Source organism: Hermetia illucens, chromosome 4, assembly GCF_905115235.1.
Source record: "Hermetia illucens chromosome 4, iHerIll2.2.curated.20191125, whole genome shotgun sequence".
NCBI classification, from domain to species: domain Eukaryota; kingdom Metazoa; phylum Arthropoda; class Insecta; order Diptera; family Stratiomyidae; genus Hermetia; species Hermetia illucens.
Genome location: NC_051852.1, coordinates 104,544,276 through 104,680,460, shown reverse-complemented (window position 1 = coordinate 104,680,460; position 136,185 = coordinate 104,544,276). Strand labels below are relative to the sequence as shown.

General features: G+C 39.4%; 5 protein-coding genes and 1 long non-coding RNA gene across 13 annotated transcripts; 3 read left to right on the top strand and 3 right to left on the bottom strand.

Moving 5' to 3' along the window:
* The first annotated feature begins 18,097 nt into the window (after window positions 1–18,097).
* Window positions 18,098–32,522, top strand: LOC119654393. 6 transcript variants are annotated; one of them, XM_038059773.1, is made up of 7 exons: window positions 18,100–18,501; window positions 19,561–19,820; window positions 24,533–24,886; window positions 24,949–25,197; window positions 25,391–25,550; window positions 25,641–25,972; window positions 31,648–32,522. In XM_038059773.1, exons 3-7 carry the CDS (start codon window positions 24,554–24,556, stop codon window positions 32,308–32,310), a joined length of 1,737 nt encoding a protein of 578 aa, XP_037915701.1. In that variant the 5' UTR covers window positions 18,100–18,501; window positions 19,561–19,820; window positions 24,533–24,553; the 3' UTR covers window positions 32,311–32,522. The 6 variants fall into 6 exon arrangements, with proteins under 6 accessions (XP_037915695.1, XP_037915701.1, XP_037915700.1 ...); XM_038059772.1 differs by having other exon boundaries at window positions 18,101–18,501; window positions 25,391–25,574; XM_038059767.1 differs by having other exon boundaries at window positions 18,098–18,501; window positions 25,391–25,972.
* Window positions 31,881–49,208, bottom strand: LOC119654398. 2 transcript variants are annotated; one of them, XR_005249818.1, is made up of 3 exons: window positions 49,085–49,208; window positions 32,074–32,201; window positions 31,881–32,019 (listed from the first exon to the last, which is right to left on the bottom strand). It is a non-coding gene; the product is annotated as an uncharacterized LOC119654398 (long non-coding RNA). The 2 variants fall into 2 exon arrangements; XR_005249819.1 differs by having other exon boundaries at window positions 32,074–32,328; window positions 49,085–49,189.
* A 5-nt stretch (window positions 49,209–49,213) lies between these two features.
* LOC119654394 (SET domain-containing protein SmydA-8-like) lies at window positions 49,214–60,908 on the top strand. Of its 2 annotated transcripts, XM_038059775.1 has the most exons (6): window positions 49,214–49,406; window positions 49,472–49,603; window positions 55,016–55,550; window positions 55,635–55,719; window positions 55,777–56,195; window positions 60,639–60,908. In XM_038059775.1, the coding sequence occupies exons 1-6, from the start codon at window positions 49,351–49,353 to the stop codon at window positions 60,801–60,803; spliced, it is 1,392 nt and encodes a 463-aa protein (XP_037915703.1). In that variant the 5' UTR covers window positions 49,214–49,350; the 3' UTR covers window positions 60,804–60,908. The 2 variants fall into 2 exon arrangements, with proteins under 2 accessions (XP_037915703.1, XP_037915702.1); XM_038059774.1 differs by having other exon boundaries at window positions 55,635–56,195.
* LOC119654395 lies at window positions 60,797–90,692 on the bottom strand. Its single transcript, XM_038059776.1, has 2 exons — window positions 90,673–90,692; window positions 60,797–62,396 (listed from the first exon to the last, which is right to left on the bottom strand). Exon 2 carries the CDS (start codon window positions 62,394–62,396, stop codon window positions 61,134–61,136), a length of 1,263 nt encoding a protein of 420 aa, XP_037915704.1. The 5' UTR covers window positions 90,673–90,692; the 3' UTR covers window positions 60,797–61,133.
* Window positions 90,693–91,122: 430 nt separating this feature from the next.
* On the top strand, window positions 91,123–113,819 carry LOC119654396. Its single transcript, XM_038059777.1, has 2 exons — window positions 91,123–91,145; window positions 112,272–113,819. The coding sequence occupies exon 2, from the start codon at window positions 112,272–112,274 to the stop codon at window positions 113,505–113,507; it is 1,236 nt and encodes a 411-aa protein (XP_037915705.1). The 5' UTR covers window positions 91,123–91,145; the 3' UTR covers window positions 113,508–113,819.
* Window positions 113,820–122,239: 8,420 nt separating this feature from the next.
* On the bottom strand, window positions 122,240–123,074 carry LOC119654397 (probable 28S ribosomal protein S25, mitochondrial). The gene is made up of 3 exons (XM_038059779.1): window positions 122,839–123,074; window positions 122,586–122,780; window positions 122,240–122,518 (listed from the first exon to the last, which is right to left on the bottom strand). The coding sequence occupies exons 1-3, from the start codon at window positions 122,973–122,975 to the stop codon at window positions 122,344–122,346; spliced, it is 507 nt and encodes a 168-aa protein (XP_037915707.1). The 5' UTR covers window positions 122,976–123,074; the 3' UTR covers window positions 122,240–122,343.
* Between the last annotated feature and the right edge of the window lie 13,111 nt (window positions 123,075–136,185).

Below are 136,185 nucleotides of genomic sequence, written 5' to 3'. Positions count from 1 at the left end.
CCGTCTCTCTCCGGCAATCAAATTCAATCTGCCTTAATTGATTCTGTAATCTTGTTGGTTCTATGTTCCTGTACGAAGACAGCACTTGACACTTTCTAAATTGCTCTGTGGCAGTGGAATCTCGAGAATTCGTATTTACTCCTAATTCCCCCAGTCCCCAGAGGTAATTTTCTTTACTGTCCACTGTCGATAATTGATATCCTCGATATTACGTACCAAATCGTCAGTCCCTTACGACGATACGAATTATCAGGATTCTACTTATAGTATTATTCGTAATTTGTTCTAATTAATCCCATTTACGATGACTAAGACATATTTTAGTGCAGGTTGCACTGTACATAAACGTCCCTCTATGAAAGTATCGACTCCTTTTTTCATGTGAATTGTAATATGAACCGCTTTTCATTCAGTTTCATTTCTCGTGTTTTAACGTTGGTGATCCCTTGAATACCCTTTAAACGGTCCAGTATTCATGTTTCCAAGGATATCGGCTTTGCGTCTGAGAAAATGCACGATTTTAAGCTATCTTTAAAATATTTTCACGTTTCAGCTTTGTTGCAGCTCTTGTTGATCTTCGCCTCTCATGCAAGGAAAGCTCTGATTCCTTCAATGCTTGGATTTTTTTAACCGTTTAGTTATCATTTAAATACAATAACGATGGATTAGCTAAAATGCTCACCAATACATAACCTATCTGCTATCGTAAAAACAACTTATCGAGTAACTAATGATTTTATTCAAGTGTTTCGATTAGAATAGCTCCATAAACATTTTTTAAAAGGCGAAATTCAATTTCTTAGAATTGAGATAAGAATTTCTGTTTGCACACTATGTAATCCCTCAATTTTTAACTACCTTCAATCTCCCCATGTTTAATGTTGCAAAGAAAACTATTTCACTTAACGAATGTTCACCTTGGCTGTTTCTTGTCGTAAACGATTTTTTTAGCATTTTTTGATTGAGGATTTTTTTGTTTCAATTAATCCAACTCTATTTTTCATTTTTCCGAGTAACTCACCCGATAAGTCTCGAAACTATTTTCTTTTCAAGCCCTCATTGATGTTGGAATAAATTTATAACATCTTGATCAATAAACTGAATCAGAGGCGATACATTAACAAATTAAGAAATTGCATGCATTCCCTCTTTCTCAAATCTTTCTCATTTGTATGTATCCAAAACAAACACGCGGAAGATTTTTCATTTCAAATATGCAAACATTTCGTCGAACAATTCCTTATAAATAGTGCAGCGTCGATCTATGCGTGCAGTCATGCATTACTATACCGCTACGGTTATCCTCCCTTTGGCCTCCGTATATCTACTCACATCTTTCTCCGGTATAGAACCAAGAGTTTTTTGATTTTATAATTAAGGCATTTTCTCTGGTAATATCAAAAAATTTCATTTCATTTCTACAGAGATTTTAATATCACCATCTTTTTTCCACTTTTTAGCTAACCTTGACTAGCTGTGAATGACTCCGTAGATTTTAAAGGGCCTATTATAAGAGTTCTCTTTTGTCTTCCCTAGTTAAACGAAATCCGAACCATTTGTAAGTAAAACAAATTTTATGAATTTTCAAAGCTTACTTTTCTAGTCTTGATGTTTTAATAGTTTTTCGAATCTAAGTTTGATACAATATCGCCACTGTTTCCCAAACTTGACTTTTTCTTGATTATTCCTTTCCCGATATAACTCTCAAAATCATACATCCATCCCATCTAATCCACAACGGGAGAACATTCTAATCTCCCATTTATGAGGTTTACTTTTTTTGTACTGGATTATCCAAGTATGACTTTTCAATGGAATCAACACTTCGTCAACCAAGTCGTTTTGCATTATTCTCTAAATGGACGAAATTTAAATAGCTTGTCGTAAATATCCGTATTTCACTTGCGTTCGTATTGAGATTTTTTTCCGCAAGCCGAATAGAGTTTGCTCTTGAAAACCTGGTGACCCCAACGTCGAATTTGTTGTGTGTAGTCATATGGCTACAGTGGGACATAAAGGGTTAAGGTTAAGTCTTGATGCAGTAGAATTGCTAGTGAACGTTCATTCGTAGTCATTGAAGTAGTCCTCCACATTGTTTTACAGTGAATTTATTACGTTAGGAGGCCAGAAAAGCCTCCCCGACTATGAAAAGAAATAAAGTCAAGCGCAGTTAATTTTTTAATTTAGCAGAAAATGAAACTTGATTACTTAAGGAAAGTGTAAGACACTTGTCCTTTTTCAGCCCCTATTGTGATTCTGCTAAAGATCTCGTTCCCTTATCCATTGACTATGAAACACAAATCTTCCAAATTGCGTGAAGATACAAGCCCTTTACTAACATACCTAATATACATGTAGCTCATTGTATGTTATAAATGCAGTTAAAATCACTTTTTTATTTTCCCCTCCCCTCCTACATGCTTTAAAAGTGACAACGCCATAGGGGCAGCTGTTATATTCAAGAAACGCCTAATTTGGCTCATGTTGCAGCCATATCGATGCTTGCGTTTATGTCGATTGTTTGGGCTTTTATTTTCGCAAAACCAACGATTCAATTTATCAAAATGTCATACTTTAGTATACACAATGAATTAGCATATTGCTATTTTTGAAAATAATTTCTTGGGTCAACGCGTTGTTGCCCTTTTACTAACGCCACTTGAACGTCTTCGATGATTTTCTGATGATCGATATTGGTGTTTGACATTTGCAAATAACTGCTTTTCCCGTAGTCTAGGAGTATAAAATCGTGGCTTAACTCCTGCAAACTGTTAAGTAAAATGTTTGGCACGATTTTTCCAAAAATGAAACCCTTTAATATTTTCATATTGATCCTAAAAACTAGTTTTGTTTTTATACTATATATTTTTAGAATGTGACTTTGTCCATTTAGTTGCGAAAATTCAAGCGAACGGATAAGGGTAGAAATAGTTAATCTAAAGAGAACTTCATATTCTCTTTGGACCTAGAATATTCAGTTTGGAACCCGCAAAAAGGGGAAGGTTGCCTTCAAATTTAATTTGAATTTCAAAGCATAATTTATTCAAGCCCAAATGCTTATGAGTGCTTTAAGTGTCCTAGTTGAATGGTAAATTGGTTTCAAAATAATGAAAATATAGATTGCTTATTTATATAAAAATGAAACAATTTCTCTTGATAAACATGTATAAGCGAAGCCGAAAATGAATAGGACATCTATATTGATTAGATATAAATTAAAATTAGATATACGTGTTATTTAAAGCAAAGATCGTCAAAAAGCCGTGTATATTTTAGTGATAGAAAAACAATGTGAAGAAGTTATTAGAGTAAATAAAATAAGTGTAGGTGATAACAAGGGAACTCTGCAACATTATCTCTTAACCATATACAACATGCAAGAAATATATAATAGATGGTCCAAATCATAGTGCAGTAAGATGAAAACAAAATATCAATGATTAATTAATGTAGAAGGAGAAACAAACAATCAACTCCTGCAAAGTATGTTAAATAAAAACTCCCACATGATTGAAATCTACAAATTAACTTTTCTAAGTCAAAAAAGAAAAATGCAACAATAACGAAACAGACAAAACACTTCGACAAATAAATTGAATCAAATAAATATTTAATAACTAATATTAGGGAAAATTTTTTGAAAATGTGCTCTCAAATCAACAATAAAGTGTATATTTGAAAGAATTATCCGTCATTTGTTAATTTCATTGCGACAATAGTGACAATATATTGAAAACAATGCAATTGTATATTGTAACTTTCACATTTCAGTTTTGTTAATAAATTATGAAATATCATTTAATAATTTACATTTCTATACTCGTGCTTACTATATAATGGATCGTAAACCCATATTACTTACATACTTGTATGTGCATTTTTTGTGCCACGCAGGAGTACAATTCGTAGGCACATCCGCTTCAGCTTGAACGTTACTCAAGCTGGAGGCAGTGTATGGGGGATTTTATCCTACTAAAAACCATCCACATCCCTTCAACCCTGTTACCACGTTCCACCATTTAAATATTACTTGAAATCAGACCTGCATAGTTCCGATCTTTTCAGCCTTCTATGCGCTTGTCTCTTAAGGGGTTATATACAGTTGTGATGGTCGGGAAAATTGAAAAAAAAATAAAATTTTGTTTAGGAGTTGAGGGATTCCTAAGTCCGCCGTCCACTTAATGGCGGAAAAAAATGTTATTGCTTCCTGCCAAATTGAATAACGATCGGAATATTAGGGCCGAAGTTACAGCTATTTATAACACGTTATCTCGCTGCCCTAGCTTAGTTGCAGCCACAAAAGAAGGTGGAGTTATAGACAGCATCAAATCGTATCAAGTCTGTAGAAAGAATGCTATATAGCACTGCAATCGATGACTCGATGTAAGTTGAAATAAGTTTTAGCATGACAAAATAAATTTGAAACTATAAACGCGATTACAATATCGTAGTTTTTCGGAAGTGCCTTCGCGGTGGACACTACTTACTTATTTATTATGATAAGATGCGGTTGTTGAACGGAGGATTTTCAGTTTTTTTAATTTTTTTAGGTAGAAAAGTCGAAAATTTAACACCTTGGAATTGTGAACATTTTGTGAAAACCATCTGCATTTTGTTATAAGTCGGCATTTTCATAAACCTTTGCCGAGCTATCGTGTCTACCGCAATTTATTTCCAAAAAAGCGCTCCAGGAAAACCGCTGTAGATCCGACATTTTCAATTAAAAAAACTTTTGTAGGCATTTCACAATATGATTTGACTAACAGTTGTTTAATAAAAAATTTACTAAGCTGTCGAAAAAAATCAAGGAAATGTCATCACCGACTACAACTGTTTTTGTTGAGGTCGTCCTTTCTATAACCCAGGCATCTGCTATTTCCTTTTCCACAATCCTGACATCTTCTAATACAATTGACTTTTCAAGGGTTGAAGAGTTCCGAGTATGCCTTAATCTTTTAGACAATGTCGGCATATGTTCTATACCTTCTTATCCGTTAATGATCTGGTTGTATGGTTATGGATTTCCTTTTGCTTTTGGCGAACAACTGTTAAAACGTTCCCGGAAGCATTTTGAGGTTTTGTTTTCAACCAGACCTTATTAAAATCGGTTCACTGGCTATCTGTCTGTCAGAGCATTTTTCTTAGAAAGGATGACACCTATTGAGAGAAAATTCTGCAGAATGGTTGGAACTGTTAACCTCCATATATGTGGTGAATTACATTGTTGTACATTGGACTTAAGTAGAGTTCTCATACAGAGAAGAACCTAACCTCCCTTAAGTACATCCTAGACCCGTAAAATGTTGCTGTAATATAGGCTTTAATATGAAGCAGCATATAAGAAATTTTGATGGATATCCTGCTATTATTAATACTGAGTATATCAAATTTGGCTCTTCCGCGCCAAAGTACTACTTCCTAAGAGATAACATTGAAAATGATCTTGATCAAATAAAACGCCGAATTCAACTCGCAGAGGTTCTGCTCGGTCCTGTTAATTTTAAAAGCCAGTTGCATACACAGGAAAGTAAACCTCCGAGTATATAAAATGATAATCAGTGCTATGCTATGCATGTGAAACCTTCAGGAAAGCTGGTCAATAACTTCGAGAGAAGGGTCATGAGGAGAATAACACAAGCTAAATGAGAGGACAATCAATAGCGAATCAGATACAACCATGAGTTGTACTAAATATTTGACGACCCTGAAGTCTCGGAATTAATAAAATTTCCCTGCGAAAATTACGATGGGCTGGCCACGTTCAACATATATAAAACTTACTCGGATACCTTATTAGGTATTCAGGCGAAGAGCAGAAGAACGAACTACGAGCTATATATATATATAAATCGAACCATCGTGGATCCAAATATTCTTTCACAAAAAATCATCAAAACCTGAAACGCCGAGTTTCCGGTTTCCAACTTGTTCTAGATTCGTGATTTTTAGGGTTTAGGTTTCCCTGACTTATTTTTCCAGAGGGTTTTATACTCTTCTCGTCCCTCCCATATGCCGGCCTGTCTTCTTACCATGGCCCCTTTGTTCCTTCATTATTTTATTTTTATATTATCATATCACCTTAAAACCGAATCTGACTGTAGAGCACAACCCTGATTTGCGCATGAATATGTTTTTCTAGCATTTGCACTCGCTGTGTTGAAAATCACATATTCAAATAAAACAGCATAAAATTAGCTCTAAAATAAAACAAGTCGGGAAACCGGAAGCTTGACGCTTCAGGTATAAAAGGTTTTGTGTTTCCCTATGTGAGGAGCATAACGTAGTTCTCCATTGGCTTATAGCATTAACCCGAGATATTGAAATCGCTCAGTTCACCATTGCCAGAACTGACCGATTTAAATATCTCGAAGAGCAGGTTACTGCCATTGCCAGAACTCAGCGATTTAAATATCTCGAATCAATGCTATCAGCCAATGGAGAACTGTGTAATGAAATTGTTTCACGCATTAATGCATCCCGGATGAAGTGGCATTCCCCAACTGGTGTTCTTTGTGATCGACGTATCAGCGCACATCCCAAATCTAAAATTTACTGCAATGTCGTTCGTCTGCTGCTCTCTATAGTTCTGAGTGTTGGCCGACTATAAACGACAATGAACGGCGTCTTGCGGTAATGGGGACGAAGATGTTGCATTACACTGGTGGCGTGACACGTTTTGATTACGTCTGAAATGAGAATATCCGCGATCGATATGGGTTTGCACCGATCGTGGAAAAACTGCAAGAGAGGGGTTTTCGCTGGTGTGGTCACGTAATTCACGCTAACGAGAATTCAACAACCAGTATTGGTCAGAACATCGAAAGCAATGGTAAGCAACCAAAAAGCCGGTCAAAACAATGGTGGCTTGATGCGCTGGATGGGGACTTAAAGGTCTCGAGATTGCATCCTGATCAGGCATTTGATAAAATAAAATGACGAAACCGATCACCACGAGTCGACCCCGCTTGTGAACTGAAGGCTGAAGAAAAAGAAAAAGATGTGAGGAGCGACGAGTGCACGACAGCTCCGTATAATATAGCTAAAAATTTCATTGCCCTCTATTTCCTAGAAAGCAATTTAAATAAATCATTTGTGTTGATAATGGTCAACCTCATACGCTTCACACTCTGAGTTTAATATTATTAGTAAATGCCAACAATTTAACCAACATCAAATATAAACAAGTCGGGAAACCGGAAGCTCGACGCTTCAGGTACGAAAGGTTTTGTGTATTTCTTAGTACGTAGCACGTAATATATCCATATATTATGTGAGAGTATCCACTTTCGGGTGATATTGACATTCATAGTCTTCAATTTTCAAAGAAGCAATATTATAACTTTGTTAGTAATAGTGCGATTTCCACCAAACTTGGTAAGATCATGCTCTATATTATAGCCTATATTACTGCAAAATTTCATGGTACTAGCATGAACTTAAGGGGGGTTTCTAACCAATTACAAAAAATTGTAGTAATATACTATTATTAACTTTATTTAAACAGATATCGGCATGGAAGGTATTTCGGAGCCCAGGCACTATATAGTAGCAGCCTCCTGATTTTTTTCAGATTTTTCGGTTTGGTAGTTTCTGAGAATGGCCCCCTTAAAGAAGTGATCCCTTTCAATCCCCCACGCTCCCCACCCTTCCAACGAATGTCAAAACTAAGATCGGTTTTGAAAAGTACTAATCGAGACCTTTAATTTGATAACCCACATGAGTATATTTGATGAAAAAAAAATTTACACACCCTTTTTGCATGTATGGGGACCCCCCCTTAAATTCGACGTAAAAGGATGTAATTCACTGTATGCGTGAGCGTTCACAATTCCCACCTTTCTACCAAATTTGGTGTCAATCGCTATAACCGTCTCCGAGAAAAATGCGTGTGACGGACAGACAGACAGACAGACAGACGAACAGACAGACAGTAAACCGATTTTAATAAGGTTTTGTGTTTACACAAAACCTTAAAAAGAACTGCTCTCGCTTGTTTCATATTTCATCTCATTCTCGTACTCCATTTTTGGTTGTACATACATCCTGTTGTGTTGATTGATGACCGGCACAAGCGAGGTATTCGACGTTTATCAGTGCATAAGAAAAAGAGTGAGTTGTGTGGAAATAAAGGTACACAAGCTAAATGTGACTAGGAATAGGATTTGCCAAATATTGCATGAAAATCGAAACGTTCAATATGCTTCGTGGATAGCGAAACTTTGCCGAAAGACGCCAACTTGGAGGCAGCAATTCTGTCAAGTTATATTTAGCGATGAAAAAAAATCTAATTTGTGTGGCCGCGACGGTAACCGAAGGTATTGGTATGATTTACGGCGTTCCAGGGAGAGCCGACATCGACGCAAATTTGGTGGGAATGAGTCATGGTTTGGGCTGGATTTGGACATAATGGACGATCGCCGCTTTGCTTTATATCATGCAATATATACGTAGAACTATTTGACAATGCGCTTATAGAATATACTGGAGAAATTTATGAAGATATCTAAACTTTTCAGCTTGACAATGTCGCCATTCATAAAGCGGTGGTTACCATAGACACTTTTAAATTCAAAAATATACCCGTACTGGAGGGACCAGCCAAAAGTCTAGACTTAAATCCAATCGAAAATTTATGGAATGTAGGATTTTAAAGTGGCTCTGCAGGACGAATAGCGGAAAACTGATAACAATCTCCTAAAATCAGTAATTGATTCAATGCCATCTTTACTTTGATATTTTTAAAGTGTACCCCCATATCCTTTTCCAACATTTCGAGAAGACAATTCGGAATGCAAATGCACTTCAAAGGTAATAAATTAGTCAAACAAATTACTTATGATTATTGAATATACAGTTGCTCTCGAAAACCGATCACGATTCATTTATGTAACATCGACAGACACAAGTTTTTGGTACATAAGTTTTATTTATTCAACATAAGTATAAACTAACATTCTATTGAATTTTCGTTAGCATTTAGAGACGAAAAGTTAAAGAAAATTATAAAAAAATAAGCGTGATCAAGTGATGACTTTCAACCTTTGGGAACTTATTCGCGTTTGCTTCTTCTTGTATCCAATTTTTGCGTCCAGTATAGCCTTAATTTTCTCGGCATTCTATCAACAAGATTCTTGAACATGCTCTTCCATGCTTCCCGTTTCTCCAATAACCGATCTGTTTAAGGCTCCCCGCAGGTGTCCAGTATGCTTAGAATGATTGTCTTGCTGGAAGACAATATCCAAATCATTCACGCCGAATTTTTCTGCAGGTGCCAGGAGTTCAGCTCTCAAAATATCAATATACGACGTTGCAGCCATTTTTTTGACTATACTGTAAAGGTTTCCAAGACATGTCGTCATCATACATCCTGACATTATTATGGAACCTTCGCCTACTTTAAGGATTGAATTCACATGCTATGGCTGCAATTTCCAAGAGGGAGCTTTCCATTCCCGCTCTCAACCATTCGACCCCAAACGATTGATTTTGCATCCGTCGGACCTTTTCCCAATTTTCGACAGTTAGTTCGTTGTTAATACTTTCTTGCGAAATCTAGACGTTGCTTCATATACCTCACTGATAACAAAGATTTTTTTAGCTTTGGCTTTTCTTCGTAAGCCAACGTTTCGCAACGTGAATTAGTTTTACTGTTATGGCCATATCTAAGTATGAATTTGTGGAGAGTTAAATTTGAATTACACTTTTCACCTTTTTTTTCATCAACATCAGAAAGAATTTGAGCCCACTTCCTTTATTTTTGGCTGGAATATAACCATTTTTTGCGGATTTTACTTATCAAACCTATGACTGACCTTACACGATCAGATTGATGAAATATTGATCGTGTAAGGTTAGCTTGTCGATACGCGTCTCAAACATGAAATTCATCGATGGGACACATTCTGTTTGTTTTTAAAAACTTAACTTTTAATATATTCATATTTATATATAGTCAAGTACTGACTACATCCACACGGTATCTGAACTCAGGCTCCATATAAGGAACAACATCTAACTATAATATTATAATATAATGTGCTACATTCTCTGAAACAAACATTTTTTTCATATTCATTATGCACTAATGACCCATTCAAATTTGTGCAAACAAAAGTGAATTTTTAGTCATTATCTCTTTTCAGAGAAAATGAATATTGGGGTACAGAGAGACTCAAAGATAAAAATGGTTTGTTTTATTACACGAGCTGATGTTTATCTGAAAGAGAATTGGTTTTTGTAGATAAGGAATGTAGATGCCCCTCAACATATTTTAGGCATTTATAATACATATTAAAATCTCGGAATCACTACTTTTTTCCATGTTCTTGTAAAATTGGAAAAATTACATGTAGTCCAACTTTTGTTGCAAAAGATTAGAAAAACCGAACCAAAGTGTAATCAGACCACTCATTTAAACTATCTTATATGTACATATGCCATCGCAGTTCCTAACTTCTTAAACTTGATTGCTGATAAGGTTTAGATGACTGCCTGCTGATTATCTGATTTTAATATAATTTAGTTAAATTCCTTTCTTCTTGTCCTCTGGAAAACGATATGTCAATATGTTTCGACATCTGTGATTGAACAGATTGTTCGCTCTTTTACAACTAATAATTACTTTATCTTCATATAAGTGCCACAATTGGTTCTAAATTAGGGGAAGTGATATTTCCCTGCAGCGATAAATAACTCTACGGGATGTTCGTCAAACCTAGCGGCTTTGTGCCGCTTGACCGTAGGGATGGCCGAGATGGTTTCCCTTTTGTTTGGAATAACAGTCCATATCCGTATATTAGGGTGACTAGCCATTTCATCCTTCTTGTGCTGCTTCTCGTCGTGTATGAGGAGTTTACCGTTACTTTCCCTTGAAGGACCATCGAAATTATCTAGGGTTATCCAGGGCTACCACTGGAAGGTATAAGTCTACTTGATCCAGACATGGACAAGGATCGTTTCTGGCCTTTGCCGAGTTAAAGGCGATCAGGAACTTTGCCTTGAATATCCGAACCCAACCTCAAATATACATAGAGAGCTTGCTCGTTATTTCGAATGTGTTCATTCGCGGCGTCATTTATTGTGCCACGCGTCAATTGACAAAAGGTAAATTTTCAATAAAATAATATTGTGGGTTTTCTTGTATCAAAAGTTGGTGAGTAGGAAAAATTAAAAATATTTTTCTATTTCCTATCAATTACAATGCTTTGTTGTGTGGATGAACCTGTGAAATTTTTAGATTGAAGAGATTCTTTTTGCCAAATTGCAATAGAAATTAATCGAAATAAGTGGGTTGTGGGAAAAAACCGACCTAATTGTTCACCGAAAATTGATGGAAGGGGGAAAAGACAAAAGCAAAAAAAAGAGATAATTAAAAATTCGTCAGCCTTTAGCTTTCATCATCATCATCAACGGCGCAAAAACCGGTATCCGGTCTAGGCCTACCTTAATAAGGAACTCCAGACATCCCGGTTTTACGCCGAGGTCCACCAATTCGATATCCCTAAAAGCTGTGTGGCGTCCTGACCTACGCCATCGCTCCATCTTAGGCAGGGTCTGCCTCGTCTTCTTTTTCTACCATAGATATTGCCCTTATAGACTTTCCGGGTGGGATCATCCTCATCCATACGGATTAAGTGACCCGCCCACCGTAACCTATTGAGCCGGATTTTATTCACAACCGGACGGTCATGGTATCGCTCATAGATTTCGTCATTGTGTAGGCTACGGAATCGTCCATCCTCATGTAGGGGGCCAAAAATTCTTCGGAGGATTCTTCTCTCGAACGCGGCCAAGAGTTCGCAATTTTTCTTGCTAAGAACCCAAGTTTCCGAGGAATCCATGAGGACTGGCAAGATCATAGTCTTGTACAGTAAGAGCTTTGACCCTATGGTGAGACGTTTCGAGCGGAACAGTCTTTGTAAGCTGAAATAGGCTCTGTTGGCTGACAACAACCGTGCGCGGATTTCATCATCGTAGTTGTTATCGGTTGTGATTTTCGACCCTAGATAGGAGAAATTGTCAACGGTCTCAAAGTTGTATTCTCCTATCCTTATTCTTCTTCGTGCTTGTGTTTGACCAGTGCGGTTTGATGTTGTTGGATGATTCGCCTTCGGTGCTGACGTTGCCACCATATATTTTGTCTTGCCTTCATTGATGTGCAGCCCAAGATCTCGCGCCGCCTGCTCGATCTGGATGAAGGCAGTTTGTACTTCTCGGGTGGTTCTTCCCATGATGTCGATATCGTCAGCGTAGGCCAGTAGTTGGGTGGACTTGAAGAGGATCGTACCTCTTGCATTTACCTCAGCATCATGGATCACTTTCTCGAGGGCCAGGTTAAAGAGGACGCATGATAGCGCATCCCCTTGTCGTAGACCGTTGTTGATGTCGAATGGTCTTGAGAGTGATCCTGCTGCTTTTATCTGGCCTCGCACATTGGTCAGGGTCAGCTAAGTCAGTCTTATTAATTTCGTCGAGATACCGAATTCTCTCATGGCCGTGTACAGTTTTCCCCGGCTATGCTATCATAGGCGGCTTTAAAGTCGATGAACAGATGGCGCAACTGTTGTCTATATTCCAACAGTTTTTCCATCGCTTGTCGCAGAGAGAAAATCTGATCTGTTGCTGATTTGCCTGGAGTGAAGCCTCTTTGGTATGGGCTAATGATGTTCTGGGCGTATCCGGCCTAGCAAGATAGTGGAGAATATCTTAGAGATGGTACTCAGGAACGTAATACCTCTATAATTGCTGCACTGTGTGATATCTCCCTTTTTATGTATGAGACAGATAATGCCTCGTTACCAATCGTCGGGCATTGATTCGCTGTCCCATACCTTTAGCTTTGCCTGTGACAATAAGACATGTTCAATAAGAGCAAAGAGGAATACATCAAATATAAAAAAGGTAGTCAGAATCTAACCTTTTACTTCGTCCGTTTTTACTTAGAAATTTGCATACTTATCCGGTATATATATTTCGATCCGCTTCCTTGTTTATTATTATTTTTTGTTGTTGTATGTTATTATTTTAATGAAATCAGTATTTATTATAATATGTGACTGCATAAATAAACGAAAGGAAAATGAATTAAATGATGTTTTAATAAATAAAATTTGTTACTGTCCGGTATAATTATTTCGCGCACTTTAATTACTTGAGTATACGAACCAGAACGTCCTAAACCATTTAAAATAGGTTATCATAGATATTCTGTGTTATGAATATAATTTGCACGTATGTACACTTTAATGCATGAAGTAAATCGAAGATAGGTGTACGATCAATTTATATACTTGCATATAGATTACAATATTCGGTAATAGGCAATGTTTGTCTCTTTGATCTAAGCATAATATCTAAGTTTTTAGCCATATACGAATGGAAAAATGTGCGTATAAAGTTTCTCACATAAGATGAACACAAAACATTTATACCGGAAGCACCAGCTTTGTTTCTGCTTTCTGAGTAGTTTTATCCGTGGTAAGGATGTCAGCTGTCATCCGCAAATGCCGCTATTTTGGGCTTCCAATCGACCAGTGTGTAGATTTACTGCCGGAGTAGAAATTTCACGTTTGAGATCGTCCTGCTTCAAATAATGCTCTGCCTGTGGATGTTGTTAGCCTCCATTCCCAGAATCCATTTTCAAATTAAAGTCTCCTTCTAAAATGAAGGAACTTTTAGGGAATTTAAAGGGTAGGGTGAATTTTTTTTAGGCTTTGTGTGAAATAAAACCTCATTAATCTCGATTCAATGTTTGTCTGTCACCTCCGATTTACTCGGAAACGGCTGAACCTATTATCGCAAAATTTGGTGAGAGTATGGTTTGGTTTTTGAGTCGTTATACATATATATTCACATACATATTTTCACAGAATGTGGAGTATCAAATGAGGGGGCTCAATTAGTACTTAGTAATTAGTATGAAACTGATCCAAGTTTTGATATTGGGTAAAACATAGGGAAGCTCAAATTGTAAGGACCAATAAGTGAAACATTCCAATATCTGTTCAAATAAAGGTCAATAATAGTATAATAATATATTTTACAAATTTGCCCGAAAACACCCCTTAAGTTCATCTTAGAAGAAAAATGTGGAAGTGTGCAGTAAATCGGACTACTATACAGAGATATAGAAGGCGAAAGTTATAATGCCAGCCAACTGTTGCGTCTTTGCACGCTTTGGAGTGGCTTCACCACGTGCAGCTCTCATATGACGTCCGCTTTGATTCTAGTGTGATATAAAGGAGCCAGGTTTCGTCCATTGTCACATATCGATGCATATATTCGGGTTTTTATGAAGGTAGAGCTTTAAACACTGCTCAGAATCTTCAACTCGTTGTTTTTGGTTGATTGTAAGTTCGCGCGGCACCAACTTTGAACATAGCTCTCGCATATCCAAGCCATTCATACACAATATGTAAAATACGTTCCTCTGCAATCTCGATCAACTTCACTTTGTGGTCATCTAAAATAATTTTGTGGACTTTTTTGATGTTTTCGTCTGTAACAGCCTCTTTATCCTTTTCTGTTCTGGGCCAAGTGCCCTTGGGGTGACTCACTCGTCAGGCATCTTGGGAGAGTGGATTCCACTGCAGCAATGCAATTGGGGCTCCCCCTTAATGTCTGACCCATTCATTGCCACTTGCGTCTTCCAATCACAGTGCGTACGAGTATCAGGCCTGTGCGTCGACCAAGTTCTCCGTTTGAGAAAATGTCTTACGTTAAACGTTAAATTATTTAATACTAGTAGCGCCATCTGTGTGTTAGCCTACGAAATGTTCAACCTATCTTTTATGTATGCGAAGTAAATCAGAAATATGCGTACGTTTAATATATATAAGTACAGACATATATGTATGTACAGTAATCGATAATAGGCAATGTTTGTTTGATTAGGGCAAGCATAATATCTATGTCTGTAATATTTTCATACCATACATCTTGGAGTTTGAGGAAACAAGAATATTTTGAATTTTTGGCTATATACGAATGGAAAAATGTGCAAAGAAACTTCCTCACATAAGATGAACAGAAAACCTTTCAACCCGAATGGGGCGGGCACTATATTGCGAAGGTCTTCACATCTTTCTTTAATATATATATATAGCTGCGCATCAATAGTCATAAGCTGTATTTTTCTTCTTTAATATTCTATTCCTCGTGATGTCTGATATCTCCTTGAACAAAGATTGCAGTTCCCCCTCTGGCTGCGGGCTGGAATGTGTTGTATGGTATGAGTAAAAGCCATGGATTTTGGAGTTGATGGATGCCGTAAAGTGGCTTTCTAACATAAGCTATATGTCTCTTGTCAGTATAAGAAAAAATTCTAATTCTTGAAGGTATTGTTTGCAGTCCATTTGCATTCCAGGTTATGATTTTCAGGGCATTTGCCATTTGCTTTTCTTGTTATTTTAGGCCTGTCAACTTTTTTGAATTATCAACGTTTTAGGAATAAATAAATAAAAATAATTTAAAAAGTATATATGTGTAAATATACATTGAATAATAAATAAGCAGTGAACTTAGATAAAATAAATATTTTGTAATACTTTAGACTTTTTTCATGTGCAATATATTTACATGTGTGCGGATAGCTCAGTGGTTAGAGCACAAGCCTGTTGTACGGAAGGTCGCGATTCAAATCTCACTGGTGGCAGTGGCGTATATATCCTGATTTGACGTCGGATACTAGTTGACTCAGCTGTGAATGAGTTCCTGATTCATATCAGGGCAATAATCTCGGGCGAGAGCAGTGCTGACCACATTGTCTCCTATAGGGTACTGAAATCATGTGTCCTGAATGAAGTGCTCTAACACACTTCACGGCCCTGATTCAATCGGATTTTTGCCCCAACGATTGTTACTATTATTATTAATAATGGCTCATTCGCGAGTGAATAAATGATCTCTCGCTGCCGGCGCTTAAATTTTAAAAACTACCCTTGATTTGCCTTAAAATCATTCACATTTTTATTATAGTATATTTGTGAGAAGATCCCTTCAAAATATACCTTCAAATAAGACAGTTTCTTCCGGGTTGTGTACTTTTCATATCTTCGTATTTTACTTATAAAAAGTTTTTATGGAAATTGTCTCACAGTTACTTGATGTTGTAAGCAAAAAAGGAATATACAAAATATTCCTTTTTTGTCTTAATTTTGGAAATCACCAGCTTTTAAACACTAAACTGCGTTGCTCACCAACTAGCCGAAATAACTTGTTCTAGTTTTTTAAAAATGCAGCGACTTTCAACCATTGCTAATCGCTTCTTCGGCACACATGTACATTCAAGCTGAATGCGCATACTTTATAACGGTTAATACAGATAGCATTAAAGTTTTATTGTTTCTTGCAAATATCTAAACAGTGACAATCGGCAAAAAACAAAATGGAAAGAGAACTCGGAAAAGTCAACTTTTTACAGTTTCCTGTGTTGGCCGAAACTTTCTTAACTTTTTCGTATATAGCGGTCCCATTTAAATGCAAGATACACATCCAACGCGAATCTTCTTTAAATGCACGAATTTTTTAAGCAACATGCCTTTGCTTCAAATTTGTTCTAGAATTTGGTTGATAATTGCAAAATTCCCATAAGTGCAAAAGAAATTTTAGGCGAATTGGGGTTAAATGCAAATTCAAGTTACTTCGTTAAACGAATGATAGCAGTACCATGCTACACACACATGCGCATATTTTTTTTTATATCTATTTACTGATTTGCTGTTGTTTTACTGATTTCTGCTCTTTTTGGTGATGATTTTGAAGCCTTGAACTTTGAACTTATTCAAATCTACATATTAACTTGTTGGTAACGGATCGCATCCCTGTGCTTAGTATTTTTAAAAGTCCAATGTTAAAAGAAAATGCCATCAAATTCATTCAAATGTTTAACTTTGATCGTTTCTGGGTGGCTTGTTAGGTGGAAAGCCTGTGAATGTCTCTTTTCATAAAGCGAGCGAATACGAAATTAGCTGCACCTACAACGCGGATGAATCGGCCCCATTCCATTTAGTACTTTCTTGAGGTAGGTTAGCATATTGGAACGACAATGCCCCTAGGATAAAAAGGTGCGTGCAAATGCTACCGTTGCTTTGTATATGCGATTTCGATGGGTCTGATAAGCATGATCGAAAGTGCAAAATAATTTCACTCCTTTACAGGTAGACAGTCCCTGTACCATATTATAATTCAATTGCTCCTAATAGTCAACACAAACTGCAGCAAAATAAACCTTTGTCAATTTTAGAATTGTTTCCCGCCTCCAAATACAAGCAGCTTTATTCAGCCACTCGATCGAGGAATTATAAATTGTCTTAAAGCATATTACCGTGCACATTTGGGATGAAAGCAACTTTTAGCGTTATAAAGTGAAATTTCCCTGCAAGATTTTGCAAAAACAACTTCCACCCAAGAAGCTGCAAAAGTTGCAAAAAGATTTCGGTGGTTAGTTGCTCCCAAAATACAAAACTGTTTCAAAAAGACAGGGTTCATCAATCAGCTTTCGTTTGTTCACTATCTGTCGTCAAGTCCTTTATTTAAAATGTTTTTTACATTTTGTTTTTTCGGTCACTGATGTTATCTTTGGACTACAATCGTGAAGGTCGTTGAAATTTTCGAATTGAAATTTGCGCCAAGGAAGCTTGCACCGTGGAATTTCTAGAGTGATGTGCTCCCTTGAACGCGAATTTCCCCTCGATGAGAAGTCGAAATCAGCGCCGCGAAACTTCCCGTGGCGGCAACTTTTTTGTCTGTGCACCTGTCATCGCGGCTGTAAACAAATGATATGGAGCGGACTGGGAGTGAGTAGTCAGTTCGAGACTCGATGCTAGCAGCTCTCTTACATTCCACACTCTCCATGCAAGAGAAAATCGCGAAGGAGAACATCGAAATCGATCGGAATAACTAACACTTCGAGTCTCACGAGAGGAGAGCTGGAAGACACGATGTTAGAATAGGATAGCTGTACGGATTTCCCGAGAAATCAATTGGGTAGGCCGAGACAGAGCTGCAAGTAAGTGACAGTGATAAGTGAATGAAAGAGAAAAGTTGCAAACATCGAAAAAGTGTGGAAGAAGCAGCACAAAGAGGAAGCGACGAGACAAGAAATTTCAAAAGGGTCCACCAGCGAAGCTCGCACAATCGCTCGACACTTTTCAACGGGAGCCGTGGCGGGGCCATTGTAGTTTCTTGCTCGGTAGTCGTGCACTTGGGGTTTTCAAGTGGTTTCCAGTGTTCGGCAGTAATTTCCTTAGGCGAGTGGCGGTCGTGTGTTGGCGAGGCCATTCTACGGGGCCGTGCAGTTTCGATCCGCTTAGGCAATCGCTGGGAGACATGACGGGCTTATAGCGAAAATCGCGAAGTGAGGAAAGGAAATCGAATCGCGTCTCTAGAGCGGAGCCTCAGCTCGGTCGCATCTTGTTTGTTCTTGTCTCGGTGTTCGGGGCGAAACGACGGCAGGCAGAGTTGGTGTGTGTGGAGTGCGAGCCGAAAGCAGCAGGAGACAAAGTTTGTGTCGTTCCTGAATTCATTCTTTGTAACCCTTACGCCCGAGAGTTAGGCAGATTTTATACGGGGACCCAAAATGGAACGATTTCTCCATGGCTGTGTGAATTTCTTTGATATTGGATTAAGTGGATTTGTGGTTTTCAATTTGAGTTGAACCGACATCCGTTGACAGTGACTCTGAGTTGATTCTCTTGGCTCTCGCCTCTCTCGCTCTCCCGTCCAAGTAATGACAGTGTGTATGTGGAACAGTGGATCGTAGAATGGTCCGCGAGAGGTGTCGTGGTCGAGTCGGAGGAGGAACATCAGAAAAGTAAATCGCTCGCTGCGGAAGAGTGGGAAAAGGAATCGACGCTAATTTCTAATTTTTCCGTTTCCCTTTCTGTTGGCTTTATCGTTGTTGAAATGTGAAGATTGGGTGCAAGTCGGTATGAATTACTGGTGGAAAAACGGAAGAGAGGGCTGGTCGGATGAGGAAGAACGATAGGCAGGAAAATCGTGGAGAAGTAATGATTCAATTGTGGAGTTGGTAACAAGTTGAAAGAGGTTGAACTGGAGTTGAACGGTTGGGAAAGGGGAAAGGAGGGCAGGAGGAGGAGGAGTGTGACGGTTACTAGCAGTGCCCGTGAGTGGAGGAAGTCTTGTCAATTTGGTAGCTAAAGTTTACATTTTCGGGGATAGGCAATTCAATTTCGAAAGGCTCCCCTGCTCCGCACCCGAGTAGTGTGTGCAAAGAGTAGTTGCCCTATCGGGAAGCTTAACTTGTAGTTGGCATTTATTACTGCAGTTTTCGGGCCCGATTCTGGGCTCTTGGATAAAGGCACGACAAGTATCGAACTTGAGGATTACACATTACACACTTGGCATCGTGCGGCCACCATTTGTGTGCAATATCACGGCCGAGTATTGCCTTCTCGCTAGTGAATTTGTCTCCGTTCCAATAATTGGGTCCCATAAATTACCACAAATTACTTTCTCGTTTGTACATATCTAGCTATCTACCTCTAGCTGCTCGCTTGGCCTGTGTAATGTATCTTGTTTGCTTATGTTTCTTTCTTGCAGGTCTACTTGCCTCCTGTGCGTTGAGTTGTTACATTCGGGTTGGAATCGTCGCTCTGAGGGAGGTCCTTTCGTTGACTCGAAAGAAAGTTCCCTGTTTGGATGACACGGTTGCTGGCTCATTGGCTACCGTGATCTGCTTCAAAGTGAATCGGCTTTCCGGATGTGGCACAAACTGATCGTTTCTGGATATTCCCATTAGTAGTTACCCCCGGAACGGAAGTAACGAAAGGGGAACTAGAAGTCACGTGAGGCGTTTCTTGGTAAGTAGCGAATTCCGTTTTAGTATCTTCATTGAAATGCAGATTGTTGATGAATTCATTTTAGGATTGATTCTACATAGTTAATCGACTATGTTAGATTACCACGAAATGAAATTTTTCCGGCATCCTTGTAGTGTCTAGAGGTTTTCCATCTTTTTCTAGATCCCTGTCTAATGCAATTTACGTTTATGGATCCTTGAGCATAGCAACGATCTCTATGTTTACTAAAGTAACTGCTCTGCCTGATCTAATTGAAACTTGATCATAGATAGTATTAGAACGATAGTTGGATGACCTTTTCAAATTTCATTCGCTTTATATTGAATGTAGTAAAATCAGATTTTGAACAGTTTATCAAAAATCGATTGATGCTACGAGAAATCAAGTTTAGCTTCCATGTTGGCACTTTAATTTTTGGTTTATGCTGGTTTAAAGCACTACTTTCATCTAGAACCATGAGTGATAGAAATGTCGTCCCAAAAGATAAGCTGTTTAAAGAAAGAAATCCTCCACTGTACTCTTTTCACGTTCAGAAAGCAAGGAATTATTATCGCGCAGCCGAAAAAAAACGATATCGGTTGCAGGATACAAGTTTATCGGACTCCTCTTTGGTGTGATACAAAATACTTCGCCTGGAAATAAATTCACAGCTGAGGCTTTACATTGTGTCTTGATTACCTGAACCTCCAATCACTAATTTTGATAATTTGATCTCCGAATTTATACAGATTTTACACAGACAAGTTGATCCGCTATGTGGAATGTAGTTTAAATGGTAGCCTAGTAGCCTAAGTCACTGATAATATCCGGAGGATCATTGCAGGTTATTGTCGACAGCAGAGGTAAACGATTTATAATTTGACGATAACCAGGTTACGATATTATTTGATGTTTATCCTAAAGAGGAATGATGTAGTTGCGCGTGTAGCCAAGCATACGTGTGTAAAAGTAATATGGCCTTTGAAAGGCGATGCCTATATTCCCTACATATTCATCAATATCAACGGCGCAACAACCGGTATCCGGTCTAGGCCTGCCTTAATAAGGAACTCCAGACATCCCGGCTTTGCGCCGAGGTCCACCAATTCTATATCCCTAAAAGCTGTCTGGGGTTCTGACCTACGCCATCGCAGGCAGGGCAGGGTCTGCCTCGTCTTCTTTTTCTACCATAGATATTGCCCTTATAGACTTTCCGGGCTGGATCATCCTCATTCATACGGATTAAGTGACCTGCCCATCGTAACCTTTTGAGCCGGATTTTATCCACAGCTTGATGGTTATGGTATCGTTCATAGTGTTCTCGGTTATTTAGGCTACGGAATCGTCCATCATCATGTAGGATACCAAAAATTCTTCGTAGGATTCTTCGAATGCGTTGTTCGCAATTTTTCTACTTCCATCAGTTTGCGCCCCTGCAGACGTCTTCCAATGTTTCTCATACAATTCAAGTGCCACTCATTTCCCTTCCTTTCGAGTCTTTCCCATTTCTTCTAGGTGGTATTCTATAGATGATCGATCGATCACCAACGCGTCAACAAGCTGCCGCAGCATTTCGCAGTGGTCTGCATCGAATACTGCTTGCAATTTTGGCAGATTGGCAGACTGTGCCTATAACGCCAGCGATGTCAATAAGTTTGGTTAACGTGGAATTTATTGACACGATAAAAAATGAAGTCAACTTAAAAAGATTATACACAGGATATGAAACTGCCTAGGCAAGCCTTGAAATTTTGTGGGACAAAAATATAGCGTCCAATGGGCGGGGCTTTTCAGTCAAGGTCGTAGTTGCGTTCGCATTGGTTTCTATTTTTGGGATGGTGTCAGTGCATCTGGCCGCATTGGATATAGACATTTTCCAGCTTGGTGCCAAAACCAGTCGTAGAAGGCGGCGATCTGAGTAATAGTGCAATGACACTTTATCAATTTCCTATACAATACAAATTTATATATTGGTTGTTTATAGCTGTTTGCTTAGTTACATAGATTCGCACACACAGAAGTGCTATAGAAACACGATACATATACATTACCATTTGTGCAGAACGCACTGCCATCTTGACTTGGATGATTCATTTTTGTCCTGCTTTTTTGACAACTTTCACCTCCTGTGTATAGTCTTCTTGAGTCGTTAGATAGCTGGGACATAGGCCTTTCGGATGCAGTATTGCCACATGTAGGTCCAAAGATATTGTCATCTAGCGGTAATGCGAGCAGTCATTTTCACACACCTAATAAAGTAATGTTATTAAGCGATGTAAATACGCGCATTTGGATCAAGAGTTGGTTTATGCTGGGATGGCCGTTTCTCTTATTAATTTTAGGGTTAGTTTGGAAGTTTCTTGGTCTATATAATAAGCATAATAGGCAATAAATAAATCTTTTAAAAATGTCTAGGGCTGAGTCAGTCCGGAAGATTCCTCATGATTAGCGGAGTATTCTTTTTTATGGTCTTCGTACCACATCGAAAATTCAAACTCACTTAACTAGTTCTTCCACCAATTCGGTATCCCTAAAAGCTGTCTGTTATCCTGACCTACGCCATCGTTCCATCTCAGGGAGGGTCTGCCTCGTTTTCTTTTTCTAGCAAAGATATTGCCCTTATAGACTTTCCGCGCTGGATCATCCTCATCCATACGGATTAAGTGACCCGCCCACCATAGCTATTGGGCCGGATATTATCCACAACCTGACGGTCATGGTATCGCTCATAGATTTCGTCGTTATGTAGGCTATGGAATCGTCCATTCTCATGTTGGGTGCCTTCGGAGGATTTTTCTCTTCAACGCAGCCAAGGGCTCGCAATTTTTCTTACGAAGAACCCAAGTATCCGAGGAATAAATGAGGACTGGCAAGATCATTGTCTTATACAGTAAGAGCTTTGACTCTATAGTGAGACGTTTCGAGCGGAACAATTTTTGTAAGCTGAAATAGGCTCTGTTGGCTGCCAACAACCGTGCGCGGATTTCATCGTCGTAACTGTAAGTGCGGTTTGATGTTGTTGGTTGGTTGTTTTTTGGTGCTGACGTTGCCACCATCTTCTTTGACAGGTAACCAGAAAGGTTACTGCATCAAAATAAATTTAAGAAATTATGCATTTTTTAAATTACAACATAATAAAGCTTGCAGAAATATCCATCAAAGCAATAAGCATTTTTATGCTTTGCTCTAAACTAAGAACTCGCATAATAAACAGAACTCTTTGATTTATCTTTTATTTGTCTATTGATGAAATTCGAGAAATTTTCTCCTAAAATCAACACCTCCACTTTTTTGCTGAGAAAAAAAATATCCTCGTCGCATTCTTTGCACGTTATAAATTAAGCAAGACAGGTGGTGTGTTGACGTACTTAATAATTTAGGATTACTTCCGGTGCTTGCCTACGAGTGGATCCTTTAATTCCTCATAAAAAATCGTGTTATCGATAGCCAAAAGTTTAGTCCTGAAATGAGTCCCTACCTGTAGCGTCGTTTTGGCGTTTTTTGCTTTATTCAAATTGTTTGTTGAAACTTGTCTTGATGATTGGAAGCTCAGTAGATTTTTGCTAATTTTATCATCTCTTCGTTGGCAGCAGTTAAGTTTATCGACCTCAATCGTCGAATTAGATTATCATATTATGATCGGCAATAGATTTTAGAATTGTCTCCAAGTAACAGCAACAGAAATAAGTGCCGATTTCCTCCCTTCATTTGATGGTTGAACACTCCCCTTCGATTGTGTTTTATGTTTGCGCCTTCTAGGAAAAGTACGAATGGTACGCGTTTTCTGCTAATTTCCATTTATTTTCTAAACTGGATAATTTGTTCCATTTCGATTTGCCATACCAATGTAACGTCACAACAGCGTTTGGTCGAGCTCGATTTTTTCGAGAATATTTTTTTGGAGATGTTTGTATTTATTCAATTTGTAATCGATTTTCACCATAAAAGTGATTTTAAAATTCGGAAAAAATAGTACAATTACTACAATATTTTATCGATTTAATCAAAGAAAAACAATTTGTAAGTTCCCAATTCCATTTCCAAATATTTCACAAAAAAAAATTTAACTTTTAGGTTATGATGGCATCGATCACCATCACTAGAATAAACGTTACTTATTCATATAAAATGTTCGATGTGCTCGATTTTCTGTTCATCAATGCATTCCATTTACAATGAGCCATTTGATTGGGAAGCGTGGTTTATATGATTGCTATTCATCTCTTGGTGGACCGTTCGCTGAAAGGCCCCTCAACTCCTCCTAGGACTTCCCCAGACGTCCGTACTCCTATATTGTTCTGCAACTAGTGCTTTTGGAGCGATCCACTCGTCGCCCATCTTGGGAGAGCGGGTACCACTGAATGGCGCCTTCCTTGAAGAATTTATATTGTAATTAGGTCGTATTTGTTCGAATTGCAAGCAATTGGGAGTCATTTGTCTTATAAAAATTATTATAAATCAGCCTAGTATGTTATTTTGGAAGAGAGGAACTGAGATATCATTCTTAGATTGATATTGTGTTGCTTTCACAAAAAGGGAAATGTACACAATAGCATTTCCTGTTAGATATTATTCTGATAAGTGCGGATTATTTCTTATTTATTTCTTACTGATTATGATTATTCATTTTTGGGACATTTATAGTTGAAATGTTTGCATAAGTGCTCGTTCTAGCTAGTTATATAATTATATGTACGCGTTATATATTATATATGTGGTTTATTTTGTTTCAGATTCTTGGTATTTAGTTGAAAATGGTTTCAACACGTCAAATGAGCACAATAGCGTCCCAAGGGACGCCTTGCGAGGATACTTGCACCCGAATTTCCGTAAATACCAGACAATCTAACCAGGCACTGTCTGGCATGACATGTCCATCGTCATCTTCAAAAATCTCACAACCTTGTACAAGTGTTGTTCTATCATCTTCGCTAATGCAATCAAGAAACCACGGTAGCGTTGAAGATGGCGATGTTCGGCGCTCATCAACTCAACGTGAAACGTTAACTCTTTTCGATCTACCCATGGAGATTTTAGATAAGATTTTCTCCTACGTAGGTTACAAGAAAGTGGGTCAGTTGCGAGTGGTAAGTGTTATCATATTAAGAGTATTCATCCGACTTGGGAATAATGATGGTTTGGTTTCCAGGTTTCAACGCAAATGAATCAGATTTGCAGTGCCATTTTGAATTCAACATTTTCGAAATTACAAACGCAAATGCTGACTCGTTTTCAGACAGTTAAAGGAAAAATGCCGCGGCGTGAATCAGCTCGACGGAATCATCCCTTAGCATGCGAGTGTGACATTATTGAAACCTGTTATATGAGACTCTCTTTACTGCAAATGACTTTCGGCAAACATATCGAAAGGAAGCATTGTTGTTTCTTTCCTGGAGGGGTAATTATTTTCAATTATATTTAATAAAGTGTTGGCGTGGATAATGACATTCTCTTGTCAGATTCAATACAAAGTATTTTCTAGAAAACATTGATTTAGTTACAGTTGCTTCTAGAAAGCAGATTATTTTGTTTAATTAGAATGTGTTAAATCAGGATAGGAATATTTTAAACTAAATATGTGTTACTTTTAGATATTGGATGAGGTTTACAACGTTTTGAATTATATTCGTACCACGCCAAAGCTGGAACGGCCGTTTAAGGTAACTGACGAACTATTTGACCTATCTACTATGGCGATGGAATATTTTAAGGAGCATATAGAGCCGAACCTTCCCAAAATTGTCTACTTTAGTAAGGATTTTATGAATTTTACATGTAATTATAAACTTTTCACGGCTTTTATGCATATTCTAAAATTCATTATTAATTATTTATTAACAGCAAAAAGTAAGCAAACGTATTCGTTGAAGACGACATCAGATTTATCGGATGATTCGTCTCAAATGTCGTCACCTCCTCAAAGCAATATGGTGTTACGAAAAGGTATTCGTAAAATCAAGCAAGGAATGAAAATGTACAACAATCAACTTACGGTGTTGCGAAACGAACTGCGTAACTGTAAACGAAAATCATCGGAACAGGGCAAGCAGATAGCAGAGCAACAAAAGCTTTTGGCTGACCAGCAGAAACAAACCTTGGAATATGCTAATCGTTTGGATGAAAATGATAAAAAGAATGAGGAAATGTCACGTAAATTTTCGACGCTATTACAAGTAAGTGTTGATTTTTAAATTGCAGTTGACACATATAATTGTGATTTAATTTTGAAAAGTATGAAGTGAATATGTGGACGGCTTAGTGGTTAGACCTCTAAGCTCTCGAAACAGGAGACTGGGCTTCAAATTTCTCATAATGGAAAGATTTACATTGTAAGCTATTGAAATCATGTCAGTCAAGTGAAGAGTGAATGGGTACCTGAGTCAATTTAGTGTAATAACGTCGGCAGAGCACAATGTCCATATTGTGCTGTAGGATACCTTTGCGGTTTCGAATGAAAGTCCCTCTAGCCGATTATAAGGCTTAAGTTCACGATTAGACTATAACATAGTATTTCCTGTTCACTCCTTGGTGGAGTATAGGGCAACCACACAATCAGATTGTTCTTCAGTTTCATTACCATCACACTTACCGTTGTGCAAGTGATAAGCTCATTGACGGTTTCGTCCAGCATTTTGCAAGAGATCAATGAGTCTTATACAAATTATATCACAGAAGACACTCCACGGAATATTCAACCGGCCCAAGGTTGAAATCCTGCTCAGTGCAAATCCTTTTTTGCGGCCTGTGAATCTTCCAAAAACATACGTTTTATCGCCACTAGGTAAAGGTACGAGCGAAGCTTCTTGTGCATTTTGTGTTCAGGCGTTGTCTCCGCCAAAACCGTGCAAAAACTGTCCTTGCACATTAATTGTCCTCTTTTCATCACATTGTTTCCATAACTTTTACGCTTGGATCTGCAAATCAATTATATGACAATATGTTAAGGATTTGCATTAATTTCTCACATTTACAAAATAGAAAACATGTTTGAAGCCACCGATGGAGACAAATATTCGCGCCAACATTACAACACTATTATTCTAGTAGTAGTATAAATAATGTGCATTAAACACATATTGATCTTTCCGTTTTTATACTTTTCGTCGCGAGGGCGTTTTACTTGTCGAAACGTAATGCAAATTGTCGAATTGTCCTTTCACGTAACCACGAGAAAAACTGAATGATTACCTTAGAACTTGGAATCGTATGCACCACGTAGCTAACATTCAAACTAGCCTAGTGGAGTCGCATGAAGTGAGCCAATTACCGCATTTTCTTTCCCGCCTTGTGAGAATTTGAAACCATTACAGTGAATAAATGAGCGCTCCGAATTGGTTTTTTTTTCACTCGGTAATTAGGCAGGTGAAATTACTATTTCGGCGTAAAAAACATCAAAACAACAGTCCCTTCTACGAGTTTCTTTTCCAATCTCTACTTTTTGAGTAGGAAGAGTTTAAAATAATGTATTTCTCCCAACATGATTTATTATGTAAAAATGTTCAAACCGATCGTTCGAGTATGCAGGCGGATTTGGGGACAATATCTTACGAAATGAAGAACAATCGAGGAGCGAAATGCCGCAAAAAGTGGAAAATACAAGACCGAGGATTTTGGGAAAACAACTTGGACTTGACATGCTGAAAAATTGCAGAGATAAACTTGAAAATTTCCGATGAATCTATGCGAATCTAAATTCTAGAGGTACGAGTTTTCCGACCTCTACATTCACCAAAAGTGTTATGGTATAGGAAGATGTCTGTTGGATTGAAAAACATCTGATTTTCGTTGATGGTGGGTTCAATATCAATGGAACAACGTAGCAAGAAAAACGACCATTGAATTTTCCAACAGGACTGCATGCCGGCCCATTCTGTGCAAAACATTTTAAACTGGTCCACAAACAATTTTTCTGCATTTTCGGAATAGAATACATGATCGTCTAATAATCCTGATTGCACCCAATCGATTCTTCCATTGAGGGATTTTAAAGACAAAATTTACGCTAAATTTATCTTATGCATCAATTAAATTGTTAAAATTAGCTCTGCTAAAGGCTTGGTACGAAATTCCCGAGAAATAGCGGCTGAAATGCTTGAAAGATTGGATAAATGGCAAAGACGATAAATTTCAGCATTTATTAAATTAAGTTTCTAGAGAATTTGTTGCTCTTTCAATTTTTACGAATTTTTTTTTAATTGGTTTATAAATATTTGTTGATACGTTAAAACATGCATATGGTGTGTTATGCATGTCTACGCGCCATCTCTGGGCTTCTGACGATGTGCTTCAACTGCCCCCACGATTTTCCGATTTTTCGTGATGCGGTATATGGTTTCGAAATTATTATTATTTGCTGCTGCTTCTGTTTTCTTCATCAATGCAATTGGAATTGTGACCCACCTCAAAGTTTCCACAGTCAGCCAGATATTGTAACGTCCTTTGGCCGACGCTTCATCCGCACCAGAAACAAAGGCCTTTTGGAGGTCAGCCCAGAGCGCTCATTAATATTCTCTCTTGGGTTGTTTAGAGTGATTGTCGCTTGAGTAACATTAAAGCTTGATCACTGTTGGACGTCAGTCGAATTGCATGGAATGCCCGTATTGAAGTTTGGGGACCGACGCTCTGTCTCCCTGTGAGCAGCCCCAGTAATAACATCCAAGCGAAGGTGGGCGACCATCAGAAGATGGTCCCTTTCGAAGCCGACGATTTACAAATATTCAGAAGGCAACTCCTAAATTTTCTGTGATCTGATTAGATGTTCGTTCCCAGTTAATCGAAATTCAACTGATCTTTCCGCAGGGCGAATAGTGTACTACCCATGACGAGGCAGTGAAAGTTGCGGAAATCTACAAAGCTTTTACCATTGGTACGGTCACTAAGACCATGGCTCTCCATCATGTGCCCAAGCAAGGTGTTGTCAAAGCTCTTCGCATTGAGATCACCGATCACGATCACAATGTCACCTTTAGGAAGCTTCTCCTGAACTGCGTCTAATTGCTCGTAGAAAGCATCCTTCATATTTGAAATTGTCGATGGTGTGTAGCACTACCCAATTGTGATGTCCCCTAACTTGGATTTCATAATCCCTTCACCCTGCTTGGCAGCCTTTTTGCAAGTCGGGTGCTATCTTGTTAGTCTGTTAGACTTCAAGTGCCCATTGATCCGCTGATAACGGACGATTAGCTAGTAAGTTGTCGCTCTTGTGTCGGGGTGCATTTTTAGGGACGGGGTAGGCATTTCTTATAGTTAACAAATGTCGTGATTCCTCCAGTTGACCAACGACCTGATTTATACTGTGTATCAACTAGAGGTGTATACGGATAACCTTCTTGTACCAGAAATTTTTGTTTCCAGTTCATCGAGCTGTTTATGGCTCTTTGAATCGGGCAGGTAACTCATTTATTTCTTTTTTAAATATCCTAAAAAATAAAAATGGCAGTGAAAAAATACTGAAATACAAAAATGTGGTCTTTTTCTCGGTAAAGGAATTTTTCACTATCATTATTTTTTGATATTTTTTTTTTTTTAAAAAAAGTTTTGTTGCAAATCACACTTTTTCCCGAAAATACGCAATACTAATAAATCCACCAAATTTTTAGAATTTATTGGGAAGGCTTAAATACAGTAGATTCTCAAGGGATTCGGTTTGTAATTTATATGAGAAAATCAAGTTTTGTTTTTATTGATTTTTATAGAAAAAATTCAGGTAATTACATTATTTTGTTCATAGCTCCGTTATTATTTATATCATTGAGGTGCACATCGGCAATATATTTTTGTTTTTTATGCCATTCTCTACTCCCCAATCAAAATTTCATGTCAATCGTTCTTGACTGAAAGAATTCGGAGTTTGAAAGCTTTAAAACTCGATTATCCCTGTGGTTGCAAGCACGTGGGTGCTTGTGTCAATCAAATATTTACTTGCTGCAGCTGTGAATGACACGCAGGTGTGGCGCGTCTCTGTCTACTCTTGGCAACTAGCTTCTGCTGCAGCTAAAAAAGTCCTGCACACTCCTTGATGCCAGGTGGAATTGCGTCGCTGCCAGTAATAAAGCTTTGTTTACAACTCATTGCAGACTAGCGTGCGCATAATGCTGCTTACGCGAACCATATAACACGACGAAGAAGTTTTAGTACCAGGGACCATGTTTTTGGTCATCTTGGCGCCTAGACGATACCTCATAACCAGAGATTTTGACTCCGTTCTGTCCATTACGGCAGCCGAACTCAGTCACCAAGCCAGCGTGCTACACCTCACTCGTGTTGTGATAGTTTTCTCAGTGAATTAAACAAGTATTTATAGCGGAAGGGGAATTAAAGGCTTACAGTGATGTATAAGCATGATTTAAATAAATGTATACTTGTAATTTTGGGTTTGGACGGGAGTACCTGAAATACCATTTTTTCAAAAAAAAAAAAAAACGGTCTGTTGACCCCGAAATTTTCCATTGCTCATTGTTACTTTGAGATTATGCAGAGTTTGCTTGTGAATTCTGTGGATTGAACTGGTTGTCCTAAGCTTACTAACACAACATAAGAATGTGTCACCCGTGGAGATCGAATTATTTCGATAAATATTTAAATATCGACGGAATTCACGCTGAACTGCAGTTACCAACTCGCCAACTACAACAAGCAATCATACGCAACCATACGTTGTACTAGTGTCCATGACGCTGACAATAAAATCTTATGAGACAAAGAGTGAATTGCTCGCCCCGCACGTGCCACTACAAGTTACTGCAAAACCACTTGGTTCCCGTGTACTCGCTATATGTACGCAAATTGAATACCGCAGGTAATAACGTCCATGTTCGGTGTCTGCTTCGAATAATCGATGCTGATACTAAAAAAACTTAGAAGGAAAAATAGGGATTTTCATGCAGCTCACCTTATTGTGGTACCTACTGATATATTGATATACAGTAGGGTTAAAAAATGCAAACAGCTAACTGATATGAAATCAATCAAATGATCGAACACCACAATATCTTGGTGTCGAAATCTACGGCCCAGGGCATCTAGGGCAATATCATCAATGACAATTATCCATCCAAATATGATAATATATTTTTTGAAAGAAATAAACTTGCTGCAAGACCAATAAAAAATCCTTTATTTCTATGAAAAATGTACAAACCCCTTTGAAGCTTGTTTCCGAATCTCAGCACTGGTCCTATCTCTCGTATTTGAAGTGACGAGAGGTAGATTCAATTTGTTCCCAAGCGATACATAAGATATGCTTCCGTATTTTTGACCTCTACTGCACATATGATGAGAATGCCGTGCATGGCTTAGAGTGCAGTAAATGCACATGAAATAGGAAACGTTGACTTTTTATAGCTTTGTTAATAATAGTTGGATTTCATACAAAATCCAGAATTATGTCTTATATGTATTATCATTATCCTGAACTTTTTCAGATTTTTGGGCTTGGCAGTCTGCGAAAATGAGTCCTGCTTCACTTTAATTTGGCACATTTTGATCTGACCCCTTCCTATTTTATTTTGCAATTTACCTCGAACTTGCTTGCGGAAGTCCTAATTGAAACCTTTCATTTGATACCCCCCATTGGATGTAGTAGGAGAACAAAAGTGTTACATTCTTCCCTTTGCATGTATGAGTAGCCCCCCTGTAAGCTTAACATAAACTCATGCCACATTTTTCTGTGTGGGACATCATAGTTCCTATATGTCCACCGAATTTCGTGCGTGACAGAGAAATAGACAGAAAGATGGTAAACTAATTTTAGTAACCTTTACAATCCCCAATTATGTGTCTCAGTGTCTTCATTGTAGCAAGATAAATTAAATTCTTACTCAAAGTATTATTTATTTTGTCATTCCAGGAATTAAACAAGTGCAAAACCGAATTACAATACTGGCGTTCAAAAAGTCCTGCCATACAAGTATGCACCTCTTGCGGTCAGAAAATCGCACCGGTTACACCGGAAGATTTTCAAGCGCTTATCAATCAAGGAGTAAATCCAGAAGATCTAGGTGGCGATGAAATTGACGAAAGCGATATTGCAATGGATGCGAATTTAGATGACAAAGAGAAACAAGATGATGCAGTAACTTTCTCAAAGCCAATGCCCAGAGCATTAAAGCGTCGACATGATGACAATAGCAGTAGTGGCCGCCCGCAAGGAATAACATCTACAATAACGTCAAATTCTTTGAATGCAACACCCAGCGACGGCGGCGGTGACATCTTCACCCTAGCAATGGGCAATTTCAATTCCGATCTCAACGTCCTCGGACCATTAACAAACCTTAATGTGAATCAGTGCAGTTTAGAAGCTAGCATTGGAAGCAGCGACGATGGTGTAGCTCGTTGCGATACGAACGATAACAATGTTGGTCCAGTTACTTCAATTAGCAGCAATCCATCCACATCGTCCTGTATCGTAACCGATTTAACATCATTACATAGTGATATAAAAAAGGCACGCAGAGTACAAAATAAGGGTAGTAGGTGTCATAATGTTAGTAGCAAGCGCAGCAAGTAAGTATATTTATATATAAATCTATAAATACAAAAAATTTGCATAAAAGTAAAGTGGAAAATAGAAAAAGGAAAATGAAACAAATCAGAATGTAAGAGAAAAACACAAAGCATAACTTTAATACAAAACAAGAAAGAAAAGAAATTTCTATTTTTAATTATAAATGAAAAAAGTATTGTAAGGAATAATATACATTACATACCGTGAGAACACAATTTGTAATTTTTCAATGCAAAATGATACACACAAGACACGTTCAGATTAGCGGCAATGGCGGAGAATTTGAGAAAAAGTGGGTTTTTCGTACGAAAATTGAAGTATTTTTTAAAGTGTGGCTTCGAAGACCGACATACCATTGTAAGTACCTTGTAGATATTTTATTTTCAGATTAAAATGGTTAGTTTAGTATATTCTTAGTTATGCATCTCATTGTTGATATCAGGGAGTTGTATCTTAGATCACGCATTGATCTCGAGAGCAGATTGGCTTCTTTAAGGATTTATTTTCAGTACCGTAGTGCTTTGAAAATATTTAGTTTTGTTTTTTAATAATTTGTTCACACAAAGAAATCCTTAGTTTTCCAACACAATTGGGAAAGGCGCCAGATATTATTCTTCCACCCTCGTTTGGGTAAAAATTACATATTAGCCTTGTTTACCTGAATCCGATTTTTCGGTTTTCTTAGTATCTTTTCAACTTTTTTTAATCCAGTATTATTGTCTTGTCTGTTAGCGCTAAGCTGTCGTAGAGGAAGGTTGTACTTCAAATCTCATTGATGGCATTGGGATTCGTGACCGGATGTCGGATACCAGTCAACCCAGCTGTTAATGAGTACGTGAGTTAATTCACGCTAATAATCACGAGCCGGCGTAATGCTGATTATTTTGCCTCTTACTGGGTATCGTTACGGTCGTAATGAATTGCTCTACCACGCTTCAAGGTCCTGGTTCAATTGGAATGTCGCGCTAACGATTATTATTATTCTTGTCATTAATTGTTGGTAAAATATAATCGCAAGCAGACTATTTGAAGCCAAATACATTTCGGGGAAAACGTACAATGTAATTAATTGCATTTGTACTATCTTTCGAGTAAATGAAGATAATCCTTTCGAAGAATGCAATTTCGTATGCGTCGTTAAATCCATTTTATGCGAGGAGTCATTTCAAGTGACCAACCAAGTGGTGGTCTGAAGGTGCCAAATTTGAACTACAAGGTTTTCAATTGTTCCAGTATCAGGGGGTGCGTCATAATTGGACAAAGTGACAACTTCCCTGGGAAAGGGGAGTGTTTTCGTTTAATGAAAATTTGTTTCTTATTTCAAATAATCAAAATTATGCCTTTCTAATTTCAGAAGACAATTGTCATTATTTTTATCGTCTTTCCTTGCTTAATCACGCGTGGCAAATCGAGCCTTTAACTTGTTTTTGCCTTAGGCAATAACCACCCAATCTAAGTTCCACACTAAACGTTCTTCTCAATAAAGTGTTGATGTTCGATCTTCACCTAAACATTGCCGGATATTTTCGGTGTCGATCGCATGCGAATCTTAGTTGATAATGATTCCTCCATAAATTGCGGCTAGATTTTTGTTTTTGCGGCTAGGTGACGGTATACGGCAACCGGAACGCGATGCAGGAATATTCATTTTATTCACCACTAGACATTCTAGTCACTTGATTCGGCGATTCTCTTTATAGAGCATAAACGGGGGTTAAGTTTTGAAACACATTTGTGTATTTGGATAATAAGGAAAACATTAATTGACATGGCTATTAAAACATCTTTCATATTTTCCAATTTTTATCAAAAGTAAAGATCTTTCAGTAGACTTTGTGGTTAAAGCGCTAAACTGTCGGAATAGAAGGCTTAAATTTAAAAGAATTAGCGTTTCTGATGTTTGTAGTTTTATATTCTAACAATAAAAACCCGTAGTGTCTGCTATAAGAGCGTCGATATTGGATATTAATTCATTCGCCCATAGATAAGAACCTGAGCCCAATCAAAATAATAATTACGGTTGGGAGCAATGCACATTGCCTTTAGGTTTAGTTTAGATTAAACTGTTGCGCCATCATCATTATCATCATCAACGGCACGGCACCGGTATCTGATCTAGGCTTGCCTTAGCAAGGAATTCTAGACATCCTGGTTTTGCGTCAATTCCATTTATCCTTCGACATCCCCGAAACTGTCTGGTATCCTGACCTACGCCATTGAATGTGAAGCAGTTTTTGCCAAGTCTTCTTTTTCTACTATAGATATTGCCCCTATTGATTTTCCGGATAGATTCATACTCACCGACACGGATTAACCTATTGAGCCGGATTTTATCCATAACCATCGTTATTTCGGCTACGGTATCATTCGTCCTCATGTAGGGGCCGAAAATTCTTTGGAGGATTCTCCTCTGGAACGCGACCAAAAGTTCGTAATTTTTCCATTGGCGCGGACGCTGCCACCATGTACTTGCCTTCATTAATGTGCAGTTGGGTGGAGTTGAAAAGGATTGTGCCTCTCACATTTACATCGGCATCGCAAATCACTTTCTCCATGGCCAGGTTAAAGAGGACGCATGATGGAACATCCCCTTGTCTTACACCCTTGTTGATGTTGAATGGTCTCGAGAGTAATCCTGCTGCTTTTATCTGGCTTCGCACATTGGTCAGGGACAGCCTAGTCAGTCTTATCAATTTCGTTGGGGTATCGAATTCTCTCATGGCCGCGTACAGTTTTACCCGGGTTATGCTATTATAGGCGGCCTTGACGTCGACCGCGTGCGTCTTGTAATTAGAGCACTTTTGCGGGAAGTTTGTCTTTATTCTGCATCTAATTATGTTGCATAAATACTTCTTGAGGATAGATTCTCGGTCGAATACTTTGAAAGGAAGGAATCCGTTTTTGAGATGAAATAGGGAAGTTGTGTTATTTAGATGCCTAGGTTCTAGCTTTTGTAGGTTATATTCAAGGAGAGTTATTATATGTGGTCTTTTTAAGTCATTTGCCAATGTGTATTGCACGTTTTGATCTTTTTTTTTCGTCAGGCAAATAGAAGTACAAAAATCGAACCAAATATTCTTAATCGCACTAAACTTAATAAAAAAGTTCCAAATATTTAAAAAGTCAAGATAAATCGTTTAAAAAAAGACGAAAAGCGAGCTACTTCTTCATACAGATGGGCCCAATTCTGATCTCCTTCAGAGTTTAAGATGTATTTCCGACGTGCTTTGAAGAGAGCACATTGATGGTGGGGGCAACTGGTTGTCGAAATACGTTATTTGTGTTATTTCAATAAAAACTTCAGTCAATAACGGATATCTGTAGATCAGAAACGTTTTGAATATGCATGCATGCAAGTCCATTCGATTGCTAACCAGTTTGTGTGTATCGATTTCCTTCATTATGAACTATGATCTTGTGCTTTATATTATGATGCTGGTTCAAGGCTAAAGAGAACAGAATAGGTCATTGCGTTACAAGTCCGATTCAATGTTGCCAATTATGAAATAAATGAAAAAAAAATTCTTAAGAAACTTGATTTAAATTTCTATATATTTCAAAATTCTATATATTTCAACATTGGGGTAGGTAGGTAGATATCAGTGGCCACTCCGAGGAGTCCAATTAGGCTGGGGTGTGCAGTTTTGATGCCACAAACTGCTAACACCATGACTTCTGCGATAAGATCAAGGGGGCAGAGTTCAGCCAGCTTGGATTTTCACAGCCGACTAGCTTCAACTAGAGATCTCAAAGAATACATTGTAAACTGTACAAAGTAAAGTATAATTCAGTTTTTAAATGTTGATCAAGGAGTACAAAAAACAGTATCTAACAAATCGAACTCGATCATTCTTGCCACTTTGTCTTAAATTTACTGTACTATTGTACCAATATGAGGGTTAGCCACGTCTTAGTCACCACTCTTTTTGGTTGTTTTGATTCAGTTGTGTAGTGGTGAACCCAGGTAACTATACGACTAAAAAAACCTTCCTTTTCTTCAGCAGAAAGGCCAATAAACTCTGTCAAATTGCCAAACGGGTGTTTTTTTGATTAGGAGAAAGAAGCCGAATAATTCATCGTGCTGAGATGTTTGAGAATTCAAGTTCCTCTCTTATGTTGGAATGTACAGTTCCATGATTCAGACTTGCTGAAGAAGTAATTTCGTCGGCGGGAAGGCGCCAGCCTTCCTCCAAAAGCTCCCTAACTGCATGAATGTTCTTGTCTGTGATTATTCACTATTTGCTATTCTTCAGAAAAACTTTTATGCGTCACGTTCACGCGGGTTTTGGAGGGAGTTTCAACCTCTAATTGCTGCTGTTAAAATTGCTGAAGCTTTCATTTCTTTTGGCGTCAAAAACCTGTAGAAACCACCTGCTCACATATAGCTCTAATATAGATTGAATAGGAATAATATTGGTAGTGAGTGCGGAAGTGAAGTAGGGAGACTCAGGCAAATTCGTGGAAAAATTCGGAGTCTTCCGGCTCTCCAACATTTGGTAACCAAATTTTCGTTTATATTTGACTAATCTTCGTTTACTTTATTTCCGTATTTTGCTTTCAAAATCACTTCAATTCGGCATATCATGCTGTGAACATCTGGATCAATTTTATTCAAATCTGTTCCAGCTCTAACATAGATTTCATCCAAACTCCTTAAGGGGTTAGCGGTATTTTGCTTTTTAGCTGTTGCCAAAACTGCTCGGTCGAATTAAAATCCCCAGCAGAATGCTTCGGACCCTTATCGTGTTGGAATATAATGTCTGAATCACTTTCTCCGCATTATTGAAGGACTCCCAAAGTGCATATTTATTATTTAAAGTAGCGATGTTATCCTCTGACTCCATACAACTTCACATCATCACATTACTACCGCAGAACTAAAGTAACGTTTGGTTAATGTTGGGTTTTTAACCTTGGCATTGCTCCGTAAACCACTTTTCCTTAAATTTGTACGAACATTTCCTACACTAATATTTTTGGTCCGTTGTAGACTCTGCTGAGTTGTAAGGGCAATTTTTTCTTCTCCAGTCTTTATCGTTCGCACAATTTTGAGCTGCATCATATCAGATAATATGAGTAGCGGCCTGAATTAGCATTGACCGTGCTAATTGATATAGGTAACTGCAAGAAATTAGATGGTGACTGTGTTCATCCGTATCTGTCTGTTATCTTGTCACAAGAACAGAACCGAAGAAGACCCAGTACTCATTCCTGTGAGTAGACATTTTGCAAATTCGTGATGCACTTGCGGAGATTTCTAGAGAAATTGTATATTTCATGGAACGTTGAAATTGTTTCCTTTTTGGTTTTACTTGGTACAGTCCATCTAGTAAGCTGGTAAATTATCCTCAAGAAGAAAATGTTATCTTCTAAGAAAAGGTGTTGATTTAGGATGAACAATTTTTGGCAGATTGGAGCAGATTTTGATTTTTGATTTTGTGTTGAATTTGGGAAAGATAGGAAATTACTATTTTACTCCAGGGTTGTTCTTTGAACTTGTTATGGCTTGTTTTGTTCGTCAACATCTTCTACGCATTGTGAGAGGGGCTTTCCCCGAATATACGAAGACAGTTCTTTCCTGTAGGTTTTCACCATACATTAACCCCAATTTCTAGGCTTCCTTTAAATTAGTATTTAGTAGGCTATTGTTCTATATATTGGTTGTCATTCAAAGGTTCCATTTAAGTTGGATTTTGCAGGATTTGGTGGGTTGTATTTTGAATAAGCACCAAGAGTTTGCAATGTCATAAGGACAGTAATTTGATTCAAATGAATTGAGAAATTTCATTTCAAAGAATTTAATGTAGTTATGTAGTAATGCAAAAAGTTATTATTTAGGAACTTCTTTGAGTATGTACTCTACCCGCAGCAGTAGTGATTAATGTCAACAACGTAGTTATGGTCAAGCGGGGCCTCAATGATGGCGACAAAACAAATTGTAGCCGTATTATTTCCTGGGAAATCACTTGGAATAAGTTAGATTCATTGTTTTTAAGTCCTCACAAAACAGTGAGAAGTAGTACGAGATGAATATCATCTTTATTTTCCTACGCTCGGGCAATATAGAGGGAATGAATGTTATATTGAAGAGCAACAACAATGAAGTCAACAATGTTGGTAAACATCTTTAAAAAACAACGGCTGTAGCTATAATAAATGTTGTTAAGAAAAAACTGACGGTTTTCTTTATAGTTGAAACCCCTCAACGCTTGGTAAACTCATTACCATTAGTGGATTTTCAATATTTTCTTCTGTGAGGTAAAATCCTTTCCATAATATCAGGTTTATAAATCACTACATCTTCTAATTGTCCAGAATTTTCAATTTTAAATGACTAATTTAATCTGAAAATATGGCGTGTCACAGAATGCCACCAACAATTCAATCCGCCGTTCAAGCTCTACAAGTAAATTTGTAAAGAGAAAAGTGAATACAGAGAATAAAGCTTTAATTATCTAATTCCTTTTAGGTAAACACATTTTAACGTGAATCATTCAAACATTTTACATAACAGCAACAACAACCACAAAAAATCCTTAAATGAAACAATATACCAATCATTTTGTAGTGTCCATCGTCTCTTGTGATGAATGTCTAATAAACATAACATGAATATTGTATATTATATCTAGAGAATTCAGTAACAACACATACACACAAGTTTTAATTAACTAATAAGCGTAGCGGAGAAGTGAACACAAAAAAAAGCATAAGATTTTCTCCTGGAGATTTTATAATTATTATTTTAGGAAAAAAAGTGCGAAAAAAACAATTTACGCGGACAATTGAGGTTAAAATTGAATTAACTCTTAGTTCGTATTATATGCCAGAAGTCATTGTATAAAACAATTTTAAAGAAGGTAATAAAATTTAAATATAAAAATTCAAAAGCCGTTTTTTTCTGAGTGCTCAATTTTTATTGGAAATTTATTCAGCAGGTTCTCGGTTGGTTACTAGGATATGATAGTGAAAAAAAAGGATGGAAATGGATTCCAATTAGTTAGTTCAATAACAAAGCCAAGAATCTGTGCTTGGGCATATGCCGGTTTTCTCAGTAAAGGTGTTTCCTTCCAGCTAGGGATATATAATGTCGGATCCATACGTTTGCCAAACCTCAATAACTGCAAATTCAAACGTGTGGGTAGAGTGGTTGCTTGTCTGCTCAGAAAGCTAACGCATGTTTGGTCCGTGTGAAGTCGGCATAACATTTGACCATGATCATTTTCCAGTCTCGGAATAACTTGTAAGGAAAATTTGGCAATGCGTCCAGTGGTTCAAATGCGGTATTTAGCGCGAAGTAATTCAAATGTATAGAAAATTTGCAACGTACTGTGTAACAGCATTTAAAATGTGTATGTATGTATGTATGATAAATTAAGCATGTTACGCGCGGCTGAAATAGAGCAGTTAGTACGCAAAGTATCTTTTGCAGGCAGTTTTTTCGAAGCTTGTTTGTTTTAAAAACAATAAAAAACCGTGCAACATTTAGTAAGAGTTTATGTTGTTTTGAATCAAGTATATATATGTTATGTAAGCTTATAAAAAAAGTGAGTTTTTAGTATTTATTCTAATTGTTATTGAAATAAGTCGTCGAAACAAGCGGAATATATATTTTTTTATAACTTTAGAAATCCTACCAAATTCCTCTAATCCCACTCTTTACCAGCATTGGAATAATTTTGGTTTTTTTTTCAGTTTAGCTGCCAGAATTTGCCTATTTGGGAGTTGTCCTAAACGAAAATATCCGTTTTAAAAACATGTTATACAACGTTTTGTGCGAGGAAACTAGAACCAAACAAAAAGTTCATAATTAATGGACTAAGTAGCTCCGCTTCAGGTCGGCCTTCAAAGGACTTTGCAGAAAAAAGCACAAGATGCGTGCGTAGTGCGCACGAGACAAGCCCAGATTCGCACGTAGTTTCAATATACAATGAAGATTTCAGGTCGGTAACGTTCGCTCCACGTCAAGGTTCGTTATGATGACAGATTACCCCATTTGCAATTTGGTGGCGTTTTGTTTTCGGCTGTTACTTTTGAATGTACTCAATTCGTCTTGAGAACTGCGGAAGGCACTATTTACATTGCAAGTGCTAATTATTAGTGTCACTTGCATACGCTAATTACTTAAACTTGAAAATTGCACCACACACCAATCGACTTGCGTGCATATTTTATGTTATGAAAATCATGTATTAAATGCCACTAAGAGTGCACATACCTCCGACTTAAATTCATTTTTTACGAATGGAAGCGACGGGACTAATGCAAGTGACATTGATAATTAGCACTTGCAAGGCAAGTAGCGTCTTCCGCAGTTCTCAAAGTGAATCCATTCGAATTAATTACATTCAAAAGCAATAGCCGAAAACGAAAAGGACCGCCAAATGGCAAATGACGTCAAGTGTCAAGAAACTATCACCCGTCACGCATCGCAAAAGTAAAATTTTCCCCAACTTTTTTTTGCGCGCCGCATTGCGCATCGGACTTGTCTGTGTAATGAACTTCATTTGGCAGCTCTCTCACTGCACACGCGCGCATTAATTCAGGTGTTGCGTTTCAGTGAAAGAGTGAAACTTTCATCCGTATCTTTCCTCGACAATACCACACCCAACGAAGAACTCCGGAAACTCGATATCCTTAAAAGCTGTATGACGTCCTGACCTACGCCATCGCTCCATCTCAGGCAGAGTCTGCCTCATCTTTTTCTACCGTATATATTGCTCTTATAGACTTTTCGGGTTGGATCATCCTCATCCATCCGGATTAAGTGACCCGTCCACCGCCACCTATTGAGCCGGATTTTATTCACAACCAGACGATCATAGTATCGCTCATAGGTTTCGTCTTATGTAGACTACAGAATCTTCGTCGGAATCTTCTTGAGAGGATTCTTTTCTCGAACACGGCCAAGAGTTCGCAATTTTTCTTGCTAAGAACTCAAGTCCTCGAGGAATACATGAGAACTGGCAGTAAGAGCTTAGACCCTATGGTAAGGCATTGCGAACAGTTTTTGTAAGCTGAAATAGGCTCTGTTGGCTGCCAACGGATTTCATCGTCATAGCTGTTATCGGTTGTGATTTTCGACCCTAGATAGAAGAAATTTTCAACGATCTCAAAGTTGTAGTCTCCTATTTTCATTGTTTTCGTTTGACCACTGCGATTTGATGTTGTTCGTTCTTTTGGTTTTGGCGCTGACATTGCCACCATGTACTTCGTCTTCATTGATGTGCAGCTCAAGATCTCGCGTTTCTTCTCACCTGCTCGATCTGGATGAAGGTAGGCTGTACATCTCGGGTTTTTAATCCCATGATATCAATATCGTCAGCATAGTAGTTGGGTGGACTTGAAGAGGATGCATCGCGAATCACTTTCTCCAGGGCCAGGTTAAAAGGGACGCATTATAGGATATCCCCTCGCGTTAGACCGTTGTTGATATTGAATCGTCTTGAGAGTGATCCTGCTGCTTTTATCTGGCCTCGTATATTGGTCAGGGACAGCCCAGTCAATCTTATCAGTTTCGTTGGGATACCGAATTCTTTCTTGGCTGTGTACAGTTTTACCCTGGCTATGCTGTCATAGGCGGCTTTAAAGTCGATGAAAAGATGGTGCAACTGATGTTCATATTCCAACAGTTTTTCCATCGCTTGCCGCAGAGAGAAAATCAGCCTCTTTGGTATTGGCTAATGATGTTCTGGGTATATGGGGCTATCGGGCCTAGCAAGATAGAGGAGAATATCTTATAGATGGTACTCAGTAGTGTGTACCTCTATAATTGCTGCACGGTGTGATATGTCCCTTTTTATGTATGGGACAGATAATGTCTCTTTGTCAGTCGTCAGGCATTGATTCGTTGTCTCACACCTTTAGCATAAGTTGATGAACTGGTGTAATTGGTAGCCTTCATGTTTAACCAATTCCGCTAAAATTCCATCGGCTCCTGGCGGCCTATGATTTTTAAGTCGATGAATTGCACGAACTGTTTCTTCTATACTTGGCGGTGGCAGTATTTGTCCGTCGTCTTCAGTTGGCGGGACTTCCAGCACGCCCATCGGTCCAATATGCCCATTTTGTTGGAAATCAGATTTCCCTTTTTATTGTGGCAGGATGAGCATCGAGGTGCATAACGCTTCATCCTGCTAACTTGTAGGTAAAACTTGTGTGCCTGTTGCAATTGCTCCCTGTACTTTTCTAGTTCACAGACCTGTTGGCTCTCCAAGGCTTCCTTTTTCAATCTGTGAAGTCGCTTCTCTGCTCGTGATAAACCTCCGCGCCTGCCCGCGTCCTTTGAGGATTACTCGGTATGTGGCATTGCTAGCTTACATTCATTTTCGAACCAGCCGTTCCTATATTTTTTGCGACTGGGGCCAGTATGTTTGTAGTCGTATCAATGATAACGTTCTTCAGATGATTGTGAAGATCATTTGTTGATGTTTCATCTCCAGGATCTCTGCTGATTGCGGTTATTGTGGCATCCATTTCCCCCTTATATGTATTATGGAGGGCTGTGTTGTGGATGGCTTCAGTATTCACTCTCATTTGATTGTCAGACGAGATTGTATTTGGTACAATTTGTCCCGTTTTTGGGCGCGGGAGACTCGCCTTCATCTTTTTCCGTCTGCAGCTTTCCGTTAAGAAAGAACTCCCAGCGATCACCGCGTGGAGGTGGAGATAGAGTTTGGTAGTAGAGCTGTTGGTCTTGGTGCAGCAGACGTTTCCCAGGTTTTATGCTCTATCGTGGGTACCAATCCATGTTTCGCCCGGAGGCCTATATTACCCTTGGAAAGAGGAACGCTGCGTAAATTATAGATGTTTTGCAAATTTCATCGGCGAGGTCTTCCGAAATAAAAAGGATACACAAACGAATAAGCCCTTGCTTTGAATATTGGTAAAGAATTTTCTAAAAGTTTCTAAATGCTGACCCCAAAAAAATAATGTTATCCGGACACAATATCCCTTAAGGGGTTGTAGTGAGTGATATGACGACATTCTTTCTTTCTTTTGGACAACTTAGTGAACGTTTATCACAAAACGGTTGTTAACATCAATTAATACATATTGTGAGGAACTTATAAAAGCTTTTTGAACACAAAAATAAAAAATTGCGGATCTTGTTTCCAAGGGTATTTTTTTGGCAATGGTTTGCGATTGACACGATAACTTCTTAAAAAATGTTTTCTAAAAGAATTGAAAATCTTTCGTTAAGCGACTAGCTATTGTAATAAATGAGTGATGAAAATGTTGAATTGATTGGACTAACAGTTTTTTAGTAATCGTGTCCACCAGAAATGCACTTTTACAAAAAGATAATATCGTGGAAATCGCATTTGAAGATTCAAGTTTGTGTTTTTTATTTTAAAAATTAATTCATTTATTTAATCAGTTCGTCGATTCCATGGCCATACAGTCTTCCTTCTGCAGACTCGAAAACATCGATTTCATGATGCCTGCAAGCCATTATAGCTTCTCTTGCGATTATAAGTACAAGCAACATATACAGCGATAAAGGTGCTAGTCCCAACTACGCTATAGCAGCAAGGTAATGCCTTATAAATAGCTTTAACTTCGGATCTAATTCTCCGCTCGTTATGAAATAGAGAATCTTCTTGAGATAATGAACTTAAAGAAGATACAATAATTTTTTTTTGGATTTCCGCGGGCACCACAACACAACACGAGACGTACAAACTGATTTCATTCAGATCGAGCAGGCGGCGTGAGATCTTGGGCTGCACATCAATGAAGGCAAGACAAAATATATGGTGGCAACGTCAGCACCAAAAACCAACAAACCAACAACATCAAACCGTAGATAGGAGACTACAGCTTTGAGACCGTTGATAATTTCCCCTATCTAGGGTGGAAAATCACAATCCATAACAGCGGCGACGATGAAATCCGCGCACGGTTATTGGCAACCAATAGAGCCTTTTTCAGCTTACAAAAACTGTTCCGCTCGAAACGTCCATAGGGTCAAAGCTCTTTCTGTACAAGACTATGGTCTTGCTAGTCCTCATGTATTCTTCGGGTTCTTAGCAAGAAAAATATTGAACTCCTATGATAGCATAGCCAGGGTAAAACTGTACACGGCCATGAGAGAATTCGGTATCCCGATGAAATTGATAAGACTGACTAGGCTGACCCTGACCAATGCGCGAGGCCAGATAAAAGCAGCAGGATCACTTTCAAGACCATTTGACATCAACAACGGTCTACGACAAGGGGATGCCTTTTTATGCGTCCTCTTTAACCTGGCCCTCGAGGAAGTGATCCGTGATGCTGAGGAAAATGCAAAAGGTACGACCCTCTTTAAGTCCACTAAACTACTGGCCTATGCTGACGATATCATCATTATGGGAAGAACCACCCGAGACGTACAAACTGCCTTCATCTAAATCGAGCAGGCGGCATGAGATCTTGAGCTGCACATCAATGAATACAAGGCACAGTATATGGTGGCAACGTTAGCATCGCAAACCAACCAACCAACAACATCAAACTGCACTGGTCAAACGGGAAGAATAAAGATAGGAGAATACAACTTTGAACCGTTGATAATTTCTCCTATCTAGGGTCGAAAATCACAACCGATAACAGCTACGATGCCAGCAGAGCCTATTTCAGCTTACAAAAACTGTTCCGCTCGAAACGTCTCAACATAGGGTCAAAGCTCTTACTGTACAAGACAATGATCTTGCCAGTCCTCATGTATTCCTCGGAGACTTGGGTTCTTGGCAAGAAGAATTGCGAACTCTTGGCCGTATTCGAGAGAAGAATCCTCCGAAGAATTTTTGGCCCCCTACATGAGGATGGACGATTCCGTAGCCTACACAATGACGAAATCTATGAGCGATACCATGACCGTCCGGTTGTGAATAAAATCCGGCTCAATAGGTTACGGTGGGCGGGTCACTTAATCCGTATGGATTAGGATGATCCAGCCGGGAGCGGCTATAAGGCCAATATCTATGGTAGGAAAAGAAGACGAGGCAGATCCTGCCTAAGATGGAGCGATGGCGTGTCAGGACGCCAGACAGCTTTTAGGGATATAGAACTGGTGGACTTCGGTGCAAAACCGGGATGTTTGGAGTTCCTTATTAAGGCAGACCTAGACCGGCTACCGGTTGTTGCGCCGTTGATGATGATGATCGTATCTTAATTTAGTAGTATATTTTATATAGAATAAGATGCATAATTTCAATTCTTGAAAAAAGTTGTCATAAAGAAATCAATCTTAGGCAAAAAACACGCGCTCAAAGTGTTTTTTCCAATTTATGGTTCATTTATTGGGAAAAACGTGCCCAAATTTTCTTAGTTTATTGTTAATTTATCGTGCTTTTAGAAAAAAATTGCTCGAGAAGCTGAAGACCTTTATTGTTAAAATGGTGTAAAAAGGTCCTAGTCAGAAAGTAGCTAGTAAGGAATGCGGCATCTCGCCGTATGAATTCGTAACACGAACACGGCGCACGGTGCGCTCTCCCACAATGGAGCTGCGCGCGGAAGATAGTGCATACAATGGTGGAACTCCCGTATAGGGATTCGAACTGGTGAAGGGATTACAGAGTGATTCCTACCTGCTAGTAGCTTCTCTTATACTTTACCTTACAGGCGGAAGAAAGGGAAGCCAGAGATGTGAACGGAACTGACTTGATGCCAGCTCGAGTGATCGAATTTATGCAAACCAGACACCGCAAACCAGTCAAGATGCTAATTGGAAAACAGACAAATGCTTTACGGGATGTGATGAGATTTTTCATGGATGAGGATATGGGAACGGCAGTACCTCTAAGTGCGGCTTTTCTCAGAGAAATCAAACACGAGGAGGTCGAGTCTCTGGCGGTACGGTGTGGGCGAAAATCCCGTCCCACGGAGACCGCGGCATACGCTTCTACTGTTTCCCATAACACATTAGGCTAATTTTATATAGGAAAACATAAAGATTGGTCAAATCAATCTGCAGCATGCTAAAGCCTCCTACTATCTGTTGGTAGCGAGGCTAACAAAGCTGGACCAGAGAGCTTACAAGAGGATGTAGAGGATCGTGCAACAGTAGCAGAGTGAAATCAGATTATTAGCAACGAAAACGATCAGAAACCGACCGTTGAGAATTGTGTACGTATGGATGATAATGTACTAGCATCAGAAGAGCTGACTGGTGACATTGTTTCTGCGTATCCTTCTTTCTCTTTGGAAATAGAACAAGGAGAGGAGGGTTGTGAATAAACTGTAGAAAAAATATCAAAGTGTGATGCAGAAAAAGTATTAGAAACCTTGGATAAGTATTTTGAGACGTGAAATGTTGATCATCGTGACATATTTCATCAGATTTCTTCCATCAAGAAATGCCGTAAGGGGGTCATCCCGTGTGTCGGATCCGTGGAATCGAATTTTTTTTTTGCATCAATTGTATCTAGATATATTGTAGAATATATGAGTAAAGTGATTTTTTGATATTCGGAGTCGTTTGGAAATTATAGTGATGAACACGTAATAAGTCACATGCCAGATTTATGTCGATCGCCGTAATAAAGCTCGTATTTATCGATCCGAATGACGTTCGAATGACCTCGCTAAAAGGACAAGAATTGAAACCAAGGCTGTAAATGTGTTTCTTGAAGAAACCTTTATGGATTAAGTATAGCAGATTAATAGTCAGTCAAGGTTTTATGACTAAAAATCACATTCTACTTTTTAAATGCGTTTTTCTCAAAACCGCATGTTGAAAATCGAAAATAGCTCAAAATTTATCCAACGGAATTCTTTGAAATTTTCACGACTTATTCAGAACATATTTCTACGGTCCGCAAACTAGGATAATTGCGATTCATTCAGTAGTTTTTTTTATTCATTAAAGAAGCCTTAAAAAAACACCAAAATTCAGAAAAAAAAGTTTAACATGGCACCAACAATTTACCTTTTAATATTTTTTAATGATCCTAGTTTCCGGACTGTAGTTAAGTCTTGACGTTAAAATGCCGTTAACTTTTTTTCTTTAAGATGATCGAAGCGCCCTCTAGCGTAGCAGCAGAAAAACACCTTTTTTGGAGATTATATTTCAACAACGAACTATGCGATCGGGCTGGAAAAATTACTACGCATGCTCAAGATATTAGTAAAGCTATGGTGAAAAATTCGTATTTGTATCTTTATCCAGTTCTTCACAAAAAAATTTTTAAGAAAAGCCCAAAAAAAACGGCCTTCACACGGGATGACCCCCTTAAAGAAACGAATACTCTAATACGTTGTTGTTGTTGTAGATTTTAGTTGTCCCACGATGTCCCGGCAAGCTAACAGAGAAGATCGTACGTGGGGACGAGAATTGACTAGATCTTCGTATTTGAGCACTGGGCACTGGACCCTGCGACTCGTTGTAGGTTCGATAACCCAAGTATGTTACTATACGTCACTTGCAAGCACAATTGTGTCGGAGCCTGTCCGAACAAGCAAGACACGTGTTACAAGCTTAAACACAGTTACCGTTTTCAAATGTTTGTGGCTATGTTATGTTGTATATTCTTTTTAGTTGTGTGTGTGGTTTGTCCGTAGGTCTGAAAAGAACCCAAATGGACTAATTGCTAGGACGGGCCGTTATTGAACGATATTTAGGGCCAGAGGCCGTTAGTCTTTAGAAAGTTTTTAGGTAAGGTTTTGTATTTAAAGCACGAGATTGTAAACGACACCTTTTATTAAGATTTCTTTTAAATATTTATTAAACTTGCTTTAATACAGAAAAACTGAACACTATTGGCTTCGATGAGCAATACTTTGAAACAGCATGTTCTAAGAACAGAGTCGATAGTATATGAACTGGTGTCACGTGGTTGTTGGCTGTGTCCGAAGCGCTTAGAAGACAGCGAATCGGTCTGACCACAATGAGAGTCGTAACTCTAATACAAACCAATATAACTGATTTTTTTTAAGACATAAGTTTTGTATTTTATATTCCGTCCAGATAGCTGAGTGGTTAGAGCACAAGACTGTCGTACGAAAGGTCGCGGTTCAAATCTCGCTGGCGGCAGTGGGATTTGTATCATGATTTGACGTCGGATGCCAGTCGATTCAGCTGTGAACCGTGTGGGTCAAATCAGAGTAATAATCTCGGGCGAGCGTAGTGCTGACCACATTGCCTCCTACAGTGTACTGCAGTGTACCCTTACGGTCTTGAATAAAGTGCTCTAACACACTCCAAGGCCCTGATCCAATATGGATTGATGTGCCAACGATTATTATTATTATTATTTTATATTTTAAAAAGATGTATGTATAGCGTATTTTTGATTCTACCTCTATAAATGAATAACGATACATCTCCTTTAATAGGACTATAAGTAAGACAACTGTCATTTCAAACTTTTCTATTTGGGAAACTGAGTTTATAACTGATAAATAATTCAAGGTCCCCTGAGGTCCCAGTTGTACAGGTTTCACTGCAGTTCCAACATTTTCACAAACTATCAAAAGCGTTCCGTATTACCGAGGGAAAAGAAAAATCTTAACTTGAAGATCGATGGGAGAAGCAGTGCAAAGAATGTTTCACAAGTTCACGCAAGCTAAACAAGATTCTATTATCAGCTAGTATCTGACAATTACATCTTAATTCGAGATTGTTAGAGCACGCGGAGATGATCTCAATTTGAATGACGTATCACATGTGAGAACAGACCAAGCATGCAATATGAGAGAACACGGAATTTAATCCGTTTCCTTGTAATCTATCTGAAATTGTTATATAATCACTTCGGTTCTATTTCAGGAAGTAGTAGAAATATGAATACCGTACCGAATATTATATACCGAAGGTGCATAATATGGTTTGCCTTATGATAGCATCAATAGTACTTAAGTTGAATGAAGTATTCACGACAATAAACACATCAGAAGTCGGAACTCACAACAGATTACATCCCCTCTAAAGACGAAGTATTTTCCTATCAATTTATTTATATCTCATGCCAAAAACTGAACTGCACGGCTATCCATTACGTTCGGAAAATTGCTTGGTGAACTTAGAGTATCAATGCACTGATTATTAATTCAAGACGTACGATGGACGATCCATTCAATGGCAAATGCATTATAAAGTGCAACAAGATAATTGGCAGGTAAGATAAAACGTGAGAAATTTATTCGGCCGATAATTAAATCATTAAAATTTAAAACGTTTTAGACATTTGGTTGCAAATAAAGATATTCAGGCAGGAGAAACGATTTTAAAAGAGGAGCCGATTATTGTGTCACCTCTGTGGCATTCAGAACCACGTTGTGCCAATTGTTACCGGGAAACATCTACAATCTGCAAGTGAGTTTCATATAATCAGACTCTTCCTATAAAAAATGTTTGTTAACTTTACGATAAAATTTCCATGACCAATAACAATTTGATTGCTGTAAAAAATTATCAATAATTGTTGCTTCACAATCAAGTAGTAATTTATTTTCCGTAGAATTTTCTTCAGTAGGCAAAACCTCCTCTAGGTAGAGAATATAGGTATTTATATATCTTAATCTTAAAATGCACTTCACATCTATCTAAATGCACTTTCTGAAGTATGTAATTCTGAACCTCTAAATTTAATATTTGGTGTTATCTTTCCATTTTATTTATCTTTTCTGCTCTCAATAATTCATCAAACTCTTCTAACGAATTTAAAAGTAGTACAATATTGCTTGAAATATATGCATATATAGATTAAGCAATATTTTATAGATGCTCACAATTTTTTATTAGCAGATTCATGAGGGATCATACTTGGAGAATGTACAATTAAAAACCGGCGATTCAATCTGGATGAAAATTTAGGAAATTGGTAACAAATAAATGTACTAATAATACTTTATATTTCATTAGGTTTATGTCAGGATATTATTAAAGTTGGGTATTAAATTTGCTTTTCAGTTTGTGAAAATGTGACTATTACAAGAAAAGTGAAGTTGCTCGATAACTTTATTAAATTTAACACATTTTATAAGAACCTACTTTTGAATTGATGTCAGTGGATATATTTAAATGTGGTATAATCGATTCTAAGATTATCAATATCATTTTGCCAAAAGTTCCTTGAAGTGTGTTAGAGCATCTTCACGACCGTAACGATACACTATAGGATTACAATACCTTACAGGAGGCAATGTAGTCAACATTGCACTCGCCCGAGATTATTACCCTGATTTGACTCAGATACTCATTCACAGCTGAGTCGACTGGTATCCGACGTCAAATCATGATACAAATTCCGCTGCCACGAATGAGATTTGAATTTGTGCTCTAACCACTCAGCTATCCGGACACGCATCCCCGAAACGGGTGGGAAGTTTATGAAGGGGGAGGGAGGCCGCCTCCTTCAGTCCTGATGAAAACTTGAGACGGTCACATTCCTTCAAATAAAGTAATGGCCCTTCAAAATGGGTTTTTGTTGTGTCGTCATGGTAATGTTTAATTTTCAACCCTAATCCTTTAAGGAGAAAGGAAGAAGGAGCATGCAAGAAGAAGAGGAAGTTCCTCATCTCTAACCCAAAGGCCATTCCCGCTCTGCATTGGGGCTAATTTCAGGTTAAAACGGTTTAATCCCATCCCCTAGGCGAAAAGGAGGGGATCATTGGAGAAGCGGGAGATATTCTTTCTCAAAGCCCGTTGAGAAATTGCGGCGGTCACCTGCCCTTAAAAAGTAATGGCGCTTCAAATGGGAGGTATTTTGTTATCATTATGATAAAGTTTGATGTATCAGCGCCACCCCTTAGAGAAAGGGAATAAATAGGGTATGCAGCAAGAAGAAAAAGGTCCCTTTTTCAACATCGTCGAAGAATTGTGGCTGTCAAGTTGAAAGGTTCTGATGCCCCAAAAAGGGGCTCTTTCCATAACATTAATAAGCTTTACAAAAATGTCAGGCGATGACGACTTTACGGTTTCTTACCAGGGCAGAGGCAAACCGTCAGACGCTGTCTCACCTCTGGCCTGGGAGCAGCGTGACCGAAGTGCAGATGTTGGGTGCTCCTTTATATAATTCGCAGAACACGACATGACTACGAATTATATTGAGCGCAACTACGCCTTATTGACCAGAGTTTGGCCAGAGCTGAAAACATTTTTTTTTTGAAAATTCTGGGGTCCTAAGTTCGCATTAACTTAATGCTGGACCGGACCAAATGGGGAGCAACTTACTCCCTCTTTTTTTGGTCCACGGACCCCTCGTTCAGCTTATTGGTAAGGCATCGTTGTCGCGATGTGCAAGGGAGCTTGATTATCGGAATGTCTGTATTCGCGGCGCCTCAACTTTCTAAGGGTGGTTGCCGCTGCAATTTTATAACCGCAAATAATTTTCATTGGGTTTGAGGATGGAAGCCATACCATAAATTTTTCACCTCCTTCAGGAACGGGGTTTAAATTATTGAAAAAAAAAATCAAACATTGAAAAATGAACCAGACCTGCACGGCAACTGTCAGCCAGTATAGCAGCTAATATATCCGAAGAATAAGACTCATGACTGAGAAAAGTGAGATGCATGACTTAAGGGTATCCCGTGTGAAGGCCGTTTTTTTTGGCCTTTTTTAAAAATTTCTTGTGTAGAACTGGATAAACATACAAATATGAATTTTTCACCATAGATTTATTAATATCTTGAGCATAATTTTTCCAGCCCGATTGCATAGTTCGTTATTGAAATACAGAGCAATTTATATACCCATTTCCAAAAAAGGTGTTTTTCTGCTAGATGGCGCTGCGATGGACAGATTCAGCTAGTATATTTATATTTTTTATATTAGCTTGTTGCAAATTAAATGGCCGTTTTGTTACTAAAATTTGAAACGACTGTAAAGCTTACAAAAATTTATTTATTTAATCAAAATAGGTGTCAGTCGATTCAAAACAATTCTCCCAGCGAGATTCAAGAGCATGTATGCCAGTTTCGTAGAAGTCCAACTGTCGGGTGTTGATAAATTCGTTGAAAGCAATTTTGACAGCCTCTTCGTTCCTAAATTGTTTTTCCACCAAAAAATGATCCAAATGCTTAAGAAAGTGGTAGTCGGTTGGCGAAAGGTCCGGTGAATATGGTGGATGAGGCAGAGTCTCATACTGCAATTTGTTCAAGTTTTGAATAGTTGTTTTCGATGCAGAACATTGTCGTGAAGGAGTATCACACCATCTCTGTTGACCAATCTCGGCCGTTGAATACTGAATTTTTGGTCCCTTCCCTCGAGTTGAGCACAGTATTTCTGTGCATATATCGTTTCTCCAGGTGCCAAAAAAGAATAGTGGATAACTCCAGCTGTGGACCACCAAACAGTCACCATTACTTTCTTCGGATGGAGGCTCGGTTTCGGCATATGCTTCGGGGGCTCATCAGCATCTAGCCATTGTGCTGATCGGCGACGATTGTCGTATAATATCCACTTTTCACCACATGTCACTATTCTGTGCAAAAAGGGATCGCTTCTGTTGCGGGTGAGTAAAGAACTGCAAATTTCTATTCGAAACGTCATGTTTTGCTCCGTATTAGCTCCAAATGCGGCTGTTAATGTCCTTGGTCGCCTCCGCTCCTTTATGTCCGAGTTTGAACTCATACATACGTTCTTGGCTCTTTTCCGTCCTTTTTTCCTTTCTATTCACTGTTCATACAAGTCAGCTGCCACGTTCATACAAGTCGTTCACTGAAATTCGCAGCTCTCCTCACTTCTCGAGATGCATGCACTCCTCCTCTACTGTTTTGCTCTCTTGGGGCGCCTCACTCGTTGGCTATCTTAGGAAAGCGCGTTCCACTGCATGGCGTAGCCAGCAATGCAAATGTCCCTCTCCTCAATGTCGGACGACTTTCGTCTTTCGATCAAATTGCACTCTAATGATATGTCACAGACTAGTGTTCACGAAGGTTTGGAGTTTTCAAGTGATAATGGTGGTCACTTTTCATTTGCTGCTCCCATATACTCGTAGCAACACAAAAAAAGCACTTTAGGACAGAAAAGTTTCTACTTGATGTAAGAGATGATGAGATAATTGGATTTCCAGATTTTAGACAAGGCAGCAAAATGTGTCAGGTGACATCCAGTTCCGTACTACCGTTGGTAGAAGCAATGCTTTCCAGATATAAAAATTGATCGATAACTTCGATGCTCTGCCCATTGATGCAGATGGAGAGAGTGCGATCATCAGTCATACTGAGAATCTTTGGTTTGTTGGTGTTTATCTTCGGCTCTATCTCTACCTGTATATCTTTCCGATGATGGCATCAGAGTAGTGGAGGTGTTTTTGGGGAAAGATGATGAAGTTCATTGAACTCCACCACTTGTTTTTTGGGGAAAGATGAAGACCGTCACTGATAACAAGAAGAAACAAGTTGGAATACTGGAAGCTCGCGCTTCGGGTATCAAGGTTTTGTTGTTCATCTTATGTGAGAAACTTGTACGCATGTTTTTCCATTCGTATATAACTTCCAAGTTACAACATATTCCTTCATATTTTTCCAAACTACAGGATATATGTACATATTACAGACATAGATATTGTCCTCACCTTAAATAAACAAACTGCCCATTACCGAATACTGATGCACGTATATAAATTGATCGTACCCATATTTCCGATTTACTTCGTGCACAAAAGCATGCATACGTACATAAATATACAGTACGTATATTGAATACCGCTGGTTTAATGTACAAATATATGTATCTGAATTAGACAATACCCGCAAACCTACATACATGGAGTAATTGATATTGATATACAAATGACTAGAGACCTAAAATAAAACGTTTCTTTGTGATCCCCATTGCTATGAGCTCACTTTGGTGTGGGTTGTGATATTGTCGAATTGATATGTGATGATGACGTCATACGCATAATAGTTGGATTTCCTTCAAACTTGACCAAATTGTGCCTTATGTTATCTCTTACCGTAATACTGACTTTGTACTGCTAGGATGAACTTAAGGAGGGTTGCCGGTAAAATTTCTAAAATATGGAAATATACTATTATTAACTTTATTTATGCAGATATTGGAACCGGATGTATTTTGAGGCCTAGATTTCGTAGAAATACACCACTGTGATTTTTCTCAATTTTTTTGGTGGGATAAGTTCTGAGAACGAGACCTGTTTCCCTTTTTGGGGCACACATTTTGAATCCTCACTCCTCCATATTTCACCCAATATAAAGAAAAAGCTCTTTTTTAAAAAGTACTAATTGAGCCAAACTTGTACCTCCCTTTCACATGTATGAGGAGCGCCCCCTCAAACTCAACACAAAATGGTGCCACTGGCTATATGTAAAGGGATTCACAGATCATTCCTTCCTACCAATTGGTTTAGCCGTCTTCGAGTAAATCGGGTATGACAGACAGACAGACATTGAATCGATTTTAATAAGGTTTTGTGTTTGTGTACACCTTGGTCAGCTTCTTGAGATTGAACAGCTCTTCATTCCACCACGGTGATGTTTTGTTTGCTGTATTTTGTAGGGCGCGGGACGCGGTTTTGAATGCCTACTTCAGAGTGCAAAAAAATTAATGTAATCGAACGGGGTGGGTGATATTGTTTCATAAGAAGGCTTGGATAACGGAGTTTATAATTTCTTTTCAACAATACACTTCCTTGGAGGTATATAGCTCAGTTTTGCTGACACATCCTTATACGACTTGGTAGACGATCTGGACTTTTGCTTCTTCGTGTGTATTCATTTTAATTCAACGAATTCATTGAGTTTGTTTTCTTTACAGAACTTGCACCATATTTCCTTTATGTTCCCAGTGTTCTTCACATGATCAGTTCGATTGCACATTTATTAAAAATCAAGAACTACCAGTCAATTTTCTAGTGGAAAATTTTGCTGTTTTTGCACCCTTAAAAGCATTGCTATACCTCGAGAATGAAACCACACAGAATCACCATACTTTTCTTGAAATGGAGTGTCATACTGAAGAAAGGAAAAGGGAGCTCATTTGGGAATCCTATAAGAGGACTGTGGTTGAACCTCTTCTCAAACATTTGAAGGAAGCATTTAGAAGGACACCAGTGAATGAGGAGTTCATACAAAAGATATGTGGAATATTCGATGTCAATGCATTTGAAATTAGAGGTCCAGATGGTATTGATTGTTTGAGAGCTATTTATCCAAGTGCGGCTCTAATGGCACATAGCTGCATTGCTAACACCTTAGTGTCAGTAGACGATTCTTTTCAAATAAAAATTTATGCTACAAGATTAATAAGGAAGGATGAACTAATACATTATAATTACACAAACCCATTACTGGTAAGTAAGGTTAAAAGTAATAAATTGAATATGATAAAGATTCGAATTATTAAAGAAATGATAACTTAATTTTGCTTTTAACAGGGAACCGCCGAAAGAAGAAAGCAATTGGCTTTGGGAAAATATTTTGTTTGTGAATGCAAACGCTGCGCAGATCCTACAGAACTTGGTACCCATATGAGCTCAATAGCATGTCTAAACTGTAAGAAACTTGTATCACCCTCAGAAACCGAACAGTGGTCTTGCGCGAATTGTTCAAGCACAGTTCTTGCTCACGATGTGAAAGAACTCTTGAAAGAAATGGATACAGAAATAAGGGATGCTGCGGGGGATCTACGGTTAATGGAAATGTTGCTAATGCGCTACTTACCTAGACTTAATCCGTCGCACTATATCATCATTGATTTGAAACAGAATATTGCTTCTATATTAAGAGATATTTGCATGGATCCAATGAGTAAACCCGGAAGAAAAGTGCTGGAGCGAAAAATACAGTTGTGTGATGATATTATACCGGTGCTGACGGTTGTGGAGCCAGGGATCTCTCGATTGGTTGCAATTGCACTCTATGAAAAATTCATCCCTATGTTGGAATTGGCTAGAAGAGAATATGAGACAGCCGAAATAGGAGATGTTTTATATCTGGTAATTTTTAAACCCTTTTTTTAATTTTATTTGAAATAATTTTACATGTTACCATTAGTGAATCACTATTCTAGTTAAATAATTTAAAGCCGGCATAACGTCCTGATATGTTGATATAAAATAGTAACAAATCATTTCAACACTATAATAACCATTTCGGAGTGAAAAGTTAATATTTTTAAAAATTCCTTTCCTTCCTTATTTTATAGAGCAGCGTGATACTTCAATAATTGTTACACTGAGCAACATCTCTTTTTTAAGATTTAGTGTAAAACAAAATGGGAAGGAAGAGAAGAGTTCCTTCCTTCTCTCTATCGTGACAGGGCAGTGAAACATTACATGCTCTGTATTCTCTGGTATGTCACCGCATACAGAACAATTTGGCAAATCAACCAGGCCAAAGGTGTGTAAATACTGTCTGTAGAAACCACCGGGTCCCGTGAGAAATTGGATAATGTTGTGTGGTAGTTGATCTGCGTTTCCACTCAAGCCAGAACCTAATGTTGGGAATGAGGCTGTACGTTTACTGACTATTCGACTCATCTGCGCTGTCAGAGATTATGCGACTCTGAATTAACCATGTTCCTGCGTTCTATGTTCCATGACTTGCATGGTTCTGCACACTTATTCCTTTCACTTGGATGTATATTTCCTGCAGTTCTTTCTCAGTAACTGGAGGTACCACACATTTGTTGACCTAGACTGTTGCTTTAGCGGTGAAAAAAGAGAGTGTGGACGATTTCCTTTAGAAGGTGGGGACAGGTCAACAGCAGTGATGTTCAAAGTTTTTTCATTACCACTTTCTCAGCCCTACGACAAAGGTTAATGTTATCTTCACATGATTGTTTGAATCAGATCCTATCGCTTTTGTGAATTGACTCACAGTTGTCTGTATTCCTCCTGTTGACCATCACTACCGGATTTTCCGTAAGCCTCTGGAAATATGCCGCTGCAAACTTGCGATTGCGTTTGTTCATCAGTAGTTGGAATACCTACTAGGTAGCAGCCGTTTTCTGGGCATAGTAACATCGCATGTTTCCGTCACTCATTGGTTGAGCTGGGTGACTTTTTCTATGGCTGCACAATTTCGGGATATGTCGGGGTTGAACACCGCAGAGGACGTGTTCCGATCAAAAGTTTCTGCCGTTCGCTGATTGATGATGACTGTTATGATTTTCGGCTACGTCCTCTCGTGCCCAAAAACCAAAGTACTCAGCATTTGCTGGTACTCGCTAAGAGCAGCGCTGGTTGAAGCATAGTAGTTGTAATTGTGGATTATATAGCGCTCCTTGGCCAGCATTATCTTTGACTTAAATGCCACCACATCGATATCTTCCTTGTAGATAGTTGATGCCTGGTTGGTTTGAGGTTGATTTGTATTAACCTCGTCTGCAATTTGGGTTGAGAGCTCTCCTCCATGTGCCGATGGTCCTATCCTCCTCCGTTTACACAGTGTGCAATTTGGGTCAGCTTCACAGTCCTTGCTAAATGGGCACATATGTACTCTGATGTACATATATATTTCGGCGTAATTTAGGTGAATATATGTGTACATGGGCACGATTACTCCCTGTACTTTTCGAGTTCCTTTGAGCACTTTGATTCCTCATGTGTCATTTAACAAAATGCAATCGAATAATCAACACGAGAGCTAAATTCGAATTGAAATAAAAAAAAATATCGGCTCGACTGCGCGCATTGAACCATAAAGCTTCGAACTCGAGTGCCACGACTGACAGAAAAGATCGCGATGGATCACATTCCCAATCCGCAAATGCTTCTCTTGCGTCAGATGTGCTGTGCGGCCATTGAGGTTCTCTCATATTGGAGGATGCCCCCTTCTATTTAGTGTGGGAGCTGCAGGGCTAAAAAAGAGGAGGGGGGTGGAACAGGGAGTTCTCAAATTAGAAAAAAAATTAACTGAAATGCATATTAACTATAAATTGTTTTTTTCCAAAAGAAATCGAAATAACAGAATAAATATTCGAAAGAAAACAATTACTGAAACATAAACTAAAAAAATTAAAATACGGAAGAAAATATGATAAAAAAGAACATAAGAACAAATCTTAACGCATGTTACTGACGTTAAGTCTTAGAATTTGTACTGAAGCGATAATTTTGACCTTTTATAAATTTGTTAGCAGTAGTGTGATTTCCACCAAACTTGGTAGGACCATGTTTTATATTATAGTCTATATTACTGCAAATTACATGATTGTAGGATGAACTCAAGGAAGGTTTTGCAGTCAATTAATAACAATTATAGTAATAATAGTATATTACTTAACTTCATTTGAACAGATATGGGTATCGAGGGTATTTCGAAGCCTAGGCATCGTATAGCGTCAGCTTCGTGATTTTTTCAGATTTTTTGGTTGAGTAGGGCCTGAGATTGGGGTTACGGGGAATAAATGCCCACTATATATATGTGTGAAGACCCCCCTTAAATTCAAGATAGAATAATGTAACTCACTGTATGTGGGGACATTCACAGTTCCTTCCTTTCCATCAAATTTGGGATCAATTGGCATAACCGTTTCTGAGAATAGTGCTTGTGACAGACAGAAACAGCCAGTAAACCGATTTTAATACGGTTTTGTTTATCTAACTGTAATCTTGCAATATATGCATAGAAATATTAAATTATTAAAAAAAAATTAAGACTTGCCTTTTCTTTTCGCTTGTAATATTTGTTACTGTTGCAAATAAGAGGGCAAGTCTTAATTATTTCAAAGGTTTTGTTTTACACAAAACCTTAAAAATGGCGATATATGTATATTCTTTCATGTAAGCAACGAAATATCTCCCTTTTCTTCAGAGCTACAAGTTGGTTTTACTGTAATATAAACAAATATATAATAAAACCGATAAATCACCAATTAATAGAAATTTCCAAACATGCATTTACTTTTCAGTTGTTTTTCCATTCCAAAAACCTTTTCGCAGTTGAACGGCATACTGCATCATGCAGTCACGATGGACATATGTAAACTGTGGAATTATCGTCTCAATTTTTTAATTAACTTGGAAATTACCATTAATTGCATTAAAGAGATAGAAACGCAGCTGTGTACTTGCTGCGGTTTGAAAAAAAAAAAAACCGAATCGGTACCGTCTCGGATTTCATTCAACGGCAAACACTAAATTATTGCAGGAAGGAATATTTAAAGTTTTTACAAGGAAAATTCACGAAATTGTGTGAAGTGTCTAACTGATATCCACTTTAGTTCCTAGAACTGACTCCTCTTAAAGACAAAAACCATCTCCTCCTTTTTCTTTTCGGCGATTTCGGCAGTGATAACACTTAAAATTATTTTTCTCACTTTCCCAAAATATTAAATATTTTCAACTTTCGATCTGTTCAAGTTTTGGTTTCTTTTCTTAAACCTAATGCCATTATCCGTATCGTTCTATCCCAGCGACAGCTCTTCACTAAACTTCCATTAATGTTCGCTATCACTGACCCCGACCTTGAACTTTCAATTCTTAGTCGGCGGTAGCAACAGCAAAAATTATATAACATTTCACTAAATACATTTATATTCATCTAAGCAGCGTGCATTCAATAACAGCAACAACATTCCCTTTGTCCGATCACATTTAGCTTACAATGTGTATTAGGGAATTATTATGTAAAAATATCATTTTTTGAAGCAAATGAATATCGGGATGGAAATTAGCAAATTGAAGTAAATTGGAAAATCTAAGTGGTGCTATACGTGAGAGAGCGACGAAGTGTTGCATATTATTGGATGCATTCTTCCTTTAGATTGTCCCTGGATAAGGCGAATGAAATTTTGTATATGTCACAAATTCGCGGACACTACACAGCTCTGGTCAACTCCTATCCTGGATGACTAATTTGCAAAGTCTATTCCGCTTTTCGGCGTGGGAGATTCGCCGTCATCTTTCTCCAACTGCAGTTTTTCATCACGAAAAGCGAAAATCTTGTGGATTTGGAAATAAGGTCTTGATTTAGCAGTCGTTTTCGCACTGGGACCTAAACTATCCCGTGTCAAGGGTCGAAAAGAAATACCCTGTGTCAGTCACACTCTAAGTTTTCCGTTGTCCAGTGTCTGGGGAGTAATATCCGCAAGAAAAATTTCTTTTGCTCTCGATTTCAACGGAACTGATAGCAGTCCTTCCGATAAGGAAGACACCGTGTCCTCACCACAATAAATTCAATTATTTTTCAAAATATTATAATTTTTTAATTAAAATTTTTTTTTGAGTTTACTTGGAATTAAGATTTGCTACAATCTTTTCATTTTAGAGGTAAAAATGTTTACTTGAGAAAATGGTTGGTTTTAAAATAGGGATAAAATCGCTCAGTTAAATACGGAACCGGAGGAACAAGACCGTCAGTTCCCACTTTACTTGTATATAACAAACTATTGTTATACTTCTTTGGTTTTGATTTGGCTGTGCTTTCTTTTGCAGGATCGACTATATGTCGTTGAAAGTATTCTGCGTACCGCCATTGAAATGTTACTTTACGAGCAAGTTCAAAGTGCAGAGGGAAGACTTTTGAAGAAAGCATTACGTGAAATGGGCAGCTTGCGGAAAACTATTTCATATATTCAAAATAAAATACGCAATGAATAAGAAACAAATTTTTAATAATTATACAAAAAATGGCAAATAAAAGACTTATAAAAGAAAATAATTTATGTGAATGACAATATAAATATTTGATGCTTTAATAAATGAAAAAAGATATTAATAAATAACATTTTGAATTAAAATTGTGCTTGCTTACCTGCAGCATGATTGTTTTTTGGAATTATGATTACATTAATTGATAGCTCTATTTACACTTCTATGTTAAAAAAATATTTTTAATTCTAAGCTGAAACTGGATATACAAATTTACATACCTGCCGATAGAGAACTAACTTTGAAACTATCTAAACTCTAAAGATTGTATAGAGAAATTCAGCTTTCAAAATATTTAATGATCCTGGCGATCTCCTGCGCTAATTGGATAGATATATAAAAACGATTATCGCATAATATGTCTTGACATCGGACACATTGCAGCAATTTGGAGCGAAGAGCTGGGAAGGTTATATCGATGAAACGTGGTATCGGTTTTAAGAATCCCTTTGTTTGGTCTCCATACAAATCCTCATTCAGTAATTGACAAACAGAAAACATATTTATATCACTTTGGTAGTGCGAGCATAAATCGTGTTTTGTATATGCAAAACAACCTTTACAAGGTATTTTCTCATATTTATGGATTGCCCACCATCTATCTGGTGGTTCTTCCACCATCGTTGCTGCTGTTCTGTTATAATCACCATCTACAATTACAACCGAATCTAAATCAATGAATGTTACATTTCCAGTTTTTTCGTCGTAAACTACATTATCGAGGGTGAGATCGGTCAAGTAGACTCGATAGTTGTCGAAACCATCAGTTAGAGCCGATGTGGCAAATAATAACCGTAATGCTATCTGTAATCTTTGGTAGTAGGAGATCTTCCGTTTATTCACCTCGGCAAGGGTTATTCCATTGTACGATTCATAGATTGTGAACCCGCAGTGGCCGTAGTATGTTGGCACTGCCATAACTGAGAATTTATTCATTACCGGCAGCAATATCGTTTCCGCGTTCACCAGTAGATGCATCCATGTTTCAATCCGTGAGCGGGTATAGTTGGTCAATCCTTTGACAAACATATTTAACGTCGACTGGCGGCAAAAGTAGAAGCCAACACGATCCCTTTTCAGGAATAATTTGTAGAGTCTCCCATCGAGTTCCGCGGGACTATTTACTTCTCCTATTTCTGCTTTGATTTGTTCAAGTACACGTTCGCGGGCCGCGTGTTTAACCACGGCTTTCCCCTCCACTCCTTTCAATTTACCATAGTGAACTTTTTTAACGCCGATTAGTGTATTCACCACCTCAACAAGATCACCCAATTCGAACTCAAACCTACTTTCTAGAGCGACACACATATTCGACTTCGGTAGGAAACACTCCGGACAAAACGCAGCATCAATTGCAAAATACTTTTGTAGCTTCCCCCGTTCTTGGTCATAATTATCTATTGGGTAACGCAGGCAAATTGCTAGATAGAATAATATTTTCACATGGAAGTATCTATTTCGAATATTTTCGAAAGGGTTTGACTGTCGTTCCACAACCGGAGTAAATCTTGGAGATGGTTTTACCATTCTTTTCTTTGGCATCTGAAAAGAAATTGTTTTGAAAATCCCCGAAAGAACGCACAAAAAGATACATACATACATATATGAGAGACCATTCTAAGTCAGTTTAAGTAGAACTTGCATGCAGAGTATATAAAAGCTATGTACACAGGTTAGCTAATAATGAAGTTAATGGGTATTTACATGTCTTCATAGGCAATCCTACATATACATACATATACAATACGAAAATATAAAAGATAGTTAGCAAGTTAGTATGGTCCACACTCTCTTTTAAAGTTTTATGTAAAACAATAGATAGCAATGTTGAAGCAAAGGTGTTAACATAGCGTCAAACATTGTGTAGCGATATTTTAGGTTACCTACAAGGGAATTATAAAATCCTTCATATGTAAAGCACCCAGCTTTTTGTCTAGTTTTTAGTTTGGTATGAAATGATTGCATAATTTTTGAGTGTAAAGTAATACATAAATTTTATCATTGACTTAGACATTATCTGTTCATTATAGATAAAAGAACTCAGGATTCTATTTTAGGGATGTACATAACCTAATGTAAACTTGGAGATTGTCATAAACCCCCATGTCAGGCCTAGAGCGTCAACCACACCCATGCGTCATCTTCGTCGTTTCCTGGCAATGTGTTTCAACTTGCACTCTACCTTCCCTTTTTTATGCCATGGGCGATCCACTCGCGGGGTAGGATAGTAGGTTCCACTTTATGGCTCACTCCTTTGTGGAGCATAGGGAATCCACACAGTCTCTTTTCCTTATATTTTTCCTATTTTGATTTTTAATGAGATTGTACTTTAGTTTCAGCGGGACAATACAAAGTTAAAGACAAACATCCATTACCAATCGGCATTCGTACACGGTGCAATGAGATCAAAAAGTTTGTGCTCAGGCAACTCGACCATTGCATCGTCTGCCCTTGCTCAATATATGATCTATTTATTGCCATGTATGCCGTTGTCTCATGCAGAATACTCCGATTACGCCACGGAGACATGAATTGGTGGAAGTTTGGAACAAACTGTAAAATTATAGATAACATATAGACATAAATACATTGTATATATATGTGGTTGTTATTCACTATTTGTTTGGGCATAGCCAACCACACCTAAGCGCCACCGTACTCGCTCCATTGAAATCCACCCCAACTCTTTTCAGGACTTCTCGAGACGCTCGTACTGCTCTTCTACTGTTCTGCGCCAAGTGTTCTTACTGGCGACCAGTAAATTCCATTGCATTGCATATCCAGCAATGGAATTGTTGCCCCTCCTTAATGTGCGGCCTATCCATTGCTACTCCTGCCTTCTGATCACATTGCCTTCTTGAAACTGGTCTGTGAGCTGACCAAGATGGTTGTTCTATTTAATTTTAATTTTAGGCCAGCGGATTCCGATGATAGGTTGTAGACAAGTTTTTACGAAGGGTTGGAACTTTTGATCATTCCTTCCCCGGGCTAATGTTCATCGATTTTCTCAGGCAGGTTAATCAATGTATCTGTCGCTCGGTCAGTAAGCCACTGCGGTCCTTACAAGCGAACGATGTTGAATTTGCGGGTTGCAGTTCACTAACCCTACGAGGAGTTGTGGACTTAATACGCAAGCACAGGTTAGCGCCTCTCTTGTTACACACATCCCGAAGACAATTCCTAAATCTATTGTTGATCGTGTGGTGTCGGTCAGTTAAAACTCAATTAACCTTACGGCAAGCTGTTTAAGTAATCCAATTACTTTTTATTTTAATAATTTCTTTACCGTTAAGTAATTAACACCACTTCTCATTTCAACAATCCTTATAAATATTTAAGATATTTTTAAATTAACAATTCATATGTTATTTTCATTAATGTACACTTAACATTACTTTTTAATTCAACGAACTCAAAAAGACTTCTCTGTTCAATTCCCAACTTGATATCTATAATTTGTGACAGGTCTCCTAAAACAAAATCATTCATCGCACACTTTTTTGAGATCTTCCACTCCCTTGGCGTGCCACGCAAAGTGGATAGATCCGCGCCATCTATTTGCTCGCACTCGCAACATTCGAAATAAATTTCGAATGCTGCGAATCCTGCCGCGCCACATCACTCCGCCCCCAGATGAAACCTAGGGGTTTCAGCGACTGATCCCCGAACTTCGTTCGCCGTTAATCCACAAAGCGGACACGACGTTGCTTCGGGGCGCACGCGGGTTTCAGTCTGGACAAAGAGACCGCCTTTTTGTGACCACTGATCTCGAGCTGGAAGAAATGTTCTCCCCGCTTGAGAACGCGGTACGGGCCCTCATATGGAGGCTGCAGCGGCTTCCGGACGGCATCCGTCCTGATCAGCACGTGCGTGCAAGTGTCCAGCTCCTTGGGCGAACAGGCAGGTATGGATGAGTGTCGAGTGGGTGGTGGCGCTTTGATGCGTCGGAGATTGTCTCTCAGCAGACGCACCAACCCCGACTCCGTGAGACCCGATCTCTTGTCGAAGACCGGATCGCTTGGGAGTCTCGGGTTCTCCCCGTAAACCAGCTCCGCGGGGCTGGCAGCAAACTCCTCTCGGCGGGTTGTTCGAAGGCCGAGTAGGACGAGAGGCAAGACTTGCGTCCAGGACGGGTCGTCGCGTGCCATAATGGCGGCTTTCAGCGTCCGGTGCCAACGTTCCAACATCCCATTGGATTGTGGGTGGTATGCCGTAGTCCGCTGGCGTTTAAAACCAAGGAGTTTGCCTAACTCGGAGAAAAGGGTGGACTCAAATTGCATTCCCTGGTCAGTGATGACCACTGCAGGGACGCCAAAGCGAGGTATCCACTCTCGACAGAGGGCTTCAGCACATGATTGCGCCGTGATGTCTTTCAGAGGTATTGCCTCAGGCCACCGCGTGAACCTGTCGATGATTGTGAGGCAATACTTATAACCGTGCGAGTCTCGCAAAGGCCCTATTATGTCGAGGTGTATGGTGTGGAAACGCTTGGTAGTGCGGGGGAATGAGCCCACTTCTTTCCTAACATGCCTGGAGACCTTACATTTTTGGCATGCGATGCACTCTCTGGCCCAGGAATTAATATCCTTGTTCATGGAGGGCCAGAAGTATTTTCCGGTGACTAACCGGTTTGTTGTCCTGATGCCGGGGTGCGCCAAGTCGTGAACTGCGTGGAACACTTCCTTGCGAAATGTGGCCGGAATGTATGGCCGAGGTCCCTTTTCCGAGTCTTCGCAGCAGAGCGAGAGGTTTGAGCCGAAGATGGGCAACTCCCGAAATTTGTATTTGGGGTTGGACTTGAGGCTCTGAAGTGCTGCGTCATCCACTTGCGCCTTGGCAATAGCCGAGAAATCGAGTGAGGCGGGGATGTTAACTTCGGAGACACGAGACAAAGCGTCAGCAACAATGTTGTCCTTCCCGGACACGTGCTGGATGTCCGACGTAAACTGGCTTATGAAGCTCAGGTGTCGAAGCTGACGAGGGGACGCTTTGTCGGGCTTCTGTTTCAAAGCGAACGTGAGAGGCTTATGATCCGTGAACACTGTGAACGGCCGGCCCTCTAGGGAGAAACGGAAGTATTTGATGGACAGGTATGCGGCGAGCAGTTCGCGATCGTAGGTGCTGTAGTTCCGTTGAGCGGGATTCAACTGCTTCGAGAAGAAGCTCAACGGCTGCCAAACTTGGTCCACCTTTTGGTGAAGGGCAGCACCTACTGCGTTGTCAGAGGCATCAACAAAAACGGCTAGGGGTGCATCTTGCAGAGGGAATGCCAAGAGCGTAGCGTCAGCCAGTTGTTGACGAGATTTGTCAAACGCGCAGATAGCCTCTTCAGACCACACGATCTCTCGTGTGTCCTTAGTTTTGGGGCCAGACAAGTACGCGTTCAAAATGGACTGGAGATGGGCGGCCTTGGGCAGGAAACGACGGTAGAAGTTCAGCATGCCCAAGAACCTCCTCAACTCCCTCACTGTCTTTGGACGCGGGAAGCTTGATATCGCTTGCACCTTGTCTGGGTCGGGCTGTATTCCTTCAGGGGAAATGAAATGGCCGAGGAATCTCACCTGTTGTTGAAGGAATTTGCATTTCTCAACGTTTAGGACTAAACCGGCCTCAAGGAGACGTTGAAAAATGCACTCGAGATGGGCTAAGTGCTCAGACTCAGTGGTAGAAGCGACCAAAACATCATCCAAATATACGAAACAGAATTCGAGGTTTCGCAGGACTGAGTGAATGAACCTTTGAAAGGTTTGCGCCGCATTGCACAATCCGAAAGTCATTCGGGTGAACTCGAAGAGTCCAAAGGGTGTGCATATTGCCGTCTTTGGAATGTCTTCAGGAGCTACTGGAATTTGGTGATAAGCCTTGGTTAAGTCCAAGGTCGAAAAGATGCGGCAATTCGCGAGGTGATGCGCAAAGTCATGGATGAGTGGAATTGGATATCGGTCAGGAACAGTCTGTGCATTTAGTCTTCTGTAATCCCCACATGGGCGCCATTCGCCGTTTGGCTTAGGGACCATATGCAGTGGGGAAGACCAACAGCTGTTTGAGGGCCTGCAGATACCCTGTTGAACGAGTTGTTCAAACTCTTTCCGTGCAATTGCCAGTTTCTGAGATGGTAGAGGACGCACCTTCGAGAAGATCGGGGAACCAGTAGTGATAATGTGGTGCTGCACATTGTGCTTCACTGGTTTGGAGAGACTACAGTTGGTAGTAATCTGGCTGAACTTTTGGAGAAGTGCCCGAACACGAGAGTCGGTAATGTCTTCTAAAAGAACGGAAAGATTATTGCCTGGGTGAGATACCATATGTCCCGACGAATTAAGTTTGGTCGTGGAATCTATAAGAGACTTGTTTTGCAAGTCCACCAGCAATCCATAGTGACACAGGAAGTCTGCGCCTAGTATGGGGAAGCTGACATCCGCCAGGATGAAACGCCACGAAAACGTCCTACGCAAGCCAAGACTCACGTCCACTTGCCTATACCCGTACGTGTTTATGCGGGAGGAATTTGCTGCCGCAAGTTTGAGCGGTTGAGGGAAAAGTTGATGATGCTGGGGTACGGGAAGGACCGAAACCTCCGCACCCGTGTCGACGAGGTAGTTGCGCCTGCTGAGAGGGTCGAAAATAGTTAGGCGACGTGGCGCTGCGTTCTGGGTGGCCGCCGCCAAGACCCCCCGCGGACCTAGTTTTTTGCGGTAGGAGAGAATCTACACGGTAGCGTACATCTTGTCGCTTTATCCCCGAATCTGCGGTGGTACCAGCAAATCCCTGGGTCCGTGGACTGTCTTGACGACCTGCTACCTGATCGCCCTTTTCGGATGGCAGACCGCGAGCGTGCTCGCGATCTGGCGCCCGAACGCTGAGCGTCCAACGTCGCCCTCATCTCGGCCATACTGGCTGTTAATGCAGCAATCTCGCGCCTCAATTCACCCACCTCATCCGACGGTGGTTGAACGGCCGCCAAGGTTGGGCGTACGTACACCTCCTGAACCTGGTCGGCCGTCGCTGCCAGTTCCTCCAAGGAACCGGAGACGCAAGCGAGGATCGCCTGGGTGCCCTCCGGGAGCCGACGCAGCCAGAGCGACTTGATCAGGTCTTCGCCGATCTTACTCCCACCCAATTGCCTCATTTCACGAAGCAATTGGCTGGGAGTTCGATCACCTAAGGTTAAACCTGCCAGCAAGTGGTCTAATTTTGCCGACTCGCTTGCCGACAGGCGCCTGATCAACTCGCTCTTGAGCTGCACATACGATGTCGACTTCACCACGTCGGACACCAGAAGTATGGACTCTTCGTCCAGGCCGACCACCGCGTAGTTGAAGCGGGTCGCGTCCGATGTGATGCCGGACATTTGGAATTGTGCTTCCAAATGCACGAACCACAGTTCGGGGTTCCGCCGCCAAAACGGAGGAACGCGTACGGCGAGGGCGGTCACTTGCGGGTTCGATGGGCCCGCCGCGTCCCTATTGTCAAAAGACATCTTGTTTCACGAAAAGTACGAGATTGAAATGCAAACGCGGTGAGTTTATTCTGAAACGCGGTGAACTTTACACCGACACGGCAGGCTGCACCCACAAATGCACACACGAAACGAGAAAAGAAAAAAACGAAGCGGACGCTATCCAGCGCAGACCAAAAACACCACCAATGAGAATGGAGGACTCGCGATGTTAAACACTTGCACGCCGTCTCTTGCAGCGATTTCAATTTTTTTATTATTATTTATACAAAAAGTTGGGACAAACTCATTACGCTTAAAGAAGAGTGAAAAATACATGCGTGCCACGCGAGCATTTTAAAGTAAAACTAAAGAGAATTTCCTCAGGTCGTTAAGTTGCAGCGGTTACATTTGGTATGTATTTCGTCGTGGGGTCTTCTTATTCCGATAGCCGAGTAATCTGATGGTGATGGTCCGACGTGTGTCGCGTAGTACACTGTGTAGAGAAGGTTTGTTGATGGGGATGATGATGTGCTTGAGTTTTTCAATTATATGACACCTCGTGCACAGCATTGAGGAATTGAGACTTCTGCATTTGGAGCATATCGATCTTCTCGATTTGTTCTTGGACGTAATCCACTTTCCGTTTGAAGTAGTCTTTGGAGTCTTGTAGAATTTGTAGGCCACGAAGGAGATGGCTAGCAGGCCAATGGTAAGGACCGTGGTTGTTGTGCTGGGACTAGGAGGCGTCGTTGGGGTTCTTGGAATTGGCGTTGTTGAAGTTGAGGTGGTCGAAGTGCTAGATGAACTTGAGGTAGCTGAACTGGTGGTTGTGTTTTTGGGAAGTTCCGGGGTCACCAATTAAGTAATCCAATTACTTTTTATTTTAATAATTTCTTTACCGTTAAGTAATTAACACCACTTCTCATTTCAACAATCCTTATAAATATTTAAGATATTTTTAAATTAACAATTCATATGTTATTTTCATTAATGTACACTTAACATTACTTTTTAATTCAACGAACTCAAAAAGACTTCTCTGTTCAATTCCCAACTTGATATCTATAATTTGTGACAGGTCTCCTAAAACAAAATCATTCATCGCACACTTTTTTGAGATCTTCCACTCCCTTGGCGTGCCACGCAAAGTGGATAGATCCGCGCCATCTATTTGCTCGCACTCGCAACATTCGAAATAAATTTCGAATGCTGCGAATCCTGCCGCGCCACACTGTGCTAGAATAAATTGCTAGCAATAACGACCGGTAGAAATCCAAAAACCTTTTACCATTATCGTTATGGCAACCAGGGCCGTGTTTCCCCAACACATGTTCGAGGAAGGTGTTGTCAGGACCTACCTTGGCATTCAAATCATCCATCAGCCTTTTGAATAATTGTGTCGAAAAATGTGTGTATGATCTTGATAAATAGTGTTCATGTTCAAGAATTGAGCTTTAAAGGAGAACCCCGGCAATGTAACAGGGACATTCTTGGGAAGATACAATCCATTGGATGCAACTAAAGTGGTCGGACATAATATATCCATTTGAAGTCAAGAAATTATAGTTAAAAAGTGTAATTAGGGTTCAGATTGCATTTTAATATATCTAAGTATTTATACTGGTCCATAATTACATCGATAATTTCCAAATTGCCGACTCCATTAGCAGCCATACACAGCCAAACCATAATTCCGCTGCTGATAAATTTTTCCTGTTCAGGGCTGTATTTGCTTTTCTTCAAACTATTTGCTTCCTATCAGAGGCAAATACATTAAATTTACTTTCATCGCTCCAGATTACACTTTTCCAAAAATCGGGATTGTGATTAAAGTATTTTTTTTGGCAAATTTGAGTCTTTTCTTCCTGTTAACTTTGGAAATGAATGGCTTCCTACGAGAAACTCCTCCATTAAAGTCATGATTCCGGAGCGTTCTTCATATCGTTTCCTTAGAAATAGGTTTGCGGATCATTACAGAGGCTTCATTCAGCTCGTAAGTTGTTTATGGACTTTTTTGAGTCTTTATTGATTTGCTGTTGAATATACCCTTCGTCGAGAGGCTTTAGTAGCCCTTTTCGCTGCCTACCAGGCCTATTTATCAATCTTCCGTCATTCTGCCAACTTCGCGATAAGTTTTCCCTTCACAAACAAGCTTAATAATAATTTTTCGCTCTTCAACTGTTGTTTCCTTCCTCATTTTGTTCTAAACAGTATTTCCAAAACAAATCGGGAAAATTTACAAACAATGTACACTAGGCAGAAAAAGTGTGCGTACACTCAGTAGTATGATACTTTTCCTTAGTAAAACAAAAAAATTAAGCTAATTTTTGTGGCGAATTTATTATCCAAACATTACAAATAGTTCCGTAGTTTTAATGTATTTAATTCACTAAGTTATAAGTCTTACAAAAACCAGGTTATAAAGCCAAAAATTAAAAGAATCGCAATAATTCAGTAGAAAAAGTCTGCGTACAGTAAACAAATATTTAAAAAAAATTATATTTGAGTAAATATGAAAAGCAAATCAGTAGCTTGTAGGATACCCTTTTCTTTTTATGACCTCTTTTAATCTTTTCGGCATAGAAGATACAAGTTTAGATGTTTCTTCAACACTTATTTTATTCCATTCTTCTTGTAATACATTTTTCAGCATATCCTTTGAAGTTATATCGTATTGGCGAATTCTGCGTTCTAATAAATCCCACAGATGTTCTATGGGATTTAAATCTGGCGATTGTGGGGGTGTATGTAACTGTTTGGGAACATTATATAATAGCCACAGCTTATTAACCTCAGCCGTATGTTTAGGGTCGTTGTCATGCATAAAATAAAATTCGTCACCCAGGCGTAAATTTTCAGCACTTTGTTTTAAATTACGTTTTAAAATATTTAGGTAGTCATATTTGTCCATGGTAGACTCTATAAATTGCAGATTTCCTACGCCACCACTTGCCATACACCCCCAAATCATTATTCCGCCACCACCATGCTTTACCGTTGGCATCAAATTTTCTTTATTCAATGCTGTACATGCTTTTCTCCATACTATTTTTCTTCCTTTTATTCCAAAAATGCAGTATTTATTTTCATCTGAGAATAGCACATTTTCCCAGAATTCATTTGATTGGTTTACGTACTTATTCGCAAATTTTATTCGTTTTCGCCTATTAGTTAATGAAATAAATGGTTTCTTACGTGCAACTCGCCCATGGTAACCAGCTCTCTTGAGTATTTTCCGTGCAGTATCAGCACAAATTTTTTTGTTGAACTTAAGTTCAATATCTTTCGCGATTTGTGGTGCAGTTATTCGTGGATTCTTTTTCACCGAACCTATAATACTTCGCCTTTCCCTAATCGACAACTTCGATGGGCGACCAGATCGTGGCTTCGATGTTATTATTCCCGTCGATTTAAAGTTGTTAACTACCCTTTGAACAGATGAATGTCGCCTTCCTACTATCCTGGCTATTTCGCGGAAACTTTTTCCTTCTTCCCATAATTTTATTATAACTTTTCTTTCACTTACACACATCTCTTTTCGCTTCAATTCCATAATAACAATTATACACACAAAATAACGAAAAAACGTCCTTATTTTTCACACTTCAAACACAGCCATAAACCAATAACTCACAATCAATTTACTCCAAATGGCAAGGATTTATATTTCGGGGAATCACCTACATAATTATGTGGCTGTACGCAGACTTTTTCTACTGAACATTTGTGACTTTTCTTATTTCCCTTTTTTTATTTCAGTTTCCTTGAATTCTAATTTCCTAAAAGTGGCCTTATCAAAGCAACAAGACCACAAGCAATATGCAAACAATAAAATGTTTTTAAAAAACTAATTTATTCGTGTGTTTTACTAACGAATAACCAGGAACTGCTTAGTGTATGCACATTTTTTCTAGCGAGTGTATATACAGAAATATTTTCAGATAATTTCAATCGATAAGCACCGTCCAATCACTCAGAAAATTTAGTTACTACATATGTATATAACTTTTTGTGCCTTCAATTTTGTGTCGCATAAGTTTGAAGTCTTCGGGGAAACCCCTTTTAATTTCTAGTATAATGAATTTTTCGTAATGGTTGTGGGGTCATGTGTGCGAGATGAAATTCCAGCTTAAATAAACAGGTTTGCTTCTAAAATTGAGAGAATTTACTGAAATATTGCAGATTTTTAAAAAATTTACTCTTTGTGCCTTCAAGCCTATGAACAACTGCATGTTAAGTTTAAGACGGGATTCATTACACATGTAAAATTTTTCTTAATTCCGAGAAACCAAGCCCGGCGTAGAAACACTGCATTGACCGTTAATTAAAACCTATGTTAAATGTTATGTTATTTAATGGTGTTCGAAAATGTTATCACCATCGGCTGAAGTCATTTTAAAAATCTCTGCATATCAGACCCCCCTTAATATGTTTTTATTATGGTGAGTGATATCATAAGCCCTCAAAATTCTTCAATACTACGTCATTGAATCTTACACGTGTTTTATTCTTTCTTTGGATCAAGTTTTGGTCTACCCATTTATTGGTTGATATTGTCATGGTGAGAACATTAAAAAATCCGGTTTCGGTTATTGACACACATTTACAGCTAGTTTTCTATTAATGCTTTTAATACTTTATGTGCTATTCAAATATTCAACAAATGAGATAAGATTTTGTTATCAGACGACCATATAACATAATATTAACAGTTTTTGAGTTGGAACAGGTGAATTCAGTCCATTGATTAATGTCATTTATTTTTGACGAAATTATAATTAAGAAAAGATTATGAGTAATAACTAGACACAGTCAGTATAAAAATAAGTAGCCAGCGATAAATTTGTATTTTTTAAAAATGACAAAATAATTTTGCAGATAAGTATTTTGATTACCTGGGAAAAAAATATTTATCAGAAATAAATGAACGACTACTTCTGCGTGGAAATCTAATAATGTTACCGGGAGGAAACTCTTTCAGGAACATTATTTGAAATAATACGTTTATTATGTATTCTGGTCTAATCCATTTATAAGATTAGAATGCATGTCGCAGTAATGGGAATATGATTCCACCATGCAATGTTCGTTATTACGTTGCGTTGAGTTAACAGGATGGAGGCCTACAGGCTAACTAACTTCTCTAATATTAATCATTATATAATATATAGAAAATAGCACTGGTCAATTTTTCGGTGGAGACTTGGGCCCTTAGCAAGAAAAACTCATAGTCGGGTTCGAGAGAAGAATCCTTCGAAGATTTTTTTGCCTCCTACCGGAGGATGATCGATTCCGTAGTTTACATATGTTACGACGAAATCTATGAGCAAGGCAATGACCGTCTTTTTAAGGTTTTGTGTAAACACAAAACCTTATTAAAATCGGTTTACTGTCTGTCTGTCTGTCCGTCACACGCATTTTTCTCGGAGACGGTTATAGCGATTGACACCAAATTTGGTGGAAAGATGAAATCGGGCTTAATAGGTTGCAGTGGCCGGGTCACTTAATCCCTATGGGTGAGAATGATGCAGTCCGGAAAACTTATAAGGGCAATATCTATGGCAGAAAAAGACGACGTGATGAACCTCAGGTGGAGCGATCGCATAAGCCAAGACGCCAGCGAACTTTAAGGGATATCAAATTAGTGGACCTTGGCATGTCTGGAGTTTTTTACTAAAGCAGGCATACACTATAGATTGGTTATTATTCCGTTGTTGATGATAACATCACGCGCTATATCGAATTAAACAATTCTTTTCATGTCTGGACCATTAGGTTGCTAGAATATGAGCGGATTCAATTTCAAATAAGAGAGCATCCCCTTTCTAGGCACGTAAATAGAACCGAAAAGAAGGTTGACATATTCGAAATCATATAATTCAGAAATTTTTTAATGAGTTGCTAGCAATAACGTTGATTAAACTCCGGAGGTCGAATAGATATCGGACGTGGAGGACAAATATTTGGCAATTCTCTGATGGAAAACTTCAATAGAGAAAATAAAACTTTAAAAATTTTTACGTGGAAAGCTTTCGAAAAGTAACGTCGTAATCGTAATATGTCATTCGCAAAATAACAAATTGAAGAACCAGAAGTTTGGCATTTCGGGTATGAAATAATAATAATAATAATTGTTGGCGCAACAATTCAATTAGATCAGGGCTTTGAAGTGGAGCATTTCGATACACTGTAGGAGGCAATGTGACCAGCATTGCGCTTGTCCGAGATTATTACCCTGATTTGACTTAGTCCTGATTCTCAGCCGTCTACCACCAGTGAGATTTGAACCGCGACTTTCCGCTAAAACACTCCAGGGCTCTAACCACTTGAGCCATCCGGACGCTCACGTATGAAAGGTTTTGTGTTTTGGTTATGCCAGGAATTTCCAATGCACGTTTGGTTATTCGCGCATAGCTAGAAATTCAAAATTTTCCTTCATGTCTATCCAAACCTTCAGATTATGCTCATTCTAAACAAACTACCGCTGATCCATACATAAAACACATACATATATGTGCGCATATAGGTTGATCGTGCCACTCTGAATACTTCCGCTTCGCTCCTTACGCAGCCGTCAATAACATTTGCATTAAAAATATTTATATATATTTATCCGAATTAGACACTAAGCGCCAGCTTCGTATACATATGCATACATGCTCGAATATGTATGTCTCGCCTCGGGAAACTATGCTAATTTGCATGTAACCAAAAAAGCACAAAAAATTCAAATAAGGTCCTTCTTTCCGGGTTTCCTATATATATGGGCTTTCTGTGCATTAGCCCGTTCACTTTGTTGTGGCATTGATGTTTATTGCTATACATATAGAACACATCTTATGTATGATACTGGAAGTTTTATTATAAGTTCGTTAGTAATTGTATGATTTCATTCAAACCTTCCGCAATTATGCCCTCTTTATCCTTTATTCTCATCATACTTCAAGAATGTATTTAGGGTTTTTTTCTGATAAATTAGGGAAATATAGAAATATAGCGTTATTAGCTTTCTTTGATCGTTCTTTGTGAATATTTTCAGATTTTTCAGTTGGATAGGTTTTCAGAACGAGAACTGTTGCATTTTATGGTTCTTACATTTTGGGTCCTAGTTCTCTTGTCTACAAGCTGATATGAATAGTTGGTCTGAAAGTGCCAATTGAGCCCTTTCAATCGATACCCCGCATGATCATATTCTGATAGAAAAAAAGTTGTATCGGCCTGACACCTGCAAGCGATGTGATTGGAAGACGGAAATGGCAGTACATAGGTAACACATTAAGGAGGGCGACAATTGCATTGTTGGCTACGCCATGAAGTAGAATCTACTCTCCCAAGATGGCTGACGAGTGGGTCGCCCAAAGAGCACTTGACGCAGAACAGTAGAGGGGGAGTACGGGCGTTTAGGGAAGGCTTGGGGGGAGTTGAAGCGCATTTCATGGACTCGAACGATGGCCCGTAGGCATGATTGACGCGCTATACCCCACGAAGGGGGCCTAATGATGTCTGTTCTGGGAATCAAAGTTACATGTTGGTGTTTTAAAAGGATTGACATTGCACATTTAGTTCAGTATCAGTTTGCTTGGAGATTTGGAAGGAGTGAGAGTGAAACTCCTAATTTTGTGTGAAAAAAATGTCAGGAAGGACAAAGTTAAGTGTTGGAGAAAAGGCCCGTTGGGAATACGGAGAAAAATTAATTGTTCTGAGGCAAGTATTAGAAATGTTTTTAAAAAGTATGACAGAAGTATGGCAGTCTGAGATGAAACCAAGGGAGCAGGAGGAAGCATGTGATTTCTCCCCGGGCCAGGTGGTTATTAGAGCGAGCATCCTTGTGAGATAAATTTGCAACTGCTCCTCAATTATGTACTGAATTGCTGGAAGGGGAAATGTGTCAATTAGTGTGAGATCGGTGCAGCGACGGTTGAATGAATTAAGACTCAGCGCTTGAAGACCAGCAAAAAAACCGATTTTAACGGAAAAAGATTGAATTGGGCTTTGGAACGACGTGACTGGACTGTGGACAATTGGAGGCGAGTTGTGTTCTCTGATGAATATAAATTCAATTTGCTGGGATCTGATAGTCCGTCCCCAGTACGAAGAAGAAAAGGAGAGAGATTTGACCCCCAGTGTGTTATACAAACTGTACGACATTCTCCCCCAGTAATGATGTGGGGATGTATAACATGCAAAGTAGTCGGTAGTTTTTCGTTTCTAAGCGGTGCTGTCAACGCAGAAAAGTACAAAAAAGTTATCGATGATTGCGTTGTTCAGATTGTAGAAGCACTGGGTGAGCACTTTGATGCAATAATGTTTCAGGACGATTCGGCTCCGCATAATAGAGCTCGTATCTATTTATCTGTTTTATCCTCAAAACGGTTTTTATTCACAGGTAACATCTTGGAAAGGCAAGCTTCGCATACAGTGAAACAGTCCAGATTTGAACCCCATAGAAAACCTATGGGCGTTCATGAAGCGGCCACGGCAACAAAGATCGATAACGATCAAAGTAAATCTAGAAAAAACTTTAGAAAAGATATGGCTTAATGAAATTCCGTACGATTTTATTGAAAATTTATACCAATCGATGCTCGCACGAGTTGCAGAAGTGATTGATACGAAATACTAAAGACCGAAAATAAAACAGGTCGGAATACCGGAAGTTTCAGGTATAAAGGTTTTGTGTTCATCTTATGTGAAGAAATTTTCTCGCACATTTTTCCATTCGTATATGGCTAAAAACCTAAAATATTCGTTCATATTTTTTTTCCAAACTAGAAGAAATGCGTACACATTACAGACGTAGATATTATGCTCACCTTTAGCAAACAAACATTGGCTCTTAACGAATACTATGCTTACATATGTATGTATATAAATTGATCGTACACAAATTTCGAATTTACTTCGTGTATAAAAGCACACATATGTACATATGAAGTACGTATATTGAATACCGCTCGTTTAATGTACAAATTTATCTATCTGAATTAGGCATTACTCCAAAGCTTCATTTACATATACATACCATATAAATACATACATATATCTGTCTGGAGTAATTGACATTGACATATAAATGATTAAAAAACTAAAACGAAATGTTTCCTTGTGACCTCCCATTCACATGAGCTCACTTTACTGTGGTTTTGATGAATTGATATGTTATGATGACGTCATACACGTTTTAGAATGCATGAAAATCATACAAAATATAAAAGTTTCACCTTCTATAACTTTATTAATAATAGTTGAATTTTTTTCAAACTTCCCAGAGCTATACCTTGCGTTATGTGACTTATGCAGGTGCCAATTTTATAGTTCTAACATGAACTTAAGAGGGGTTTCCGGCTAAATTTCTAAAATATGCTAATATACTGTTATTAACTTTATTTCTGCAGATATCGGAAACGGATGTACTTTGAGGCCTAGATTTCGAATAGATACATTACTCTGATTTTTTTTCAGTTTTTTCAGTTGGATAAGTTGAAATGAGACCTGTTACACTTTGTGGGGGTCATATTTTGAGCCATTACTCTCCTACGCTCCACCCGATATCAAATATGGGACTAGTTTCGAAAAATACTAATTGCGCCCTTTTATTTGATTTGCACCCTCTATTCACATGTATGGGGAATTGCACTTCGATGATGTAACACAAATTGTTGAAGCTGGCCAGAAGTTACAAGGTACGGGATTTGACTTAAACGACGAGTGGATTGGTTCGATCATGTTGGCTGGATTATCTGAAAAGTATATGCCGATGATGATGGCAAACGAGCATTCCGGCATGGTAATCACGACCGACGCCATTAAAGGGAAACTAATGGATATGGAACCGGAAGACAGTGATGCCAACAGTGTGTTTGCTTGTTTCCGTAAGAATCATTCATTCATCAATCAGCCAAAGAATCTAAAGAGTGTACAGTCTATGGCCAAAAAAGATGGCGGAAATGCACAACTGTCAATATCTATCAAAGGAAAACAAAACGTCAAATGTTATATTGCAAACAGCATGGCCACTACCGCAATCAGTGTACTTTTAAATGCAACAAGGATCCAGAAAATAAATTGTCAAAAACGAGTAATGCATTTAGTGCCGTGTTTTTTAACAGAATATTTGACAAGAATGATTGGTATGTCGACTCCGGCGCTAGTTCGCATTTGACAAGCAATAAAGATTGGATGATTGACGAATGTTATTCTGGCTTTACGAAGGAAATCGTGGTGGCTAACCAGAATAAAATCCCAGTGGTATGTTGTGGAAACATAAACTTAAAAACGTCAACTGAAGACTGTGACTATAACATAACCGTGGAAAACGTTTTATGTGCACCCAAGTTATCTACTAACCTATTGTCAGTAAGCCAGGTGATAAGGCAAGGCAACAGGGTCCATTTTACAAGCGAAAAATGCGAAATATTTAATGTTTATTAAACACTCTAGTAGACACTCTAGTAGCCACTGCATCACTTGTAAATGGAGTTTATACACTGAATACTTCTACTTGTTTGGTGGCAGCAGTAGCAGAGTCTCCAGAGGTTTGGTATCGCAGATTGGGGCACGTCGACAGTTATAACATGAATAAAATGCAGGATGCTGTAGAGCTGCTGTAGAACAACTTAATTGTTTACTGTGCTGTGAAGGAAAGCAAAGTCGGTTGCCTTTTAATAACAAAGGGAACAGAAGTACTAAGCTATTAGAAATAGTACACAGTGATATATGTGGCCCAATGGAGAATCTATCCTTAGAAGGTTCAAGGTATTTTCTCATCTTTGTTGATGATCACAGACATATGCTTATTTTTTCAAAAATAAAAATGAGGCTTTACAATTTTTTAAAGAATATAAAGCAAGAGTTGACAACTTGACGTCAAATAAAATACAAGTACTGAGAAGGCAGAGAGTTCTGTAATAGAGATTTTGATGGTTATTTGAAAATCAACCTCAGTCATTTAGGGATATTTGGTAGTACTGTCATGAGACATATACCCAAAGAAAGAAGACATAAGTGGGATAAGAAGTCAGAAGAATGCATACTGATTGGTTACCCTTAGGATGTCAAAGGGTACAGGTTATACAATCCTTCAACAAAGGCCACTTTAACCAGTCGAGATGTTATCTTCATAAATGAAAAAAACATCTTATCAGGAAAACATGATAGACGACAAACTAGCAGAGAATGGTCCACATACATCTTCAGTGGGAGAGCTCTCAGATCATGATAGTGGGGATTCATTCATTTCGACGAATGAGATGGGAAATGGATGAAATCTATGTATGAAATGAGACCATGACATCTGATGAAGGATAGCAATCGGACGCCATATTAAAAACCACAACCACAACGGCAGAGACAAAAGCCAGACAGATATGAATTCATGTGCATAGAAGAGTGTAATGAATACTTTAGCAATGAACTGACTTTAGAAGAAGCACTTCAAGGGCCTGAGAAAGGAGCAATGGGAACAGGCCGTCAAAGAAGAGTTGAAAAGCTTTGAAGACAACAACGCGTGGGAAGTTGTTGATGTTCTTGCAAGTGTCAACATAGTTAAGTGCAAGTGGGTCCTAAGAAGTGTGATAGTGAAAATAATGTTCGTTATCGAGCCAGACTTGTGGCTAAAGGTTGTAGTCAAAAATATGGTGTAGACTATAGTGAAACATTTTTTCTGGTAGTGCGGTATACAACACTTAGGTTATTGTTTGCTTTGTTAGTACAGTTGAACCTAGAAGTAACTCATCTTGATGTTAAAACTGCTTTTTTTAAACGGAGATCTGTGTGAGACAATATATATGCAAAAGCCTTTAGGTTATGACTGTACAATTAATAAAGTTTTAACATTGAAAAAGGCCATATATGGTCTTAAACAGGCATCCCGTGAATGGCATAAGAAAGTGGATAGTTGCATGTTAGCTGACGGTTATATTGAATCTAAAACTGAGCCATGTTTATATGTATGAAATGTGCCAGCAGCAGTAAAACCATAGTGACACTATATGTCGACGATTTCTTTGTATTTTCAAATGACAGAAATGTAACTAACGATCTTAAGAATATGTTAAATAAGCATTTCATGTTGAAGACTTAGGAATTATAAAGGAATGTCTTGGCATGTCAATTGCATTTGATAAACAAAATTGTACTGTAACTTTGAGTCGAGAAAAATATATCGATAAACTGTTATCTAAGTTCATTATGATTGATTGCATTTCTGTAAATACTCCAATGGAGATCAATTTAAAATGTAAGAAGGAAAGTGATTGTAGTAATAAAAATCCCTATCAGCAGCTTATCGGAACATGATGTATCTAGTTGTACTTACACGACCCGGTATAGCTTATGCAGTGTCACATTTAAGTCAATTTAATAATTGTAATACTGAACAACAGTGGGTTTACGCTAAAAGAATCTTAAAATATTTGAAAGGGACAAAGGATTTAGGTTTGAAATATAGTAAAGATAAAAACATAAACATTGAAGGTTATGTTGATGCAGACTGGTGCAATGATATTAATGATAGGAAATCATATTCAGGATACTGCTATGCTCTATCTAGGTCAGTTTCTAGTACAGACTCTGAATATGTATCAATATCAGAAGCCTGCAAAGAGACAGTTTACTTGAGAAATTTACAGTTTGAAGTGACTAACATCTGTATCAGATCACTTTGTATAATGATAATAGGAGTGCACAGAAATTATTGTTGAACCCTGTATTCCATAATAAAACGAAGCATATTGATGTCACTATTGTAGAGAATTAATGAAAACATTGTAAGTGTTAAATATATGTATACATCAAACATGCCTGCAGATTTGTTTACTAAAAGTTTATCAGGTGTTAAACATTATAAGCATTTGAACGCTTCAGGAATTGTTAAATTGCAATTTGTTTTTTTTATTATTTTCTCTTATTGTTTTCTCCTTATATATATTTTGAGTGGGAGTATTGTATTATAGTAACAAAATATAGATGTGTATCCACTACTAGCGCTATCTTGTATAAAATATGTGAAATGAAGTTGCCTGTGTTCTTTACACCTTTGTCCATGAATATAAATTTGACAGTCTTTTCTTCGTCTTCACTGAGACACGTTATTTTAATTATAGTTTATTTTCGAAGTTTTTTGTACTCTACTATAAACACAAATCTTCGACGAATGTACCTTTTCCCTCAAAACTCCAACTTGCCTTTCCACCATATTCTTTAAATAGAACGCCTGCTGATGTAAATAATATGAACTTCACATGCAATCACATGAACCACAACTTTATTCTCCAGCCTCATGATAAACTCGAAAAACGCCTTTTGAACTTGAATTTTCTTTCACACTCGCAGTGCGAACATTTTTTTTGTCGGGCACTGTAGGTCCTTTTGTAATGGAAAACACAAAACTAAGATCTGTTTAGAAAACATTATTTCAGTCTTTTATTTCAATATTCCATAAGGTTATATAAACGGATTTATTTTCATTAGAATATTCTTCTTCCCTGCATACGTACATATATATACCCTATACATTTCTAATTATTAGAAAATCTCCAAAGATTTATTAACAGGAACTTTTACGCCTTGCAATCAGCAGCATCCAACTAAGCTTCGAAAAGTACTAATCGAGACGTTTCATTTGATACCCCACATGACTACATTCGGCGAAAAAAAATTTTACACCCCCCCTTTTACATGTATGGGGATCCCCCCGTAAATTCAACCTAGAAGGATATCACTCACTGCATGTCTGAGGGTCCACAAGTCCCACCTTCTCATCAAATTTCGTGTCAATCGGTATAGCCATTTCCGAAAAAAGTGCTTGTGACAGACAGACAGACAGACATTGAACCGATTTTAATAAGGTTTTGTTTTACAAACAAAACCTTAAAAATGTGAAACTTATTTCACTCAGATTAATATAAATATAGTCTCTTGGCTGATTCCTATGCCCTCAAATTTTTTTTGCCTGTACACATTACCATGAACGCTAACCATTTATAATACATATCCCCGTATACATATAAATTCATTTATCGGTACCTTATCACATGCAATTCTCTTGCGATAAAGATGATTAAATGAACGTGAAGAAATACAAAACAAGCGTTTTTCAACGTGCAGGTGATTGTAATTTAACGCATCATACGTGCATCTTACTTTTTTTGAAGAAAATTGCTCGCTGAGCTTGCAAGGGATAGAGCTGATGCTGGTAAAAATAGATCCAGTAATTTTTGCACCATTCCATATTTAAGTCTGCCTTGCAATCGAAAGAAAAACTACAAGAATAATAACGCTTGGGGAACCAACAACCCAACAACCCTTAATAAGAAAACAATGCTAGATACAATGTTTCGAGTTCAAGGTGAAGTCAGGTGTTCACGTACATTGAACGTCTTTCAAACAACTTCACGTGCTGAGACGAAAAGTCTCAAAGATGCTGTACCCAGAATCAGAGGCTAAACGCTACACGATTACTTGGAATCTTGTTCATGATCCTATATATGTATGAATGTAATGTACATGCACCTAATAATAAAATGTACAAACAGAAAGCTGTTTTTGAGGGTGGTACTCAATTGAATCGCTGGAATGTTGTTTTGAAGGAAATAGTTTCTGTAAATTTATTGATCATGGACCATTTGAAATGATATTCGCACATAATAAAGTTAAACTGGCAGAAAAGCAGAAGAATAGTTTCGTGCTCATCATTTTCAAATGTGAAAAATATGATACTAACATTGCGAGGTTCTTAGATGAGTTGTAGAAGACAAACGTCTGATTTATGAGAAGAAAACATATTTAAGCGAGAAATTCAAATACGTAGGCATATGTATATATTGATAAACAATGCAGAAGATATGGGTTAAATAAATAGTATGTACTTAATGATAATCTAATAATGGCTGAGAAACAACTAATTACATTTACTTTCATGATCGGCTCTGGCCTCTTTATTCAAATCTGAACCTTCATGGGGAATAGCACAGTAGTTTCTAAATATCGATATTGTAGCACAGACGTATGACACAGAAACTACTTCATTAAAATGTATACTGGGAAGAATTAGACTGAAACGTTTCGAATAAAATATAATATTTCTCAATTATGTAACTCGTTGTAGCTTTAGGCAAACTACAGAATTTTGTTTGCAGACGTTGTGTCTTTTTCGAAATTTTTAGCAACTTTTAAAACTTTCACGGGCATCCGAAAATACGTAGGTGCTCTAGAAACAGCAGATTTTGTTCCTGGAATCACTGTATAATCTTGTAATGATCGGAGGATTGCGGGTGGGGAAGTGATTTGATTAGAGGTGATTGAGACATCGAACAGAACAGTCCACGTCCGTTTTTACCTATCTTTGATAGAGCTAGACCTCAAAAGTGCCATTTGGTCAGTACTCCTACAATATTTCCTGCACTATATACTATATAATACTTTGAATGGAATGTCTGGGCGCTGGGGGATTGTCTGTTAGTAACTTGACTCTTAGAAACCCATACAAAAACAAGGGGCTTGCGAGGAGTGGTTTTTGGGAGACAATCGAGTTGATCCTAGGAATTCTAATGGTTTACTTGAAAGGTCAGGCTTTCATCCGTTAGTGCAATTCCTGGCTGATAAAATGGACTCCCTGCTTTCAACCGTTATTTTGAATCTGTAGGAAGAAAGGGGCATATAACGATATTGTATTACTCAGGGAATCAGAATTTTGCCAGCTCATCCGATAAAAGTTTGTGGATGACTTCGTTGCACTATGCATATCTTTAGTTGGCAAAACCTCGATAATTTAAGAACATTCGCAGATCTGCACCAGTAAACAATGTAAATGTATAACGACGAGTTGCATCTACCATGAACTCTGAAATTCAGACTCGATACAGGAGCCTAAGATACAGAAGTGATTGTAAGAAAAATTTATATGCTCTTGGTGTCCCGTTATTGTCTTGAATGAAGTGTTCTAACACACTTCAAGTTCTTGGACGAAATTGGATTGTTGTGCCATCAATTATTATTGTAACACTTTAGTATGTGCAATAGACAGTATTAATAAGAATTATTTTCATATTTCGTATAGACTTTATGTTTAGATTGTTAATAGGGTAAACATTGCCGTGTTTACTGAACACATATAATGTGTGTGTTAGTACTCCAATATTATCTATCAAATAAAATGCATCATCATCATCAACGGCGCAACAACCGGTATCCGGTCTAGGCCTGCCTTAATAAGGAACTCCAGACATCCCGGTTTTGCGCCGAGATCCACCAATTCGATATCCATAAAAGCTGTCTGGCGTCCTGACCCACGCCATCGCTCCATCTTAGGCAGGGTTTGCCTCGTCTTCTTTTTCTACCATAGATATTGCCCTTATAGACTTTCCGGTTGGGATTATCCTCATCCATACGGATTAAGTGACCCGCCCACCGTAACCTATTGAGCCGGATTTTATCCATAACCTGACGGTCATGGTATCGCTCATAGATTTCGTCATTGTGTAGGCTACGGAATCGTCCATCCTCATGTAGGGGGCCAAAAATTCTTCGGAGGATTCTTCTCTCGAACGCGGCCAAGAGTTTGCAATTTTTCTTGCTAAGAATTGGTTTTCAAAATAAGAGAAGATTAGAGTTCTAATTTGAAAAACTTTCCTTTTTTCTTATACTCCATAGCCATGGGGATGCTGGGGATTCTACGTGAGTAAGCATAACCCCATGGTAATCTTTGGATACCGTTTAATTTTAGGGACCATCAAAGCTGCGTCAGAAGTAACAGAGCAATATGGTTTATACTGAGCAGGCTAGACTTTCGTGCTAATGGATGCGAAGCCTATGTAACACCTCTGCCGCAATTAGGGAGCGTAATGTAAAGCGTAACCCCATACATTGAATCCATAACCAGCTTAACCCCCGATATGGGACTAACCACAACCGCAGTGAAACTCCCGACGGGGGCTGCGAATTACTTAGCCAAAAGCACATCCTTAGGGATCATCCCGGTTCCAATGGTACCAAAGAACTTTTGATCACGCTTATGAAAGTATGACGAAATACAACAGCCGTATTACTGATAAGCAGATCATCATCATTAAGTTATAGGTTCGGTGTGCCGACGTGGAAGCCCTACAAGCTGCCCTTTAATGTTATCTGAGGCAATTTGAATACATCTGTTGCCGATATTTCATCTCTTAATCGACGTCAAGCCGTTAATTTTTCACCTTTTCAGGTTCGCGACCCTTTGCATGCAACTTTCACGATTTCCCTTTTAAATCTTGGGTTTATATTCATATTCATGTAGCACAGATTATCCTGCGTTAACACGCACGCATTATATTATGATTCACAGAGAAATTCTTAACTCTAATTTGTTGAGTCAGAAGTCACCTTTCTATTATTTATTTTATTTTATTATTAGCATTCAGTGAATTTTAGTTATAGAACTTTTCCCAGTTTCGGTTGCAAAAAGTACAGTAGGTTAGAGCAGTAGGCTGTCATACGGAAGTTTGCGGTTCAAATCCTGTCGCCTCATAATTATGCATGAAACTTGGATCTATCACGATGAACCTAAACTGAAACAACAACGTTTATAATGAACTCAAGATGATTGTTTACCTCCATCGGAACGATCGGAAGAAAAGTTATGGAATTATTTTTTGGGTTTTATCAATTAATTATCTTCAGAAACGTAAAACAATTAACTCAAAATATTATTCAAACTTTTTGAATCAGCTGAATGAAAAGAGACCTGGTTTATAGAAGTAGAACATCCTATTCATCAGGCAAGTGTGTTGACGTGTGTTGAACTAAAGTACGATTTGCGGGGCACCGTATTCTCGACTACCACCTCTTCAGAAACTTCAATTTGTGGGACATTACGGATATATATATGCATATATGGTCGCCAGTTAGCCCTTGGTGCCGTATAACGCGTCAACTACACCTACGCGCCATCGTTCACGCTTACCTGAAATGCGCTTCATGCAGAGGAATCATTCCTCTGCATCATTTCTCGAGATGTCTGCACTCCTTCTTCACTGTTCTGCGGCAAATGCAGTGCCAGGCCTGTGCGCCGAATAAGTTCTTTGTTTGTAAAAATATACTAATAGTAGAACACTAGCACAGGAAAGTCCCAATCTGATCTTAATGATCAGATAATTGCATTTTCAGATTTTAGATAAGGCAGCGAAGGCGAATCTAGCGCTGCTGGCTTTGCCAATTAATGCATATAGGGAGATCGCGATAAGCCGTCAGACTGAGAACCTTGGTTTCGTTGGTGTTTATTTTCAGTACAACTCTACTTGCCTCTTTTTCTAAATTCAGAGCGATTTGGTCGATGACCATTACCCGGTGATAAAGCAAACAGATAAACGTAGTCGAGGTATTTGAAGAAAGATGTCGTAGTCCATTGCCCATCTCTACATCCTCTGAACAAATCAGCATGAAGGACATCACCGTTCACAAGAAGAAATAATATCGGTGACAAGATGCATTCGTGGCGGACTCCTTTTGGGTCTCAAAATCCTCAGTCCAGCACGTGACGTTTTGCGTCATGATATGTCGCTCTGATAATAGCTATTATTTTTTCCGCAATGTCCCTCCTGCGAACAGCACTCCCGATATACTCCCTGTTCACGCTATCGAAAACTTTCTCGAAATTGATGAAGAGCAGGTGCAGCGAAGATATAAATCATATGCACTGATCCAAAATGATCCGTAGGGATTTGATGTGGCCAATGCATTATGATTCGGAAGGGACACCAGCCTGCTTTCTGTTGATTGACGTTTCGAGATGTTCTCTGATGCGTTCCAAGATTATTTTAGTTATTCTCTTTTCGACGGCAGGGAGTACGCAGATACTCCTCTCTTTGGAATTGTAACGACCTTCCTCTTGTTCCACTTTCTGGGAAAGGTCTCGGATTCCCAGGTTTTTAAATCCTAGTGAAAGTAGCAGATCTGCAGTAATTGCAGGTGTGGTAATAAATAACTGTGGGAAGACCGTCAGGCCCAGCGACTTCACTCCGTTTGATTACATTATTATTTCTTTTCTGCTAGAGGAAACAGTTCGTATTTGCATCTTACAGTGGCTAGCCATCTCATCCACAAGAGGAGGAATTGCACCGGATATGTTTGAGAACCATGGTGACGTGTTTTATCCACCTCTTCAGTTGTTCGTTATCGTGGAAGAGGAGTTGATCGTTAACGACCTTCACAAGACCCATCGCTTGCAGCCTTCAATCACTTCTGTTAAAAAATCCGCTTCTTATGATGCCCTTTCGATGACCTACATCTGACCTAGCACCCGAGGAAAGAGTATTTTTATTGGCTACCCAATGCGCATCGATATTCTCAGGCAGACTACTCAGTGTATATGCTGTCCGATCAGCAAGATAACTCTCCCGTCGAGCGACAGTTGGATTATACAAGCGGTCGATGTCCAACTTGTGGGTCACAGCTCTCCAACCCTGCGAGAATTCGCGGACGCAAAACGCAAGCGAACATTAGCGACCATCAGATGGTTATGTGGCTCAGCGGGGTTAACAAGATTCGAAATTTATTTCGAATGTTGTTAATCCCGAGGTGAATGTTGTTAACCCTTAACCCTTAAACCCGAGGTGAATGTTGTTAACCCTTAACCCTTAAACCCGAGGCGAATGCGCCACAGTTATTTCTTTCGAGGCCGATATCAGCCCTTCTCTTGTTAAGCACATCCAGGAGATAACTCATAAATCTATCGCGGTCAGTTGAAACCCATCGATGACGAGGCGGCGGAAGTTGCAGAACCCCACAAACCTCCTACCATTATTGTTACGGTCGCTAAGATCGTGCTTTCCTATCACATCTCCGAGCAAGATGTAGTTGGAGCTTACTTTGGCATTCAGATTACCCATAACGATCGCAATCGCCTCCGTTGAATGTCGTGTAATTGTTTGTAGAAAGCATCCTTCTCCACTATATCGAAAGCCCATAGCATAGCACTATACAATTGTGATGCTTCCTAACCTGCACCGGAATCTTGCAGTTAAAAGTTGTCAGAAACAACCCCTCCCCCACACCCAGAGTACGAAAGCATAATGTCGCAAGAGGGCGAGGTGTGTAGGCTCAGAATGTCCAACTTATATCGTTGGAATTCCCGCTCGCCTTGGAGAAAGTGCTATATGTCGAGGAGCATGCGAATATTCCAGAAACTGATCATGGTCCATTTTCGATTGCCAAAAGTCTTCGGCGTGAGGGCAGGCCCTATCCGAGGCGTTTTTCACGTTTCGGTAGTGTTAAAGTTTCAAAATTTGCAGGCTGCTAGCCCGCAAATTTCTATCCCTTATGATAAGCAGGGAAGACTTTGAGTGTATTCTTAAGCCCTAACTCAGAAGTTGACATTACAGATGTGGTGTAAAATGATTGGAGGATGAATGGAATAAGTGCATTGAAGTTGAGGGAGACTATATTGAATAAAAAAACTAATATCATTTGAAAATTCACATTCTTTCAGTTTTGCTTCCAAAAATTTTCAACCAGCGTATACTTCCTGGCATCGAACCATAAAAGTTAGTTTATATTATTGATCCGTTTATTGGAAATGACCAAACCAGAATTTGACAAACATCAGAGTATTTACATTTTTTCGACCTAGTTTGATGTTGCTTTTAAGAGAAAGTAAGTAAAATAACAAAAGCACGATTTATGCAATCAAAAGTTTGTTACGACAAAATATTCTTTTTGAAATACGTCCATCTGACAAGATCGGACCCGCTGTATATACGGATATACATATCTTGCATCAAGACTACCACTTCTACACACAACCCATAATCAAGAGTACCACTTCTGCACACAACCCATAAATTCCATCCAAAATTAGGTTACAAAAGTACAAATTCAACTGCTTGTCTGAACCCCCCGCTTAATCAGATGAGCAGTATTTTGTGTCTCCTATTTGTTTGGTAGTGATTATACAATTTTTTTAATCTAATAAATCAACATCTCAGTAAATATATACGCGAGTCTACTTGATGACCAATATCGCGATCGTAGCTAGATTTATTCTTGCATACAGATAAGGTCCAAGCTGGTATAGCAGTGTTTGGGATATTAATTAGAGTTGCTTGAATAAACCGCCTCTATATTCTAGATGTATTTGTACATAGAACTTACAGACTATCTAAAGAGAGACTCGGGATGCCGTTTATGTTTAGTTCGATTTAGATCGCCATTCTCGCAGAACACACTTATTCGCAAGATCTAGTATTCTCACTCGCAGTGTGGAAACCTGTTCAGGTTGTTTCGGTTTAAAAACAAAATTTTGGGATACGTCATAACGTTTATTTCCAAGGAAAGAATTGTTAACTCAGATAATTTTAAAACTGCATACTTCGAAAATTTCACAATTCGCTGTTCTGTTATGGTTAATATTCTGGACTTTTACGTAACACATTGTTGGAGAAGATTGTGAGATTTAAGACGGCTGGTCGCGTTGTTATTATGGTCGTGACTCTCAAATATTGTATATATGAAAGCAATTAGTGACTGAATGTGTACGGGATAAACTGATTGTGCTTATTTTCAAATAAATGAATAAAAAATTGTTAATGTTCCCTAGTAAACACTGTACAGGCATTAGTGTATGAAATTTTGTTTACAAACTCTTGAATATTGAACAAAATCTTCACTTCTATTGTGGCTTCTTCACGGATTGGGGTGTAACGCAGCAAAGGTAGGACTAAATGCTAGAATTGAGAACGTCTAAATATAAATATTCAAGAATGTGGGTGGCGATAGGAAATCCCAATATTTAATTTTTGGTCGTATTCATTGAGAAAATGGGAAAGCGGGCTCTAAGAATTTGCAACGGAAATTCAAATCATTCTTTCAAATGGGTTCACGTAGTGTAAGAAGAGATCTTAAGTAAATTGTTAAGTTGCAAATCTTTACTTTTTGAAAACAAACAGTCAACACCATCCTCGATTGAAAGCAAATTAGATTTGATTAGAATGTAATTAACATTTTCTCTGTTGGAGTTCTTAGGGGATAAATAAATTTATGTAATTTGCTTATCGAGAATTTGCGGGACATATGCAAGTTTTTCAAAATGAAGCTCTACATTACTTGGCTAAGAAAGAAATTAAAAATAATATTTTTGCCAACTGGATAAGTTAACCTAGTGCTAGCATCAGCAGAATAATTTCGGTTTTTTTGCCTGCTTGGTTTTAGTTCTGCTGACAAACACGTATGATATGTATGCACACTTTTCGGATATAGTTTGAGGGATTTTTATTGAGAAGAAGAATTATCACGAGAAAATAAACATAATGATAGAGTACAAAAAGTAAGTTAAGTACAAACCTCAATAGAAGTTAGAGATTGGGATATTAGAGCTTAAATTTAGTTGTTGTATCTTATACTCACTGAGCGAAGTAGACTAAAATTTTAAGTACTATCTCTATTATATTATTCAAAGGCAACCAATTTCAGGTGGCTACCGAGAATAGTGTTATGGAAATTAAACTAAATTTTGATGATTGGAATTCCCCCCGCTGTTTTTCTAATGAATTGATAGAATAAAAACTTTAAGCACCAGATATATACTTATGTTATTCTTTCACAATCGTCTTCATGACTCAGTAAAACCGGATTAAGCTTATGACAAGGTTTGTGTGTAAACAGACTATAATTAACTGCTTGGAGATGGAAGGTTTCGCAGTTAAACACGACATTTATGGGAAGTAACCAAAGTTATCAATCAATGCCAGAACACTACGAAAGATTCCTCAACATAGGTGCTCATTAGTTTCAATTTAAAGCTGAATAATATGACAACGGTTTGATGAAAAATTTTAGTGATCCTAGAGTGGTTGGTCAGACAAAAGGGTTGTTTAAAGGTAACTCGTGCAAAATAGATTTGCCATATTGTTAAATGTTGGACAGAAGTGAAGTCAGTATGATTTGAAAAGCAAAGTAGATTGAGCAATTGAAAGGGAAGCGATAAGAAATTAAATCAATTTGTGAATGGTTCACCATTGAGGATTCACTTCAATAATCCAAAATTATAATATTTACGTAAGTTCTGCTTTAACAAGGCTGACAACTAGTCCTGGGTATAAAAGTGTGTACAGATTTTGAAAATTTAACCCGAAGGTAAAGATTCCGCTTACGGTACTCCTTCTTTGCCATAGAATACAAATTTTCTGTTCAATCACGCAATATTGTCTATGTACATATTTTTTCTTTCTTAATGTTGTCATTTTTTATTTCATTATTGTAATAATTGATGGTGACATGTCCGCAGCGATAAATCACAAATACCAGGACAAACATCTACGGTCGAAAAATTAACTCTGAACATTTTACCGACAAAATGTTGGCTATTATTGGACTATTTCTAATAATTATACCTCAACATTTTTTCTTTCCGTAACTGAATCAAAAATTTCAATGATTCAGGTAGGACATTCTTGATTAAGGCGAGATAAGATGGTGTAACTTAAACTGTATGTTGTAAAAATAAACTTTTGCTACCGATAAGACCTTACTTTGCACCTTGGGACCCGATTTCATATAAGATTTTCACTGGCAAATTCTGGTTCGTTTGCAATAGAAGAATTTTAAGCAAATAGGAAAGTTCGGTGTAGTAGTCCGGGAGTTAGCCTGGATGTTTAGATCTGTTGTGAAGAAGCCTTGTTTGAACAGATGGTGAAGAAATACGGAGCACAAAAACAAATATGTCGGGTATTTGCTATTCGCAGTGAAGGTACCAATCAGAAAGTGATAAAATAATTTTTCTCTCATAAAAACTGTAAAGAAGCTAGTTTCTGTTCTCTCACATGAAATTTACTTGAAAGCGGTGACAATAATTGACGCAAAATTTGCCGGAGATGTTGGAATTATGAAGGCTTTTGCATATGATGAGGGCATTATTTTATGTTGTTTAAGGGTATATAAGTTGAAAGGGGTGTCATTTTTTTAGTCGAATACTGTCGAAAGTAGTGTAGTGGGGGTAACAAAATGTACATATAAATACAGGGCTAGAAACTACCCAAATCACCTGAAAAATCGTCTTGATGTTCCTAGATGATATTTAGTCATCAAAACACCTTTCATGCCGATGTTTTTTCAAATAAAGTTAATGATATTATACAGGAAGCGATAAAGGTACTGGCGCAGGGTTTTCGGGTGTAAAATTAATAAAATAAAAAATCTTCGTGACAATTGAAAGAGCAGAAAATTCTCTGTACTTAAACTTATCTTAACAAATAATGACATTTATCGCCTTTTGCTTGAGCAGAATTTTCCTAACCGTTCAACTGATTCGTAAAATTTAGCATACACCTTTGTCTCCAAAATTCCCCAATGGAAAAATCGACTGGGTTGATACCATTTGCGAGACAAATTTACTATTTGTCAAAATAAATTAATGTCTTGATAAATGAAATTAACTAATGAAATAATGGAATGGCTAAACTTGGCTGTTGGTTTTCTACGTGATGAATTTACCGTGAATTGTAAAGTACTTTTCTAGTACATTGTTGTGTTGATTTTGACCCACAATCATTGAAAATCAAAAGTGTTTTTCGTTCTCCATACCATAAAACTTCCAGTATCTTTAGAATTTAGTTCTACATATGTGGATTGCTCCAAGGAGTCTGCTTTATTTATATTTCGTTTCAACCTGCTTTTATTTTTTAATTTGCTTCCCCGATTTGCTATTGCTCATTTGATGATTTATATTGAAGTATAATATATTGAAATGAAAGCTAATTCCTTTTCATTTGAGGTCTCCCTCTTACCATCTTCGTCTCTAACTCGTGAAACTCAAACTAAGAGGCATCTTCTAATTTTAATGGCCTGAGGATGCCAAGGCAGGGACCGAACCTCATTACATAACTGAGGCAGGAAAGGTGGGAACTGTGAACGCTCACGCATATAGTGAGTTACATCCTTTTACGTCGAATTTAAGGGGGGAGGGGGGGTCCCTATACATGCAAAAGGGGGGCGTACATTTTTTTTTCATCAAATATAGTCATGCGGGGTATCAGATTAAAGGTCTCGGTTAGTACTTTCCGAAGCCGGTCTTAGTTTTGATATTTGTTGGAAAGGTGGGGAATGCGGGGGTTTGAAAGTGATCATTTTTTTAACGAACCCATTCTCAGAAACTGCTTAACCGAACAATCTGAAAAAAATCAGGGGGCTGCCATTATATGGTGCCTAGGCTCCGAAATACCCTCCATATCGATACCTATTCAAATAAAGTTAACAACACCTAACAAAGTTATACTAGGTCAAAACTGTCGCTCCTTTGCAAATTCAAGACTATGAATGTCAATATCACTTAAAAGTGGATATTTTCACATAATATATGCATATTTTACGTGCTACATGCTAATAGGACAAGTGCACACCCAAATCTCTTTATAAAATAAATACACAAAACTTTTCATACCTGAAGTGTCTTCCCGACTTGTTTAATTTTTATTTTCTATTTCCAGCTCCAAATTAGCCAACTTTTCTTAGGCTTTTGGGATAGCTCTCCTCTTGGTCATTTCTGGCTACTCGGGATGATCTTTTGAATATCGATCAATCAAGATTCAGTGGAAATTTTTACATTTATTTTTGCTATTTTTTAACAATCGTTTTACTCTTTCGCCTTAAACAATTTTTCCTTTGTACGTAGCACCGGGCCTGTATTATTTAGCTTTATCCATTTTCGACATTTCGCTCCTTGATTGATCTTCAATTAGTTGGTAAAATATTGTCCTTAACCCTAGAAGATTTAAGTATTCTTTAATAACTTGATTGATTTGGTTGTGGCACGCACAGACTGTTCTTTCGAATCAAAATTGAATCGAAATTTTTGTTTTTGAATTAATTTTTCTTGCTTAAAATGTAGATATTAGAGAAGAAACAAATATAGCTGAGTAGTTAGAGTATAAGGCTGTGATTGACTACCTGAGTCAAATCAAGGTAATAATCTCGAGCGAGCGCAATGCTGACCACATTGCCTCCTACAGTGCACCGTTACGGTCTTGAATGAAGTGCTCTAACACACTTCAAGGCGCTGATCTAATATGGATTGTTGCGCCAACGATTGTGGATCATCTGAACCAAAAAATGACCGTGGATTTAGTTGAATAGCAGCAAAATTGGGTTCACAAAATGTCGGACAGTTATACTTAATGGTTCAATTCAATTCACTGAAAAAACCGTCGTTCCCGGCTATAAAATAGCCACTTTTTATCGAGAAATAATTGAACGATAAAACATTAAATTTTTCTGTATTGAATAAGCCTCCCGAGTTTTGAAAAGATCGGTTCAGTTGTTTTCGAGTAATTCTGATTACCCGTTTGGTTTTGATATCATTTGTAGAAAAACACGTTTAAAGTTTCTACTTAAGATCGTTTACGGAATGGATTTTTCTCTTTCAACGATCATATCTCAATCTTTATCGGATCTACTTGAAATTTTAAGAACTTATTTTCAGATAGTTATAATTACAAAAAAATGTAAAATAGCAAATGGGGTTAACCTCTTGAAACCTTCTTTAATTCACCCTACAAGTAGAATCTGTTTGTCAAAAAACCTATGTGGAATATTAGTCCCGAACTCAAGTGAAAATAGTCTGACCATGCCCAGCATGCTGAGCTTCTATTTTGGACTTAAACCTTTTGAATTGAATATACAAATGCATGTAAATAAGGAAATATGCGAAATTTTTCATTCAACCCACCAAAAACTCCTTCGATCGCATTCTTGATATTATCCTTTCCAACTTTATTTACGGCAGGCGGTACACATCATTTACTATGATTTCTCTAAAGAGTTTGATTTTGTAAATCATAATATATTCCTCTCTAAACTAAAGGAGCAGACATGGTCGCGGACGCCATTTGGTAGTACCATATACCAAGTCGACCAAAAAAATTCAGTACGACATAAAAATTAAATTATTTAATGGTTTTTATGGGTGTTGTTGCATTTTCCCAACAATCCCATTATGTCCAAGATGGTGCATATTTGTTTACACTAGTTCGTCTGTCAACATTTTCACACACGACAGAATCTCAGATTATTATTTACTAATTTGAATCTTCTATGCTTACTATAAGGAAGGTTGCATTGCTAAGTATATACATTACAATTGTATTTTAGATAGGATTATGAGCACGGTCGTGAGGTGTAATATTGCATATTTCTACGCGATCCTGAAGAGTTTCTTTTAATAATTGTTCATCCCGTTTCCTAAAGCCCTATACTAGGCCCCCTGTTGTTTTCATTTTTTATTAATGATGTTCCCTCATTTCTGATCTGCTTACGCAGCCGCCATCCAATAAATCTCTGGCTGATTTTTATAAATCAAGAGAGAGTTAAGAACCACCTCTGGCTAATTTTTGTTAACTAAGAGGCGAAAGAGTGAGATACACCTTTTAAGGTCCGACCATACCTAAATGCAGCTCTACAGAAGTGCGCTCCGAAATCTGGTCGCGGTCCTTGATGGCTTCTGCCTCTGTTATGATTATGAGAAAGTCACCACTTAAATTAACCAGTTACGTATAAATATTTTATCGTGTTAAGATAGAAAAATACAAAGGGTTACAAAGGGAGGTAAAAAATGAAAAATTATGCAAAGTGTGAGCAATGGAATATAAATAAAAAACTTCTAGGATTTTGACATCGAATTCAGAGCTAACGGAAACAAAAAATAATTGCAGACCAAAGTTAATCGAAAACTTTTTTTTAATGTTCTTAAAAAATATAGAACATTTGTTTCCCAAACGTAATATGAAATCCCAAGAAATAATATAGTTAAATCAATGCAATATTTCGCCTCAAGTACAAGAGCCATATATTCTGACATTTTTATAAAAGCATCTTGAATCATGTGGGCACCCAAAACAAAAGTTCGTGAAGGGCAAAAACTCAAAGTTTTACAATACTTACAAAAAGCGTTTTAGCAAGCTTCTGTAGCACTAAAATTATCTGATTAAACTAAAGCTAATACTAATAACGCATAAGTAACTAGTACGACTATCGAAAAGTTAATAAAATTGGGAAAATAGAATAATTTTGGAGGTTTTCCCCTCGCCACCCCACTGTGAGCCATAATGCTATTTTCGCACTCTTCTGTTTATCTTATTTCACGTCGTACACAACAAACATGAAATGATTTTTGTGGAACCCAAATTTCAATATTTCACGGTCATGGATTACAGTCTCATTAAACTAAATAGAAGTTTAGGCAATTTTTCTGTTTCTGTTTAATTTGTTCATTCACCAGACTCTTTGAAACAATTGAAACATAAATAACTAAGTATTTTTCTCCGGAGGAACTTTAGTACTGTTCAAGATGTCTTTTCAAATTGCTTTACAATCTGATTCGCTTCTTGTAATTTTTAATCAGATGTAAACATATTCGTTCTGTAAATAAATCTAAACGCCAGACATTTTAGAGTAAACCTGAACAGAATGTCTGTTATCTCAATCTGGGCATCTACATCTGTGTAAAAATAATGGCCAAAACTTTACATCATCATTATTTTCAGATTTTTCGATTGGTTAGTTTGTCAAAATAGCCCCCTAATTTAAGTAACCACACTTATAACGACCCCCACTCTGCAATTGATTTCGAAAGTAAAACCTGTTTCGATCGAAATAAACGGACAGTAACCCGAATTCAATGGGGTCCTGTTTTCCATAAACAAGTCGGAATACCGGAAGCTGCACGCTTCAAGTATAAAGGTTTTGTTTTGATCTTGTATGAGAAATTTCCTATGTACGTTTTCCCATTCGTACATGCCTAAAAAATCAAAATATTCCTTCGTGCCCAAAAGCTCCAACTTCGACGTTCATATGAGTTCACTTTACATGATCATGACGTCACACCATAAATTGCGATAAATTCACGTGAAATACAAAACTTTAATCTGATCGGTAACTTTGTTAATAATAGTTTTAATTTTTCAATCTTTCCAAAATTGTGTATTACATTACTGATTTCGTGTAAATTTGCAAAATATTGTAATATGCTAGTATTATTAGCTTTATTTGAGCACGTATCGGAATAGAATGTATTTTGAGGCTTAGATTTGGTATTATTATGACTTTATTTCAGATTTTTCCGTTGGATAGGTTCTGAGAACGAAACCAGTTACACTTTTCTGGGCATACATTTTGAGCTCTCATTCCAATATTAGAAATAAGATCAGTATCGCCAAGTGTTAATCGAGTCCCTTCATTTTATACCCCACATGACCATATTTTGTGAAAAAAATGTTACACACCTCTTGCACATGTATGGGAAGCCCCCATTAAACTCAACCCAAAATGGCACTACTCGCTGTATGTAAAGGGATTCGCAGACGACATGTTCTCACCAAATTTCGGGACAACAGCCTCAGCTGTTTCCGAATAAATCGGGTGTGATAGACAGATAGACAGGTTTTGCTTTACACAAAGCTTTGAAAAGAGTATCGGAAAATAAACGGAAGTAATTTTTAGCTGATGCAGCTTACTTTAGTACAAACTGAGAGGAACTTTTCCAACTTTTCCCGAGAGTCTATACTTTTTTACATATACACGAAGTTTCGCTCGGGGTAGCTGATTCCATTACATAGCATAGTCGTTCTTCTTTAAAGTGTGACCTATCCACTGCTACTTCTACCTTCTTTTGCCTGTCGTTACCTGCGTTCAAGAGACGAAGTAGGTGCAGATTGTATTAGGCGATAGCACTCCGATGCTCCGATTTGTGTTAACGAAAGCTTGGGGTCACTGGCCATGTGTGAACAGAGAAAGAATTGACGTGGAAAACAACAACCTGATGTTAGTGTTGAGGTAGATGCCAGATTTAAGGAAAAAGGTAATTTTCAGAAAAATAGTTGAAATCTGGAAACTGATTTATTACTAGTCTTCTTCAACTTTTTGGCACAAACGTTGCTTTTATATTTTCTATTTCAGTATAAGATTAATTCCAACAACACTTTGGAGGAGGGAGTGTTTTGTTTCGGATATATCAGCACACATGCAAAGTAAAAAAAAATATGCCTGCCATATTCTATTTCCTATTGTTTTAAAAATTTAAGGTGCAAAAAATCTCTCAAATATTTTCCACTAGAATGTTTAACATGTGTGTGTAAAGAAAAAGGTATATAATCGACTATTTTAATTATTTTTAAAACGAACTTCGTTTTCTTCCTCGGTTTGTACTAATATTACATTTGTGGAAATTTGTGAAAACCACATATGCTAGTTAATCAAATTTTACATCGATGATTACGCAAAGCATGAAATTCTCTGATAAACTATTTTCTAAAATACTTCGGCCAGACACGATCTGAATGGTCCTGTTTTGGAGGTATTGATCATGTTTCGAATTACATAAAAAATAATATCAATGAAGGACACCGCTGCCAACGATGGGGCCAGAATGGAGATGAAAGGACTCGTTACTATTAAATTTGTGCTCAAGGGAGGTAATTTGAACAAATCGGGGAAGCAGAAGCTGGACGCTTCCGGTATGAAAGGTTTTGTCTATTTCTTTTATAAAAACATTTGAGTGGACATTTGTCCCATTAGTACTTAGGGTATAACATATATAATAGTTCAAAAAGCCCACGGACCCTCTTCCCGCCCAACCGGACCGAGGGGCGACCATATATATATATATATATATATATATATATATATATATATATTATGTGAGAATATGCACTTTCGTGTGATAGTGACATTCAAAGCCATTCAAAGCCGTTGAATTTGCACAGAAGCGCGATTTACACCAAACTTGGAAGGTTTATGCCCTATGTTATAGCTTATATTGCTGCATTTTTGTGATTCTAGCATGAACTTTAAATTTTTCGGTTGGTTAATTTCTCCGAAAGAAATAATCACTTTTGACCCACCACACTCCCCACATTTCGAACAAATATCAAAACTAAGACCAGCCACAAACCGAGACTTTTCATTTGATGACTCACATAACTATATAGGGTGGAAAAAATGTACACTCCTTTTGCATGTATCAAGAATTTCGATGACTTTAAAATTATTTCGGTGAGTGTATGACGTCTGTCAAATGATTTTTTCGTTTTTTGAAGAAATAAACAAAATCTTTCCCCGAAAAGTTTAGCTACAATCAGCTTTCTTTTCTCTCAACACTAGTCCAGAAATTCAAATGATCTCGATCAAATTGTAAAAATAATATTCGATGCTGATTTTCTCTGAATCAATATTTATAATCTAGATCAAACCATTGTTATGTGTGTACTTTTGTTGTTAGAAGCAGACTAACCACCAAAATTTGACCAACTATTCGTTGATCAGCCCCAACAGAAATGGGGGTCTGTGCGCTCACTTAGTTTCAATTACTGCTCAAATTTATGCAATAGTTAATTGGCCTATATTTGATAGAAAATTAGAGAATTAATCCAGTAAAAAAAACGTTTTATGCAAAAATACTTTTAAGGGCTTTCTTCTCAAATAAAAAATTATAAATAAATGTAGTAAAAAGTTGAACAAAACTTGTGATAAATAGTTTGCCAAATTTTAATTATTTTTCTGAGAATCACCTCAAAATTTATCTTAACATTTTGTTTACCTGAAAGTGTATGCCAATAAACTAATTCAACAATGTAAATAAGAAGTCAATGTATGTACATCAATAGAATCATTTGTTCATTTTTTCCGTGCAATAACTTCTCAAATTTATTAGGTTAACTTTCGTATCTTCCTGAGCTTGCGATTATGTCTTAATTATTGTTTGGTAATCTAATTAAGTGGGAGTAATAACTACCGATGTCAGTGTTTTATTATTTATCTTGTCGTAGCTCGCAAATATCGTGCTTCTCATATGAATGAAGATATAATACTTATTACTCCGAAAACGTATGTACATATAACATACAGGTGCTCACAAAATTGAAGGCACAAGTGGCAATTTATTGCTTTGGATCATACTACATTAAAACTTTGCGGGAAATAAAGTAGTTTTTTCTTAATAATATAATAAAAAAACATTCATTATCAACGCGCAAAAACCGGTATCCAGGCCTGCCACTTCAGACGCTGAGTGACGTTTTGCGCTGAGGTCCACTTATTCGATATCCCTAAAAGCTGTCTGGCGTCCTGACAAATGCCATCGCTCCATCTCAGGCAGTGTCTGCCTCGTCTTCTTTTCCTACAATAGATACTGCCCTTATAGACTTTCCGGGCTGGATCATCGTCCATACGGATTAAGTGACCCACCCACCGCAACCTATTGAGCCGGATTTTATCCACAACCTGACGGTCATGGTATCGTTCATTGATTTCGTCGTTATGTAGGCTACGGAATTGTCCATCTCATGCAGGGGGCCAAAAATTCTTCGGAGAATTCTTCTCTCGAACGCGGCCAAGAGTTCGCAGTTTTTTTTTGCTAAGAATCCAAGTCTCCGAGAAATACATAAGGACTGGCAAGGTCATAGTATTGTACAGTAAGAGCTTTGACCCTATGGTGAGACGTTTCGAGCGAAACAGTTTTTGTAAGTTAAAATAGGCTCTGTTGGCTGCTAACGGATTTCATCGTCATAGCTGTTATCGGTTGTGATTTTCGACCTTAGATAGAAGAAATTTTCAACGGTCTCAAAGTTGTAGCCTCCTTTCATTGTTTTCGTTTGACCAGTGCGATTCGACGTTGTTCGTTCTTTTGGTTTTGGCGCTGACGTTGCCACCATGTACTTCGTCTTGCCTTCATTGATGTGCAGCCCAAGCTCTCGCGTTTGTTCCCGCCTGCTCGATCTAGATGAAGGTAGGCTGTACATCTCGGGCTGTTAATCCCATGATATCAATATCGTCAGCATAGTAGTTGGGTGGACTTGAAGAGGATGCATCGCGAATCACTTTCTCCAGGGCCAGGTTAAAAGGGACGCATGATAGGATATCCCCTCGCCTTAGACCGTTGTTGATGTTGAATGGTCTCGAGAGTGATCCTGCTGCTTTTATCTGGCCTTGCACATTGGTCAGGGTCAGCCTAGTCAGTCTTATCAATTTCGTTGGGATAGCGAATTCTCGTGTACAGTTTCACTCTGGCTATGTTGTCATAGGCGGCTTTAAAGTCGATGAAAAGATGGTGCAACTGATGTCGATATTCCAACAGTTTTTCCATCGCTTGCCGCAGAGAAAAAATTTGATCTGTTGCTGATTTGCCTGGAGTGAAGCCTCTTTGATATGGGCCAATGCTGTTCTGAGCGTATGCGGCTATCCGGCCTAGCAAGATAGAGGAGAATATCTTATAGATGGTACTCAGCAACGTGATACCTTCATGCCATTTATATATATATACATGATATAAAGACTAAGAACAAGAAAATCAAAATATGCAACACAAAATTGAAGGCACAAAGAAATTAAATTTATAATATTTCAGTCTTGTTGTCCTTTTAGTACTTGGTTGAGTATCCTCGAGCATCTTTCACTGTTTGCAATCGTCTGGGCATACTTTCGACTAGTTTCTCCGTAGTATTAGACGCGATATTTTGCCAATCTTTAAGGATTACGTTTTAACATATTTGGACTAGTGGCGTCACACGTTTAGATCACATCCGAAATGAGGATATCCGCCATCGTTATGGGGTTGCACCGATCGTGGAAAAGTTGCGAGAGAGGCGTCTTCAATGGTATGGTCACGCAATTCGTGCCAATGAGAATTGACTTGCCAAGATTGGTCTGAACATCGAAGTCGATGGTAAACGACCAAAAGGCAGACCTAAACAACGGTGGCTTGATACGCTAGATGGGGATTTGATAGCCTCGAGATTGGACCTAGATCAGGCATTCGATAGAGCCAAATGGCGAAGCCGATCACGACGAGCCGACCCCGCTTGTGAACGGGACAAAGGCTGAAGGAAAAGAAGATGGATACTTTGCGGATAACTTTTTAAGGTTTTGTTTGCTTTACTGCTGCTGATAAATTTTTCCCGTTCAGGGCTGTATTTGCTTTTTTCCAAACAAACCAGCGGCAAATACATTAAGTTTTCGTTCTTCTTATCGTTTCTAGAAATAGGTTTGCGGATCATTACAGCTTCAGCTCGTACGTTGTTTATGGACCTTTTTGGTTCTTTATTGATTTGCTGATGAATATACCGTTCGTCGAGAAGCTTTAGTAGCCTTTTCCGCTCGCTACCAGGTCTATTTATCAAACTTCCGTCATTTTTCCATTTGTTTACAATCGTTCTTACCGATGAAAATAATCTCCCGACCATTCTACCAACTTCGCGATAAGTTTTCCCTTCACAAACAAGCTTAACAATAATTTTTCCCTCTCCAACTGGTGTTTCCTTCCTTATTTTGTTCTAAATAGTATTTTCAAAACAAATCCGGAAAATTTACAAACAATGTATATACAGAAATATTTTCAGATAATTTCAATCGATAAACACCGTCCGAACACGCAGAAAATCTTGTTGATAAATTTTTGTGCCTTCCATTTTGTGTCGCATAAGATTGCAGTTTTCGGGGAAATCCCCTTTAATTTTTAATGCAATGCTAGTTGAAAGAAACAGATTTGCTTCTAAAATTAATGAGAATTTATTGAAATATTTAAGATTATAAAAAATTTTACTCTTTGTGCCTTCAATTTTGTAAGCACCTGTAAGTGTCCCGATAGCCCAGCGATTAAAGCACTAGGCTGTCGTACGGAAGTTTACGGTTCAAATCTGATTAGTAGCAGTGGGGTTTTGTATCGTGACTTGATGTCGGATTCAAGTCGACTCAGTTGTAAATGACTACCTGATTCAAACCAGGGAAATAATCACCGCAAGCTCAATGCTGATCACATTGCCTCCTACATGGTACTGGAATCCTAGTGTACCGTTCCGGTCTTGAGTGAAGTGCTCTAGTACACTTCAGGGCCCTGATCCAATTGTCGTAACAACGATTATTTATTATACATAATATCATATTTAACAAAATAAATCTAATGGATTTCGTGAGGTCTTAGACTGAAGAAAGGAACAAACGGTTCGCAAAACACTGTACACATGGAAATTTAATACAAAAGTTCTTACCCAAACTAACGGTCAACACGTTGTATAAGTCCTAGAGTGAAACTGGGTTGGTACCCACGATGGAGCACAAAGCCTGGGAAACACTTGTGAACCAAAGAGACCAACAGTTCTACTGCCAAATCATATCCCAACTTCCACGTGGTGATCGCTGAGAGATTTTTTTTCCAAAAAAAAAAGTAGTGCAAATATTGAGGTGTGAAGGTTGGTCTCGCGCGCCTTAAAACGGGATCAACCGTGCCTCATGTTCTATAGGTGGAGAGGTAGGTAGGAGTGACAACCCTGCATGAAAGATGACTGTTACGAAGTCACGAAAGGAGGAAAAATTTTGCCATTTGTGGATTTTCTCATAGAACGGGTGCTCTCTGTACGGCCTGATGGCTGCTGGCCGATATCAGCCAGATAGGGACATAGTCCATATTCAGACGATACGTCTGCACCCATATAAAACAAATAAGCCTGGGAAAACCAACAGATCTGTGAACTCGAAAAGTACAAGATGGAACCGCACCAGACACGCAAGTTTTACTAGCAACCCAACAAAATCAGGTCATTCACACCTTGATATTTATCCTGTTGAGACAAAGAGGGGAATCTGATTTCCAACCGTATGGGCATATCGGGGGTTGAGTATTTTGATGAACTGCTCAACAACCAGAACATTGGCAAGTTGGAGCTCCCACCAACCGAAGATGATGGAAAAGTGTGGCTACCATCAAACATGTAGAAAATAGTCCATGCAGCTCATGTGCTTAACAATCATAAGGCGCGAGGAGCTGATCGATTTACAGCCGAACTGGTTAAATATGAAGTCGACCAACTACACGTTTTTGGATAGCGAATTAATGCCTAATGTCTGGCAAAGAATCATTACTTGTCCCATAGATAACAAAAGGAACTACCACTCAGTGCAGCAGTTATAAGGCCGCCATCCACTATTAAGCCGGACTGTCAGTTACGCCTTACATACAGTTGACCGGTGGCTAGAATGTAGGTGAGATCCAACTGGCCTGTCAGTTTAGACGGTTCATGGGGCCGGTGTTCTATTGAAAAACGATTCGGCCAGTCAGAAAAGAGATAAGGCAAACTGGTACGTGTGTGCTTCGATGCGCCCTGTCGACGGTTGTCGCACAGGCCGCTTAGGCAGTATGCAAAATTTCATCACTGATAAATATTTTTATGAACGCTGCCACTGGTCTTGACAGTTCTCATGCAATCCTTGGAAACTTACGTTTTTAGCATTGAAAATTGTGAACACTGAGCCTATATAACGATGAAATTTATGAGCGATACATTGACCGTTTGTTGTGGATAAAATTTATCTTTATAAGCTGCGGGAGATAGGAGCCTTCGGCAGGTAATATCTATGGTTCCAGAACGGCAGCTGCAGATAGTTGCTAAAGATATCGAATTTCCGGACCTTGAAGTACTGGCGGCTTTAAGTTCCATATAATTAGCACTCTCGTCGTGTTTCCAATTATATAAAAAGGGGCCAATTTCAATCTGTTGCCACTTTGAGTCTCGCAGTTTTCAGGGTAGAGATGAGGCAGTGTCTGTTGAGTTGTCTCTGCTCTGGATGAAACTTTTAAACATTCTTTCTATTTTTTGAATACACGGATGTTATGCCCAAAACGACAGGTCGGTAGACCAAAAAAATGGGAGCAAGTTGCTCTACGTCTGGTCCAGTCCAACATGAAGTAGATATGGAATTGTGATCCCTCATACCAAAAAAAAAAGATTAACAAAAGTTCGGTAAATTTAAATAAAAAAATTAACAGACGGTTGTTTGTTTCCTCTTTTATTGATCATTACCGGTTTGTTTTTTTTCGGCGTAGTTTCCATTGATAACAATGTATTTCTTAAGCCTGTAGATCCATCTTTTAAAACATTAATTGAGATCGTCTTTTTCTATCTGTGCTCTAACTGCGTTGTCTTCATTAGAACTAAAGAGTCTTCTTCCCTTTTTTTAACGCATCAAATTTCCTGCTGTGTGGGCGGCGGAATTTACACACGCATAGCATCATCGAATGTATGTTTTGTAGTCTTCACACTATATATCGCTAAAGTGTGAAAAACAACCTTAAGCTTTTTAAATTGTCCTAAATGAAAATGTCAGTTTACCGAACTTGTGTTAGCCCCTCCGGATTTACATGAAATTTGGTGGGAGGGTGGAAACGGTAAACCCACACGTATGCAGTGAGTAACGTCTATCTACATTGAGTCACTAACCTTTTTTTCAACGTAGATAGTCATGGTCTCAATTAAAACATTTGTTTTAAAAGGGGGAGTATGGGGGCTGGAACGTAATCATTTCTTTCATGGAAAAAAATTAACAGGCTATCCCTATACGATGTCTAGGCCTTGAAACACCCTACATACCGATAACTGCTCAAATAAGGTTAGTAGTAGTTATGGTACTATATTTTTTACTCAATTTAATTCAGCGCCCCCCGGTGGTTTTCTCAGCGCCAGCTGTATTTGCAGAACTGCTTCTTCCACTTATCCGAACTTGAAATTTTCCCTAGTAAGTGGAAGAAGAGAATGCTCGTTAAGATTCCGAAGAAAGTAACCTGTCTTGAGTGCGACAAACGGAGGGGTATTTGCGTGTTTGCTACCGTCGCAAAGATAATAGCTAAAATTATCCTGGACCGCATTAAAGAACATCGCGAAAGCTTAATCGACAGAGGTTAGGGTGGTTTCCGCTCTGGATTCTCCTGCATTGATCACATCATAACCCATCGGATCATTTCGCAGCAGTGTGCGAAATCCGGATTTTCATTTCGCCAGCTCTTCATCGATTTCGAGAAGATTTTCGATAGCAGTAACGGGGAGTGTATTGTGTATTTGGAATGATTTACGAAGAAGCGGCATTCCGGACAAGTTAATAGCGATTACTAGAGTGACATGTGATGATGCACAATGTCAGTTGCTGCATCGAGGTTAAATCTCGGGGGAATTTGAAGTTCAAAGCGGACTCCAACAAAGTTGCATTCTGTCGCCGATACCATTCCTTCTTGTTATCCGTGGCATTGAGGAAGAAGCAAAAATATTCGAACATTAGAAAAGTAGTTCGCAATTTTCATAAAGTTATAGAAGTCACTACTCTTGCTGCAAATTTAAATTGAAAAGAAAATGAGAAAAAAAAATATTTTTTTACTAAACAACTGCCGCATCCCCCTTATAGTATGGTTGATACATCTTAACAGAGTATTAGTGATATGCTTTTTAAAAGTCTAAGAAAATACGCTGAAAAAATACATTTAGGATTACTTTTTCAATGTTTATACCAAGTGAAATGTTATTTACGACACACACTTATCAAAGATAAGAGAGATTATGACTGAGAAGGAGCGAGATTTAGTGAATTCTGAAAAATGAAACAAAAATCTTTTAATGATAACTTCGTAGATAATAAAATTGGAAAACTCTCAAAACAATAAAATGATAACATTTTCTTGTGTAAATGAAGCAGAAGAGGGCAAATGTTCGTGGCCAAGTCAAATCTTTCTTCTAAAGGACATTGATAGCGTAGCGTAGCGTAGTATTCGTATTTCGGGCCAGAAATGCAAGTCCAATAAAGGGAGAAAGCTCTTAAAAATACATTTAAATACTTATCCAGATAATTTGAAGGGTGAAAAAAGTGGAAGAGCATTGCAAAAGCTCACACCTTGACGAAGTTTAGTTCATCTCACAGAACTTTGGCCAAATTCCTAACATATAAAACAAATTCTGCGCAAGAAATATAGTTGACTAGCCTTGGTTTCGATTATATGATGGGGATCACATCATCATCTATTTCGGAATGTTTTCACAATCGTTTCTATCCATACATATCTCGGAGGGTTTAATTATTTAATATTGCATACTCTAAACAACTGTCCTATTACAGTAATTTATCTTTACTTGGATTACAGAGAAAATATTCGCGTAGTGATTTTACCGCCCTCAATGAAATTACTTTATTCAATTATCAGCTCTGGTAATGAGGACTAACTAAATAGTGCCGTAAAGTTTACACAATGTAATCTCCCAATAAATAAGTGTGTCAATGGCACGTTTTTGTCTGGCAGTAATGCCGTATTCATCAATGAAAAAGGTAAATCTGAAATGGGTTTGATTAGGCAAACTGTTTTGATATAATTGATCATGATATAGAAAAAGAAAAACAAAAGTAATTATGAAATAGTTATAAAGTTGTCCATGTATCGTATAATTTATGGTGTTTATATAATACTATTGTTAAGGGCATCACAATATTACCGACGGAAAATTGTGTTATTGAAGATAACTGAAAAGATCAATAATTCTTTTATGTTACGCCGTATTTAGTCGTATTTTAACATCCGTAATAAGAACCGGATATGCGTTTACTATTTTTATTGAAACTGATTTTCACCTGATAAAAGCTATGTCAAATGCAGATTTTTTAAGCAATAGAACACTCTTCAAGCTTTTAAAAGAGCAACACAAGTAGAATAATTTATAGCCGCAGATGAAGCGCCTACAAGATTGAACAATATATCATACGCCTAGATAAATCTTACAATCTGAACTATTATGTACTATGCTGATAAAGACGCAATTTTAGATAAATCAAAAATTGAAAGTTTATATTGTTGCACTAATCTTTGCAACTGCTTTCTGCCGTGTAATTTTAGAGCGAATTATACGATGGTGTTGAAGTGCATAGTATAACCAAAAGAAGAATCTTTATCTTTCCTTAATGTATGACCTACACACTGCCACCGTGTTCTAATCAGCTTTCACATTTTGGACCAGAGTGACTCATCGTTCACAAAACCAGAACAAACTTTGTAGCTTTCAATTGATAGTGGCAAACAATTTTCATGTTTCTAGGTTATATAGTGATATTGGGAACAACTTCAACTTGATGTTGTTGATTGAAATAACGAAGGCGAATTTAACGCTGCAAAACTGTTAAACCGAGGATTTTGGTTTTGTTGATATTTATCTTTAGCCCAACTCTGTTTGCTTCCTTTTCCAAATGTAGAATTATTTTGCCAAGGTTCATGGTGGGAGAGGAAACAGATAATAACAGCGTAGTCAATATGCTTGAGGGCAGATATCATGTTCTATTGATGAATAACGAGAACGAATTGCTTTGGCGACAGAATGCAACATTGTCGGATTCCGCTCTGGCCTTCGAATTCCTTTGAAATTTTACCTCAGGGCAAAATGATATTCAATTCGATAAGGAATTGATATTTTTACCCAATTTGACGAAGAGGTAACTTTGACCTACTGTAACTTTGTTAATCATAGTAGGATTCCCAGCAAACTTTCTCGTAGTCTGCTCCTGGGATGTACACCCCTCTTTTGCATATATCGTATATTGCATCTTTTTAAAATTTGTAATAATTATATAAGTTGATAATGTCCAAAATGATCAGCTGAGTTGATTATAGTCAACCACCAAAGTCATTTCGCCATGAGAGAGAGGATGAGAGATATAGCTTAAGAGAAAGTTGATTGGAAACGCTGTGGACCTTATTCTTGCAGAGTAGATTGGTATCATTGCTGTATGAAATGAGGGCTGGAAAAAATCAGTTCTTGCAGAAGATGCGAAATGTACACTCGAGGAATAAGGAATTGTATTTAGCCACGACGGTGTTTGGGCGGAATCACAAAGAAGGATTCGTGCCACTGTCATTTTACATTTTCTCCATGTGGTGTGGGGGTGTATAAGATCAGAAGAAGGAATTGAATTGATGTTAAGGGACAGATTCTTGTTGTTGGATGCCATGCTCGGGGTCACTTTGATCCTCTTCCCGCAATGGTTGATCGTCCGAAAATTTTGCTGAATGAGGGCCAGTTTCCACTTGGTGAAGTATGGTTATAGCTCGTTCAAACATTAATTCAAACGAACTTGGTCGCCAGCATATTGAAAAAACTTTCTTAACTGCGGTTGAGAGTGCGCTAAGGAACGTTTGTTGTAAAAAGGGAGAAGAGACTTGTGAAAGGAATGAAAATTTGAAATTTTAGCAGCATTGATATATGGTGAGGGTCACTGTTGCGGAACTGCTGTTCAACTAGGAAGCTAAGAATCATAGAGTTGCGGTTGAGAGTCAAGCATATTTTTCATCACATAGACGAGTCCATATTGCTATTTGTGGTAAAATCTTCCTTTTTCCCAAGGAGACAGGTTATTTTTAGTGCCTTGTAATCAATTCCGAGCATTTGGCCATTCGGTTGGGTAATTGGGAATAGATCGATGACTGATTTTATGATCGGTTGGAAGATTTGGATATCGAATTGGTAAGCCTCGACGCAAAACCGGGATGCCTGGAGTTCTTTACTAAGGCAGGCCTAGAACCGGTATGTTATACCGCTGATGGCGATTTAAAGATTTTGCTGCAGGTTTAGCGGGTGGGAATATGCCTATATTTATCTGGAAAGAATTTTCGTTTCCCTTTGGAACAGGAGTGATTTGAGCACATTTTAAGCTCGCGGTAAAGTGGGCATTCAGCAAACAATGAACAGCGGAGAGGACTAATTGCTACATAGCATATTGCTAGGACATTCGTTGGAATTCTGTCAAACACAATCACCTTCTTGATTTTGCTCTCCCGAATAGAATTTCTCGCATTTTCGGCTTAACGAAATTAAGTTCCACGCGATTGAACAGTTTTTGTGTTTATTTCCATTTTAAGTGCGCGTCTGTTTTAGATAACATTTTGGGATTTCCCCGAAATTTGGATTCATCCTGTTGCGAACCCAGCGCGCAATTATACTAGACACGAAATTTTCCTGTGATGATGTGAGGGGAACTAAAGTGTTTAAAAAATCCGATCCACCTTACCAAGCATGGCTAGCATAGAGACATCCAACTGCGTGTCGGTAGGATAATTCCAAAGGCAATTAGGTGCAATATGATTTTGACTGATCATAACATAATTTTCACCAACCTTCAATTATTATAACCATTACAAAGTGAAAGAAATGCATAAAATTTCGACGTTTGTAAATTTCTTAAGGTGGTATTTTCTCCTAGTCCTCCGTTGAAATGGTGCCCATTAGCGCCATAAAAGAGGTCTTGAACATCATCCCCCATGTTATGTAAATAGCATGCTGGTACTAAGCCCAGATAAAGGAGGAGGGTTTCAGTAAAAATACTTGTGACCGAGGAAAGTGAAATAAAAGAGTACCTCAGCTTAGTTGGAATACCTCTTTCATGCAGGGGGCCTAATCCAATTGGCCTTCCTCCAGGTTGTGGGTTGGGAGCGATGGGCAAATAACCCGTCAACTACCAAAACCCAGGAGTATGCTAAATAGCCTCGATGGCACAAACGAATGAATCACTACCCTCTTGGATTCTTAGATTAGATGTTAGATTACTAAACAAATCTGGTGCTGTGAAATACCTACTTCAACAGGCTAGCAAATACTAGGTTGGGGTTCTAGCAGTCCAACAAACGAATTGAAATAGTTGAGAGATAATCAACATGAAGTTAGACAGAAAATCTTTAAAAGTGGGAAGCTAGCAGGGAAACGTGAGTTTGGAGTCGCTTTCATCGTGAGGCAAATGTTATCGACTTCAAGCCTATATATGCAAGATTGTGGACGTTTCGGATCCAAATAGTTTTTGTTAATATATGGCTTATCAATATACACACTCAAACTCAAGAAAAGAATGATGAAGTTAACGAGCAATTTTACAATCGCCAAGATATTGGGACTGGTGAACACCAAGGAGATTTTCGGACCGGAAGATCGACAACTGATCAGCTGATCAAAAGACCGAAATGTACTGTAAAAAGTAATGCTTGACTTGCGAATTACAGCAAAATTGATAAGCCTTACCAGAATGACACTAATAGCGTCACACCTGCGTTTGAGGCGGATTAAAGAGATCTGATTAAAGCATGGAGATTGAACGTATGGACGACACTCGGATACTTGGGTATTAAAATGAAGAGCAGAAGGACGAGGATCAGTAGGAAAACCCCGAAAGCGCTGGGTAGATTCTGTTGACAAAGACAGCGGATCACTGCTCGGATTTCGAAATCGGAGGACGCGATCGATGGATCTGGTTGGAGAAAGGACACCATGAAGGCCAAGACCCGAAAGGGGCTGTCGAGCCTCGACGACGACGACGATGACCATCATCTGCAGGAAGAGTAATACTAGTATACTTTTGAATGTGATTACATACCTGAAGAATCACTACAGAGAAGATTGGAAGAAGCTAAGAAAAATAATGGTTGGCGCACAATTAAGTGAATAAGGGCTTTGAAGTGTGTTAGAGCACTTCATTTAAGACTGTATTGGTATACTACAGGATTACAGTACCCTATAGCAGACAATGTGGTCAGCATTGCGGTCGCCCGAGATTATTACTCTCATTCACAGCTGAGGCGACTGGTATCCGACGTCAAATCACGATACAAATTCCACTGGCACCAGTGAGATTTGAACCGTGGCCATCCGTACGATAGCCGTGTGCTCTAACCACTCAGAAGGTTAGCATAAACCCGTTAAACATTATCGAGGAGACGACAAAGCCGATCAGCGAACGGATTTTAATAAAATTTTGAATTATCCAAAATTTTGAAAAACGAAGGAACCTCTTTTTTCACTCATTTTATATTACTAATATAATTTGGCCGTGTTTAGTGAGGCCAGTGGATTAGTATAAAGTCTTTAAAAATGTAGTCAGCTGGAAAAAAGTAGGTCTTGGGAGCGCTATAAATTAGTTCAAATTTCTTGGCGAAAATAACTTATTTATAATTTGTGAAATAATAGAATTCCATAAGCACCGTTTTCTTAACTAACTGCGCTTCTATCTTTACATTTGCTTCCGATTTAGTGCGACTTGGTAATTTGTGGGTCTACCGTATAATATAAATTTATTGCGTGATAAATGCACAATAAACTTCAATAGCCTGTTAGGCATGTAAATTTCAATTTAATTTGAAAAAAAAAAAGAAATCTAACAAACATTTATTCATTTCTTTACAGATGTCTTCAAGATCACTTTTACATGCAAATCCGAGTCTGGGGCATCGCTATTATGATTTATTTCGTTCGCAGAAATTCGTGGACTGTTCATTTACAGTCGAGCAAACCAATATAAAATGCCATAAATTAATTCTATCGGCAGCCAGTCCGGTGTTTGAAGCCATGTTCTACGGCCCCATGTCAGAGAAGCACTCTGTCGAGATCCTAGATATAAGCACGGAAACATTTCGCCTCATGATTGAATATATTTACACGAATGAGGTCGACTTCACGAAAGAGACCATCGAGAATAGCATTGAGCTATATTATAGTGCCGAGAAGTATATTCTAACTGATCTAGTGGCTCTCTGTTTGGCTGCCATACAGAAGAAGCTCCGGTTCCAAAATATTCTGCCCACAATCGATTTGAGCTTCCATATGGATCTGCAGCCCTTACTTCAGCTTTGCATCACATTTTTCAATAAGTGCTGTTTGAATGGTTATCAGTTTATGAACTCGTTGAAATCTAATTACTACCACGTGACTAAGAATTGCCTGAAACTCATGGTGAAGCTGAGCACGCCGTGTAATCAATTGAATTGCTTTATAAGAGAATGGTGTCATCAGGAGTGCAAGAGGCTAGGATTGAGTGAAATTGATTATAAACTAGTGTTCAACGATCTCGAACTCACGGAGCTAATGCAATTTAGTGATAGACAAAAAGCCTTGGGTGGCGAACACAATGCATTGGAACGATCAAAAACGCACCTTTTACATGAGTGCAACCACATAGAACGTGTCTACTACAAAGCTTGTCGCCCGCTTATGATCTCAGAAGCCCAGTCGCAGATAAGTTTCACATTGAAAACAGATCGCTTCATATCGTTGCTGGGACTTGTAATTAATAGCCGGCTGATGCCTAGAAACCTAAGCGAGCACAATCAAGATCAAGTCTATTTTGAGTCAATTGACATTGAAATCCAATCGGAAGGTGAACTTATTTACCGAGGAAGTATCGTCGACCAAAAAACACAGTACAATTGCGACCTGAATATCATGCTCGACCGGAACATAATTTTATCATCAAACGATGAATACTGCATCAAACTGTTCTGGGGCAGGCAAGCCTTTGGAGCTGAATATCCTTGCAGTATACAATCTAACGTTGTTAATGGGGTTACATTTTTGGATCACCACACGTCAATGGACTGCAACGGAAGCATCGTTAAAGGAATAAAATATTTAAATATAGTTTAAAATCTTCATTTTCTCTTGGATTATAAAACTATGCATTTGCAGATTGTGTGAATCTCGTTGCCAAAATGAATAAAGCACGATATATGCTAATTTTAGAGGTTAGCGAACTTTGTATTTTTTATATTCTTGATGGAAACTCGTTTGATAGCCACAAAATGTCTGAGATTTCCGAACTATAATTCATTTCGTTTATCTTATATGAGAATAGAAATTATAAAATCTGGATATGTAAAGGATTTCAAATAATGCCACTGTGATTTGTTGTGAAATATTTTTTATGGAAAATAGTGAATAAATATTACTATTAAATAGGGAGCGTTGTTTATTTGTGATAGTCCTGTGATGGAATGTCAGCGTTGAATGGAGCACTGTAGCTGTAGTTATTCATATGGGATCCATCTGGATTCGAATGGCCTGGGTTCTTTCTGGGAGTGATGGCAGCAACCACGTACCAAATAATATATTTTTGGATTGAAAATTCAAACATTCTACGTATACGAGTTCGACCACATTTCTGAGGTAAGAAGATCGGAGACACGATTCGTCACAGAGTTCACTGCCTTTTCCAAGGTTAAATCATTTTCAATATAACCTGTGAAGTATTTAGAGCAAAAAATTATTACTTTTCTACTATAGTTTTTTGTTTAGCTTTTATATGCTTAGTCGGGAGATAACAAGTACTGATTTAAAAAATAGAAACCAAATTCAAATGCTAAGCGGCTTGAAGCATGACTTGCAAAATTTCGCCAAGACAAATACAGAAGGTTCGGATGGGATACATGGAAAAGAAATTACGACTTAGACATAGTCGACAGAAAGGAGTCTTAGCCTGGATGGGTAAAATGTTAGAATACATACAAGTATGTAGAAGTACCAACAGGTATAAATTCTATTATCGTGAATACAACCCAATATTGTGCACGGGGTAGGGTACTTTCAATGCTTACGTTGAGCATAGTATGTTAGTTGATGAATTCTTAGAAGAGCTACAAAATAATGGAATAAAGAACGGTCCAGCGTCACGCTGAAAAGTTTGTATAAATCTGTCGAGTAAACATCAGGATACCTTATGTGACAGAATCCAACTGGGACTGAGAAGTATTAGTAAATGATGCAGGCAGAGCGGGGCTGAGTATCAATCTAGCCCAGCTTAATACCATTAACTATTAGACGACGCGATATAGAAGTCAAATGAAACAGAAGTCAAATACTTTGGTATCACGCTTGACTAAAAAATTCCCTGAAAGACGTACAAATTATTAACAAAAATACATAATGGTGGTTCCGACTAGAACTACAGACGTGTCGAATATTGTGTAAAAATTTCAGCACGATCAGTTCAACAAAATTTTAGTTGTGTTTCCCACCAGTTGGTTTTCGTTCCGTATACACGTCAACATGGCTCGTGCTGTTCTATTTGCTGTACCTTGGTAAATATTTTTGAATTTGGTATGAGATCTCTGAAGTATACTCCGAACATATTCTGCTTTCAAAATACAGTAGAGCCTTGATAATGCGAACATGGATAATTCGATCTTTCCTCTGGGTTCGGTGGATTTCCTACTCTAAAATTTGAATTGAGGATAATTCGGATTTGCGTCCTGATGGCTCAAATGGTTAGAGCGGTGGGCTGTTGTAGCGGAAGATCGCGGTTCAAAACTCACTGATGGCAGAGGGATTTGTTATCGTGACTAGATGTCGGATACCAGTCGACTCAGCTGCGAATGAGTACCTGAGTCAAATCAAGGTAATAATCTCGGGCAAGCGCAATGCTGACTACATTGCCTCCTACAATATACTGTAGTGTACCGTTACGGTCTTGAATGAAATGCTCTAGCACACTTCAAGGCCCTGATCCAATATGGATTGTTGCGCCAAATATTATTATTACAATTCGGATTTTGCATAATTCGCAGTCATTCGTTGGTTCCCTCGATTTCGAATTTACCAGGTTCCACTGTATATATAAAACAAAAAATCCATTTCTAGGAAAGCCCCTCAGGGTGATAATATGGATAGGCAGAGTGACCGTTTCACTGGGACTAGGCTATTAAAACATGTCCACTGGCATTCTTAACTCCTTCTGAGCGTTCTTTAATTTCATATACAAACGCAGGCGAGACGGAATTTTCAGAACATCCGGGGGTATCAGCGAAACGGAGAGGTGATCGAACTGAAGGAACTATTGGAACTATGGATAGCATGAGAATGAAGAAAGAAAAAGTTGACTGACGGTTTCGTCCAGGGCAGAGGCAACTCATCAGAGGCAGCCTCACCTTTGCCCTGGGAGCAGCGTGACCGAAAGTAACAACGGATGGTAATCGCTCCACTTATATATAATCGCAAATACGTAATGGATACGAACCCGGTTTAACCCAAAAAAGAGGAGTCTGTGGACTACAAAAGAGGAAGTAAGTGGTCCGTTCCGTCACCAAGTAGGTACGGACTCAGGACTCCTAGTATCCTCAACAAAAAATGACAATGAAGTTTTATTTCGAATTGAATTTTGAAAAACAATGATGTAACAAGAGTGATTGGGGAGCAAAGCAGTAACTCGTTACCTGGTACACTAACAGATCCCTCACAACAAGCAGACGCAGTGATCACTGGTCTATGGACTAGGCATAGCAGATTAATGGTCAGTAAAGATTTTATGGCTAAAAACCACATCCTATTTTTTAAATGCGTTTTTCTCGAAACCGCATATTGAAAATCTGCTGCCATCATAGCTCAAAATCTATCCAAATTCTCAGGACTTATTCAGAACATATTTCTACGGTCCGCAAACTAGGATAATTCCGATTCATTCAGTAGTTTTATTTTTATTCATTGAAGAAGCCGTGAAAAACACCAAAATTTATAAAAAAAATTTAACACGGCACCAAAAAATTTAGTTTTTAATATTTTTTAATAATCCTAGTCTGCAGACTGTAGTTAAGTGTGCACGTTAAAATGCCGTTTACTTTTTTCTTTAAGATGATCGCAGCGCCCTGTAGCGTGGCAGCAGAAAAACACGTTTTTTGGAGATGCGTGTATAAATTGCTCTGTATTTCAATAATGAACTATGCTATCGGGCTGGAAATCGCATTATCACGCATGCTCAAGATATTAATAAATATATGGTAAACAATTCGTATTTGTATCTTTACCCAGTTCTTCATAAAAAAATTCGAAAAAAGCGAAAAAAAACGGCCTTAACACGGGATAACCCCCTTAAATACGCTTGGTTCATACAAGATCTCTATACAATGGGTTTCAGGCCATATTGACCTATTAAGTCAGTAAGACAGTGGATGAGCTGGAAGAGGGCAGAAATGTGGGTCTATGGATTAGGAACCGTCTGCCAAATCAGGAAGGGGTTTATGGCTACGGCACTCGGAAAAGAAGATTAGAACAACCCAGGTCGCTTATGGGAAAATATGAAGAAATTATTCGCATGATTATTTGAAGCTTATCAAGAAGAGGAGGGAGGATATCTGCGAACATTGCCTGCAGATTTTATGGGGAGAGCTATGAAACCTCAATATGTATTCAGGGGCAATCTCCGATATTTGTACGAAGTAGGAAAATACACCTGGGAGAATATCTAATACGAGACACAAGACTAAAATATCTCGAAGCATCTTTAGGACGCGGTGTAAATTCCCTTGATACTGTTTTATTATTAGGCAACATTTAGAACTACAACAGTATATCTAGAGAGTTAAAACTTCAATATCTTAAAACAGCTTGATGACTGCCCAAACAATCGGAGGAGAGCTTGATGTAGTTAAACGTTCAGATGAATATTGTATTTTCCCCATATCAGTTGGGGACAATTTCTTTTAACTGGTGGTAAAAATAATATTCCCTGTATGAATACACTTCAGAAAATGATTTAGATAAGATAGATAAGATAATTTTTTAATTTGGGACACAAATTTGTTAAAATAAAACTTTATGGAAATGAGTTCGATGTCTGGCATAACAATTTATTTGATAACGGCTAAAGCTATTGTCACAAAATTTTCTGAAAGTATATAGTCTACGGTCTTTGTATACAATGAATAGCATGATTTCGGGTTGAGTTTAAGGGGAAAAGTGGGTTAAAGTTCCCTCGAAATTGATGCAGCGCAGCTGAACTGGAGTTTTAAACTGAGCAATGCAGGAGGATCATAAGCAGAAAAAGACTGTTTGATTGCCTTGATGGCCGAGATGATTTCTTTTCTATTTAGAGGATTATACGTATGTTACAGTGACTGGCCATTTCATCCACAAAAGGTGGAAATTGATCGGGTGTTATACGATTGAAAACCATGGTGAATGTTCTCTCCACTTCTTAATCTGTTCGTTATCGTGGATGAGAGAGGAGTTGACTGTTACCGTCCCTCGCAGGACCGTCCGACCAAAAGATTTGCGTCCACGTTCATTAGTAAAATCTTCGTGGCCCATTTTGCCAAAAGAGTTTTCATTCGGTAACTGTTCGTTAAAATTCTTCATGGGTAAACACCACGGTTCAATCTTCGCCTTTGTAGCTGTAGATAGCTTTACGTTGCTTAGCAAGGAGGACAACGGGGATCACTCCCGCGATCACCATCACGGCCGGTTTTAAGACCATGTAATAAACAGACGCTACTCGCAAAGCTCCCCGTCTCTGCACTTGCGCGGGCGCTACGATACACCCGCGTGTCAAGGGCACAGCCCATACATCCGCGTCATAGAGCAGAACGGACTGCGATTCTTCCATAAGAAGACGTTTCCAGGCTGAGACTTCAGCTGCATACCTGCCCACTGCTTCTTTGATTAATCTAGTCGACTCAAACCCCCTAGCTCTGGATAAGTATTAGATAACCGTTGCATGGTGAACAAACGTGAGTGGCATCCCAGCGCACAATCTAATACGGAAACCGCTGAACCTGAAAAGAAGTATAAACTACACCCACTCATATGTAATGGAACAAAACAAGCAGATCAGTTGTGCTGGAAGATCCGCCTTCTTTGGAGATCAGTCCCGCGAATTTCGGAGTGAACCTTTTATTGCATTTGATCGACCCTTTTAGCAGTAAGTTGAAGGTTACAAAAACGTAACCTAACCGCAACCGAACAAAAACGTAACCTAAATAACAAAAAAAAAATACTGACATCAAAGGAAGAAACAACTGAGACTATAAAACCAACTAGTAATGTTGCGAAAACACCTCTGGTAAAAAGAATTGGCTAGAGAAACTGACTGGATCCTGCAAAAAAAGAGCTTCTAAGAAAAGAAAGGCAGACTCGTCAACTGAAAGTCATGCGAAAAGCGATAAAACGAAAAACGCACTGAAATTGGAACTTCCTCCCCCGATTAATATTAGCGGAATCGATAAGCACCAGAAAGTTAGAAGCTCATTATCGGCAGCCATGATACAACAATAAAAATTCTAAACGACAATGTTTAGAAAGTATACACTGTAAACGTAGATGACTACAACGCTCTCTACAAACATAGAAAATCCAATGGTAGACGTATGAAAATTAAAACAACAAGTCTCTCAAGTTTGTGGCTAGGGAACTCGTCACAACGTGCCAAAAAGGTGACATGATAGAAGACCTAAAAGAGGGGGTTTAAGTTCCTAGACGGCATGAATATATTTAACAGAGGAAAAAATTGCACTGAAAAGGGAGAAACAAAAATCAGTAAACGAGGACTCCCAATATTCATGCTTACATTCCAAGCCAAAACAAAACTCGCGGCTTCTCGGGATTTCGACCCATATCGGAATTTGAGCGCATCACGGCGCCATCGCTCGTAGCGGGTAGTAGAGCCTTCAATCGCTTCTGTACATCGATCCACTTCCAGAATTCCGCAGTCAGGCACATCTTATAACACCCTATCGAGTCGTGGTCGACAACCTGTGCAGCACTCGAGCTAAAGAGCATTTTTGATGGTGGACCAATACCTCAGTATATCAACTGTCCGATCAGCAAGATAGTTCTTCCACTATCGAGCGACATCAGGATCATACAAGCGTTCGATGTTGAACTTAAGGGGCCGCAGCTCCCCAACCGCGAGAAGTGACGAACGTAACACCAAAGCGAACATAAGCGACCATCAGATGGTGATCCTTTTCGAGGCCGATGTCAACGCCCTTCTTGTTACGCACATCCAGGAAACAATTACTAAATTTACTGTTAATAGCGAAGTGATCGATCTGACTGCTCGAACAATGCGCTACTAATGACGAGTCGGTGGAAGTTGCAGAAATCCACGAAACTCGGTTGCCAGGCCCGTGTTTCTCCAGCACATGTCCGAACATGTTGTCAGATCCCCCGCTGCGTTTAATTGTTCGTAGAAAACATCTTTCTCCACCATATTGGAAGTTGCATTTGGTGCATAGCATTGTACAATTGTGATGCTCCTCAACCTAGACCGGAAACTTGGAATCAGAAGCCTGTCAGAAACCGACTCCTAGGTCAAAAGAGTGCACCTTGCGATAGCCGTCAGAAGCAACCTGACACCAGATTCGCATCTCCTACCACTTGGCTTTGCAAGGTACAAGAGCACATTGCCACAAGAAGGAATGAAGTACTCTTCAGAGATCCAACATCATACTTTACTTAGGCCCAGAATATTCAGCTTATATCGTTGTAATACCCGCTCAAGTCGGCAAAAACGAGCATTCTGAGAAACCTCGCTACCGTTGTCGAGGAGTGTGCGTATATTCCAGAAACCAATGATGTGTTTGACGTTTCGGTAGCAATAGGTTCAAAATTTGCAGATTGCTATCCCACAAATTTCTATCCCTTTTAGTTGTCTCCTACGACGAGCAGGGAAGATTTTAACTGTATTCTTAAACCCCAACTCACAGCGAAAGAACTATCGGTGTAGTACATTGAAGATCTCCTCAATGTACTATTCGGAAAGCAGATGTGCTTAGCCATTTTTATCGATGTCACGCAGGCGTGTGGTACCAAAGTCAGTTGCAAAATATGAAGGAACCTACTCTGAACCGACAAAAATTGCAGATGGTGTACCGCAGGCCTGTGTTTTGGACCCAACACCGTTTCTTTTGTATACCAAAGGTACACCTTGTTGTGAATAAACCAAAATAGCGGCAGTTGTGGGTGACACTTCTATCCTCACCACGAGTAAAACTACGGAAGAAGCAAATATAAAGCGACAAACAGCTATCGACCCCATTGTATAATGGACCAAGAAATGAAAAATAATCAAACCAAAGCAAATCAACGTACATTAACTTCACAAACAAAAAAGAGAATTTAGCTAAAGTTTTCATAAGCGGAGAAGATGTGCCCCAGGCGACTGAGGCCAAATATTTAGATATGACACTCGACGTTGGAAAGGGTAATCCAAGTCCCAGCTGACTGTAGGACTTAGGACTTTATAAGCAGATCTAAAGGCCCATATAGACGTACGGCATCCAGCTCTGGGTCTGTGCCAAAGAATTAGACCTGAAGGTCATACAAACGTTCTAAAATAAACTGGCTAGAAGCATAGTAGCTACTCTCTGGTTCATTCGAGTTGAGGATCTGCATAGGGACCTGGTTAGTGAAGTCATCAACATAGACACCGACTACGACCACACGGAAATAACGAAGTCCGGAAATTAACTAATATCTAAAATAATAAGATAACTGAGAAGAGAAAGCCAAATTACTTGGCCATTAAGTCAACCAAAGTGCTGGGGTCGATCACAGAGTCTTCTCTCAATAAAAGCGAAAACTAAATATGCAAAGAAAGTTGCTGCATGGGGAAATCTCAATCGTAGTTTTGTGAGAGGTGGTTTTATTGGGTAAATTTCCCGCACCCCTAAGGATCGTGAACTCTGGGTTAGTCTTTTGAAAATTTCCACCTCTTATAAAAAAAAATTGTAAACTTCAAATGACCGTTTTAGACTGGGCACAAGAAGTTGGCTGGACTCTGTATGCTATCGCCCACATGTTCTTCACTCAATTAACGAAAATAAATTAGACTTCATGCAATTAATGTGAAAGAAATATAATTATACTAATCATGCATCACATTTTAAATATTTGAATAGAATTCATTTACCTTTTCGTTTGTTTCACTGTTACGATGAGTGCAATAAACGAAACCGTAACTGCCCGAACTCAGTTTGAATTTCTAATGAACGGTAGATATCTAAAGGCTTGGAAACTAAGTACTTTATTCAGAAGTTAGGCAGTTTACTTTTCGAGGAAATTATATTAACAAACATAGAACATTGTTATTTGCACAGGTGGTATTGGATAATTTGTCTAAAGATAAGGGAACACCTTACCCGCCAAAACCAGTGGAAGAAGTTTCGAGCAAAAGTCGTATTCAGGCATGAACATTCGCTGAAGCGTAGTACAAGTAGTTAACTTACCTTTTTTTGTTAATTTAGTGCCAATCATCCGCATATAAACTAATTGAAATAATTTGTATAGCACTATGCACCCTCAAACGTACTGCACTATTCTGAGGCACCACAGCTGACATTTGTTTGTTTGCATTCTATCGTGCAAACTGCCATCTGGTGCGAAAAGCAGTTGAGGGTTCTCGTTTTTGGGATTGCCTCTATGGAGCTCTGAGTAGCTTCCACACAAGTTTTTAATATTTCGTTTGTTTTCTGAAGGATAATAATCCTTGCGCGAAATTTACTCTTAGATCCTATTCCTGGTAAGAAATCGCGTCTAATCAAGCGAATATGGGTCATTATTCCGTTATTTTTTATTGAAGAAATGGCAACTTTCGTTATCAAAACAAATTGATTTCCACTTTGCACACAAACACTTTATATTTTTGCACTGGATAAAGGCGCATGGCTTACTTATAAACATATGAACAACATGACTAACCACCTAAAAAACCTTATTACGAGCTCTGCTCCCATTTATATTTTCCGCGCATATGGAACGGCAACGGGACAACTCCTGGGCACGGTAGCTGGCCAGGGATTTCACAAATGCATTTCCGGTCGCAACCATATCCGAAGTTTGCGGGATTGTCCTTCTTTTCAGCCGAAACTTCTTCTGAGTGCAACTGTTCCCTGTGATTTTGAATAGGTGGAGATTTAGCGGGTCTTATTGCATTTTATTGGCATGGTGAAAACTTACTTTGATTTGCCGACTACCTTAATCAAGTGCTCCATGATTTCCTCTCGCGTCCTGCTGTCGACATCGATAAGCATTTGCTTGCCGTCGTCAAAGTAGCACCGGACAAAAGGTGATGGTGTCATGTTCTTGAAGGTTACAACCTGAACCTCGGGATTTTTATATTGAATTTGAGGAAGATGCCAGAACACAAAATCACTGGAATAAAATGTGAAAGTATAGCCATTTGAAGAAATTCCGTTGGATGTTATTATACCGAGCTCCTGCATGATGGTCGCCATGGACGTTGTAATTTACACTAAATATCTTTACTCGATCCTTTAATACTAATTTGCCGCTTGTCAGATACTTAACAGTCCTCCTTACGGGTGCAGCTCCTTTCATGAACGGCATATTTGCCGGATTAAATATTCAGGTGAGCGAATGGACAGCAGAAAACCCGACACCAACAAACCTAACCTATTTGCGATTATGACATTTATACTACAACGATGCCAGCGCCGAAACTTCCAGACGGTTCAACTGAAAATTGGAAAAGGGTAATCCCCGGTTGACGTAGAGTAAATATTTCAAAGGATTAATTTGAAATTTTAATGTCTAATGGGAGCAAAATTCTTTTCATGAAATGATAGCTTAAGAGGGCCCTCTGGTATTTTTTAGCAAGTTTTTAGATTTCTTTTGTAGAAAGATTTGTTTATATATTATATCATTTTCACAAAGGGAGTGTACATACTGCATTACAAGTGGAACCTCTCTAAATCGAATTATATTTCAACTATATTTTTTTTGGCTTTTTATTCGCGTTCCCTTCAATTTTCTATATAAAATTCAACCTCTAAATCGAACTCCTCTTAGTCGAAGCAAGTGACCTTGGAGGAATATTTCATGCATTACAATTCCTTCAAGTCGAAGTCGAAAGATCAATTTCACAATGCAAGTCGTTAATCTTTCATGCAGATAGATGCATATCACAAGCTAACTTGAAACTACTACTAGTTGGGCTCGAACAATTTTCACTTTGATCACAGCTTCGATGCATGATTTTCACTCTGGGGTTGTATATCAGTGCACGGTGTATAAAGTGCATGAAGTGTCTATTAAGAGTGATTTTATCCAGAATACGTACATATACACGATCAATTTCCATACCATATCACCGACAATTTCTGTGCCAAGGGAGCTAAACTGCCTAACGGCCTAGTAAGGGAGGGAACAAATCACAAAAAAAACTAATGCTTGAGGGATTGATGGGGAAGGACTAGCTCGAGTTGATTTTTGCACCTAGGCAATGAGTGGTCCACGTCTTTCTTTCCTCTTTATGGGGGTCTCTGCGGTGGCCTGCCTCAACCTAAATGTTCACCCCCTGCTGTTTCAAATACAATGGGGTGAGCCTAAATGCTTGGCAGGACTGATGCTTTCCGAAAGAGGGTTAGAGGAGAAACGAGAAATCTAATCTAATCTAATCTAATCTAAATAGTAATTTCTTTTATACATACAAGTCAAATTATTATTTTTTTTTTTTAAAGGAAACTTTCAAATTTCGACTAACAATTCTGACAAAACCAGTAATAACCATACAGAACGAGTATATAGTCCGATTTACGCATTTTTTTCTGTTTTTGCTCAAAAATCTTATCGATAATTGTAAATTTTGGATTTAGCATCCGCTGAAAGTGAAATCCGCACTGAGATAACTATCGATGTTGTAATGTTGTCCTATATTAGGGCGGTGGAGGAGAAAAACGCCCAAGGATCATGTGGTAAAGTCACAAGGGAAACGCAGGTGACGTCACCTCAACGTAAGATGGGTGAGAACGCGGGCAAACGGAGTAGGGATGGAATAAACGAATCCCTTGGTGTCCAACAAGCGGCTAAGAAGAAAAAAGCCTCTTCGCCAAAAAAAGCTGCGCCGGCGAAAGTTCCGGGAAGTTCTTCGATTACGGATCCAACTGTGATAAAAAAGGAACAGCCGACAGCTCGTAAACCCGAAGAATGGACAAAGGTCGGCGACGAAAAGCGGCACAAGCAAGCAGAGTAAGCTGACGTGAAAGTTCGGGACTAACTAATAGTGATCGAGTGCAAAGACCTAGATGAGGTCGCATCACCAGAAGATACCTGCGCTGCGCTAAGGGAACAATTCAACCTTAGCGACCTAGAAGACAATGGCATTAAAAGGATGAAGAAGGCATATGGAGGTACACAGACCGCTATTATTATAAGTTGAAAAATGAGAACTAGGTTTTTTTCCTTATCCTGTAAATATTTTTATTTTTTCCCCGCATACGATAGATGATTATGTACTAGCATTGAAGAAGGAGGCACGTGGTCTCCGAAACGATCGTATGCGGGGAAAAAATAAAAATATTTACAGGATAAGGAAATAAACCTAGTTCTCATTTTTCAACTTATATACCAACTGTAAAAAAAAAACATGGACGCTAATTTCAACTCGCTATTATTAGCTTGCCGCTGGAATCAGGAAATAAACTGATTGTCACGGAAAAGGGAAGAATAGGTTGGGTCGTGTGTCGACTTAGGGAGCAAATATCTCTGAAGAGATGCTTCAGATGTCTCGATTTCGGTCACTTTGCAGCAGCATGTACTAGCGAATGCGATAAGTCGAAAAGGAAGGGTGGTGAAGAGAGCCACCTTATCAAAGACTGCACTGGGGATCTGCAATGCATGTTGTGCTAAGGAAGAACGGTAGTAGATGACCGGCACGTTGCAGGTGGTGGCAGGTGCTCGGCTTATAGGAGGGAGCTGAATCGTAAGGCTAAATGAGGTTGATACAAATCAACCTGCATTGCGAGGCAGCTCAAGACTTGCTCTCGCAAACCATTCGAAAGTTGAATGTGGACCTGGAGGTAATATGTGAACCGTACCGAAATTACGTTAGTACTACGTGGGTGAAAGACTCATCGGGAAACGCGGCGATATGGTCATGTGGACAGCAAGTCATTCAAGAAACAATGGCATTTCCGGGAACCAGCTTTGTACGGGTGAAAGTCAATGGCCCCCAAATTTGCAGTTATTAAGCTCCTCCTAGTGCAACATTAGCGCAATATGAGGAGATGCTGGACGGCTTGGTGTTGGACGCTAGAGACCACAACCCTAATATCATTGCCTGCGATTTCAATGCGTGGGCTTTTGACTGTCTACGTCGAGTAACGAAAACCAGGCGCCAAATCTTGCTTGAAACCTTCGCGGAGCTGGACATCGTACTCAGTAACGTTGGGTGCATGCCCACTTTCCGAGGAAGAGGACCAGGCTCAATCGTCGATATAACCTACCTCAGCACCTCGTTGGCGAGAGGGATGACCTGGCGGGTGAGTGAGCACTATACCCAGAGTGAACATCAGGCCATATTTCTCGCCATCAGGACCGGGGGAGGCGACAATCGAATGAGTATCAAAAGCGGAAAAACCCGAATAGCTGGGTGGTTCACTGGAGCTTTCGAGGAAGAGACATTCCTGGCGACTTTAGAAGGAGCTTACGACCCGAAGGTTATGTCAACGGATAACTAAGGCCTGCGATTCTACAGGGTACGGCAGCATAACTTCCTTTTTTAAAATGCGCGCCGCTCAGTTAGTTGATGTCATAGCGGAGCGCTAGTGGTCTCGTTCAAGAGGGGATACTGTAAAGTTTTGTCCCGACACAGTTCAGTCGCCATCATGCGTTGGAATAGTGAGGAGCGTGCCTTTGCCGTTGAGGTTTACTTTTCAAGCGGATGTTCGGTTATTGCAACACAGCGTGCATTTCGGAATCGCTTTAATTTAGCCCCGTTGGCTCCCGTCCCAGACCGCAAATCAATTGTTACGTGTGCGACAAAAGGAAGAACTGGAGTCCCTCGGCCCGTTAGATCACCTGAGAACATTGAAGCAGTGAGAGCGTCAATGTGGCGATCGCCACGGCGTTCTGCGCGCAAACACGCATCTGCCCTTGGACTATCCGATCGTTCTGTGAGAAGAATTCTTCGTGATGATCTTCATTTTCATCCCTATAAGATGGCGATAGTGCAGGAACTTTCAGAACGTGACTTCAATTCTCGGATGAACGCGTGTGAGCTTCTTCTTGATGTCGTTCCCGAGGGTGCTATTGTTTTTTTAGCGATGAAGCCCATTTTCATTTGTGTGGGTCGGTTAACAAACAAAACATGCGCTACTGGGCTGACACCAACCCTCGAGAATTGCATCAAAAGCTTTTGCATTCACCCAAAGTCGCTGTGTGGTGTGCAATTTCCTCAGCTGGAATTATTGGTCCCTGGTTTTTTGAGGAAAATGAGGTTACAGTGACAGTGAATTCGGACCGGTATGTAAACATGCTACAGAATTTTTTTCCCACGGCTAGAAAATTTGGATTTGGGGGACACTTGGTTTCAACAAGACGGTGCAACAGCACACACTTCAAGAGCATCGATGGCTGTTTTGAGGGAACACTTTCCAGAGCGCCTTATCTCAATTAGAGGCGATTTGGAATGGCTGGCACGCTCTGTCCCCTTGTGGTTTTTTTTCTATGGGGTTTTTTGAAATCCCGTGTTTATGTGAACCGTCCAAGAACCCTACAAAATTTGAAGACCAACATCCAAGAAGAAATTGCCAACATAACACCTGCTATGCTAACAAGAGTCATGACAGACGCCAGAAATCGGTTTACGCAATGTATGGAGAATGGGGGACGTCACCTAACAGATTTGATCTTCAGAACAATGTAAGTAAAAACTTTAGACCTACATTATAAAAAATAAATAAATATTTTCCGATGCACACAATAGTTTTTATTGAGCTTTGAAAAAAGGAGGTTATGCTGCCGCACCATCCATTACAATATGAAACTAAACTACTAGTGGATCCAAGAAATCGCGTTGTTGAGAGCAACGTGCCTGCGAGCGAGGAGGCTTTGTCAAAGAACAAAAGGGAAGCCAGAACATCAGCGGTCGGAACAAGAATACCGCGATCTTCGAAGTAGCCTTAAGAAAGCAAGCGGAATTGCTACAAGCAGTTGTACCTTGAAGCAAATATGAACCCGTGGGGCGCCACATATAAGGTTGTAATGAACAAGATTCGTGAACAACAATCACCCCAAATGACCTGCCCGCGACTCTTGTTCAAAATAATCGCAATTCTTTTCCTACAACAAGAAGAAAGTGGACTTCATCCAATGGTTCAACAGGATGTCTTCACAATCCCCGGGGTGACCGAAGAGGAACTACAGTAGGACTAAGGACGAATTGAAGACAATAAGGCTCCGGGATTGGAGCCCTAAAGTTGGTTGATAAAATTAGACCCTCATGGTTTATAAGTACATTTGAATTATGCATGTTTGAAGGAGTGTTTCCCGCTCATTAGAAGAGGCAGAGGTTGGTTCTGTAACCGAAGCCCCAAAAACCACCCGGCGCATCCTCTTCATAACGCCCTATCTGTCTTTTAGACACTATGGGGAAGACGTTGGAGAGGGTGATATACAACAGGCTGCTTCCGTTCGTGTGAGACAGCGAATCAATGCCTAACGACTGGCAAAGAGGCTGTTGCGGATGCGGACGGGTAGATGGTGCGAAACTCTTCACTCGCTCATCTTCGGAACGCACCCGGGGAATGGAGAATTAGCGGCGAGTGGAGAGTTTCGCACCATCTACCCGTCCGCATCCGCAACATTCGAAATAAATTTCGAATGCTGCAGATCCTGCCGCGCCACATCACTCCGCCCCCAAACGAAACCTAGGGGATTTCGGCGACGGATCCCCGAACTTCGTTCGCCGTTAATCCACAAAGCGGACACGACGCTGCTTCTCCACTCCCCGGGTGCGTTCCGAAAATGAGCGAGTGGAGAGTTTTGCACCATCTACCCGTCCGCATCCGCAACATTCGAAATAAATTTCGAATGCTGCAGATCCTGCCGCGCCACAAGGCTTTATCTGTCTCATACATAAAAAGGGAGATATCACGCAGTGCAAAAATTATAGAGATGATACGATTCTCTTTAAGTCCACCTAACTACTGGCCTATGTTGACGATATCGACATCATGGGAAGAACGAGATGTACAAACTGGCCTATGCTGACGATATCGACATCATGGGAAGAACGAGATGTATAGACTGTCTTCATCCAGATCGAGTAGGCGGCGCGAGATCTTGGGCTGCACATCAATGATTACAAGGCAAAGTATATGATGGCAAAACCAACCAACCAACAACATCAAACCGCATTGGTCAAACGGGAAGAAGAAAGATAGGAGATTACAACTTTGAGACCGTTGATAATTTCTCCCTAGATAGGGTCGAAAATCACAACCGATAATAGCTACAATGATGAAATCCGCGCACGGTTGTTGGCAGCCAACAGAGCCTATTTCAGCTTACAAAAACTGTTCCGCTCGAAACGTTTCACCATAGGTTGAAAGCTCTTACTGTACAAGACAGTGATCTTGCCAGTCCTCATGTATTCCTCGGAGACTTGGGTTCTTAGCAAAAAAAACTCTTGACTCTTGATTTTTGGCCCCCTACATGAGAATGAACGATTCCGTAGCCTACATAACGACGAAATATATGAACGATACTATGACCGTCAGTTTGTCAATAAAATCCGGCTCAATCCGTATGGATGAGGATGATCCAGCCCAGAAACTCTATAAGGGCAATATCTATGGTAGAAAAAAAAGAAGACGAGGCAAACCCTGCCTAAGATGGAGCGATGGCGTAGGTCAGGACGCCATTTCGCCGTTCGCGCCATTTCGTCCGCCGTTGATGATGATGATGCTTTCGTTCGTCGAGCTAGTGGGTGGTCTATCGGAGCAGGAGTATGGCTAAACTGGGTGTCCCTGGTAACTTGGTTCGGATAATTGAGAGTTACCTTTAAGTATTACTTTTTAGTGAAATTGTCCTCGAAATTGGAAAGTTCTTCACGTTATGCGTGTTTCAAGCAAATGACTCACAAACTCTCGTCAACTTTAAATGAGATAGAATTTACTAGCGCGAAATCTGCCGAGTTGTAATTGATTACAATATTTTGAATTTAAGTCACGAGCGAGCCGAAGTGTTCAGAGCCGCGGTTGGATACAGAAGAGACCGACTTATTTCCATGCGGTCCTTACTGTCCCAACCAACGGCATTTTTTTACCGCTGGTTCTCCACTCCCCTGGTGCGTTCTGAAAACGAGTGAGTGGAGAGTTTCTGAGTTCAGCGCCATCTACCCGTCCGCATCCGCAACATCCGAAATAAATTTCGAATGCTGCAGATCCTGCCGCGCCACATCACTCCGCCCCCAGACGAAACCTAGGGGGTTTCGGCGACGGATCCCCGAACTTCGTTCGCCGTTAATCCACAAAGCGGACACGACGTTGCTTCGGGGCGCACACGGGTTTCAGCCGGGACAAAGAGACCGCCTTTTTGTGACCACCGATCTCGAGCTGGAAGAAATGTTCTCCCCTCTCGAGAACGCGGTACGGGCCCTCGTATGGAGGCTGCAGCGGCTTCCGGACGGCATCCGTCCTGATCAGCACGTGCGCGCACATGTCCAGTTCCTTGGGCGAACAAGCAGGTATGGACGAGTGTCGAGTGGGTGGTGGCGCTTTGATGCGTCGGAGATTGTCCCTCAGCAGACGCACCAACCCCGACTCCGTGAGACCCGATCTCTTGTCGAAGACCGGATCGCTTGGGAGTCTTGGGTTCTCCCCGTAAACTAGCTCCGCGGGGCTGGCAGCAAATTCCTCTCGGCGGGTTGTACGAAGGCCGAGTAGGACGAGAGGCAAGACTTGAGTCCAGGACGGGTCGTCGCGTGCCATAATGGCGGCTTTCAGCGTCCGGTGCCAACGTTCCAGCATCACATTGGATTGCGGGTGGTATGCAGTAGTCCGCTGGCGTTTAAAACCCAGGAGTTTGCCTAACTCCGAGAAAAGGGTGGACTCAAATTGCATTCCCTGGTCAGTGATGACCACTGCAGGGACGCCAAAGCGAGGTATCCACTCTCGGCAGAGGGCTTCGGCACAAGATTGCGCCGTAATGTCTTTCAGAGGTATTGCCTCAGGCCACCGCGTGAACCTGTCGATGATTGTGAGGCAATACTTGTAACCGTGCGAGTCTCGCAAAGGCCCTATTATGTCGAGGTGTATGGTGTGGAAACGCTTGGTAGTGCGGGGGAATGAGCCCACTTCTTTCCTTACATGCCTGGAGACTTTACACTTCTGGCATGCGATGCACTCTCTGGCCCAGGAATTGATATCCTTGTTCATGGAGGGCCAGAAGTATTTTCCGGTGACTAACCGGTTTGTTGTCCTGATGCCGGGGTGCGCCAAGTCGTGAACTGCGTGGAACACTTCCTTGCGAAATGTGGCCGGAATGTATGGCCGAGGTCCCTTTTCCGAGTCTTCGCAGCAGAGCGAGAGGTTTGAGCCGAAGATGGGCAACACCCGAAATTTGTATTTGGGGTTGGACTTGAGGCTCTGAAGTGCTGCGTCATCCACTTGCGCCTTGGCAATAGCCGAGAAATCGAGTGAGGCGGGGATGTTAACTTCGGAGACACGAGACAAAGCGTCAGCAACAATGTTGTCCTTCCCGGACACGTGCTGGATGTCTGACGTGAACTGGCTTATGAAGCTCAGGTGTCGAAGCTGACGAGGGGACGCTTTGTCGGGCTTCTGTTTCAAAGCAAACGTGAGAGGCTTATGGTCCGTGAACACTGTGAACGGCCTGCCTTCTAGGGAGAAACGGAAGTATTTGATGGACAGGTATGCGGCGAGCAGTTCGCGATCGTAGGTGCTGTAGTTCCGTTGAGCGGGATTCAACTGCTTCGAGAAGAAGCTCAACGGCTGCCAAACTTGGTCCACCTTTTGGTGAAGGTCAGCACCTACTGCGATGTCAGAGGCATCAACAAAAACGGCTAGGGGTGCATCTTGTAGAGGAAATGCCAAGAGTGTAGCGTCAGCCAGTTGCTGTCTGGATTTATTGAACGCGCAGACAGCCTCTTCAGACCACACAATCTCTCGTGTGTCTTTTGTTTTGGGGCCAGACAAGTACGCGTTCAAAATGGACTGGTGATGGGCGGCCTTGGGCAGGAAACGACGATAAAAGTTTAGCATGCCCAAGAACCTCCTCAACTCCCTCACTGTTTTTGGACGCGGGAAGCTTGTGATTGCTTGCACCTTGTCTGGGTCGGGCTGTATTCCTTCAGAGGAAATGGAGTGGCCGAGGAATCTCACCTGTTTTTGAAGGAATTTGCACTTCTCAATGTTTAAGACTAAACCGGCCTCAAGGAGACGTTGAAAAATGCACTCGAGATGGGCTAAGTGCTCAGACTCAGTAGAAGAAGCGACCAAAACATCATCCAAATAGACGAAACAGAAATCGAGGTTTCGCAGGACTGAGTGAATGAACCTTTGAAAGGTTTGCGCCGCATTGCACAATCCGAAAGTCATTCGGGTGAACTCGAAGAGTCCAAAGGGTGTGCATATTGCCGTCTTTGGAATGTCTTCAGGAGCTACTGGGATTTGGTGGTATGCCTTGGCTAAGTCCAAGGTCGAAAAGATGCGGCAATTCGCGAGGTGATGCGCAAAGTCGTGGATGAGTGGAATCGGATATCGGTCAGGAACAGTCTGTGCGTTTAGCCTTCTGTAATCCCCACAGGGACGCCATTCGCCATTTGGCTTAGGGACCATATGTAAAGGGGAAGACCAACAGCTGTTTGAGGGCCTGCAGATACCCTGTTGAACAAGTTGTTCAAATTCTTTCCGCGCGATAGCCAGTTTCTGGGGTGGTAGAGGACGCACCTTTGAGAAAATCGGGGAACCAGTAGTATTTATGTGGTGCTGCACATTGTGCTTTACTGGTTTCGAGAGACTACACTCGGTAGTTATCTGGCTGAACTTTTGGAGGAGTGTCCGAACACGAGAGTCGGAGATGTCTTCCAAAAGAACGGAAAGGTTATTGTCAGCGTGAGATACCATTTGGCCCGACGAATTTAGTTTGGTTGTGGGGTCTATAAGGGACTTATTTTGCAAGTCCACCAGCAACCCATAGTGACACAAGAAGTCTGCGCCTAATATGGGGAAGCTGACATCCGCCAGGATGAAACGCCACGGAAACGTCCTACGCAAGCCAAGACTCACGTCCACTTGCCTGTACCCGTATGTATTGATGCGGGAGGAATTTGCTGCCGCCAGTTTGAGGGGTTGTGGAAATAGTCGATGATGCTGGGGTACGGGAAGAACCGAAACCTCCGCACCCGTGTCGACGAGGTAGTTGCGCCTGCTGAGAGGGTCGAAAATAGTTAGGCGACGTGGCGCTGCGCTCTGGGTGGCCGTCGCCAAGACCCCCCGCGGACCTAGTTTTTTGCGGTAGGCGCGAATTTGCAAGGTAGCGTACATCTTGTCGCTTTATCTCCGAACTTACGATGATACCAGCAAATACCCTGGTCCGCAGGCTGTCTTGAAGACCTGCTACCCGAACGCCCTTTTCGTGTGGCAGACCGTGAGCGAGCTCGCGACCTGGCACTCGAACGCTGAGCGTCCAACGTCGCCCGCATCTCGGCCACGCTGGCAGTTAAGGCCGCGATCTCGCGCCGTAAGTCGCTGACCTCATCCGACGGTGGTTGAACGGCCGCTATGGTTGGGCGAACGTACACCTCCTGTACCTGATCGGCCGTTGCTGCTAGTTCCTCCAAGGAACCGGAGACGCAGGCTAGGATCGCCTGGGTGCCCTCCGGGAGCCGACGCAGCCAGAGCGACTTGATCAGGTCGTCGCCGATCTTGCTCCCACCCAATTGCCTCATTTCACGAAGCAATTGGCTGGGAGTTCGATCACCCAACGTTAAACCCGCCAGCAAGTGGTCTAATTTTGCCGACTCGCTTGCCGACAGGCGCCTGATCAACTCGCTCTTGAGCTGAGAGTACGATGCCGACTTCACTACGTCGGACACCAGAAGTATGGACTCTTCGTCCAGGCCGACCACCGCGTAGTTGAAACGGGTCGCGTCCGATGTGATGCCGGACATTTGGAACTGCGCTTCCAAATGCACGAACCACAGCTCGGGGTTCCGCCGCCAAAACGGAGGAACGCGTACGGTGAGGGCGGTCACTTGTGGGTCCGATGGGCCTGCCGCGTCTTTATTGTCAAACGACATTTTTCTTACCGAAAAGTACGAGTTTGTGATGCAGACGCGGTGAGTTTATACTGAAACGCGGTGAAATTTACACCGACACGGCAGGCCGTACCCACAAATGCACGCACGAACCGAGAAAAACGACGACCGAAGCGGACGCTCTCCAGCGCAGACCAAAAACACCAAAGAAAACGGAGAACTCGCGATGCTAAACACCTCAACGCCGTCTCTTGCAGCGGCTTTAATTTTATTATCACTTTTTAACTTTTAATATAATGAACAATTAGTGCGAATAGTGCACAACTAATGCTAACAATTGAATTTGATTCGGATATAAAATGATTACAGAGATGAGATAATAATAATTTCACTTAAGTATAACTTTCAAGCCGAGCTGGGGTCCTCCTCGACGGCGGCGCTGGTTCGAATTCGTCGGGCTGTAGCTGCGGCGTTGGCGGTGCTGGGGACGTCCGTTTGCTGCTGTTGTTGATCGTTGTCGCGACTACTCCTAAATTCTCAAGGAAAATGTGCAGCAGAAACGCTCACCAAAATGACGACGGCAATGACGCGGCCACTGACTGCGAGGAGACCGGGCGGTTGTTCAACTTATCCTTTCCGAACGCTGCAGCGCCAAATTGCTCTGAACCTGCTCGCGGGCTGGACTCTGCACAATTCTGATTTTCCGGATTTATTATTTTTACGTCATTAATCCGCCCACACACATTGGGAACACTTTTGAAGCGCGGATAGTATTTCCTGCAAAGATTGTCGGAAGGTCGTGGCAATGATGACTGGTCCGGTGCGTGAAAGGTGTTGTGCAGGAGGGCGCGCGTACGGGAAGTCGCGTGAAAATCTACTTCTGGTGAGGGTCCGTCGTGGGTCGCGCAGTACACTGTGTAGAGAAAGTTTTCTCGCGTTTTTTTCTTGCCTCTGCTCCGACTCGGGATGTGGAGATGCGACACGTTTTCGCGATGTTTACAACGGCACTCGACACTCAACTGTAGATGCGAACGCGTGAAAATCGCTTGCCGTACGGTCTACTGATATTTTTGATGGATTTCTCAGTGTTTGGAAGTTCTATTTCTGCCGTGTTGCTCGGACGAATTTTGTCGTTAATAGAACTTCACCAATGGCGGCGATGGCGGACAATTTGTCACTTTTTTTTTATCGGGGTCACCAATTAAGTATTACTTTTTAGTGAAATTGTCCTCGAAATTGGAAAGTTCTTCACGTTATGCGTGTTTCAAGCAAATGACTCACAAACTCTCGTCAACTTTAAATGAGATAGAATTTACTAGCGCGAAATCTGCCGAGTTGTAATTGATTACAATATTTTGAATTTAAGTCACGAGCGAGCCGAAGTGTTCAGAGCCGCGGTTGGATACAGAAGAGACCGACTTATTTCCATGCGGTCCTTACTGTCCCAACCAACGGCATTTTTTTACCGCTGGTTCTCCACTCCCCTGGTGCGTTCTGAAAACGAGTGAGTGGAGAGTTTCTGAGTTCAGCGCCATCTACCCGTCCGCATCCGCAACATCCGAAATAAATTTCGAATGCTGCAGATCCTGCCGCGCCACAACCTTTCGGAGAGACTCCTTTGGTACGAGACGGACGACGGACCGAAGGAATATAATGTTACGCAAGGTGTTTCCCAATGCTCCGCACTGGAGCCCTTGCTGTGGAACATAATGTATGACGGAGTGCTCCGCCTTCGCGTGCCAATGGAGGCAAAATTGCAGACGACCTGGCAATAGTAGTAGTTGCGAAAAACCACTAGTACGTGGAACTGAATGTAAGTGAAACCATTCATGCTATCAAAGCATGGCTCCAAATGGTGAAATTGGACCTGACGGAAGATAAGACGGAGGCGGTTCTTATTACCAATCGCAGGAACAACAACACTATAAAAATCCGCGTTGGTTATCACGAGGTTGTTTCAAAATCGATCATTAGATACTTGGGGGTAATGACCGATGCTCGTGAAAAGGCAGCAAGAATGATGCCAAATATTGGAGGGCTGAAATCCAGTCACCGGCTGCTTATCGCAGGGATGGTAAAATCCATCCTGCTATACGCGGCTCCTGTCTGGGCGTGCGCACTGGATAACACAGGGAACTAGCGAAGGGTAAGTTCGGCATACCGGCCAATCGCGCTGCGAGTGTGCACTGCATATAGAGCGGTATCAGGTGAAGCAGTGTGTGTCATCGCGGGAATGATTCCCTTGGATCTTTTGGCGAATGAGGCACACTATTTCTACCGGAGATGGAGGGTGAATCCGGTCAAAGTGACTACGAGCTTCCTAAAAGCCACTAGGAACGAGCTATACAGGAGATGGCAGCAACGATAGGATAATTCCGAAAAGAGTCGCTGGACCCACATAGTGATCTTGAGAGATGGGTCGAGCGCAAAAATGGACGCAGTTCTTTACGGAACACGGTGGATACAGGAAGTACTTGTATCGTTTCGGATTAGATGAGTCTCCAGACTGTCCTAAATGCGCTGCTACACCCGAGG

What these genes read in the sequence shown, in the direction of transcription:
- LOC119654393 (XM_038059767.1), top strand. Translation starts at nt 24,554, where the DNA reads ATGGTTTCAACACGTCAAATGAGCACAATAGCGTCCCAAGGGACGCCT. An exon ending in AAGTGGGTCAGTTGCGAGTG is followed by an intron (nt 24,887 to 24,948) that starts GTAAGTGTTATC and finishes TTTGGTTTCCAG; the next exon opens with GTTTCAACGCAAATGAATCA. An exon ending in GTTGTTTCTTTCCTGGAGGG is followed by an intron (nt 25,198 to 25,390) that starts GTAATTATTTTC and finishes TGTTACTTTTAG; the next exon opens with ATATTGGATGAGGTTTACAA.
- LOC119654394 (XM_038059774.1), top strand. Translation starts at nt 49,351, where the DNA reads ATGGACGATCCATTCAATGGCAAATGCATTATAAAGTGCAACAAGATA. An exon ending in GAAACATCTACAATCTGCAA is followed by an intron (nt 49,604 to 55,015) that starts GTGAGTTTCATA and finishes TTTTCTTTACAG; the next exon opens with AACTTGCACCATATTTCCTT. An exon ending in TAGGAGATGTTTTATATCTG is followed by an intron (nt 56,196 to 60,638) that starts GTAATTTTTAAA and finishes TTTCTTTTGCAG; the next exon opens with GATCGACTATATGTCGTTGA.
- LOC119654395 (XM_038059776.1), bottom strand. Translation starts at nt 62,396, where the DNA reads ATGCCAAAGAAAAGAATGGTAAAACCATCTCCAAGATTTACTCCGGTT.
- LOC119654396 (XM_038059777.1), top strand. Translation starts at nt 112,272, where the DNA reads ATGTCTTCAAGATCACTTTTACATGCAAATCCGAGTCTGGGGCATCGC.
- LOC119654397 (XM_038059779.1), bottom strand. Translation starts at nt 122,975, where the DNA reads ATGCCGTTCATGAAAGGAGCTGCACCCGTAAGGAGGACTGTTAAGTAT. An exon ending in GACCATCATGCAGGAGCTCG is followed by an intron (nt 122,781 to 122,838) that starts GTATAATAACAT and finishes ATTTTATTCCAG; the next exon opens with TGATTTTGTGTTCTGGCATC. An exon ending in AAGGTAGTCGGCAAATCAAA is followed by an intron (nt 122,519 to 122,585) that starts GTAAGTTTTCAC and finishes TCAAAATCACAG; the next exon opens with GGAACAGTTGCACTCAGAAG.